At 48.1% G+C, this 137,107-nt stretch overlaps 1 protein-coding gene across 1 annotated transcript; it reads right to left on the bottom strand.

Annotated features, from left to right (window-relative positions):
* Positions 1-46,461: 46,461 nt before the first annotated feature.
* Positions 46,462-117,598, bottom strand: ALDH1A2 (aldehyde dehydrogenase 1 family member A2). The gene is made up of 14 exons (XM_077918426.1): positions 117,497-117,598; positions 116,817-116,991; positions 88,949-89,053; positions 87,442-87,582; positions 83,854-83,983; positions 73,114-73,175; positions 70,658-70,786; positions 70,308-70,421; positions 55,891-55,993; positions 53,452-53,636; positions 52,430-52,594; positions 51,866-52,023; positions 51,673-51,747; positions 46,462-50,898 (listed from the first exon to the last, which is right to left on the bottom strand). The coding sequence occupies exons 2-14, from the start codon at positions 116,931-116,933 to the stop codon at positions 50,826-50,828; spliced, it is 1,557 nt and encodes a 518-aa protein (XP_077774552.1). The 5' UTR covers positions 116,934-116,991; positions 117,497-117,598; the 3' UTR covers positions 46,462-50,825.
* Positions 117,599-137,107: the final 19,509 nt, after the last annotated feature.

The raw sequence follows: 137,107 nt of genomic DNA, 5'->3' as shown, positions 1-137,107 counted from the left end.
TACACATGATTGGCAGGCAGAAGATCCTGGTTCAATCACAGCATCTCCATGGGGTTGTGTGAGTCTCCCTGTTTGAAGCCCTGGGGAACCTCAGCTTGCCAGCGTAGCAGGTCATGAGCTAGATGCACTAGTGAAGGCAACTTCCTCTGTTGGCTAAAGTGTGGGGATGGCTAACCTGCCCATGGGATGCAGCTACCCCCTCAAGAGGTTATTTTGCACCTCCTCAAGACCCTCACCCCAATTTGTCTTAAAAAAACAAAAACAAAAGTTAATATTGAAAGGTCTTTTTACTGCTTCAAGTCTCCTGCTGTGAGACAATGGTCAAAAGGTTTTTTGTGACCTCCCAAGCCACTTCAAATTTTTAATTTTAATTATGTGTGTGTGTTTCCATTTCGGCATAGTCCATGGGTAGGCAAACTATGGTCCGGGGGCTGGATCCGGACCAATCACCTAAATCTGGCCCACAGACGGTCCGGGAATCAGCGTGTTTTTACATGAGTAGAATGTGTCCTTTTATGCATCTCTGGGTTATTTGTGGGGCCTGCCTGGTGTTTTTATATGAGTAGAATGTGTGCTTTTATTTTAAAAGCATCTCTGGGTTATTTGTGGGGCATAGGAATTCATTCATTCCCCCCCCCCAAAAAAAATATAGTCCGGCCCCCCACAAGGTCTAAGGGACAGTGGACCGGCCCCCTGCTGAAAAAGTTTGCTGACCCCTGGCATAGTCCATCATCTTCATCAACCATTCGTCTCTGGTCGGGATTGACCATTTAATTTTTTTAAGTCCTTTACTCACTGGCCTCACCCACAGGCCCCCTACTGTGTATCAATGATGCCAGAATGGTTTTGTGACACCCCACCATTTGCCCTTCAAAAAAAAAGTCCCTGTCCCCCTTTACACATTGGCTACATACTCAGTTTGACATGTGACCCCCAGTGTAGTAGAATCCAGTACTAATCCTACTCCACATAGAACCATTGAAGTTAATGGACATGACTAATTTAGGCTCATTAATTCCCATGGATCTACTCTGAGTAGGACTTGTTAGGCTATGGCCCTCTGCTTAGACTTGTTCTGCATCACCCAAGCACTTGCTTCTAGCCTCTTAATGGCAGTCAGGTGCAGTGAAAGAGGGGCCTCATTTGAGACACTGCCTTGGGGGAGTGACCCTCATCACATCTTAAATGCGGTTGCCTTCAAAGCTGCCTACTTCCCACCATCTAGTCCAGAGAAGATTCTTGATGTGTGTGAGAGAGAAAGATTACACATGGAAAACATGGTTCTTTCTTTGCCACCACCTTTGCCTAAAATGGTGAACACCAGATTAATTTTGTAGCACTACGCTCCTTTGAAGATATACTTTATATTAAATGTTGTCAGGCTTTCTAATGGTGGTGGAATCTGCTCTGGGGTGTAACATAGTTTAAAATCTTAAATGCATCAACAAAAGTGCACTCTGGGCTCCTTAAAGTCAGTGAAAGTGTTGCCATTGGGCTGCTGGGAGAGCAGGGGGCCTTGGGAGAAGCACGTCTTAGTCCACCCAAAGTGTAAAGGTAGAGGGACCCCTGACCATTAGGTCCAGTCGTGGCGGACTCTGGGGTTGTGGCGCTCATCTCGCTTTATTGGCCAAGGGAGCCGGTGTACAGCTTCCGGGTCATGTGGCCAGCATGACTAAGCCGCTTCTGGCGAACCAGAGCAGTGCACGGAAACGCCGTTGACCTTCCCGCTGGAGTGGTACCTATTTATCTACTTGCACTTTGACGTGCTTTCGAACTGCTAGGTTGGCAGGAGCAGGGACCAAGCAACGGGAGCTCACCCCGTCGCGGGGATTCAAACCGCCAACCTTTTGATCGGCAAGTCCTAGGCTCTGTGGTTTAACCCACAGCGCCACCCGCGTCCCTACCCAAAGTGTACCTCTGTTCAAAACAGTGGGAGAGGTCCAAGTCCTCTTGCCCGTCTTTCTTTTGCCCTGTAATTCTGCTGCACCCCCCCCTACTTATTCCCCCCTCACCCTGTTTCCTCTTCCTACCTGCTGCCCTCCATGCTCTCCACTGAACTCTCCTGGAGTCCCATTAACTTTGCAGCGTTTCCTCCTTGTGCTCTTCTTGACTACGATGTTTGCTGTCTGCAATGGGGGCTCCTCCCCCCTGTTCAGTACCGTTCGACATGGATGCATTTGTGAGCAAATTTGGTGCATTACAGTTTTCAATTAATAACAAAGTTTATGAGTAAGAAATAGGCTGTGTTATAAGGCTGGTTTCTACGAATTGCAGATAACCCCCTCCCCAAGAATGTTTTAGCCAATGAAAATGCTTGTGAACCTCTGTCCATTTCTCATGCATGCACACATGTGCAACACCCCTACACTCCTGCCCTGCCACAGCCAGGCTCTCTCATGTGGGACTTGCCCAGGAGGCTGTCATGATCGGTTGCGCCTCAGTTTTTGAGAGTGAGATTTCTCCATCCACCATCAATGGCGCCCTGAATTCACCCCCTCTCAGCGTCATAGTTATACTCTTGTCTTGCTTTTTCTTTTCCTTTTAAAAAATAAAGTGCAGGAATTTGCTAACTCCCAATTAATTTGGTGGACACCTTTTTCTGACTTGTGTCGTTATGCACCACCTTTTTCCCTTAATTTTTTTTTGGTCCATTTTAAGCTGTTCTGATTGTCACCACACCAATTATAGCGAGGCTTTAATGACAGCTGATGATAAATATTAGCTTTCTTCGGTCGTATGTCATGTCTGCAGGCCTCTCTTTTTGCAAGCCAAGCAGTTTTTTTTTGGTGTGTGTGGCAAAGGGCCAGGAATTTTAATGAAAGAAAACATCAAAGTTGCGGAAGAAATGAGAATATTAGTCAAGGAAGATTCGCAGGGCCTGCTCCCTGATAACCCCCTGCTAACGGACTTCAGAACTATGTGGGAGAAACTTAAACAAACATCTGGACACCAAGTTTAGCCATCCCCAGTGACAGAACCCAGACAGATCTTCTGAGCTTGCAATAATAAATATCTTGGGGAAGCCTCCATGAATCAACTTTAAACCCCTGTTTTCAATTATTCTCGTTTTTAGAAAGACATCAGAGTTAATTATCCATGGATAGAACCTCTTCTGATGTTTATTGAATCGGAGTTTGGTGTGGTTCCCCCCACTCTTTTGTGCTAAGCTTCCCATTTTTAATAGGATCCTATTTACTTTTGTTTGCCCCCAAAGCAATAGCTACAGTGACTTGCCCAGTCTCATTAGGGCAAAAGGGTGAAGGAAAACCACTTTCTGAAGCACTGGAGGCAGTGGGATGGTGCCATTACTTCTCTGTTTTGAAGAACAGGAAAAGGTCTTCGTGGTTCAAATCTGTGCAATGGTGGTGAGCTCCCGTTGCTCTGTCCCAGCTCCTGCCAACCCAGCAGTTCGAAAACACACCGGTGCTAGTAGATAAATAGGTACCATTGCGGTGGGAAGGTAAATGGCATTTCTGTGTACTCTGGCTTCCATCACAGTGTCCTGTTGCAACAGAAGTGATTTAGTCCCGTTGGCCATATGACCCGAAAAGCTGTGGACAAACGCTGGCACCCTCGGCCTGAAAAGCGAGATGAGCGACGCAACCCCATAGTCGCCTTTTACTGGACTTAACTGTCCAGGGGGTCCTTATCTTTTATATATAACATGCTGTTGGATCAGACCAAAGGGCTATCTAGCTGCACACTCTTCTTGCAGTGACTAAGCACTATTGTGGTTCGTGGTCCTGTGATTTGTGAAAGGGCCTTCCTGGGGGTGGCTCCCTGGCCTCTTCTCCTTGAGCTCCATCTAAGCTGACACTGGCATCTAAAAGGATATAGGTTGTTAGTCAGCCAAAGGCCTGGTTGAAGAGGGTATTTTTGCCTGGCGCCTAAAGGCGTGTAATGAAGTGCATTCCACAAACGGGGAGCCACTGCAGAAAAGGTCTGTTCTCGTGTTGCCAGACTTCTCACAGAGGAGGCACACAAAGAAGGGCCTCATGTGATGACTGCAGGGTCCAGGTCAGTTCATATGGAGAAAGGCGGTCCTTGAGGTATTGCAGTCCTGAGCTATTCAAGGCTTTCTAGGTCAAAACCAGCACTTTGAATTGGGCCTGGAAGTCAGTGCAGCCGGGCCAGAATACAGTGGTGCCCCGCAAGACGAATGCCTCGCAAGATGAAAAACCCGCTAGATGAAAGGGTTTTCCGTTTTTGAGTTGCTTCGCAAGACGATTTTCCCTATGGGCTTGCTTCGCAAGACGAAAACGTCTTGCGAGTCTTGCGATTTTTTTCCACTCCCCCCCCCCCCTTTTTCTAAGCCGCTAAGCCGCTAATAGCCTTTTAGCCGCTAAGCCGCTAAGCCTTTAATAGCCGCTAAACCGCTAATAGCGCTAATCCGCTAATCCGCTAATAGGGTTGCTTTGCAAGACGAAAAAACCGCTAGACGAAGAGACTCGCGGAACGGATTATTTTCGTCTTGCGAGGCACCACTGTAGGTGTAATATGCTCAACCTGTCTTGCCCCAGTGAGCAACCAGGCTGCTAAATCCTTCACTAGCTGAAGTTTCTGAACCATCTGCAGAGGCAGCCCTAAGTATAACATATTACTGTTATCTAACCTTGAGGTTACCAGAGCACAGACAACAGACGTTAGGCTATCCCTGTCCCATCAAGAGCAGGCAACCTCCCGGCCATCTGGTCCAGGGACCCGCTCAACAACAATGCCGCCCTACTACTTAGGAAAAGCTCCTCTGCCCCACCTTCAGTGCAGTATGCATGATGTTCAGACTTGCTAAGCGCTTGGGTATTTCCTGCAATATATTTGACATCTGTTCTTAATAGGCAGGCATCGCTCTTCTGGGTACAACTGACAAATCACATACCGGTATTTGTAGCAGTCTCCTGTTAGTAAGTTCTCTCACTGTTCCTATTACTCAAGAGTAGCACCCATGTCCAGTGACTGAAATTGAACCAAATTACCACCCTCGCCTTTGCAACACAAGCTGTTGCTGCTGTTGTTTTTAAACTCCCATAAAATGTGTAGCAGCTTTTAAGGACAATGTGATACTGCAAATTAAAAGCACAGAACAGAGAAACAAATTCTTTGGTGCATCTTGATAGACTGTAACAACCAAGCTAAAATCCAGTCATTGATTAAGCAAGCCAGCTTCCTTCCAGTTGCACTTATATTGATTCTTATTTGCTGTAATCAAATGTTATCACCTTAAGTCCAAGTTCAGCCATTTAACTGTCCCCCGACCCCCTGAACTGCCTATGTGCCTACTACCCTTGGAAACACAATTAACATTTCACTTTCAACTTTGTTTTCCTCTGATAATTAATATTTTAAAAGTTTGCAACTGGATGGAATGAAAACACACACACACACACACACACACACACACACACACACACACACACAATCCCTTGTATGTGTTACCTTCAAATTAAAATAAAAAGAGCCCAGTGGCTACGAGACCTGGAAGCTTGCACCCATCCATGCCAGATGAGCAACTGGTGATCCTTAGAGCCAAGGGCACCTCATCTTGGACACCTTCAGGAGTACACAGGTGGCTGATGTGATGGTGAGATTAGAGGGGCAGAAAAGGGCACTATTATGAGAAAATTACTATGACCCACAAACTGGGAGCAGGGCTATTTTCCCCAAGTGCCTAAAGCCATGTGATTTAAATTAAAAACGTAGTAATCCAAAGAACTCTTTGAGCGGCCCTTGCATTTTAATGTGCAGTTTTGCCCATGGGGGCAAACTGCATCTGGTGCAAGAGATGGGCCAATTCTGGTGCTTTCTATGAGCACCCGAAGCCTAATTAGCCTAGCTAATTAACATGGGGCACAGCAATAAGAAGTTCTCCTGCTCAAGTCTGTCGAAGTCCGTTTTGCAGCTAACTGGTCCGAACACAACACAAGCAAACCTGGTGTTCTGTCCTCCTGGCTCCAGAAGTCTGCCGCGAAGAGCAGGGTTAGCCTGTCCTTCCCCTATTGAGCCAGAAGATGGCAGCAAAGGTATGAGTTTGCAATGTGGTCCCATCAACACACTTTTCCCGCATTTGATACTTGATGGGGTTGTGCAGGAATAAAGTGGTGTGCTTCGCTTGCAGTGCCCGTTCATCTCTGAGCCTAAGAAAATCGGGGTTTGAAGCAAACATGGACTTGAAGGTCTCCTCTCGCTACATCTCTCTTCATTTCCCTCCCGTCAAGTCTGCCTCCGGGCTAGTATGAAGTAATGCAATATGACGATGGCCAACATCTTGCTTATTTCTTTTTAGTAAGTCAAAACCGTGGGAATGTTTTCACATCATTGGATTTAATCCTTGTCTCCTACAATATACTTGAATGTATTTAGAATTGCACCCAATTAACCCTTCAAAAAGTCAGCGGCAGAGAAACTCTGGTGGGATTCAAAGGACGGATCCATTGCAAAGGCAGGCGGGGGGGGGGAGGAAGAGCTGGGGGGGGTCAAGGGGGGGCTTCCTCCTTCTTTGCAGCACAGCTCACCCTTCTCCCTACAATGACCGAATCTCACTGAAGGCCCCCTGAGAATGGCTAGGCCTTCCTCTGCCTGTGAGACTGGTGACCCCAAGGACTGAATCTCATTCACTTCCATTGATGGGGCTCATATATTGCACCTCAACATTCAGCAGACGCCTGGCTACTTTAAAATCTCACCGTGCAGCTTCCCCTCATTGCACAATGTGTGTTTGTGTGTGTGTAGAGATATAGAGATGTAGAGATGTAGAGATGTAGAGATATAGAGATAGTTTTCCCAGAAGTGATGTATGGTAGTGAGAGCAGGACCATAAAGAAGGCTGATCGCCGAAGAATGGATGCTTTTGAATTATGGTGTTGGAGGAGACTCTTGAGAGTCCCATGGACTGCAAGAAGATCAAACCTATCCGTTCTGAAGGGAATCAGCCCTGAGTGCTCACTGGAAGGACAGATCGTGAAGCTGAGGCTCCAATACTTTGGCCACCTCATGAGAAGAGAAGACTCCCTGGAGAAGAGCCTGATGTTGGGAAAGATGGAGGGCACAAGGAGAAGGGGACGGCAGAGGACAAGATGGTTGGATGGTGTTCTCGAAGCTACCAGCATGAGTTTGACCAAACTGCGGGAGGCAGTGGAAGACAGGAGTGCCTGGCATGCTCTGTTCCAGGGGGTCACGAAGAGTCGGACATGACTAAATGACTAAACAATAACAACAACAAGAGATATAGAGAAGCAAAGTGTGTGTCTTTTCCACAGGTATGTACCCACAGCCACACGCCATTTTACTGTCTCATTCATGCAGACAGACTCCTCATGCAGACTCATGCAGACTCATGCAGACACAGCAGACTCCTGCCCATAAAGGCTCCTTCTAGGACAATGACTCTGCTAACTTTCCAGGTGTCACAAGGCATTTTGTTGGCTCTCCTTGAGAGAGACTTTAGGGGAAGGGCCATCGTAGGTGCTCCATCGTTAGAGCACCTCCTTTGAAAGCAGAAGCTCCAAGTTCAGTCCACGACAACATCTGCAGGTAGGGCTGGGAGAGTTACCTGCCCCGAAACTCCATAGCAACTGCTGCCCACAGTAGTTGACAATCTTGAGCCAGGTAGACTAAGGGTCTCACTCAGCTTCCTATTATCCTATGTCAGGGGTCTGCAACCCACGGCTCCGGAGCCGCATGTGGCTCTTTTACACCTTTGCCGCAGCTCTGGGGCAGATACTAGCAAGGGGAGGAGGCGCATTGTGCGCCCCGACACTCCTCACTGTGGCGGGCGCTGTACTGGCTGTGACGTCGCATGGGGGCTGTGCGTGCGTTAGTCACGCACCATCCCGACGTCACCTTCCCGCCCGCCCGCTACACTGTAAGGGGCATGTACGCTGGTCACTGCATTGAAAGGGGGCATGTACACTGGTCACTGTTTTGAAGGGGAGTGAAGAACACACACACAAAAAAAGGTAACTTGTTAATTTACCGTTTATTTCTATGAGGAGGAGTAATTCTGAGGGGTCAAACAAAGAAATAATAAAAAAGTGACAAAAAAGTTACTTTTATAATGACGAGTTTTGCGGTTCCCAGTTTTTTCCCCCTTCGGAAACGGGTCCAAGTGGCTCTTTTTGTCTTAAAGGTTGCAGACCCCTGTCCTATGTGATACTGCTGCGCTTTTGGAACACGCAACATCACCTTCTTTTTAAGTCACGTATCTTTAATTCCCACTGATACTAGAGTGTATGAGAAGGAGGCCATGCAGCATTTGAATCATAGAGCAAAGTCAGTGCCATAGAGGTAGAAATCCAGCTGTTCTTCCTCAGACCTTGCTGCTTGACAGACCAGCTCAGAGCCCTCTGTGGCAGCTCGCTTGCTTTGTGGCAGGACCAGGGACTCAGGTGCATAACAACGTTGAGCCCTGGACCCCCTCTCTCCTTCTGTCTCTTCCTGCAACGTTGCCAGAGGCAAAGCAAGGAGGCCGTAGCCTCAGGGGAGCGTCTATCCCAGCAAACTTTTTCAGCAGGGGGCCGGTCCACTGTCCCTCAGGCCTTGTGGGGGGCCGGACTATATTTTGAAGAAGAAAAAAAGGAACGAATTCCTATGCCCCACAAATAACCCAGAGATGCATTTTAAATAAAAGGACACATTCTACTCACATAAAAACACGCTGATTCCTGGACCGTCCACAGGCCGGATTTAGAAGGTGATTGGGCCGGATCCAGCCCCTGGGCCTTAGTTTGCCTACCCATGGTCTATCCCATGGGCATGTGGTGCTGTCTTGGACGCACTCTGCCCTCATGGTCATTGTGTAAAGAGCTGCCGGGAAGACAGAGTCCTTTAACACCTTAACCTGGGAGAGACAGTACAGGAAGTCTGCTGTTAAAATGGCAGAATGACACGCAGCACCTGACTCTTGGAGACAGAATACTAGGTGATGGGAAAGGCTGTAACTCAGGGATGGAGCATCTACTTTGAGCTCAGATGACCCCCAGTTCAGTCCCTAACAGCATCGCCTGGAAAAGATTCCCACTGCCAGTCAGTGCAGACAATACGGAGTGACATGGTCTGTCTTGGCATAAGGCTTTTCTGTGTTCCTGAAGCCGGGGCCACATCCAGCCAGCCGCAGGATGGAGCAGGCACAGTCAAACCATCAGGCTTTGCTGGCACACGCACAGTTTCTGGAGTCTGCCTCGCCTGCCTTGTGGGGCGCAGCAAGGCTGTGCGGAGCCTGCCAAAAGTTCCTTGCACAGCTGCTGGCTGGAGGAAGTTCCCTCAGCCCCACTGGGCTCTGCAGCTGTGGAGCCGCCCCCTCCCCCAGTTGAAGAGGAAGGTTCCTCTTTGCTTGTGGCTGCAGGAAGCTGGTTCCAAGGTGCTTTTTCTGGGCGCCTCTCGGCTCCCCCCTTCAAGAAGAGCCTTGGGTGCTGATTGTGTAGCTGCCAGGTCCCGGCTGTCTGCTAAAGCAGGCTGGTGCTTTTAAGAAGCTTTGTGACCCAAAGACTCTTCTGCCTGCATTGTTACAGGGAGAGCAAACAGGTGCAGAATGTGGTGCAGAATCCTTTGGCAAGGAAGCAGACGGAGACTCCCAGGCAACAGAGGGGGTGGGAGCAAAGTCAACACTTTGCCAAAAACTGATTGTGGAGAAGAAGAAGAAGAAGAAGAAGAAGAAGAAGAAGAAGAAGAAGAAGAAGAAGAAGAAGAAGAAGAAGAAGAAGAAGAAGAAAGGGGAGGGGAGAGTGCAAAAAGGTTGCCTTCAGAAGAACTCCTCATCCCAGATTTGGTTCTTTACAGCTTTAAATCGGGAGCAGCGTCCACAACAAGTCACAACCTGCTGCCTGTTGAGATGGAGGGCAACTTTGCAATTCACTCACTAGACTGCTCTGAGACTTTTTGGAGCTTGATGAGCAACACGGATGTGCAATGTCACATGCACACGCCTGAACATAGCACCTGTGACGTCAAACACACTACGTGCAGGTGTGTGCATGTGATGTCGCATATCTGCATTGTGGCGGTGGGCACCCACAATCCTGAGGGTGAGATGGCACCGCTGCCCTTCATTCTACAATCTCATTCTACAGGCCTTCCTTTCCTGCCTCCTCTGCACAGAGAAGTTTCTATGCTGAATATCTGGGGAAGGGGAGGGAGATGGGAGCAGGGAGGGGGCAAAGGGCCAAGGTGTGTTGCCTGTGCCTTCAGCCTAGGTTCCTTTCGGCAGACGATGGGGGTGAAACGGTCACACCAAAGGCTTCATGAGGCCTAAGGAGGAAGAGAGACGGGTGGTGATTTGGGAGGCAGTTCCTGGCACAAGGCAGTTAAATCCCAGAACCCATTTACTGCTGCTGCTGTGAAATTGTTTTCTTTATAAAAAGAATGTCAACACATAACTAGTCTAAACAGAAAGAAATATTGTGCTCCCCTGCAAAAATAAAGGAAGTGGGGGTGAGGGGAGGCTTGGGCATGGATAATAATGACGATGGGCAGTTTGTAAAATCAAATAAGCTCAGTGGAAGTGTTTGTGTGTCCATCAAAGTTTTCTCATCCTTGGTGTGGATTAGCAGTAAAGTGGACCTTGGCTGCAAGAGCTTTCTTCCCCTTGGCGGTGCTGGGGAAGTGGGCTGGATTACAGGAGTGACAGCTCCGTGTCTTTTGATGCTTGGCATTCGGTACCAAGCAAGCTCAGGACTGTATATACCTCCAACCTTTTAGGATGTCAGCAAAGATCTATATTCATGTGCCAGAAGAGCAAATGGTCCTGGAGGGGAAAGGCCAACCGGCCTACAATTCAAAATGTCCCCCACCCCCTTCTCTAAAACAAACTCGAAAGAATGCCAAGGAGACGTTTTCAAAGCAGGGAAGTGTGCTAATTGTTTTAAATCCCCTGGCTTAAAACAAAGGTTTAAAAAGAGAGAGAGAGAGAAGGAGCTAACATTTATGCAGCTGTGTTTATATAATTGCCTGAAGATTTTAAGGTGCCTTATGGAATTTATTTCCACCCTTCTTGTGGTTTCGGGACAACCGGTCCCCTTGGAATGGAAGGCTTGTTTTATGCAGGAGTTGGCAATATTGATGGTTCGGAGGAAGAAAAGCAAAACGGTTTTCAAAACAGCGTGGCCTCTCCAGTGCTTCTGTGGATGCTGATATTTACTCGCCAGATGAAAAATGTCATGTCTCTTGATAGGATTGACTCCGCAGGGCTGAAGATCAGTGGTAGAACCCACACTTTAAAGGCATGCAGAAGCTCCCAGGTGAAACTCTCAGGGTCTCTGATGGGGCCCAAGACTGCCAGATGGACCAATGCTCTGGCTCTGTAGAGGGCAGTCTATAGTGAGGCCACAGATTGGTGGGACATCCTATTTCACAAAGCACAGCCATCTCTTTGAAGGGCTGTCTCTCCCAGACCTAAAAGTAAAGAACCCAAAGAAGCAGGGCCAGCCTTAGGGGGCACCAGCGCTGTTTGTGTCTTGGTCCAGTGCAAGCACAACCCAATGTGGAAGATTCTAGCTTTCTGATAATATCAGATTTCTGGTTTTGAGAAAGGCAACATGCTAGTCCTCATGGTTGCACTACTGGGCTTAAATATGTGGGCCACACCAGCAAAATCTCTGAAGCCAAAAGGGCTGCAGGGCGGAGATATGATTTCCAGAGGTCAGAGGCGGAAGGTGGCTTTGGAATGCCTTCTCCTAGTCCCTCCCATGTCTTGCACCAAAGTAAAATACAGTCACACCTTGGTTCTCGAACAGAATCCATTCTGGAAGTCTGTTCAACTTCCAAAAATGTTCAAAAACAAGGTGCGACTTCCGATCGGCTGCAGGAGCTTCCTGCACTCAATTGGAAGCCGTGGAAGCCCTGTCGGACGTTCGGTTTCCAAAAAAGTTTGCAAACCGGAACACTTACTTCCAGGTTTGCAGCATTCGGGAGCCAAAACGTTCAAGTCACAAGGCGTTTGAGAACCAAGGTATGCAGAACACAAGTGATCTTATGAAGGACATGAATCCTGCAGGTTGCAGAGTGCAGGTTCTTTAGGCCAGGAGTACACACACCTCCAGCATTTGGCCAAGGCTCTTTGCTGTCATCATTAGACAGCAAGGGAGACAACGCACAGAGCCTGTTGGCACCTGGTGGGGAGTTTGCTTTCCCTGTCACTTGGCTGATCCCCAAGTGGCCCATCTGTGTAGCCACTGGCAGCTGCTCTGTCTGTCAGCAAGGCAATATGGAGGATGCTTCCTACACTACAGGGACCGTGTGGGCAGCTCAAGGAGACAACGCCTCCCTTCCCCTGGAACACAGCCCAAGCTGGCTGGTAATGGCTGAACGAGGGAATGCCATGGGCAGAGCCAAGAAAGCCTTCTGTCAAAAGGGCTCTTGTGGCAGAGCCCAGCACCAGCCTGGCTTTCCATGGCATGCAGGGCTGCAATTCAGATGCATGTTGGACAGCACAGTGGAGAACATAAGTGGTAGCCAGGATTAGTGCTGCTCTGAACATGCCTTACACTTTGTTTAGCATTGTCTATCAATTAATGTGAACATCAGTCCATCAGAAAATTAAAGGATTTGTAGAAGGAGGATCAGATTTTTTTTAAAATTAATATCTAAATTATATATAATTTTATTAGAGTGGGAAACCAATAGACATTGGACATAACATTGAAATTTCAGAATGGGAAAAGCAATGGGACGAAACTATGAACTTTTCAGCTTCTTATTTCCTAAAGGAAAACATGCATCATCATAATAATAATAATAATAATAATAATAATAATAATAATTTATTATTTGTACCCCAGCCACTCTGGGTGGCTTCCAACAAAGATGAAAAATACACTGAAATGTCACATATTAAAAGCTTCCCTAAACAGGGCTGCCTTCAGATGTCTTCTGAATGTCAGGTAGTTGTTTATCGCTTTGACATCTGATGGGAGGGTGTTCCACAGGGCGGGCGCCACTACCGAGAAGGCCCTCTGCCTGGTTCCCTGTAACTTGGCCTCTCGCAGTGAGGGAACCGCCAGAAGGCCCTCGGAACTGGACCTCAGTGTCCGGGCAGAACGATGGGGGAGGAGACGCTCCTTCAGATATACTGGACTGAGGCCGTTTAGGGCTTTAAAGGTCAGCACCAACACTTTGAATTGTGCTCGGAAATGTACTGGGAGCCAATGTAGGTCTTTCAAGACCGGTGTTATGTGGTCTTGGCGGCCGCTCCCAGTCACCAGTCTAGCTGCCGCATTCTGGATTAGTTGTAGTTTCCGAGTCACCTTCAAAGGTAGCCCCACGTAGAGTGCATTGCAGTAGTCCAAGCGGGAGATAACCAGAGCATGCACCACTCTGGCGAGACAGTCCACAGGCAGATAGGGTCTCAGCCTACGTACCAGATGGAGCTGGTAAACAGCTGCCCTGGACACAGATTTGACCTGTGCCTCCATGGACAGCTGTGAGTCCAAAATGACTCCCAGGCTGCACACCTGGTCCTTCAGGGGCACAGTTACCCCATTCAGGACCAGGGAGTCCTTCACACCTGCCCGCCTCCTGTCCCCCCAAAACAGTACTTCTGTCTTGTCAGGATTCAACCTCAATCTGTTAGCTGCCATCCATCCTCCAACCGCCTCCAGACACTCACACAGGACCTTCACCGCCTTCACCGGTTCTGATTTAAAAGAGAATCAGAGATTTAAAAGATGCTCTATAGGTGGTAAAAGGGACGCGGGTGGCGCTGTGGGTAAAAGCCTCAGCGCCTAGGGCTTGCCGATCGAAAGGTCGGCGGTTCGAATCCCCGTGGCGGGGTGCACTCCCGTTGCTCGGTCCCAGCGCCTGCCAACCTAGCAGTTCGAAAGCACCCCCGGGTGCAAGTAGATAAATAGGGACCGCTTACTAGCGGGAAGGTAAACGGTGTTTCCGTGTGCGGCTCTGGCTCGCCAGAGCAGCGATGTCATGCTGGCCACATGACCCGGAAGTGTCTCTGGACAGTGCTGGCCCCCGGCCTCTTGAGTGAGATGGGCGCACAACCCCAGAGTCTGTCAAGACTGGCCCGTACGGGCAGGGGTACCTTTACCTTTACTATAGGTGGTACTTTATTCCCAGTAAACTTGTCAAAATGTATAAGAGAGGCTCCAAATTGTGCTGGAAGTGTTCAGAGGTGGAGGGATCTTTTATACACGTGTGGTGGTTCTGTAAATATGCCAAAGATTATTGGGAGATGGTGTATAATGAGTTAAAAAAAGATTTTCAAGTTTACATCCCCCCCCCCCCAAAAAAAACCTGAAGCCTTCTTACTGGCTATAACTGGTGATGAGATACCAAAGAAGACATGCAACTTTTTTCTTTATACAACAGCAGCAGCCAAAATAGTGTATGCTAGAAACTGGAAAGAAAGAGGGATCCTACCCCCCCCCCCGCCCCGCTGATGCCTGGTGCTCCTGACAGACGGGCTGCTGATCAGGTGGCCTTGTGTGGCCTCGTCCCCTTGCAAAAGGGGCCTCAAGTCGCCTGCCTTCTGCCTCCGAGGCCCCTGGCTTAACACTTCCCATTTTCACCATCACTCTCCTGCCTGAGCCGGTCCTTTAGAACCTGGCATATATGGAAAGTCAGAACAACACCCTACCAAGTGTCCCTTGTCAAAATCAAAGCAGTCCACCCCTGATGTTGCTTGCAGTGATTACAGATGTGTGATCTCAGCAGATGCAAATTATTTTAAGAAACAATATGAGCGTGTGAGCAAACAGAAAGGAAATGCAGAAAAATAAGAAGAAGAAGAGGAAGGAAGGAGGAAAGGGGGGAGGGGAGAGAGAGAGAAAGGGCTTCATGTCTCCAGAACCAAAGGGGCCACATCAGAAAGGGGAGGAATTCTAGATGAGAGGACTCTGACACTGGAGGAAGCTGTAATCTTTGGGCGGGGGCGCTTTCTTCACTCGTGGTGTGAACCCAACTCTGCAACGGGTGTTAGAAACGTATGCGACAGCAAGTTAAATGCTGGATCAATGGCACATTTTGAAAGTCAGGGAGGGATGCCAGGTCACTTTTCTGAAAGTGCTGTTGTTTCTGAAAAAGGAAGCAAATAATAATAATAATAATAATTTTTTATTTATACCCCACCCTCCCTGGCCAGAGCTGGGCTCAGAGTGGCTAACACTAATAAAATTACAATAAAACATAATGGGGGCGCGGGGAAACCGGTTTCTTAGAATGCAGGTTAAAATACAATTTAAAATGCAGCCTCATTTTAAAAGTAGCCCATAAGTCAAAACCATAAGGGGAGGGAAACGTAAGGGTCAGACTGAGTCCAAACCAAAGGCCAGGCTCTGTTTTGCAGGCCCTGTGGAAAGATGTCAAATCCCACAGGGCCCTAGTCTCTTGTGACAGAGCATTCCACCAATTCGGGGAAAGTACTGAAAAGGCCCTGGCCCTAGTTGAGACCAATCTAAGCACCTTGCGGCTTGGGACCTCCAAAGTGTTGTTATTTGTGGACCTTAAGGTCCTCCGCAGGGCATACCAGGAGAGGCGGTCCCGTAGGTACGAGAGTCCTAGGCCACATATGTGTGTTTTGTTTTCATGCTGCAGCTAACAAAAAACAAAAGAGGGTAAGGAACATTCATAAACATTTTAAGGAACTGCTCCAGGGGCTCTGAGAAGAGGGAATGAAGGCAATCTGGAGTGTAAGCTGGGAGGCAACAGTCACCACAGTGGATTCTGCTGGATGTGCACTGAAAGCCCGCGGAAACTGTAGAAAAGAGGGCACTGATTTGCATAACATTTGCATATGGTAAATTTGCAAAAATTGCATTTATTGTCTATACAATGCACCCTACCATAGTGGGGAAGACACCAGGTGGCCTATGTGCCACCTGCTCATCCTGCCACCCAGGTGCCCCACGCTGCAGATGGGCAGCTTCAAGCGTTCTCCTCCTCTTTGAAACTCAGCGTGGACTTTGAAGTCAGGGGTTCCCAAGCTTGGGTCTTCAGTTGTTCTGGACTACAATTCCCATAATCCCTGGCCACTTGTCCTGCTAGTTAGGGTTGATGGGAGTTGCAGTCCAAAAACAGCTGGAGTTTGAGAAACCCTGCTCTAAGTAGAGGACTATCCTCTGACAGCTTTTCAGAAGAGAGGACTGTCCTCTGTCAAGTAGAGCTCATGGCCACCCTGTTTCCTGCTCTCGAACATGACATGTGCTTAACCAACCCCTCCAAGGCAAGTCCTGTCATGATTTGGGCTACTGGAATTTTCTGAGGCGTATTAGAGTGGTACCTCGGGTTAAGAACTTAATTCGTTCTGGAGGTTCGTTCGTAACCTGAAACTGGTCTTAACCTGAGGTACCACTTTAGCTAATGGGGCCTCTGTTCTCATCCTGAAGCAAAGTTCTTAACCCTAGGTACTATTTCTGGGTTAGCGGAGTCTGTAACCTGAAGCGTCTGTAAACTGAAGCGTCTGTAACCTGAGGTACCACTGTATTATTTTTCTTTTTTGAACCACCTCAGAAAGAGACATGGAACAGCCGCGTCCCAGTCAGTGGTACCGAAAAGGGCTTTTGGGAAATGGGATTCAAATCATTCATTCAAATCTACCCACCTGAATTCCAACAAAATGAGTGTAAGGAATTCTCTGACCCCAGTGCTCCACTCCTACACTGCACTTTGAATTCTTCATAAGGCCTGGATCTAGGAAATGCAAGTTCAATCTGTCATGAGCAAGTGAATACTCACCACTGTGCAAATTAATCTGGGACCATTTGGCAGAATCTTTTCTAGCCCAATACAGATGTCCAAAACGTCCTCTTCTTGGGCTTGAGCTTTTCTTGCACTGAATATCTGGGATCCACAAGATACCCTTTTTTGTTTAATTTCTGCCGTGTCTAATAAGAAGGTGAAAAGGGGCCGCAGTGAAACAAAAGGCTTGTCCACACTTTCGCTTGACCCATATGTTGATTATCTTGTCTGTTGACTAATTCCCCTGGGTCCGAGAGCTTTTCTTGTTCTGCCACTGTGCCTTGTGAAAATTCTATCTTACCTGGAGTATCAGAGCTTGTCAAACACACAGAAAATCTGAAGAGAGATTTTGCTTTACCAAGCTTCAGTGCTGTGAGTAAGAATGCCACAGGCATGATAAAAGAGCTGGCAAACAGGACATACCTTGGAATGATGATGGTGAAACAACAGGTTTAGTCCAGAGAAGAGGGAGAAAGGCTCTAGCTGTGGTTTTGCCTTTGAAAATTCCTGCCCCTATTCAAATATTTGAATGGCTGTCACATACATGATGGAGCAAATGGGTTTTCTGTTGCTCCAGAGGGCAAGAGGACCCAAACCAGTGGGTTCAAATGACAAGAAAAAGGATTTAGACTCAAGGAAGAACTTACTGAAGGGATGAGCTGTTTGACTATGGAGAAGACTTGCGTGGCGAGTTCCCACCCCCCACCAGGATAAATAAAGACACGAGACACCATAGTTTAAGGTTAATGGGCGAATTAGGCCACAACTTTATTGAATTCAGGAATGAGAGGCATTGGCTTAGGCATTGGTCCTATCGACTATCCGGCTCCAGCCCATTTGCTGGAGACATGGGGAAGGGTTAACACTATATCGGGGGAGTCTCCCGCCGAGGCACGTCGACTAGGAGCTCCCCCGGGTCACCGCTCTGGGGCGTGCCTTTGGCCCTCACCTCCATAGGCTTCGGACAGGGCCCCGCCCCCCGGAGTCCTTTAACGGACCACCCTTCGCTCACTGGGGGGAGGTGATGGCGTTCCTCCCCCCCCCACATCCTCTTAACCCCTTCTCCGCAACCCCACCTCTTGGGGCAGGCCCAGAAGTGGCTTTGCCTCAGAAGTGGTTAACTCTCCTTCATTGGAGGTTTTAAAGTAGAGGCTGGACGGTCCACCTATCAGAGAGGCGGCAGCAGTGGATTTCTCCCATCAGCATGGGGTTGGGTCAGAGGACCTTGGAGGCCCCTTCCAAGTGTCCAACTGTCTGCCCATTATCTCAACACCTCCTTATTTAGCCCTACAGGGAACCTGTGATAGAGATTAGGATGAGCACTGCCATCACTGTGTCTTAAGAAAGAGGAAGCCTCCTAGTTCTTCATTCAGAAGGAGAATGAAGCTGCATTGGTCTTCTGGAGGTCAAAGAGGCTCATGGAGCAGGACCATTCTGCCTTCCACAGGTGCACCATCATTGTGAACCCTCAAAGGGCACACGAAATGGTCACAAAAAGAGAGAAAGCATAAAGATCCACATTGTGGGAAGGATGGGCAAATCTGTCCAAGCTGGTTTCTTTCAGGTTCCCATTTTTCCAGCTGTAAGTTCAGTTCTTCACATTTCCAAATCAGTTAGTGTTTTTTTAAATAAAATAAAATAAAAATAAAAAAGTTTATGAAAATTGATCAGCATTTTAGTGCAGGTTTCTTCTAATAATTTTTTATATACAACTTTCCCTAATATAAATATTTTTACAACACAGTTTTCCCTAATATCATTCTTGTATGTCATTTTTGTCATGTGCTTATAATGCAGACTTTATCCTAGTATATATGTTTTTTATACAAGTTACCAGGCCAACAACATTGCACAATTCAGAAAAGTGCAAATTTTGAAGGGCACCTGTGTTTCAGCTTGCATATTTTTTCAGGGAGAGTGAATTAGGCAGGTTCACCTTGAAATGCAAACTGAATCTATTTTCTTCCCCATTCCTGCCTTCGTACCTCTCTACATCCCATGAGGGTACCACGTTGCTGTAGCCATGCCAGTCTAAGTACCTGCGTGGAAGACTTCCTGGAAACCCCTTTCGCATTTCCATGTTGATTCTTCTTTACACCTCATAAAAAGGTAAAGGGACCCCTGGCCATTAGGTCCAGTTGCGGACGACTCTGGGGTTGCGGCGCGCATCTCGCTTTATTGGCCAAGGGAGCCGGCGTACAGCTTCTGGGTCATGTGGCCAGCATGACTAAGCCGCTTCTGGTGAACCAGAGCAGTGCACGGAAACACAGTTTACCTTCCCGCCGGAGCGGTACCTATTTATCTACTTGCACTTTGATGTGCTTTCGAACTGCTAGGTTGGCAGAAGCTGGGACCGAACAACGGGAGCACACCCCGTCGCAGGGATTCGAACTGCCCACCTTCTGATCGGCAAGTCCTAGGCCCTGTGGTTTGACCCACAGCGCCTAATAGCCACCACCATGGAAGGCTTTGAAAGGCAATGAGATCTGTAAGTGGAGGAAAAGGCGGCTGTCAGTGGCTACTGGCCGCAATAGCTATGAACCACCTCCATAGTCAGAGGTGGTGTGCTTCTGATTACAAGTTTCAGGGAATCACTGCAAATGAAATTTTAAGAAGCATTATTATCCGTTGGGAGCATTTAAGGATAGGGTTAAGCCACTGCTATTTTTCTAGAAAAAAAAGGTGCCGGAACACCTGCTCTCTTAGAATGGCAATGTTGCCCAACTGAGAGATGCCAGAACTGAGTTCCTGTGAGTTCTCCCTGAAAAAAGCCCTGGTTAGGGTTATTGTTGAGATAAGAGGTCAAGTGTGAGCATGTCTCTCCCCTCCAAAAATACTCTTAGCCCCTTCCCTCAGTGTAGAGACCATTTCCTTAACAGCTTGTGCAGACACATCAGAGCTGGCCCCACATCCCTGAACTTGCTCCATCGTCTCTCCCCCAATATTTTATGTATTGCTACTGGTGCTGGTTGCAAACCCCAAAAGTATGAAACCTGGAGGGAGGGGAGGGAGACCCAAAGAACTGCAAGCAGGATATTGATGTGCCAGGTACTGATGAAGTGTTGACATCGATATCTCCGGTAGCTTGTACACAAAAGGTGCGGTTAACTGACAATCCAGATTTCCTTGGCCCAAAACATAAAGACTAGCCAGTTGGCAAATGCAGACCCTATCAAGTCCTGCCAAACCTCATTTCTGGAGCCTGAGCTCTTTATTGTCCTCCCAGACGCCCAACGCAGAATGGTGTGTAATACACAGAATGCAAGTTGTATTGTGGCAGTGGTGGAGAATTACTATAAATCAAGAAACACAGGTATGTTTAATGGGGAGGGGGTGGATAAGGGGAGGAGGAGGGAGACTCACCAGCTGTTTGGTTACTCATCCCTCTTGTTATTTAACTCTGTCTCTACCCAAAGGAATACTTGCAGTTGTCCCGTCAACAGTCTCTAAACAAAGCAGCAAGCCCAGCTCCCAAACGAGGAATCCAGCTGCTGAGATGTTTCGTTTCCCAATGAATATTTTCTAATCCCGACACCTGTAAGCCATTTTGCTGGGATTTACAATTGAACAAGAAGGATGAGGGTCCAGAGGGCTGCGTTCTCGGTGTTTTGATTGTAAATGATGGAAGAAGAAAAAACTTTGTTATCGGATGTTGTAGTTATTTGAAGTTTGGTGCCCTCTAACCCAAGAGGGGCGAGGAATCATTTATCACTTCACAGTAAAAGCTGCAGCGGGGGTGTGTGTTTGCCGAGGGGGGCGGTTATAGAAGGGACTGCTGAAGCCTCTGATGCCAGCAATCTCCTCCTGTCACTTCTCCTGTTTTCTAGAATAAACAAGCTCTGGATTAACAAATGAGAAAGAAAACTCGTTCAGGGCTACACATAACCAGGGACGGTTCTGTGTGAAAACTCTGTATTCCCAGGCCAGTTTTATACTGGACAGACAGAGCTGGCAGTGCTAACACACAGCAAGGAAGGGTGTCTGTCCCAGAGAAAGGAGAGGCCAGCAGGATGCCATTTTTACGTTAAGACCCCGCCCCTTGCAGCCTCAGGTTACAAAGATATGAAAGTAAAGCATATAATATCACACAGAGAAACCAGAATTACAACCTGTACTTTAAAAATAAACAAACAGAAGGACCCGTATTTCAAGTCTTCCACAAATGTACAAAACCAAGCACTTTTTAAAAAAAGACTCACCTGGGCTACTTCCACACAAGGGTCTCTTTGCTGCTAGTGAGAGCTTAAAAGGACCCCTGACAGTTAAGTCCAGTCACGAACAACTCTGGGGTTGTGGCGCTCTTCTTGCTTTATTGGCCGAGAGAGCGGGCATTTGTCCGCTCCGCAGACAGTTTTTCCGGATCGTGTGGCAAGCATGACTAAGTCGCTTCTGGCGCAACAGAACACCAACACCAGAGCAGCGCACAGAAATGCCGTTTATCTTCCTGCCGGAGCAGTACCTATTTATCTACTTGCACTGGTGTGTTTTTGAACTGCTAGGTTGGCAGGAGCTGGGACCGAGCAACAGGAGCTCACCCCGTTGTGGGGATTCAAACTGCTGACCTTTTGATTGGCAAGCCCAAAGGCTCAGTGGTTTGGACCACAGCGCCACCCACATCCTTCCATAACCAGCTTTTCTACAACACAGCACTTAATATAGCTCTAATATAACACGGCCAATGCTCTTCTCTGTGGCCATGCTCCTTCTTTAATAGTTACTCACAAATAAGTCATATTCTGCAAAGCTCCTTTCCAATATTAATTAAAAGCAAGTTGTGCAGGCTTTTGTTCTTCCTGTTTGGTGTGACTAGTGATTAATGAAGAATTGTCGCTTAATTTTCTGTTATTTTGTCAGCTTCTGTTCCTTGTGTGTTAAACGATAATTTTACACACAGACCTCCCCGGGGGAACAGAAGCTAACTAAACAATTCCTCAGTCACGTTGAACAGAAAGCAATGAAATGGACTGAATCTGCAAACAGGAAGCCTCTGATTTGGACACAGAATTCCTTAAAAACCTCAATAAGAATTTGCATGACAGCAGTGGAAAGGCTGGTACTTCAGTTGTGTTTAAAAATCACCAGAAATCAGGACTAGAAAAAAGCAAACAAGGTCCACAGAGAAGAAACTGGAATGCCACGATCCGACAGCAACATTGTGTGGAGTCCCTTAATTATTTTCCACCCTGTCTTTTGATCCAAAACAATCTTGAAGGTGGCTTACCTAAAGTGCAATACAAAGAAACAACTGCTCAAAACCATTCAGCTAAAACACTCCAAACCCAGCAATCCCAGGCTAGTTGATTCTCCCAAATTGGGGCAGCAATACATATTTGGAAATGGGAATGTTTTTGCCAACCTCCCAGCAACCAGGCAGGTTGAGCTTCCCTTGACTAGGACAGCATTGCTTTGCCTCATGCGAGGGCAATGAGAACTCTGCTGACAGGGGCAGAATAGTTTTAATAGTCTTATTAAAATGGCAGTTCCATCACTTTCATCACCTTTCTGTCTGGGATGCCTCTTCTAAGATTTTAACTGGCCAGACTACAGTGCTCTTTCTTACTGATCAGATAGGAGCCTTTCTAGAGAAGTTGGGCACGTTGATTTTGCAGCTGCAATGCTCAGTTACTTCACCCAATTAAAATGTTGTGTTCTCCTCCTCCTCCTCCTTCAAAGAGATTAGTTTATTTATTTGCAGTTTAGTGCAGAGTCAATGCAGTAATCAAGCAATTAATCCTCTCACAATCATTTTCAAAGAACTTTTTGATTTGAACTTACTGCTTTCTAAGGGGAGAAATTTTAATTTTAAGCATGTAGTTAACTCTCCTATCAAAACCAGGATCAGGAATTCATCCATAGAACATGAAAGGGTTTAGTTTAGGATGGATTCTGATGAGCTGAAGAGATAGTTTAATATGACTTACTTGCTTCTCTTTGATATTTCTGAAGTGCCTGACTTTGCTGGCACTAGAGATACTGTGCAAATAAATGAAGAACAAAACCAAGCCTCTGCCAACAGCTTACAATCTTCCTGTTCATTTTGACAGTAAGTTGCCCTGTGAGCTTTCGGGGCAGCAATACATTTCCAGTGCAACCCTATACATCTCTACTCAACATGGGACATACTTCTGAGTAGGCATGTGCAAGATTGCAATGTTCTACTTTCATGAGAGACATAGAGCTGAGCCGTCTTCTAGGGATCAAATGGTTAAAACTCCTGCTGTGCTTTGGACACCAAAATAGGGACCCCTCAGGCCACTTTGACGTTGAGGGCCCAGGATCCTGCCTTGAATGGTGCCAAACTCAACACTCTGTGGGCATCAGGCAAACAGCCATGTTCATACCAAAACCTTCCCCTCAGTGGTGACTAATGAGGGATTGATATCTGGTGTCTCTTTTAACAACTTCTGGTGGGTTTCTTTTGAACTCTGCCTCCACTTTTCAGGGCAGGCATGTACAGGAGGCTGTGAATTGCCCCCTCCCCCGGTTACCCCTTCACAACATTTGCACCTTGTTAAGACAGCAAATGGCCTTGACTGTAATCCAGAGACGGTTTTTCTTCCCACACTGGCAGCTATCAGATGGTTATGGAAGAAGGTGTGAGGCCTCCATCCATCTCCACCGTGTGAAAATGAGTGACTTGTCTCTTGAGGATTCCATTTTGACACAGGAACACAGATGCCTGGGAGGCGTCAAACATGGGTGGAAAATATGTGGCTGCTGGTGCCTCTGACCAAATTGGGAACAACAAACCACTTTTGACAGGCTGCGCAGCCTGTGTGGTGGGGGAGGAGGACAAGGTGATCTTCTGGAGCAGAAGTCTTCAACTTCTTCAGGCCTGCGTCTCACCTTTAACCCAAGCATGCACTTGGGGGACCAATTCTTGACTTTTTTTGTAACCCTAGATGTCTGTATCGTGATAGCACTGTTGTTGAACTCACCTTAGATCAAGCCATGACCTGGTGGTGCATCTCAAACCTCCCATTGAAAGCGGATGGCAGATGGTTAAGCCTTTGAAGTGGAAGATCAGGGTTTGGGGGGCGAACTTGGGTCATCCCCTAATGCCAACAGGCCCTGGCAGGACGGAGGACTAGACCCTCTTGTAAACCAAGGACCCCACTTTGGCCTTCTGAGGATACCTTTTGCTAAACTTCTCCTGGGACTGACTCCGTCTGCAGCAGGGTCACTGGAACTTACCTCTCAGGTAAGTTGCCGCCCCATGGCCAGAGACTTGTTCACCCTGCGACCCCTTTGCAAAAGCAGCACAAGTGGCCCAGACTCACTGCCCAGGAGAAGGGGGAGCGGAATCTGTCCTGACCCAAAGAAAAAAAGATCGACCACACATCCCCCACCCCGCTCAGCCCCAAGCCTTGGCAATCAGCAATAATTTCATAGGAACACACCAAAAGACTTGCCGCATTCCTCTGTGTCTCTCACACTTCACTATTCACGAAAGGTCACGGTGCAGCTTCATTGCCAAGAATGTCTTTATCACATTTGCTGCGAAAATGTTTTTAAAGCAGTTTTTTAAATGGTTCAGTTCTTTGGGCTTTAATGCTCAGATTTTGGCCCCAGAAACTTATTTGTGCTTTCCAGGTAAGGAGTCTAGGACTCTCTGTCTTTTGCTTCATACAATGACAGCTCCTTAAGTTGCTCACAAGCAAACGGTGTGTTAAAAAATGTTGGGGGGGGGGGGTGGGCTTAGCAGAGGCCTCATGAGCTTCTCTTCAATATGTCAAGCCCACCATCTTCCAGCATCAGTCGTGTGTAACCTGGTGCCCTCCAGAAGTTTTGGACTACCATTCCCACCAGCCCCAGCCAGCAAAGCCATATGCCCTGGGAATGATGGGCATTGTAGTCCAACTGAAACAACAGAAGGGCACCAGGCTGGAAAAGGCACTTTGGCTCAGCTTTGGCCCTTTCTTTCTCTCCTTCCTGGAGCCCATTTCCACCAGGGACTTTTCAGACAGGGTTTCCTCCTCCTGCCCCTGTGGCTTGTGGGAGGATTTCCCCATCCAAACTGGCTGTGAGCATTTGCCCTTGAAAAGGCTCGTTCTTTCATTGCTCAGAATGCTTAATGAGCAATCCATGACCTCAGCCAATCAGGAAAGAGGGAAGGAGTCGGCCTCTGAATGATCTGCCCGCCACAACAGGCTGCCTTATTCTGAGCCAGCCCATTGGTCCATCCAGCTCAGCCCCCACCAGACAGGCCAGCGATCAGGGGTGATGGGAGTTGTAGTCCAACAACATCTGGAGGGTCACAGGCCCCCTGCCCATCTCTGGTCTACTTTGACTGGATTGAGACAGGTGCCTTTCAAGTGTCCTTCAAGCTCTGTTACCTGAGATTGTTTTAAATGGAGATTTGGGGAATGTATTCTAGGTGCTGGCAGAGGCACCCCCCCCCCAGGCTCTCCTACAGAGCAAAGGCCTGCGGAGCTGCCACTTAGAGGAGGCCGTTGCTGCTGGGTCCACATGAGGGCATTAATGCAAACGTTGGCTAGTTTCCCCGTGTTTGCACCTGTGTGTTTTCAGGGCTATGTCTCAAAGTGCGTCTTCGTTATGTACTGAGTTGAATAGGATCCAAAATGCAGCAGTCTGATTGGTCCTAGAACAATAGGATCCAAAATGCAGCAGTCTGATTGGTCCTAGAACAATAGGATCCAGAATGCAGCAGTCTGATTGGTCCTAGAACAATAGGATTCAGAATGCAGCAGTCTGATTGGTCCTAGAACAATGCAGCAGTATGATTGGTCCACAGGAGCCACCCAATCCAGCTCCAGGTGGAAGTGAATCCACAACCTGATTGGCCTACAGGAGAATCCCGGAATTAGCCAATCACGTGGGGCCCATTGTGTAAATAATGTATATAAAGCAGATACTTTGAGGGGACATTCATTCATTCCTCCTCACCACTATGAGCTGAATAAAGAGCATGAAATCCACTCTCGACTCTGAGTATATTTCAGTCTTCATGTGAGAGGGCACAAACTGGCTTTTTGGCAACAGGGTGCAGAGGTCTGTCCTGTCCTGGGCTCTTGCTTCTCTCTCTTTTTAAAAATGAAAATAATTTTCCTCACCACGAACCCCTCCAAGTCCAAGACAGCAACAGAGGAAAGGAGAAAGAGCTAATCTGGTGCAGCTGGGGATTTTGCCCCCTGACAGTCTTTAAAAAATATTATTGCACTCTTTCACTCCCCTCACATCTGCACAGCATCTCCTTGGCTTCACCCACCTCCAGCCCTCCTCCCCCTCACAGCCGACAGCTGCTGCTAACAGGGGGGCGGGGGGGGCGTGCCCTGGAGTCGGCAACAGCCTGCACCAACACACTGCACAGCGCCCCCTCCCCAAGACCACACCCACTTCTTCCATCTCACGGTCCTCCTGGGAGGGTGCTCCCTCTCTCCCTGCACAGACTCCACTGAGCTGTGCAGAAGAACTGGAAATCACCCATCTCCTACTTGCTTCCCAATTTGCACCCAAAATGTCTGAAGTGAAAAGGGAGAAGCGGGCAGCTTCCAGGTGGGCAAGTTTTTTGCAGTGTCCACATGACAACACGGGTATCAAAATGCCAGTCTCTTTCCTCCTCACCTCCTACGCAATCTGGAATCTCCCCTTCTGAGGAAAATCGCATTTACAAAAACCAAAATTCTTGCCAACCCTGGAAGCATCTCCACTTAATAAAATGAGCTCATGACGGCAGACCCTTCTTTCTGCAGGAGACAACCCCCCACTCCGGAAGAGATGCTGCCTGTTGGTCTTCTAGGTGGACAATAATCTGACCAAATATACAGCACCATGAAATGTCCATTGAGTCTTCTTCCCTCACTCATTTTCCATCACCTTTCCATGTCTGGGGATTCGCCTAAGATATTTGCTGCCTCAAGGAGCTGCAGCACTTAGGACTAACACAGCCTTTGTGAACCTGGTGCCCTCCTGATGTATTGGACTACAACTCCCATCAGCCCCATCATGATACAGCCTTGCTGTCTCGCACTGATGGGAGTTGTAGTCCAATGACTTCTGGAGGGCACCAGGTTGGAGAAGACTTAGCCAAGAGGTGTGCTCCGGTTTCCTGCGGAGGAGGCTGGGATGTTTCTATCACTGCTGGTGCCTCTAAAATTAGCATCCTGTCTTGTGCAGCCAGCCTTGTCCTCTTTGCTCCTCTTCCTGTCTGGAGGCCAAGGGAAGCACCATCCCTTTTGCCCTGTCTACCTTGACTTGGGCATTGCCTCTTCGTAAAAATCCATTTGCCCCTCTCCTCCAATTTGCCACAGGCTGCCGTGGCAGTGATACCCCACCTGTTGCAGGCCCATGTGCAGCCCGTGGCTCTCATCACCTGCATTTATGTGACGGAGAAACATCTGGAAAGCATCCGGAGTGCAAGAGGGGCAGAGTTGGTCCCCCATCCAGGCCCGGAATCCGATTTCACAACCGTCTGATGAGAGTGACGTGCAAGGAAACAGGCTCCACGTCCCCTTCACAATCAAGGGAAGGCTTGACGTTCGTAAAACACAATAGACTGTGTTGTCACTTGACTTGTCCTTGCCCCGGGGCTGTCCATGATGGGAGCTCACCAGAAAGGCGAGGAGGAGGAGGCATCATGAAACCCATCTCAGGGCAGGGGTGGTGGAAACAACCAGACCAAAATGACAGCCATCCTTTCCTCCATAAGAAGAAGAGAAGAAGAGGAGTTTGGATTTGATATCCCGCTTTATCACTCCCTTCAGGAGTCTAAAAGCGGCTAACAATCTCCTTTTCCCTTCCTCCCCCACAACAAACACTCTGTGAGGTGAGTGGGGCTGAGAGACTTCAAAGAAGTGTGACTGGCCCAAGGTCACCCAGCAGCTGCATGGGGAGGAGCGGGGAAGCAAACCCGGTTCACCAGATTACGAGTCCACTGCTCTTAACCACTACACCACACTGGTTTCTCTTTTCCCAGTCCTCATGCTGGGTGGTGCACGACAGGTGCTGCCTCTGAATACTGGCCACCAAACGGCCCACCAGCTTCCAGCTTCCAGCTTCCATTTTTCTAGCCACATGCTTAGGGCTGGCCCAAGACATTTTGGTGCTGGAGGTGGAAAACAAGATACCATGACTCCCTCCCACCAATTTCACCTACAGAACCGCCCACCCCACCCCGCCCACAGGCAGGCAGTTGAAGCTTACCTTCCACACTGGCAACAAGACAATGCACCCACAATTGCACAGTAAAGCGAGATGAGTGCTGCAACCCCAGAGTCATCCGCGACTGGACCTAACGGTCAGGGGTCCCTTTACCTTTAAGCAGAGAGATGTTTCATGGGAATTAAAAGGGCAGCTTCCAGACCCAGATGCTTGACATGGGGGGTAGGGCAGGTGTCAGCTCAGCGGGATCCCTGTTGTGTCCCTGCCAGCCATTCAAGGGTGCTGTGTGCCGAAGTTGGGCCTGGATGGCAGCCCATTGAGGGACTTCCATGAACCACTTACTTTTGCCATCACTCTAGGGCAGCAGAAACTGCTGGCAGGACCTGGCTGGAGAGTCATCAGTTGTATGGGCTGGTTCCACAGCAACACTTCTTATCTGTCAGCAGTGGACGTCCAGCAACAGCATCTCTGACTGATTTTTCTTCTGTATTTTCTTGGATGTCTAGTGGTCAGGCAAGGCTGGGAATCCCAAAAAGTGACTGGCAGAATGCACCCTCAGCCAAAAAGACAGAGGTACAGTGGTGCCCCGCAAGACGAATGCCTCGCAAGACAAAAAACTCGCTAGACGAAAGGGTTTTTTGTTTTTTGAGCTGCTTCACAAGACGATTTTCCCTATGGGCTTGCTTCGCAAGACGGAAACGTCTTGCAAGTTTGTTTCCTTTTTCTTAACACCGTTAATACAGTTGCGACTTGACTTCGAGGAGCAACTCATAGAACGCGGTGTGGTAGCCTTTTTTGAGGTTTTCAAAGACTTTGGTGATTTTTGAAGCTTTTCCAAAACTTTCCCGACACCATGCTTCGCAAGACGAAAAAAATTGCAAGACGACAAAACTCGCGGAATGAATTAATTGTGATTGTCAGGAAAAGACGCTGATGTTGGGAAAGATTGAGGGCAGAAGGAGAAGGGGACGACAGAGGACGAGATGGCTGGACAGTGTTCTCGAAGCTATGGACATGAGTTTGACCAAGCTGTGGGAGGCAGTGGAAGACAGGAGTGCCTGGCGTGCTCTGGTCCATGGGGTCACGAAGAGTCGGACACGACTAAATGATTAAAGAACAAATTGTCAGGAGGAGGGTAGTGGGCACTGAATCTGCATCAGAGCTCCGAACTGGGAGCACGGCAAGAGGACGGGCTGGAGCCACACACATGGCACAAGCTTCCTGTCTCTTTATGAGGGCGCTTTGGAAATGCGAGAGGCCTTCCTGTTGCCAAAAGACAGAGTTGCGACGCAAAGGCTTGCAGGCCCCGCAGCTCAGTTGCAGCAGTGTTCACACCATTTTATCAGCCAAGCATGGCTGAGGGAGCAGGTGGCGCCATTTCCTCCCGCAATCTGCTTCTCTGCTTTCCCATTCAGGGACATACTGGGATCCCTTTACATCTTTCCTTTCCCTCTCCTACTTCTGTGGCTGTTTCAAAGCAGCCCCCCCCCCCCCACGAGGAGACCCACTGAAGGCTGATAGCCAGAAGTTATTTGTCACATGCTGGGCATTGTTACGGCACTGCCATGAGGCAGCCACAACCACGGATTATGCTGATTCGAGGAGGATATCGGACTAGCATTGGAGATTAACTAGGACAGCCTTCCCCAACATGGCGCCCTCTAGATGTTCTGGGTTACAACTCCCATCAGTGACACCCGGCACAGCCATATGATGCTGGGGCTGATGGGGGGCACCTGGCTAGTGAAGGCTGATATACATGGGAAAACTGGTACAGACTCCTGGAAGGCACTACCATGTTGGGAAAATGCTAGTTCAAAAAGCAGTATGAATGAACAAGGAGGCTTGTTAGCTGTTGCCACTGCTGCTGCTGCTGCTGCTGCTACAGTACACCCATAGCAGGGCTAGCAGTTTCCAGGGGTGGGGAAGATTTTGGTAGAACATTAGGAAAGGTTTATTGATAGTAAGCACTGTTTAGCAACCAATGGCACCAATTCCTGAAGCCCTTCCTCTCTGACTGCCTGAATTCAAAAAAGCACTAGGCTTGATTCACTCGCTAGGCAAAAGAGCCCCCAGCAGTGTTTAAAACTGAAATATATGCAGCATTTTCAAAATGTGCAAGATATAGGTTGCTAGACTTTTAAATATCCCAGGATTAACCGCTCACAATGTGCTCCCCCACCTTTACCCATCTCCTAGTAAATAGCCCACGAAGTTAAGTAAGTTTAAATGCTTTACTTACTGTAATCAGAGGTCTCACTCATGTATTGCTCAATGCTACAGCAAAAGCAACACAGGTAAAAACTTATTCAGTACAAAATACAAAAGTATCTTCAAGCATGGAGTCTGGGCATGGAGCTGATCTGGACATGCATCTGGTCAGTTACATGGTTCAAGAGAGAGAGAGAGAGAGAGAGAGAGAGAGAGAGAGAGAGAGAGAGAGAGAGAGAGGAACAGGAAACAAGCCTTACTTCCTCCCTACATTTGCCCTGTGGAGCAGCTTGGCAGGTTCCGCTCAAGGCTTGCCTACCCATGAGGCAAGGTGAGGCAACAGCCTCAGGCAGCAGGATCCACAGGCGCAGCAGATCCTGATGTAGATATTCACACACACACCTTCCTGATGTAGGTATTCACGCACCCCCTCTTCTGTGGTGGGGACAGAGCACAATTTTGTGGTTCACCTCAGGTGCCAAAATGCCAAGAGCCACCCCTGTTTCCTCTCAAATCTACATGTCTGCATGTGCAATTTGGGGATCCCATATGGGCCACCCCCCCATAAGCCCCAGCATTTCTTCCCCAGCATCACCTCTTCCTTCCCCACAACATCAGCGTCTCTTGGGGGGAGCATTTGGTGACGTGCCTTTTGATTCATTCCTTTTTGGGGAATTATGCTGAAATAACTCATGGGAGGATGTTTGGATATTCCATTGTTTTTCAATATGGCGCCCTGCCCATATCTGCGTGGAGGTTTTTCAGCAGGATCTTAACACTTCCGAACAGATGTATTTTTAGGGGGAGGGAGCGCTGACTTGGAGAAAAATAATAATAATATGGAGAGGGCTGACTGTTTTTATTGCAGCTGTCAAATGTGTCAACATGGAGATTGAAGAAGATAATCTTTGCGACCCCAGAACACTCAGAGGCAAGAATGTTACCCATCAGCCTTTAGTGAATTCTGTATTATCTGCTCAAAGCAAAATGGATGTTTTTTATGAATTGGGCCACAGGGATGTGGAGTGGGAAGAGATTAGGGCCATGGGGGTTTAGGAATATGGGGATCGGGGTAGCATGCTGCCTGGAGCCCACCTCTCCCCCTTTATTTCTTGCTGGCATCCATTTGTCTCAAGAGACAATGAAGTGTGTCTCCAGGAATGAAGTCAATCTGCTGCATTAGCAGCACTGAAGTAACCTCCCCGGGTCGCAAACCTGGGCAGTGTGTATGGAGGTCCTGGGCAAGACCCTCTTTGGCCCAAAGGAAAGCAGAGCAATGTGTTTGGCACCAGATTGACTGTAGGAGTTGCCAGAAGGAGGCATACAAGGTGCCATTCAACCACATTAGGGTTTACTTGGATTTATGTACGATTTGCTCCTTAGCCTTTTCTTCTCCTGAAGATATCTTGCATGGCAGCAGAGTTTTCGGATCAGAGTTTTCCTTCTCTTCGATGGGCTACCTTGCCAGGTGGACGAGACCCACCTGCCCCTCACTTCCCTCTACATGCAGCAGTTCTCAACCTGTGGGTCCCCAGATGTTGTTGGACTACAACTCCTATCATCCCTGAGCTCTGGCCTTGCTAGCTAGGAATGATGGGAGTCAGCAACATCTGGGGACCCACAGGTTGAGAAAGGCTGCTCTACAGCACATGCAGAAACCTTCTTCTTGACCATTGAACCCGCTCTTGGTCTCATTCGCTCAATCCACCAGAGCCCATCTTCACATGCAGAGGAGGTCCCTAACGCACCAAGGGTTTGAGACCCATCAGCCGCTGTTGCCTGCTGACAGCTTCCAGGAGCCACAGGTGAGAACTGAGTGCAGGGTGGGGACCAAAGGTGAACAAGCTACCCCAGAAGAAGCATAACGTGTCCCCCTTTCATTATTCAGGTAGGTAGCTGTGTTGGTCTGACACAGTCAAAATAAATAAAAAAATTGTCCAGTAGCATCTTAGAGACCAACTAAGTATGTTCTGGGTATAAGCTTTTGTGTGCATGCACAGTTATTGTCTCCTGAGTGGTATCTGAAGAAGTGTGCATGCCCAGAACATACTTACCATAGGTGGTCTCCAAGGTGCTATTGGACAATTTTTAAAATTTATTTCCCCTTTCATTAGTTAACAATAATAGTCAGTCGTAGCTTATTGGAGAACACAAACATGAAACAGATACAGTACTGCTGAGAAAACCTCTTTGGGAAGAAACAATCAAGTTTCTTGTAGCACCTTAAAGGCTGAGAAATGAATTCTAGCAGAAGCAACTGATGATGATGATGATGATGATGATGATGATGATGATATCATCAACTACGTGAGATACTTAAACTTGATAAAAGAAATGGCTTTGCAACGGAATCCTCCAGACTGGAAAAAGAACAGATCAACTCCAAAAGGAAAACACTCTCTAAAATGTACCGACTCCCTCTTGACTGGGAAGTCAAGAAGGAGGAGGTAAAATCAGTAACGGTTAAATGGGCTCAAGACTTTGGTTACAACATCACCATGGATGCCTGGGAAAAACTATGGAAGGTAGATATGAAGTTCACCGCATGTTATGCTTTGAAAGAAAATTTTATGAAGATGCAATTCCGCTGGTACCTAACGCCATTAAAACTATATAAAACGCATAAAAAATACTTCTAGTAAATGTTGGAGATATGGGGTAGCAGAAGGTTCAGTGCTACATATGTGGTGGAACTGTAAGAAAACAAAGGAATTTGGGGAGCTAATCTATAACGAGCTTTCAAAGATGTTTAAGATTTCCTTTATTAAAGAACCGGAAGCCTTCATCCTGGGGATACCAGGCACAGGCATACCTAAAAAAACGAGGGAAATATTCTTGTACACTACGGTAGCTGCAAGAATATTAATCGCTACAAATTGGAAAGGGGAAAAAATCCCGACTAAACTGAAGTGGCAAAGTAAATTATTGGAATACACCGAGTTGGCCAAAATGACAGGGAAGCTGAGAGGTCATAGTGAAAAAACATTTATTAAAGAATGGGACATGTAGAAAAAATACCTTAAGCAACATTGTAATAACATGATGTCAATGGCAGGCCTTGAATGACTTCTGTGATATCGTGGATATTTATAGGAGAATAAGTCATTAATGAAAATTAATTAAGGAAATGGATAGTGCGTTAGATGAAATAAGTGGTAGATGCATGATGGGGTGACGGGAAGTTGTTATAAATGCAAGAAGAATTTACTGTGATTTGATGTATCATTTACTACTGTTTTTTCTTTCTGGGTGAATTTCTGTTCGCTGTTTTTTTAAAATTTCAATAAAGCTTTAAGAAAAATAAAAAAGAATTAGAAGCAACTGATGCATGCAGTGTTATCCTGAGATGCTGTTTGTGTGTGGTTTGGGAGAGGGGAGTACAAACAGTCAGCTCAGAAGGACATGAAATACCGAAAATTGCAGATGGTGATAGTCTTTGGCTCCACAATCGTGGGGCCACCACCGAAAAGGATGAGAACAGAAATCGTGCTCTGGCAGCAGGAGGCCCCATTAGCTAAACTGGTGCTTCAGGTTAAGAACAGTTTCAGGTTAAGAACAGACCTCCAGAACGAATTAAGTACTTAACCTGAGGTACCACTGTATATGGAGATGCCAGGGAATGAAACTGGAGTCTTCTCCATGAAAAACAGGTGCTCTGCTTCCACAGAGCTATGGCCCTTCCGCTGAGGGAGGCCGTGTTGCGATGTGGGCTGTCAGATGTTCACACACCAACACAACATTCAAAGTAAACAAACCATGCTGCTCTCCTCAGCAGACCAAATTGCTGAACAACTCTAGGTGCTGATTCTAGACCAGATCCAGCCTACGTTGGACATGCTTTGTACTATGTTATTATTATGTTTTATCATCAATGTTTTGTAATGTTGTACATCACCCTGAGGTCTTTTGATAAAGGGTGGTATATAAATTGAAGCAGAGACGTCACCTTGCCAACAAAGGTCCATATAGTAAAAGCCATGGTTTTCCCAGTAGTGATGTATGGAAGTGAGAGCTGGACCATAAAGAAGGCTGATCGCCGAAGAATTGACGCTTTTGAATTATGGTGCTGGAGGAGACTCTTGAGAGTCCCATGGACTGCAAGAAGATCAAACCTCTCCATTCTGAAGGAAATCAGCCCTGAGTGCTCACTGGAAGGACAGGTCCTGAAGCTGAGGCTCCAATACTTTGGCCACCTCATGAGAAGAGAAGACTCCCTGGAAAAGACCCTGATGTTGGGAAAGATGGAGGGCACAAGGAGAAGGGGACGACAGAGGACGAGATGGTTGGACAGTGTTCTCGAAGCTACCAGCATGAGTTTGACCAAAGTACGGGAGGCAGTGGAAGACAGGAGTACCTGGCGTGCTCTGGTCCATGGAGTCACGAAGAGTCGGACACGACTAAACGACTAAACAACAACAAATAAATTGAAGCAGCAACAACGATGCTGCTTTCTGTTTAGGATGCCACAAGTGTCCTAGCTAAGGAAGTCCCTCTGTTGACACCTGCAGGGAGTGTTTAGAAGGAAAATCAGGGTTAGCACGTGCACACACGCAAGAATAGCCTTCCAACCACAAATCACAGATTTTACCATTGTAACTGAATTAATAACAGCAAACTCTGAAGGTCCCAAAGAGGGAGTTTGGGAGGGGGGACGAGTCTAACAATATTTAAGTAAGTAAGTAAAGTAAGGCTGCTTGGATTGCAGCCCTTCTGCCTTCCTCCTCAGCCACCCAGCTAGTTTCTTCCTCCACGCAGGCGAGGCACTTCCCCGCTTGACCCCTAGAGGGCTTTCTGGGATGCGTTCCTCGAGGTCTCCAGCCATGCTTGGGCTGAGTATTGACGATGGCCAGGAGTGAGCTTCGCCTGCGTCTTTGCAAAATTGAGGGCACAGAGGCTCTTCCAGGCAACTTGCTTAACCATCCTGATTACCGCCCCCCGCCAAAAAAATAATAATTCCACAGAGTTATATGACATGGGCTGACTTTTCAGTAAGACCACTTTTATTTTCTTTTTTTAAATACAATTAATAAAAACTTTAACATGAAGAATCCATGGAATAAAGTTTGGTCTAGTGTTGTTTGTAGATCAATATATTTACCCAGCAATTTTAAAACATGTCCTATTTTGTGTTGATTGGTTAATCATAGAATTGTAAAGTTGGAAGTCATCTGGTTCATGCAGGAATCTTAACTAGATCATACATGACAAATGGACACCCAACATCTGCTAAAAAACCCCCAAAGAAGGAGAGCCCAGCACCTCCTGTGGGAGTCTGTTCCACTGTCAAACAGCTCTTACTCTCCAAACGTTATTTCTGATGTTCAGCCAGAATCTGCTTTCTTGTAACTTCAAGCCATTGGTTTGACTCCTATCCTCCAGAGCAGCAGAAAACAAGCTTGCTCCATCCTTTAGCTTTTTGAATATGGCTATCCTAAGGGTCAGGGGTCCCTTTACCTTTTTATCCTATCTCCTCTCAGTCGCCTCTATACTTTTTCTTTTTGAAACAAAAAATTCCTTCCAGTAGCACCTTAAAGACCAACTAAGTTAGTTCTTGGTATGAGCTTTCGTGTGCATGCACACTTCTTCACACGAAAGCTCATACCAAGAACTAACTTAGTTGGTCTTTAAGGTGCTACTGGAAGGAATTTTTTGTTTTGACTATGGCAGACCAACACGGCTACCTATCTGTAACTTTTCTTTTTGAGTTATGTTTTGAACTCAACTCTAGAGCCCAGCTATTTCCCTCCTACTGGGAAATTTCCCTCCTACTGGGAAGGGAAAGAGAGTAATGTTACTGGGAAATTAGAGGGGGGGGGGCAGGTGAGAGACAAAATTCAAAAGGAGAAAAACAGAGAAAAAGCTGCCCTTCCTAGGAATGCAAGGAAGTCTATTTAGTCCAGAGGTCAGCAAGATGCCCCAAACAAGAAACCAAGAAGCTGGATAATGATGATGATAATGATGATAATGATGATAATAATAATAATAATAATAATAATAATAATAATAATAATAATAATAATGTTAATAATAATAATAATAATAAATTATTTTTATTTATACCCCACCCTTCCCGGTTCAAAAACTGGGCTCAGGGCGACTAACAACAAATTTAAAACACTTTAAAACACTTAATTATAAAAGCAGCATAAAATACAGTATAAAAACATGAATAATAATAAAATTCAAAAATCAATTAGATAATCCCCAGGGCTAGCTGGCTGAATTGGTCCTACTTGGGCCAGCGAGGAGGCCAGGGGAGAATTCTGCAAGAGTAATCTGCCTACCTATGATTTCCTACCAGCTGGTGTCCAGAGGTAAACTGCCTTCAAAAGTGGAAGCAGAACAGAGCCACTGTGGCTGGGAGCTGATAGCTCTTCCTGCATGAATTTATGTCATCGTCTTCTAAAGCCCTTCAAGCTGGCAGCTGCCACTGCCGCCTCTAGGAGCAAGTCCCACCGTTTAACAGCCCAGCTTAGAGTGTGGCAAGGCCTGAGTTTGACTCCCACTCAACCCATGAAACTTACCTTGGGCCAGTTGCTATCCCTTCACCTAGCCTACCTCACAGGGATATTGTGAGGATAAAATGGGTGATGAAGTATCAGTGCAAAAGAGAATTCATAAAATGCTAGTGTTACTTGGTGACTGTGGGCAATGGCAGTTCCATGGGGGAAGAGAAGAAGGCCACACACATTTACCTGGAGAGTAAGTCGCATTGATTGTAATGGGGCTTTGTCCTAAGTAAACATGCACAGGATTGTGCTGTTAGGGTTAGGGCTTTTTATTTTTATTTTTAAAGAGGCTTTGTGCAAACCATCCTTGTGGTGACAGATGTCTGCATTGTGTTTGTACACACTTGTGAACTGCACTTGTTTGCCCAGCACCTATCCATGTTCCAGCCGTGGTTTTGCTGGGATTAACCTGCCTCCCATGTGGGGCTCCAACACCAGCCTCCCATGTGAGGCTCTGAGAGCCTGGCCTGTTGGCTGTGTTACTTGTTTCTAAATCTCTGACAGGGGAAGGACAAGCAAGCAAGCGAGAGTCAGCACACTCCCAACCGTTTGGCCAAAGGTGACCTGAATCCTGGCCTCCTCCCAGTGAGGCCTGGGGCCTGGATCCTACCACACCTCGGCTCTCTCGCCTTCTCTGTTTCCTCCTTAAGGGTTTTCCTGTTGAAAGTTGATTTACCTATATAAATCACATGGCAATATTTACTGCAAAATACATGACTGGGGGAAAAAAAGAATATTATTTCCTAGAGGTGCTTTCTAATCGCTCTTCATCTTGGAAAGAAACACATTAACATGGTGATATGCCTCTTCCTTCTATCGCACACTTTAATTTCTTTTTTTAAAAAAAATCTACATCCTGCCAAGGGGCGAGGGGAATTCTCCTCCGACACCTGCTCTTCAGCGTTACTCTCTCTCGCTGACACTAAGCTCCAGGGTGGGGATTTGCACCACCACTCGAGTGCTTAATTAGTTGTCTATGAACTTTCGCCTTAATTAGTTGTCATCACAAAGTTCAGGCTTCTCAGACCTTGCACTGCAACATGAACCAGGGATTCAAGCTTGTGAGTTTACAGGTAACCAGAGTCAACATTTTGGCTTGTATCCAATGAAGGGCTGAAAGTGCTTGTGCTCCTGCAATGTAGGCAACCCAATTTTTCAGATCCCCAATAACCCTGCTTCAGCTTTCTGCAAATACTCTGTGCTGTACTAGATTGTCTCCCAAATCTCAGGGTCAGATTTTGGAAGGGTACAGTGGAGCAGAAGAACCAGTGAAAATTGGGTGCTGTGACTTGTGGAAGCGTAAAATCTTTCCACTAGTGCAGTTGTTATTGCTCAAAGCTTTAAAACAACACAACATTTACAAACTGTTCAGAGTCCCACCAAAATTATAAAAATAATAATGGTGGCTTTTCTGAGCACCTGCCCATCCAAAGCAGCTTATAATCAAGAACTACGAGAGATGGAAAGACCTACTACAGTCATACCTCTTGTTACATTTGGTTCAGGTTATGTCTTTTCAGGTTGTGTCCTGCGGCAACCCGGAAGTACCAGAAAGGGGTACTTCCGGGTTTCGCTGCTCACACATGCGCAGACGCACAAAATGACATCATGCGCATGCACAGAAGCAGCAAATCACGACCCGCATGTGCGCAGACGCGGGTTGCATTCCTTTCAGGTTGCGAATGGGGCTCCAGAATGGATCCCGTTCACAACCAGAGGTACCACTGTAATGCAAAAAAAAAGCAAAACTTTAAACTACAGAAAACAGGAATACTGACTGCACCTTAAAAAAAAGAGAGAGCCAGAAACGCAACAGCAAACCCATAATTCACCCACCAGCCAGCTAATAGACATCCTACCTAGAAGATCAATGGAAAAAAAGAGGGGTCTTCTTCAGGGCCTTCCAAAAAGCCAGCAGTGTGGAAATTTGATGCCAGTCCAGTGGAAAGGAATTCCATACATGGGAGGCCATCATGGAGATTTTTTTTGCAATGCCCTCATAAGGGAGGACAGATTACAGTTTGGAAACTGGGAATGACAAATAGGTAGGAGAGGGGGGCTATGGCTAGCTAGGGAGCTCATGGCAGAAGTCGTAGCTGGACTGGAGACTCCTTGGTTCATGGAGCAGCCCAAGAACCCCTCTGGAATGTCTGAGAACAAACCAGTCCTGATGCGGAGACGCATGTGATGTCAAGACCTTGTGTGGTCCTTCAGCCGAGTTCAGACACACAGTTCTGTTATCATGGGGAAGGTGAGGTCGCCACCTGGAGGGGTGTATTTTGGGTGCCATTGAAGGTTGCAGAGAGAGAGAGGGAGCTGGACCACTCTGAGCGACAAACAGCACGATCTGGCGGGATGGTCTGTGGCACATCCTCCTGGTGGAAATGAGGCTTGTGCAGGAGAACCTCCCTGTGGCTTATGTCCAACATGAATCTGTGAGGGCTGGGCTGATGCATTTCAGTGTTCCATCTCAGGCATCAAAATGTTTTAGGCCAGCCCTGCCCACCTGGTCTGTGCCCGTTTTGCCGAGGGACACAGTGCAGCCCTCGAAAGAAGAGAGGCAGTGTGCTGTGTGGGGCTGTTTCCGTCCGGTGTGAATGTTATTCCTGCTGGACTCAGCTTGAATCCCCTCGCCACTCTTTTAACTTCTCGCTCTCCCATGCAAGGTAGTCAAGAAGATTTATGGCACTGCCTTCCATGAGAGATATTTTTTTCCTTAAAAGAGGCATTTCCCTGCAATGCACATCTATTCATCTTCTAGCTATAACTGGTCGCCTCTTGATAGCCATCGCTTAACCCATGAGGGGAGTCTCCAGGGATGAATTTGTGTCTGTCGAATTAGACCAAATGTTTCAATAAAGCTCATGCAGCCTTTATGCGTGCGACATGCTATAAAATAAAACCCAAAGAGACCCGTCCAAAGAGGAGGCCTAAGGCCATCAGAAGAGCCCAGCAACCTCCCCCTCCTTCTCACAATGGCCACCCGATGCAACCAGGAAGCCAACAAGCACCAGGGCGTCCAGGAGGCTTCTCCTGCTGTTGCCCCCCAGAAAATAGTATTCAGGAGTACACTGCCTCTGGACATGCAGGTTCCATGTAGCCATCATGGCTAATAGACTTTGATAGACCCATCCATTGTGGATTTATCTGGGCCCCTTAGCTCCTCCACAACGTAAGATTCACGCCAGTTAACAGCAGTCGGGGGGGGGGGGGAGGTTGTAAGGGATAAGGGCAGGGAGTAAATGTGACCTGGGACATAATATAGCCGATGATCTCTTTGTTTTGCATCAGTTCAATACTTAAAGGAAGACCATTTATTCTGCACTGCGTAGGAAGACAATCTGCTTTGATCCAGAGTGGCGAACGTGTGGCTCTCCAGATGTTTCTGAGCTCCAGCTCTCTTCATCCCACATCGCTGGCCTTCCTGGCTGGGGCTGATGAGAGTTCGAATCCAATGACACCTACAGCGCACTGGGTTTGCCAGCCCTCACTTGAATGGCTTGATTTCCACCGATTCAAACTTTATTTGTTTGATAGGGCAAGGGTGGATCTTAATTGGCCAGGATGCGCATTGAGGATGTACTTCTGCTTGGAGCCATTCTCTTCGTCATTTGATGACCAGGGCAGCTTGCTTAAGAGAAAGAGGATCAGGCCCAAGCAGCCCAGTATCACCGTTCAGACAGAGGTCAGTCAGTGGCCTGGTGGGAAAGCAAGACCCTTTCTGACTCCTGCTATTGCTGCCCCCAGCAACTGGAACTTAGAGATAGACTGCAGCTGAGCATAGCAGCTCCATTCAGCCTCCCCTTCTGTCAAAGAGTGACAGCTTTTGCTAATTAATCTGTAAGTCATTTTACAATTTCAGCATCTCCAAAAAGGTGCTGCCTTGACACTTCTGTAATGCGCAAATGTACTTAACGGGGAGGAAATGATTCACCAGCTGAAATGTTTAATCAGGCTTAATAAAAATGGGAGATCCCGTGTTATCAATCACAAGCTTAAAAAAGAAGGAGGAGATTCTGGCATCTCTTGTGACACTCACCCTGCCCCCAGTGTGGCCTTCCAGGACAGCTTTCCCCAACTTGGCGCCCTTCAGATGTTGTTGGACTAGAACTCCCAAGTTCCCTGGCCATGGACCATGCTGCCTTCTGCAGGGAATGTGTCCAACAGTCTCCACATTGCATCTATCTACCCCTGTTCTAGAGAGCAGCAATCAACCTCTGCCCTCTCCACATCCACCTCCCCCCCAAAAAACAACATTTTAAAATCCTGTGTTGTTTTGAAGTCGGGGCGGGGTGCGCACGCCCTTCCTGTTGACGGGTGCCGCTGCATCAGGAACACGGCCTGCTCTCCAAGAAACTCTCCCATGGCCAGCCAAGGCCGCCAGAGGGGCGTCCGCCTGTCCGATGGGAGGGATCCAGCAGCCGAGCCCTTGCACAATGTGCTGCTGCCAAGTGAGATCACACACAGGCCATTAGCACATCAAATACTGCAGGGCTGGCAGGGGAGCCTGGGAAAGGCTGGCCTGGAGCGGCATGGGTCCCCCGTCCCGGGTCGGGATCGGCTTACAGTTTTCGCTGGGCGATTGGACAGAGTCAAAGCTCTGCAAGTTTGCAGTCAAGCCTTTGAAGCAGATAATGTTTGGATAACGTTTCCTTTGGCCATTTATCTATGTTGCCGTCGCTGAGCAGGAACTGCAAACCATGTCTAAGCCAGACGGCCTTTCAAAGGTATCCAGGTGCTCCGAGGAAATATCTCCAAGCCTGGCCTCAACCTGGATCCATTCCTGAATGCACTGTGCTGCACTGAGGGGAGAGGAATGGTCTTCTCTGCTTCTCTTTGGTGACCAGCGCTTGCTGGATTAAGGGGGCTTGTCACAATTCAAACATGGTGGCCTGGCAAGAATCCAGGGCCGGCTCTGCCATTCTACCAAGGGAGACAGTTGCTTCAGGCTGCAGGTGCTGGCCCTGAGGGCAGAGGAGGTGTGCTGCAGGAGGAGGGTGGAATCTGGATTCTGCTGCCACTTCCGTTGTATGTGGTGGAACAAGGGGGCGCCATTTTGTCCTTGGCCTCAAGCAGCAAAATAGTGGTGGGGGCAGCCCTGCAAGAATCGGGGCAGAGTGGTGGAGTCCCCCTCTGCTGCTTCCATAGTTGATAATTTGTCCTTGGGCTGGGGGGGGGGGGCGGTGGCACATAAGTCCTAATGAAAGTGCAGTAAAAAGGTAAAGGGACCCCTGACCATTAGGTCCAGTTGTGGCCAACTCTGGGGTTGCAGCGCTCATCGCACTTTATTGGCCAAGGGAGCCGGCATACAGCTTCTGGGTCATGTGGCCAGCATGACTAAGCCGCTTCTGGCGAACCAGAAACACTGTTTACCTTCCCGCAGGAGCGTTACCTATTTATCTACTTGCACTTTGTGCTTTCGAACTGCTAGGTTGGCAGGAGCTGGGACAGAGCAATGGGAGCTCACCCCTTCATGGGGATTCGAACCACCAACCTTCTGATCAGCAAGCCCTAGGCTCTGGGGTTTGTACTCCTTAGCCTAGTGGGAGATGCTTCCTTCTGAGCAGGGGTGCTCTGAGCAGGTTTAAGCTCTGGATCTCATGGTCCTCTTCCAATGGCTTACTTCAAAATGTGACATATCAGCCCTGCTGCGCTTGGGAACCCTCCTGCTCCTGAGTGGGGCCCTGGACCTTTTCTCCAAAGTGCAGTCCCAGAAAGGGGAACCGCTCATGGGATAGCTGTGCTGATGACCTCTAGAATCTAGATCCTCTAAGATTCTAGAGTGAGGGAGATTTGTGCCCTCCAGATCTTGCTGGACTCCCAACATCCACCCTCTCTGACTGCTGGGGCTGCTGGCAGTTGGAGTCCAGCAACAACATGCGGGGGGGGGGGGAGGTCCCCCACTTTGCTTTCAAGCCACTGTCAAGTCAGCGAACCAAAAGGTGCCTTTGCCTGCCACAAAGGGCCAAGAGGCAGCTGGGACAACACTATCGATGGAGGGGGCATGGAGCTGCCAGACCCAGAGAGGCCTCTTCTACACCTTGGCCTGATTTCATGCAGGTGACAAAGGGGGAGGGGGAGAGAGACAAAGCCCCCCCCCCCACTGCCTCTGGTCCCCAGCAGATTACCCATGGGGAAATGCGTCCCGGGTGCAGGGCCGAATTTAGGTTTGATGAGGCCCTAAGATCCTGAAGGTAATGGGGCCCTTTATATGTCCAGCTGTCCTTTGTCAGCAACAAATTGTCACTGTTTTTTTGTGTTATATGGTAATTTATGGACCTAATATGTATCTAAAGCCATTTGCACATAACAAAGTATGTATTTTATCAAATTAATTGTTGAACTGAAATACAATTAAGAAGACGTATGTTAATAGTGAATTTGGGGGGGGGGCAAGAGAGTGGGGCCCTAAGCTATCGCTTGTTTAGCTTATATGTAAATCTGGCACATAAGGGATGCGGTTGGCGCTGTGGGTTAAACCAGAGAGCCTAGGACTTGCTGATCAGAAGGTCGGCAGTTCGAATCCCCTCGACGGGCTGAGCTCCCATTGCTCGGTCCCTACTCCTGCCAACCTAGCAGTTCGAAAGCACATCAAAATGCAAGCAGATAAATAGATACCGCTCTGGCGGGAAGGTAAACAGCGTTTCTGTGCGCTGCTCTGGTTCACCAGAAGCGGCTTAGTCATGCTGGCCACATGACCTGGAAGCTGTATGCCGGCTCCCTCGGCCAATAAAGCGAGATGAGCGCCACAACACCAGAGTCGGCCATGACTGGACCTAATGGTCAGGAGTCCCTTTACCTTTACCTTTAAATCCGGCACTGCCCGGTTGGGACAAAGATTGCTCTACCCCACCTCTGGCTGACAGTGCTCCCTTGCCACTTCAGCCTGCTCCTTCCAACTTCAGGTGCCAGGGATGGGGGGAAAGTGATGCCTCCTGCAGGCACAGCAGGTTTGCCACTGCCACGCGGTGCCCCTCTCCCCAACACAGCAACAATAAGACAAAAGCAGTGCTGGGGGTGGGGGGGCACAGACCCTTTAATTTTCAACCCAGGGAAGCCTGCCAGGCACCCTTTTCCTTGAAAGCCCACAAGTTGCTCCCAGGGATGCTGCCAGCAGCAGGGGCAGCTGCTTCCGGTGTTGACACTGCACAGCAAGGGTGGCGTCAAGGCGCCCACAGACAAGAACCTCCCTGGACCTGTTCCTCCTCTTCTTCACCATGGCCCCCTGCTCTGCTAGTTTGTACATCTGTGCCTCCCTCTGGCTCAGCCAACAGTGGGGTGGGAGGAGAAGCCACAGGAGCAGCTGCCCTGGCCTCACCTGCTTGCCCAGTTGGATTTCTGCCTGGCAAGCGATCAGCTGGCAGCCATGAGGGAGAGTGTGTGGCAGGGAGGAAGGAGGCCCATAGAGAGGGCCTGTTCTGAACAAAACCAGGAGCTGTCACTCCCTTGTGGAGGAAAGTTCTCCCCATTGTGGAGGGTCCTGCGGTGTCTGTCTTTGTTACTGACCGGCACAAGATTTTTATATTAAGAGATATACTGTAAAATGTTATGTAGGGAGATATTTCTCAGATATAAGGTAAGGAATAGGAATAGAGTTATAAGCACATGTTTTGAAATGCAAAGCTATGCAAACACTGTTATTGAAAACAAACACTATAAAAACTTGGTTATATTCAGCATTTCTTATTATAAGAAATATTAGTTTGTTTGAACCATGTCTCATAGCTGGCCAGGCTATCAAGTCTGTGACAAAACCAGCCAGAGATCAGAGTGTCTCTTGGGCGGCAGCTGAAAGCCCAGATTTGGAGGTCACCTGAGGTACTGAGAGCCCAGAGCTTGGAACCCAAGAAGGCCAACAGGAACCCGGCTTGCAAGACGCCTTTAACAAGCAAAAGGGAAATTGGCAATTTGGAATAAAGGACCCTCTTGCTCCTAACTGGTGGGGTTGGGCAGGGGGAGGGATGGCAGGCCCGGAGGATCCAGACCAGTCTGCTGGGCCCCTCTCTGTTACCACTTCTCCTTCCAAGAGGGAGAGGCTGTCCTCTCTGCCACCAGCGCCGCTCTTGTTTTGAAACAGGCTGGCCAGTGACCAGCTATGATAAAATGTGGGTGGGATGGGGTTTAAAAACACTCACAGCACATCTTGAACACTCTCTCATGGGTGTTTGGCTCTCTCAGCTGCGTTCCTAGGTGGGACGGCAACAAATGGCCAGGGCTTTGTTTTCAAAGTGTCCGCTTTGGGAAGACTAATCACGCCTCAAGCTTCGCAACGTGCCTTTTCAAACGCTCCAGGGGCCTTGGCCGCCCTCCCCACCCCCCATGTAAAAAGAGCAATCCCTGCAGACTGGTGTCCACCCCCCCCAAAAAAAAACCCACCCCACCTTCTCTTTTTATTTCAGCCAATCAAAGAAAAACTTCAGCCACAACACCACCTCCCTCCCTTAACTTGGTGGCCTCCCAAGTCAACAGAGGACGGCAGGTAGGACCAGAATGCTTTTCAGTCGTAAGAACATGAACCTTGCAGTTGGATCAGCCCCAAGGGGCCCCATCTAGTCCAAAGTCCCATTCCTGCCGTGCTCTACCAGATGCCCGCCATGATAGGAAGTCTGCAAGCAGGGCCTGGGTGCAACAGCACCGCTCTCCTCACTCCTGATACCCAGAAGCTGATGTGCAGAGGCCCACTGCCACTGATTCTGGAGGGAGCACATACAGCGATCATAATTAGCCTTCTCCTCCCTGAACGTGCCCAAGAGGTGCAAGACATGCACAGCAGCCCAATAAGCTGAGCAGATGCAATTCCACAGTCAGAGGCAGAATGAAGATGGTGTGTCGAGGAGAGTGGGCAGGATTGTTTGTGTCAGGTGCTTCACTTCCTAGCCATGGAAATGGGGGGAAATGGCATTCTCCCAACTACAAATAAGGGGTAGGAATAGGCAAGAGCCACATAAGGGGACTGCACCCTCAAGAGGAGACTCAAATAAACACTCCCCACCACTTTTTTCCTTTTGCTTTGCTGTTTCTCCAGGAAAACCTGATATTTACTGCTAAATCAGAGCAGATGGCTGTTTGGGTTTTTCCCAGAGATTGCTGTTTGTTCTGATTCAGTGGTAAATAGCAGGTTTTTGCTGGGAAAAACAAAACAAAAAAGCTGTCAGACATGGATCTGGAAATGTGGAGCAAAGATGGACGAGCCCTACGTCACATCTGTGGCCTTAGAAGCTGATCAGCCGGCTGTAGGCTTGGAAAACCAAGCCCAGGACTTGAAGTCCATGGCCACTTTCCTGGGAAGCAGCTGCCAGTTGATTTTAAGGAGTCCTTCCGGCAAGCATGCTTAGAATCTGTGGCTCAAAAGAGCTGGCGGGTGTCTCTTCTGCAAGCGATCTGGGTGTTAACTTCATCGTATCTGTGTGACTCATCTAGAGAGGAAATAAAAATCATCACTTCTTAAAACTTTATCCAGGACTCCCTCCAAGAAGCAAGAGTTTGCCTGAGCACCCTGCAGAGGCCGATGATTTCAGACTTTCGCTGATAGCTAAACTTTATGGCCACAGTGGGTGAGGATGAACTTTGCCTCTGACCTGGATCCACAATTCAGAGTTTTCTTTTTAAAAAGAAAGAAATGCAGCTGCAATAATATTCAAGGGGGGGAAATCAGACTCTTTCTCCCACTCTCTATTCATTTTGCAAAGGAAAATAAAGCTACTGAGGAGGAGGCCTTGCCTCTGTGCAGAGCAGAGTCCCACCAATGAGACGGGACGGCCGAGTTTCACCTCGGAAGCCCTTTAAGGGAAACTTAATAGTACTAAAGACTTCAATAACCTGTTTTCATTTGCCGTCTCTAACCATACACAGGATTAAAACTGATAACAGGAAGCTTCAAAGTGCCCTTGAGCAGCACATGATGTATCTGGCAAATGAAAAGATAAATTTCACCGACTCATGTGCGTTGAGGGTGGTGGGAAAAATGGCAACTTCAGTTGTTACCTGAATTTATTTGAAATAACACACAAACAATAGACGAGACACATATAATACAGAGGAGTACACAGTATAAATGCTTATTGCTAGCACGAGTTTCTTCCAAAGGCATGTAACAGAAAAAGAAATGGAAATTATCACTTCACAATGAATATTGGAGATAATAAGAAAACTAATTTCTTAAAGCATATTTCTTTCAAAAAAGAAAACAAAACTCTGACATAACCCTACAATAGGAGTATATGACATTCATGTTGCACAGCTCTGGTATAGCTTGCAATTGCATCTCCACGTTCGGAAAAGAACAGCTTGAATTATGCATCTAGCAAAAAATATATATCTATATTTGGAGACAAACAAGGATGGCATAAATATCAAACATGGGGGGCAGGATGCAGAGAGGGCTGGGCTGGGAAGGGAGGGGAGAGGGGAGATGGAGAGAGCCTGAAGGGGGTGGCAGAGAGGGAGACAGAGAGCCCCACCATTCCAGAGGGAAGTTCTCCTGGGTAAGCCCATTGGACACGAGTGTGCATTGTGCAAGAGCACATTTCTGCAACTCATGCCACTGGAGCTTGTGCAGGGGAACTTCCGGGCAGAGGGTGCTCCATGTGATGTAGTGGCAAGACGAGCCTTTTGCATTAAATGTTTCAGGTTCTAGGCAGCTTTGGGCCAGCCAGTGAAGTACTTTGCTGAGCTTGCAGGCTTGAACCGGATCCTTGTGTGGAGCAAGAGGCTGCCTTGGTCTTCTTCTACACCAAGCTCTCACCCCTTCTCACGACAACTTTACAATGGCCAGGTTCCTTATTGACTGACTCTCAACCCTTCAGCTTAGAGGGGATGGACCTTTTCAGTGTCCAGAGTTTCTGTCTGAGTTTTTGACCCAGAGTGATTCATTTTGGGAGATCCATTTTTTGTAAAGATGCTGTAGCAAACATGGACAGCTGAGTACACACAGCTGTCTTTCAAAAGTCCAGAAAAAACCCTCCATCAACCAGTCAAAAATGCAACTTCTGCACTGGTGTTTCAACTGCCTCTGAATACCACCCTTGGGGACGTTCTGTGCTTTGGCCCAATTCCTGGTAAATTGTGTCCAAAAACTGCTGATATTTCTGTTTCATGATTGGCCACTACATTTCACATTTGTTCTATGTCTCATCCAGACATGATTTTGTCAGATGTGGGATGTTCCCACAGGGATAACATGCAAACGAATGTCTTTGAATTTGTTTTCTCCTTTATAAAGAACATGAGGCCTCCATCTTTCATCTGGAACAAAGGACTCCTGCCTTTGAAATCACCCCTGGCTGAATGAGGGTGTAAATCAGGAGACACCATTCCATGGGCTCAGTTGTGCCCTTTAGGTCTTTCCCTGGTGCCCATGAATTCCCCACTTTCTGGAAAGGGTGGTTAACTTCTTCTCCATTGAAAAGTACATAGAGCTGAAGGAGGAAGATGGAAGAATGACACTCTTTCTCACTTCCTGTTTCAGCTCTATGTGCTTTTCAAGGTTCACATTAACTCTGCTAGATCTGTGACCAGAAGGGGTGACAATCACATCACTCACGGAAAAATCCAGATGTGCCCAGAGTTCTAAATGGTTTTGCAGCCGCTAGTGTAAATTAGAGCCACGTGTTTAAACCACACAATGAACCGGGATCCACCTTGATGTATCAGTAGAGTGATGGGTTTGAATTAGAGAAAACCGCATTCAAATCTCTGTTGCACCATAGAGCTTACTGAGTGACCTTGGGCAACTCACTGTTTCTCACCCTAACCTACCTCACAGGGTTATTGTGAGGTTCACACAGAGAGGGGAAACAAAATAAAAAAATTCCTTCCAGTAGCATCTTAGAGACCAACTAAGTTTGTTATTTGTATGAGCTTTCGTGTGCATGCACACTTCTTCAGATACACTGAAACAGAAGTCAACAGACCCTTATATATAGTGAGAGGGTGGGGAGGGGTATTACTCAGAAGGGTGGTGGGAATGGGCGATTGGTGAGTCGTCAACAGGTGTGGTAAACCTGTTGATGACTGTTAACGACTGCAATTGGTCTTACAGGAAAAGCAAGGGGTGAGATGGCTAAAAATAGCTTTATCATGTATAATGAGATAAGAATCCAATGTCTCTATTCAGACCAGGTCTCTCCATGATTTTAGGTTTGGTGATAAGTTGCAGTTCAGCAACAGAGAGGGGAGTGAGTTAATGAGTGGAGTCAACATTGCTTTCTGCCTCTTGGTTCAGCCCTTGTTCTGCAGTTGGCAGCCAGAAGCACAAATAGATGAACTGAGTGGAGCCATTAGAAAAAGTGGCAAAGTGATGACATTGTGGGCCTCTGTATGTGGATCTGGCCTCCTTGAGGGAAACCACGCTGTTGCAGCGCCCATACCCTTGGCTGGTGCCACTGATGCTCACCTGGCAGCATCACCTAGCAGTCCCCTTCTGCATGCATTTATATCCTTATGCAACAGGAGCAATGTTGGTTTTGGGGAATAAAAAACAAGTAGATTTCTCATTCAAGTAGCACTGAGAGGCTGCGGCTGCAAAGGAGGTGACAATCAAAACAGGGGCAGACTTTAGTCATCTTTCGTAATATGGCACCCTGTGGGAGGCCAAAATTTGGCACCCCCAAATGGATCTTCTCAATTTTGCGCCCCCTTGGCCCTAAATCGAGTGCTTCTCAAAGGCTGGCCACAAACTGCTGAATACCATTATGGAAGGAGCAGCAGCAGAGCATGTCCTTCCTTCACGAGAGGAGGGCTGGCAAGTGTACTTGGAACTGGTATGGTTAAGAGTAGCCATGACAAATCTAGGGATTGCCTCCTCCTTACTCAGCTTTTCTTTTTGGCAAGTTGGTTTTTAACAACAACAACAACAAAAACACCTTGCAATTTCTCAAGTCTGCAGAACCACGGCCAAAAGATTATTTTTATTTTTATTTTTTGCAAGGCTTCAGTCAAGAGTGAAAGTCACAGAAAGCCCAGGTCACTTGCCACTGTTCCACCTTCCTACGTGAAATGAGGACCTGCCTGCAAAGAAGTCAGAGAAAAGACAGACGAACTGCAGAGGGAGGTTCCTCCTTGCTCCAGGGGCCAAATCAGCAACAGCCATTTTGGATGCAGTGGGACTCCTTTCCCCACACATTAACATATCATATGGTGTGATGTCACCATGTTTGTCTCCCAGCTGCTGCCACTGATTTGGGGGTGCTAGGCAAAGCATGATGAAGGGGGGCAAAAATGATGCAGAACATGGCTGACAGCAGCCCCTTGTCGCTAAAGCCTTTTATCGCTGCTCTGAATGGAGGGAGCTGTGAGGTTGCAGTTAACCTGCCGATTTGAACATCGAAACCTCAAATTCTGCTCAGGATTTGGAACTGCCCCCCAGGGATGCAATGGGCTCATTTCCATTTTCCCACAGCTCCATTTGTGCAGATTGTGCCATGGGGTTCCAGGCATGCTCTTCCTCCTCACATTCGCTGCCCATCATCAGCTGCAACACTGATGGTAGAAATCCAGCTTGCAGCTGAAGAGGGTCCAGTTCCAGGAATCTGCTCCCTCATAACTCTACCTGGGAGCAGGTGGCTGAAGTGGCCCCTTTCCTCTCACTCAGCTCCTGCCTTTCTGTCTAGAAGAGCATGTGTAAACACAACCAGCTTTTTTTTTGGGGGGGGGAGGTGGTGGTGATGGTGGTTATACTGCAAGTGCGCTTTATGTCAGATCCAAAAGGGAAATGGTTTCCTTACAAAGACACACCTGCAGCTACAGAGAGAATCCAAAACTCTACCCTCGTTTTATCTGTTGGAGAACTGTGTTTCTGCAAGCTTCCCTGAAATGAGGAGGAATACAAACTCACTTCAGGAGAAAAGGATTATGCTTTCAAGAACGCACATTACAATCTCCAGTTAAGTTGCCCACCTCCAGCCTTGGGGCTGATGTTTCTGGTAAGTGGCTGTTGCTGAGTTTTGGGTCCCCCAATGAATCCAGTTGCAGCGCCAACGTCATACAAGAATGGAGCAAATCAAGGACATGATGGTTGGGAAGGTCAGTTTAAAACAGGTTTTCTTTTCAGGAACACGATAGCGTGTGTTTACTTGCAATTTGTATAGTGGGAACATTTCTGAATGTTTTCTAACTGTACTATATTAAACGAGTGGTTTGTGGCCAACAGTGGGGTGAAAACCCACCCAGCTTAATGGCAAGCCTGGTTGCAATGCTATTTAAAAAAGAAATCTGTGTCGTTGTTTTTTTTAAAAATTCCTGAGTGCTAGTCCCCATAAAAGGAATACAGAGGGTCACTTGATGTACTGCAGTGATCGGCACATTGTCTTCTTACGAGTTCTTCTGAGGAACCTTTATCGTCACAGTCTTCACTTCGGAATATTCTCGCAGTCCACACTCTCCCCTAGAAAACAAATTAAATGTGCAAGATTTGTGACTAAACACCATTCCTCTCTACAAGTACCACACAGAGATGCTTATCAGAGTCTGGGTGATGCGCCAACAAACAGGGATGGCCAACCCTCCCACACGATAAGGTAAGGAAGCAGATCCTGCATGCCACTAAAGGAGGGAGAGTGGTGAAAGACAAGAGATTTGACCTGAGAAATCTCTGTGTGTGCTCCCCGTTGAAATGAATGAGAGAGGCACGTGTAGAGCATCATAAACCTCCATTCACTTCAGTGGTGCTTGCAGAGGAGAATATCCCTCTGCTCAACCAAGGAAATGCAGACTCAGTGCCCTCCATCCCCTGCTCTCCCCCACCCCAAGTCCCCTCTGGGGATACTGGCAGTAGTTTCCTCGGAGGAGGAATATAGGCAGTTCATTAAGCTTTTGCTTGGGGAGAAAAGGAACTGGCTCCACCACCGCTACAACCCTGTTTCCACTGGACTATAATAAAGTGGTTCAAGGTCAAACACTGAACGTAACAATCTCCCCGCCCCCCATACACTTTTGCCAAATTGAGGGCCATTTTGGTTGAGCTCTATCAGGCTTTAAAATGCCCAGGGTCAGGTGCTGAAAGGTCAATGTGGGTCCAGACGAAGGGCTTGTTTGCATGACTGCCTCCTCCACATCCCTCCCACAGCATCACCTGGAGAGCCAACATTTTCCCCTTTCTGGTGGAGGCACCATTTGGACAGGTATGAGCCCCAAAGCCCTCATTGGAAGTGTTGCTTACATCTCTCTCCCATTGCCAGACATTTTGAATCCTCCAAAAGGACTCTGGGCATTTAAGGCGTTGTAGCAATTGATCCTGTCAGTGGAGGAAAGAAAACACCTTGATTACAAAGTCTCCATGTTATCCCTCACCCCAGAAACAGACACCCCATTTTCCAGAGCAGGCACCCCCTGCCCCCAGCCCTCCTCCTCACCAGACAGTTCCTGCTTGCATTGCGGAGGAAACGGTCAAGGCCTTGTTGATGTCATTGGTGAAGACGGCAGCAACCAGTCCAAAGTCTGAATTGTTGGCTCTTTCAATGACTTCATCCATGGTTTTAAACCGCAGGATTTCTTGAACAGGCCCAAAGATCTGCAACAGAAATGGAGTGGGCATTTGGGGTAAATTAAAATGGCAGGCAGTCACCGTGGATGAGAGTCAAGTATGGATCTTGTTCAGATACGTTCGGAAATGTTTGGCTCTCATTCAGAAAAAATTGGATCTTGTTTAGAAATGGCACCACACCACCACCCACCCACCACTGAGATGGCTTCCTGGGAATCCAGCAAAGAGGCTGGTAAGCTGGCACAGCTGGGTCAGGCAAACAAGGGGTGCTTCTGGGCTGCTGGGACTCTTGGCCAGTGCTCATCCTGGCTGACCACTGGTGCCCTGCAAGGGGGATACTTCAGGAGCCCCTGTGAATAGGGCTTTTTCCTGGCAACATCCAACAAGGTCTTTGACCCAGAGTGTGGGGAAAGAGGATGAGAAGAACCAATACCTCTTCCTTGGCAATGCGCATATCATCCGTTACATTGGAGAAGACCGTGGGTTCAATGAAGAATCCCTTCCTTCCCAGTCCTTTGCCTCCACATTCCAGCCTTGCGCCTTCAGCAATGCCACTCTGAATCAGTTCCAGGATCTTATTGTATTGTTTCTTATCAATCTTTAAAAAGAAAAAGAAGGAGAAGGAAGGAAAGAGAAGATGAGCATAAGTAGGGCCCTGCAGAAACTGGGTGCGCCCAATACAAGACCATCTTTTCCAGTGTCCTATTTTTCACAGTGGCCAACAAGATTTGCCTGGAATCACAGGATCATTGGCTGTGGACATAGATCTGCAAAGCACAAACCGTCTTTATCAATTCCTCCTCTTCATTTCTTTGCCGTGACTGCCTGGCACCTGGAGATCTGCTCTCTTGGAAAACTACACACTCAAGTTTACATGCATTGCATATGCTGTTACAGTGGTACCTCGGGTTAAGTACTTAATTCGTTCCGGAGGTCCGTTCTTGACCTGAAACTGTTGTTAACCTGAAGAAACACTTTAGCTAATGGGGCCTTCTGCTGCCGCTGTGCCGCCGGAGCATGATTTCTGTTCTCATCCTGAAGCAAAGTTCTTAACCCGAGGTACTATTTCTGGGTTAGCGGAGTCTGTAACCTGAAGCATATGTAACCTGAAGCGTATGTAACCTGAGGTACCACTGTATAGTGTTTTCGCCTGATCTCCTTCTCCCTCCCTCCCTCCCTCCCTCCCTCCCTCCCTCCCTCCCTCTAGTTTCTAGAGTAGTTTAACAATCAATCTCTCTTCACAAGGAACTCTGGGAATTGTAGTTCTTCAGTGGGAACAAGGGTCCCCTAAGAACTCTCAGCACCATTAACAAATTACAGCTCCCAGAATTCTTTGGGGGAAGCAATGAGTGTTTAAAGTGGGATCATGGGCTAATGTGGCCAGTGTTTTTCCAGGACTTGGCATGCACCGTAGAAATGCATTTAGTATCCGGGCCCTGGATACCTTCCCTTTACCTGTGGTCCTTGTTCTGTGGTGGGGTCAAAAGGACTCCCCACCACCCTCCTCTTGGCACGCTCAACGCTCCTCCGAACAAACTCCTCGTAGATGGGCTCCTCCACGTAGATCCGGGAGCCGGCGGTGCAGCACTGGCCTTGGTTGAAAAAGACCCCTTGATGTGCCTGCTCCACTGCGTAATCCACTGCAAAAGCAAGAGAGCCACATGCTGAGGGACCGTTCCCCACATCTGTGGCTCCTGAGCCCACGTCACACACATCCCTCCAAGCTGCAAATAATGCTGCTCAACTTCAAAGCAACAGAACAAAACTCCATTGCTGGGGTGGTGGGCAGACGTTTGAAAAGATCAAAACATCCACACACATGTTATTTGTGTATGCTGCCGTTACTGCAGATGATTCATTCTGTTTTACGTAGGGATTCCTGTAAGAGCAGGGCAGAGATCAAAAAGGTTTCGAGGGCCGTAAGAAAAAACCCACGGCGCTCTGCAGGAGGTCCTGGATGCTAGTTACGACAACAACGGATTAATTAATATTTTGGCCTGCATAATTCAGACTGTGTCAGATCATAAAACCACTGGCAGACAACTCAGAACTCAGCCTGTTGTTGAAATGAAAACTGGGAACTGGCAGCTTTTGTCCAAATATCATAAGAACGTAAAGACAGTCTGCTGGATCATACCAGAGATCCATCGAGTCCAGCATCCACTTCTCACAGTGGCCAAACTGAGGAAGGACCTGTGAGGACAAAAGCAACACTCTCCCCATTTCTGATTCCCAGCATCTAGCACTCAGAAGCATTATTGCCTCTGACTGTGGAGGTAGAGCACAGATAAACACTGGGCGGGGGGAGTATTGTTTTTGTTTGTTACTATCTGATGTATTTTTGTGTTTTAATATTGTAAACCACTGTGTGATCCAAGGATTTAATCTAAGAAAGTTAATAACCCAGCCAGATGGGCAGGGTAAAGGTAAAGATAAAGGGACCCCTGACCAAAAGGTCAAGTCGTGGCCGACTCTGGGGTTGCGGCGCTCATCTCGCTTTATTGGCCGAGGGAGCCGGTGTACAGCTTCTGGGTCATGTGGCCTGCATGACTAAGCCACTTCTGGCAAACCAGAGCAGCACACGGAAACGCCGTTTACCTTCCCGCCAGAGTGGTACCTATTTATCTACTTGCACTTTGACGTGCTTTCGAACTGCTAGGTTGGCAGGAGCAGGGACCGAGCAACGGGAGCTCAGCCCGTTGAGGGGATTCAAACCACCGACCTTCTGATTGGCAAGTCCTAGGCTCTGTGGTTTAACCCACAGCACCACCCTTGTCCCTGATGGGTGGTGTGTAAATAATGAATTTATTATTATTATTATTATTATTATTATTATTATTATTATTAAATAAAATAAATTTAATAAAGAAAAAACAAAATAGCCGTCATAACTAGTTGCTATTGACAGCCTTCTTCTCCCCAAATTCTAATCCGCCCTTAAAGCCATCAGGGTTGATGGCTATCCTTTTCTCTTGTAGGTGTGAGTTCTACAGTTTAACTATGCACTGTGTGAAGAACTGTTTATCTGTCCTGAATTTCCCAGTATTCAGCTTCGCTGGATGTCCTCAAGTGCCCTCATTATGAGAGGGGGAGAAAATCTTCCCTCTGTCCTCTTTATTTGTACCGCTGCACTGCTTGAGATCTGGACCCCCTCCATGCAGACTGAAGGTGTGGGTATGTGAATAAATCATATTTCTTAAAGCTATGGCAGTCTTCTATTTTCCAAAGTGAATGCCCGGAAGCCCCTGGAATCTCACTACCACTCAGCAAAGAGTGGTGATGGTGCTCAACAATATATACACTTGGGGGGGGTTCCCTGATATAATGTATTTTTTAAAGTAATATACACTTTCCCTGGGGATGCGGGTGGCGCTGTGGGTTAAAGCCTCAGCACCTAGGACTTGCCGATCGAAAGGTCGGCGGTTCGAATCCCCGCGGCGGGGTGCGCTCCCGTTGCTCGGTCCCAGCGCCTGCCAACCTAGCAGTTCGAAAGCACCCCCGGGTGCAAGTAGATAAATAGGGACCGCTTACTTGCAGGAAGGTAAACGGCGTTTCCGTGTGCGGCTCTGGCTCGCCAGATGCAGCTTTGTCACGCTGGCCACGTGACCCGGAAGTGTCTTCGGACAGCGCTGGCCCCCGGCCTCTTAAGTGAGATGGGCGCACAACCCTAGAGTCTGTCAAGACTGGCCCGTACGGGCAGGGGTACCTTTACCTTTACCTTTACCTTACACTTTCCCTGACATATACATTTCTGTACATCTTAATTGGTTGGAGGACTGCATCACAAAACTCAGAGAAGCGTTGATTTTGAAGGACATCAGTGAGAGTTATTTACATTACATTATTTGCATTAAAATGTGAACCTTACAAAACCCCTCCCTCGTCCTTACTTACAGTCGGCATCTGCAAAGATAATATTGGGGCTCTTCCCCCCAAGTTCCAGGGTCACCCTCTTTAAGTTACTCCTCCCAGCTGCTTCTTGGATCAACTTGCCAACCTGAGAAGATGAAGGAGAAAAGGCTTGAGAGAGGGGCTCAGAGCAACAGGCAACTCAAGGCTCTAGTGAAATGTCAGGGTCTGGATGGACAATGAGAAGAGGCGGGGAGCTCCAGCCAGAGAACCCCCCCAGGGAAGCCTCAGAAGAGGAAGGCTCCAGGCCAGGGGGATGCTGGGGGGACCTGGGAGAGAGGGGGGGGGGAATGGCTGAATACTGGACATGCAGCAGTTCTGAGTGAGAGAGAGGAAGAAGAGTGAAATATACTCTGAGTCGAGAGTGGATTTCATGCTCTTTATTCCACTCATAGTGGTGAGGAGGAATGGAAGTTCCCCCAGAATGTCTGCTTTATATACATTATTTACACAATGGGCCCCACGTGATTGGCTAATTCAGGGATTCACCTGTTGGCCAATCAGGTTGCGGATTCACATCCACCTGTAGCTGGAATGGTTGGCTCCGTGGACCAATCAGACTGCTGCATTCTGAACCCTATTGTTCCAGGACCAATCTGACTGCTGCCTTGTGGGTCCTATTCAACTCAGTACATAACAAAGAGGATGAAAACACTGCAGACATAGGAAAGACAGTTGGAGGTGGGGACAGTTGGAGGCTGCAACAGATTCATAGGAGCCTGCCAGTCCTACTGTATTCAGCTCCCCTCTTGTCTCCAAGGTCTCAGAGACTTTTGCATGTGGCAGAACAATGGGCCCAGAGGTTTCAAGGGGCCCCTCCCTGGTGGACTGCAAGGAAAACAGCCGGGTGGAGAGGAGGCTTAGGGGGAAGTGGGAGGCCCAGATCGCCAGTTCTGGCTACTGCTTCACCGGGGCCAGTCTCACCTTAGGTTTTTCTGTTTGTATTCTGTTTCCTTGAATAAAGAATCACCTTTACTGCTAGTCTCTGAGTCTCTGGGCTGACCTGCAGCTGAACCAGCCCTGACATGAGATGCAGGTGAAGATGCATAATTATGCTGACATAAGAAACAAAACATTTTGATTCCCAGAAGCAATGGGCAGATAAGAGTGGAGGCAGACATATCAACAACGGGTCTAAGAAGGGACTGAAGTCATCCTGGTCTCTTTGCTCCATACAAGTTCACAGAGATTCCCTGCCTGCCCACACAGTCTAGACACCGGTTAGTCTTTTGACTGTGCAGTCTAAGCGGGGAGATGGGCGTACTGCAAGCAGTCAGAATCAGTGCTCTGTAGTCTCCAACTTTTACTCAAATGTAGGACTGTGGGCTTATCCACACTTTCCTTTTGCCCTACTCTTTCCAGGCAAACATCTGTGCTTAAAACTCCAGGTATGAGCATTTTGTTTTGTTTTGCCCAGGAGTTTTCCCCACAAAAACCCGCTTTTTAGTGCTCAATCAGAGCAAATGTCAGTTTGAGTTTCCGGCAGTGGGTTTTCAAGGGTGCTCAGACATTGAGCTTTTAAGCGTGGGTCATGCCTAGAAAAAGCAGGTGATAGTTAAGAGTGGATAAACCCTGAGATATTTTGACTCTGAGGCAGACATTTTATATGGCAGCCAGCTGCCACACAATAATGGCAGGCAGCAAAAAGCCTCAGCAAAACCAAGCAGAGCTTGCAAGAGCCCTGTGCGCCTATGCAACATCTGCTGCATTGCAATGGAGCCTTTCCTAGGAGAGTTGGCCATATCTGCCTGTTGTCCACTCAGTCATCCTTAATCATACACAAACCTGAGGTAACCCCAACAACCTTGGCTGTAGGCTCAGCTGGGCATATAATGGAAGTCAAGAGTGCCAGCTTGGCCCTGCGACCGTGGGTGCCTGGGGCTGTGGTGGCCCTGGTGCCAAATTTTGTGGGTGTCCGGCCCCTTCATGGGGAATTCTGTGGGTGCTCAGGCACTCAAGGCCCCAGGGAGCCAGCACCTATGATGGAGGTTAATATTGTTAACAACACACACAGAAGTGGGTGGTAGCATGACAGAGAATTAATGAGCCTCTTCTAAGGGATCAGGTGGCATCCGCCAGCATATCAAAAAAGGCATTCCACTACAAGCCAATGCTCATGGAGAGATGACGGACCTCAACACTGCTTTGTTGCTGCCCACACCCTTGAACATGTTCAGATTTTTGCCAAAAGCACACATGCAAAATCAACAAGAGTGGACAACAGAGCTGAACATAAGAAGTGCCTGCTGGGTCAAGCCATTGGCCAATCTAGTCCAGCATCCTGTTCTCACAGAGGCCAGATGCCTACAGTCAGGCCACGAGCAGGACTTGAGCACAGCAGCCCTCTGCCCTCCTGTAATATGAAATGGTCTGGCTTACCAACAGTTGCTTCTTCTTTCCCATCATCACTTGATAATGGGAAATGTGGTAAAAATGACAGCATAAGATGGAGCAAATGCAAAGCAGAGGCAATCTAGCCAAACAGTGCAGCTGGGAGGACAGAGAAGCCCAGTCCCTGGGAAGATCTCCTGTGCAAGCCCCGTTGACCTCAGCAAAGTTTCACTTTAGAGAAAAGCATACACCTTCAGACTTTTCCTTCAGAACTGACTCCATTCAGATGCTTTTGGCCTGAGACATTCTGATGGTTGGAGGAAACTGTTATGTACTGAAGTTCTCACCCTGGGCCAGCAGGGGGATACTGTAGATAGTTATGCAAATAAGGGATTGAAAGTGACGTTCAGTGATTGGATAGTTTTAGAAAATTGTTACAGTTACGTTGTACTGGAGCTCTATATAAGCAGGCTGACTGAACCCTTCAGTTCAGTTCAGTTCTGTTCTGGCCTGTGAATAAACAAGAGCTGTTTGAAGAATCGCTGTGCCGTCTGATATGTTCACCCACAACTTAACAGAAACATATCCCAAGAACACCAAATCATTGTGGGATATTTACAATGCAGTCAAACCAACAATGCATGTTTGCTAGACAGGCACATGATAGGAGCTGAAGCTCACAGAGTTTTCCTGTAAGTTTGCTAGAGAGGCTCCCACTATGCCCAGCCAGAAGTAGGGCAAAGCCATATATAATCTCCTTACCAGGCTGGGCAATTCGTCTTTGCTTTCTGCTCTTTTGCCTCTCTTCACTTTTACTCTTTATCTCATCACCAAGCTATAAATGTGAAGAACAATCTGCCATGTCTGGCCTCCAATGCTCAGACTCCATCTTAAGCTAGACTTAAGCATGCCTATGTAACAGAATTACCATTTTAAGCCTGCCTGAACAAAGCTGCTGTATCTGTTACTTCTCAACAAGTATTCTGAGTGAGCAAATGTTTTTTACCTTTTACAAGACTGTTTATGTGATTGTTGTTTTAAGGGAGAGAAAAGGATAATCAATCCAGTCTGCTTTTAAGCATACTGATTACTTAAACTAAAAGGCTAAAACTGGCCAATCTAAGCTTCCCTTTTAAGTTGCAAAGGGATGCACTCTGCTGAACTCACAAACCTGAGGAAGGAAGGATAACATCTAATAAATATATCCTCTCCTAACATCTATACACATCCCTACAATCATCACAGTGGCAAACACCAAGCAATAAATCAAAGAACTAGTAATCTGTTGCCCCTTCGGTCTGCAACCTCATCCTGTCAACTGTTTCTATTTTTATTTATAAAATACCTCGGTTTCTTTCCCAGCCTTTCAAAACCACTAAATGCTCAAAGTGACACACAACGAAATCTAAACCAATCACATTTTCAGATCACAGCTAAAAACTCAATGAATGAAAAGCCAGCCAAGAGCAGTCGTGCAGCAAAACAATCCAGAGATGTTGCAAAGGCAACAAGAGGAAGCCCCAAACACCTTTGCGAAGAGAGAGATTTCCACCTGTCCGGGAAGGGAGTTGGATGAAGAGGGAGGCAACTTTGTTTTCCCAGGGAAGGAGCTCCTCAGAGTGGCTGCCACAGTAAATTGAGGGTGGGGATCTGATATCACCTGAATTATGGGACTACGTAACAGAGCTAGCTCAGTAAAGGAAAGTGCTCAGATCAAAGCCTCTCTAGATATAAGCTTAATGAGTGTTGCAATTCATCTGGGAGAATATGTGCTCTAACTCCAATGCTACTCCTCTCCTCTCTTCAAGGACTACTCACTAATTATTTGATTATTCCGTATTTTTACCCTGGGCAGGGGTGAGGGAAGCTTTGCAGAGAGAAAAGGCAGTTCTTTCCAGTTTTCAGTTTGGAAAGGGTTGCAAAGGGAGGTGTGTGTTGGCTTTTATGTCTTCTGCACTGCTCACTTGCTTCCTCCTTCCCATCTCTTGGCTCGCCCAATGAACTCCCCACAGACAGCCAGTGCAGCCCAGGAGGGGAATGCCAGGGGAAAGGTCTCTCCCCCATAGACAGTGGAGCCAAGACGTTTCATCAACAGGAATGTTGGCACCAGCATCCTCCACTCCTCAATCCCCACTTGGAATAGGTTGTGAGACAGTGGCTGGAGGGGAGGATCATTCTCTGCATAACCCAAGAGGGACCAGAACTCTGTGTGCCACAAGGACCTGCAACAATATAATCTCTGTTGGTGGCAAGGAAAAAATAGGTATATATACATTTATAGGTATAGGGACATGATTTAAAATTCGGATGGTATGCATGTCTTTGGTATGGGAAGGTGAAAATCTATAAGAGTTTTATGAATCACATTCTTAGGAAAAATCTGTATAGAGTTTGGAAGAAACATAAAAATCTGTTGGAAAGAAAAACACCTTTATTTATGGCTATTTCCCATCAGAGCAATTACAATTAAGAGAGTTAATGTGGATATACAGTGGTACCTCGGGTTAAGTACTTAATTCGTTCTGGAGGTCCGTTCTTAACCTGAAACTGTTCTTAACCTGAGGTACCATTTTAGCTAATGGGGCCTCCTGCTGCCACTGTGCCGCTGCTGCACAATTTCTATTCTCATCCTGAAGCAAAGTTCTTAACCCGAGGCACTATTTCTGGGTTAGTGGAATCTATAACCCGAAGCGTCTGTAACCTGAAGTGTCTGTAACCCGAGGTATCACTGTACAATGGGCAACTGTAACTGTAGACAATGGGCGACTCTTCCCTGTAACTGCTGGAATTTACATGGGGGAACCCAAACTGAAATCAATGGAAAACCAAGTTATTGCTACCTTGCAATATCACCAGTTACATGATATGTTTAAATTAGATAGATAGAATGGATTTTTGGACCAAAGTTCACAATTTGAAATGGAACTCTTGCAAAATAAGGATAAACCTTTGTCTAAAATGTATAATCTTCTATTAGAACGGGAAACAAAAGACGAGCTTGTTAAAACTTCAGTGACACACTGGGCAAATGATATAGGACACAATATAGATCTCAACCTCTGGGAGAAACTCTGGAAAAGCAACCTGAAATTTACAGCATGCTACTCATTGAAAGAGAACTACCTGAAAATGATTCATAGATGGTATTTAACTCTGAGTAGGTTGGCTAAGATTTATAAGACAGAATCAGATAAGTGTTGGAAGTGTAAAGAAGTGGAGGGAATGTTCTTCCACAAGTGGTGGACATGTAAAAAGGTAAAAGGGTATTGGGAAATGATTTATAATGAATTGAAAAAAATGTTCAAAATTACGTCCGTCCCCGTCCCCCCCCCAAAAAACACAGAGTTCTTTTTGCTGGGGATAACCCAGAGTGAAATTCCCAGATGCCAGAAAAGGTTACTTACGTATGCAACAACTGTGGCCTGTGTTTTGTTAGCCCAAAAATGGAAAGTGAGCGAGGTCCCAACTAAAGAGGATTGGTCGAAAGCATATGCACAACTTGCAGATGTAACATATAGAATAAGAGAGCAAGGAGAACATACATTTAAAGAAGATTGGAAAATGCTTACTGAATATCTGGAAAATAACTGTACAGCTGAAAACACTGACAGCATTAAGATAAATTCAACAGAGTAAATAATATTTGATGGATGTAAAAGTGTAAAATTTATTTGAATGGTTCTAGTAATATATGCAAGGATGTATGATATGTAAAATGAACCATAGAAAGAGAGGAAGGGAGGCCACTGGATATTTTAGAGTTTGTAAAATGTTTATTTGAAATTGTAAAACAGAAAATGTAATAAAAATTATTACAAAAAAGGAGGAAAATAGGTATAAAAAAAGACTTCCTGGATGCCGGGATACAAGTTTGGGGCAAGTACTCTTTGGCAAGAGAACCCCATTAGAGATTTTAACATCACAAATTATGCTGCAAAGTGAAACGTGGAAATATAGGCTATTCGACTTTTAAAATATGCTCTTGTGAGTTCCAAAACTTCTCTTTTAGCATAGAAAAGACCACACATTTGGTAAGTTAAAGATTGTTTACTTACAAACTTTCCAAAGGTCAGATTCATGTGCTTTTTCATACATCAATCAGTAAAATGTGGGTTAGCTACAGTGGTGAAAGTTCCTAAATTAGTGGTATAGGAACTCAGGCTTGTTAGAGCCACGTGGTCTGAGCTTGGTGCAACCAGCTCAGACCTCTTTACACACTGAGCTTCTCAGGTTTACCTTTCTCTCAAGGTGTTGGGGAGTGACCTAGTTAAGCCTAGCAGGACAGCTTACTCTATAGTATTAACCCCTTAATGCATTAATTAGACTTAAAATATTGGACAAATTTTGCTTAAAATAGATATATAGATATATAACCTTCTGTCCTCTATAAAAATGTGATTTTTTTTAAAGTTCTGCTTGGGTCACTCACAAGGGGCAAATGTATTGCTTTTTTTTTTTTTTGGCAGGGGTGAGGAAAGGAAGTCAAAGGGGATTTTGTGTTTATGTTTTTATTTCACTTGTATATGTAAAATAGAAAATGCAAAAATAAAATTTAAAAAATGTCTTTCATTTTTCTTTTGTCTTCTCAATTACTAAATAATAATCCAGCTAATTTAAAGTACATTGAAAGGGCCAAATAGCTTAGACTTGTTCTCTGTGATTATTCATGTACTGCTCTTCACTGGATGTGGGAAAAAAACCACCTTAAGGCCTTACAAAATATTGTTGTCATGTGTTGTTAACAAAAGAACATACCGTATTTTTTGCTCTATAAGACTCACTTTTTCTCTCCTAAAAAGTAAGGGGAAATGTGTGTGTGTCTTATGGGGCGAATGCAGGCTGCGCAGCTATCCCAGAAGCCAGAGCAACAAGAGGGATTGCTGCTTTCACTGCGCAGTGATCCCTCTTGCTGTTCTGGCTTCTGAGATTCAGAATATTTTTTTTCTTGTTTTCCTCTTCCAAAAACTAAGTGTGTCTTGTGGTCTGGTGCGTCTTATAAAGCGAAAAATATGGTAATTTGTTTTTAATTTGCTTTCTGGTGTGTGTGTTTTATTTTAAGTAGTCTGTTTTGGAGTTGCTTAAGGGGTTGTTTTGTGGCTGAAAGGAAGGTTAACTATCAAAACAAACATAAACTGCAAACAAGGATCTTGCAGGTATGAGAATATTCTCAGGTTCCTCTGTCAAAGCCTAACTCCCCATGCAAAGCGCGCAAACACACACACACACACACACACACATACACACACTCCCCGATTCTGCAGATGTGGGGTTGTTTGCCGCACAAACACACCACCTGGCTGCAGATTGGCATGGAGAAGAGTAAACTGTGCTTGTCAGTCCTTGGCACACCCCAGAAGAAACTCCTTGGCCCAGATGAGCCAACCCAGCAGCACACAGAGATGTACGGGTCTGGCAGGTCCTCTCAGCTCATTCCATATCACAGCTGCATTTCAGAGCATGGTCAGGTGTTGGTCATCTTTGATAGCATGGTGCCCTGAGTGAGGCCAAAATTTGGCGTCCCCAAATGGATCTTCTCAGTGATGGATCTTCTCAATTTCTGCCCCGTTGGCTCTGTGTGGGGTGCACCACCCTAAAACCAGCCCTGTCTCAGGGATCAGCTTTCAGGACTCCCCCAAGCTACCAGGGCTTACAAATGGCACAGAAGGCCTGTGTGAAGAAGACCTTGCATTGCTTTATGACTGGATCACATTCACTCCATTTTTGATTTGTGTGTCGTCTTCCCACATTGCTGGTGACCCAAAACATTTCAGTGCCCAGAGTGACAAGTCCAAATGGCACCTCTTGCCTTCACCAGGAAAGTCCTCCATAAATCCCAGTGGTGCTGGTACACCTATCCATGAGGCAGACTGAGGCAGCCGCCTCAGAGGGCAGAAACCAAGGGACATCTCTGTGGGTACCCCACCATCGCCGCCACCAGAGAAGCAAGGAGAAGCATCTGGAGTGACTTCTGGCTTCCAGTGGGCTCCTGCCAGAACCTGGAAGCTGCATTAGGGGTGGCAAGGAGGGGTGACACACAGTGCGCGCACATAGCAGTACCCTTTCACTTCAGGTGGTGAAACAGGACAGGCCACCCTGTTGTGTAGAATTCGTGGTGGACTCTTTGCCCTATGGCTCCATTTGGCCTGTTTCCTCTTAATGCAGAGGTAGCCAGCCTTGGTGCCATCTGCATTTTGTTGGATCACAGCTCCCACTGCCCCTGACCATTGGTCATCCTGGCTGCTGGGGCTGCTGGGAGTTGTAGTCCAGCAACATGCCAAGGGCACCTGGGGGAAAGTTGGTCTAGGCTATGAGCAACGATACCAACAACCATTTTAATCTGAAATGTAGCATTTATTCAGCACAGAACAGAGGTGGGGAAGATTTGTGGGCTCCGTGCCACTTCTGCTTTCAACAGGGCCAGTCCAATTTGCCCTGCCCCTCCACAAGTTTTGGAATCTGAGTGTTCTTCTGAGAACTTTTGAGAGAAACCAAAGAAGTTAAGTAAAAGTGAGCGAAATGTCTCGCAGGGTTGATCTGGAAGGTCCTTGCAGGCCTTTAGTGCAAAATCCTCTTGGATGAGAAAGGAGAACTAACACAACAGGGTCTGGATCCTGCAGCATGATATCCATCTCACTTGGGGGGGTGTGTCAGCTGCTGAGCAAGACAGGATCAGTGGTAATACAGCTGTTAGCTGCAAACATTTGCTTGGCATGACTCAATCCTGGACTCTCCTGTAGTTTGCTTTGATGGCCTCGCCCGGTATCTTGTTGACTAATGATGAGCTCATGCTTTGTTAAACTCACAGCATAAAGAAAACACCCGAGTTGCAAGCAAATCAGGCAAGATGCTTCCTTGGGCTTTTGACTGAAGTTGTTCAACCTAAAGATCTTTGGGCCCAAAGCGCTCCCTCTCTCCCTCTCCCCCACTGATCTCCCTCCCTCATTAAACTAGGGATCTAACTTGTTTGCTTGGGTGTGTTTGTTGCATCAACCAAACCTTCATCTTTCCTTTCACTGATACAGACCTCAGTATGTTGGAACAAATGTTAGATGTTTCATTATCTTCAGTTTCTGCCTGGGAGACTCTATATGGAGACAACAATGTGGTCAGCTTGGAACAGAAGTAACCGCTATGGCTGATTTTACCTAGAATGCAGCCCAAAGCAAATCTGTAGCCCACTTCACACCCAAGGAAAAAGGCGTGTGAGCTTCCCTAAACATCATCCAGCGACTGACTGCTGTCCCAGGTTATTCATGCTTTGCCCCAGGTCCCTTTCAGTGTATAAGAATTGTCTTGGTGGAGGAGATCAAGGTTAGTCTAATCCTGATATACACACAAACAAGGCACGGGAAGGAGGCCCATCCACTGGTTTTTGCTCCTGGTGTCAGGTATAATCTGAGGAGCACTGCCTTGGCACATGGAGGTTCTGCTTAGCTACCATGACTTACAGCAGCCTTTACTGCCAAATGTTTGGACTGCAACTCCCATCAGCCGCAGCTATTGATAGACCAAGGCTCTTCCATTAATGTCTCCAATTTGTTTCTACAGCCATCTAGGCTTGGAACAGGACAAACACTGAAGGAGCAAAGAGAAGGAAGGAGGGATCCAGAGTCGAAAGCAACATGATGCTGAGATGCTGGTAAAAGACTCTCCTGCTCCACATATTCCCCAGAGGACTTTGAGGCATCTGGCTATTGGGACTGGCATAGAGCCCCACCCAGACACTTCTAAAGTTGTTCCCAGACCTGAGATTCCATTTGGTTTGTTGCCTGAGGGCTCACTGACATTACATTGCCTATATTCTGCTTTCTCTTCATCCTTGATAACTGGATGCTCATTTAACAAGGGGCAGAGAGGTAGGAAGGCAAGTGAAGCCATACAGGGGATGAAAACACTCAAGCAGCCCCAGGAATACCACTCCCTCTTCACTTCCCAAGGCCAACGCGATAGCACCCCAGAGCTAAGTGTTTGCTCGGAAGTAGGGGAAAGAGATTTTTGGAGATGATGATGAAGCAGTAAAGATCTCCAAGGACGTGCTCTGTGGGGAGCTGGCTTCAGGCACCAGGCCGATTGGCAGGCCAACTCTGCTTTACAAAGATGTCTGCAAACATGACATGAAGGCTGGCAACATTGATTGTGCCATGTGGGAATTCCTTGCAGATAACCGCAGCACCTGGAGGTAATCAGTCTGATTGTGTATCCACAGCAGTGACCAAAGGAGGAATGACCTCTGGGAGGAGCACAGAAAGAAAAAATGCCATGGTGCATCTGCACAGGCACAACTGGACGCCTTCATCTGCCCCAGTTGCAAAAAAACATGTCTTTCCCACATCGGTCTCTACAGCCACAGCAGGCTATTTGGGCTAGTAGCCACTGAGAGCGTTATGCTCCATGGATTGGTCCAATTCCCATTTAGAAAAAGTACACGTTGGTAGCCATTGTACACCTTGCAAGAGTGAATGCCATCATTTAACTCTGAGTTGTGCAGAAAAGTCCCTCCTTTAGACTGTCCCGAATCTTCCACCATTCAGCTTCATGGAATGATCCCATTTAGTTCTTGCACTATGGAGAGAAGGAGAAAAACGTCCTTCTTTCTCCACACCCGTTTCTTCTACATCTGAGGGCTCTGTGACTGATCTGAGGCTCGGGGGGGGGGGGAGCATGGAGTGTGGAGCACACATTTTGCTTTCCTTTCTCCCAAAGGCAGCATTTGGGCCTCAGCCTTGGTGCTTACAGAAACCCAGCGTTTTTGCAGAGCTGTCCCTAATGAGCCATGGCAGCATGAAACACAAGCGATGGGGGATTGTGCAGAGAAGCGATCCATGACGGGCGGGTTCGTGTAAGAAGTTGCCTGCCTGCAGGCTGGGGGGGACCGTCTCCCCGCTGCATCCCCACCTGGGAGAGGTGAGCCGTGAATGGGAAAAGAGGCGGGGTGCTGGGACGGGGAGAGCACATCAAAGGCTCCACAAAGATCTGACATATGGTCCATCTCCCAATCTCCCCCCACCACCAAACAGTCATTATTCAGGAGTTGGAGGATGACCAAAAAAAGTTAGCTGGCAATGCCCATGTTGTTTTACAAGCAGCAGGGCTGCAAACTCTTCATCCTAAATGCATGTGATTTATCAGCAAAGACTGAGATGCTAGAGGCACTTGTCTGGGAGTGAGCTGGTCTGTGTTTACCAGAAACTTCTTCTGAGTAACAGGTATAGAATTGGGTGGCACAGATGAAAGATTTCCATGGGCCTCAAGTCCCCACTTTTCTGTATGTTTCTCCCTGCAAACTCCAGTACTCAGATGGGCTCCTGATCCCTCCACCTTAGGTGGTGAAGCTAAGGACAGGGCTTTCCTTGTTGTGGCACCTCCTCTATGAAACAGCTTGCAGAGCAAGTTCCTTCACAGTTTCAGGCAGCTGGCAAAGACCTGACTTTTCAAAAGGGTCTTTAGTTGTGTACTTTTTGCTATTCTTGTGTTGCTTGAATTTGTCAAAGAGGCTGGATTAGTTGCTTGTCCTATCAATTTCAATGTATTTTTTAGATCTTTTAAAAGTCAATAGTGCATACATCTGTGTTACTCTGTTTTTATTGCTGATTGTTAGCTGTGCTCAGTCTCTTTGGAGAAACAGTAAGGAGGTTTAAAAAGAAAAAGGTACTTTTTTTTAAAAACAATTATACAGTATATACAAGTATCCCATTAGAGCACATGGGTCTCTGTATTGTTCATGTGAATGGGTATTGCACAGATGCACACAAATTATATGATACAGCTGAGATTGTTGTTGTTGTTGTTTAGTCGTTTAGTCGTGTCCGACTCTTCGTGACCCCATGGACCAGAGCACGCCAGGCACCTCTGTCCTCCACTACCTCCCACAGTTTGGTCAAACTCATGCTGGTAACCTCAAAAACGCTATCCAACCATCTCGTCCTCTGTCGCCCCCTTCTCCTTGTGCCCTCCATCTTTCCCAGCATCAGTGTCTTCTCCAGGGAGTCTTCTCTTCTCATGAGGTGGCCAAAGTACTGGAGCCTCAGCTTCACGATCTGTCCTTCCAGTGAGCACTCAGGGCTGATTTCCTTAAGAATGGATGCATTTGATCTTCTTGCCGTCCATGGGACTCTCAAGAGTCTTCTCCAGCACCATAATTCAAAAGCATCAATTCTTCGGCGATCAGCCTTCTTTATGGTCCAGCTCTCACTTCCATACATCACTAACAGCTGAGATTAGGGATGTCCAACAGGTCGATCACGATCTACCAATCGATTGTGGGGCATCCCTGGTCGATCCTGGTCATTTGCGTGATTCTGATCTCTCCCCCCCCCCCCCGAAAAAAAGCTCAGCAACTTTGGTCAATCCAATCCACTGTCAGTTTTTTATAGTGGGAGTAGATTGCAGTCTCTTGGGAGTTGGACATGCCTGGCTTAGATGTCACAAAAGATGACAGGCTTGCTGTTCCCCACTCAGTGACCCTGACTTCCAGCTCTAGCCCTGACTATCATCCTAATCAAATACTGGAAACAAATAAATCTGTGTGCATTCATGAAAAGAAGTAGTGACTGGCAATTGGTAGCCCAAGCTGCAAACCCTGTGGTTCCAAACTAAGGTCTTCAGTGGCAGAGTGCTGTTTGCCCCCACCAGCCGTTTGGGGGCGGAGATGTCCTCCCCAGCGTGGATGAAAAGCCAAGCCAGAAAAGATTTCAGAAGTTTGAGGCAGGCCTTACCAGGAAGCTTGTTTATGGGCCTGAATCTGGCAAACTTTGCCAGACTTTCTATTGCCTGTTAACAAGACCTCTTTTAATTTTCCTAAAATATCACTCGCTGCTCCCAGTTCCTGGAGGTGGCGGCATATAAATTTTGAAAGCAGGAGTAAACCCATTCTTCAGGTTGTGCAAGGGATATCCAACGGATACAAGCAGGAGAAAACAAAACATTTCCACCTTTATGTTAACAAAGCCAGGCAGCCTTCATTAGTTCTGAGAAGCCCACTGCTCTGCAGAACAGCTGATCTTACATTACTGGTTTGAAAGTGTTACTACATCGACTTGCTGTTACAAGAATTCCACAGAACAGGAAATAAAAAACAATATGGAACAGTTTACACTCGCGTTACATTAAAATGTTCCAGCTGTTCCCACTTTAGGTTCTTAGAGAATTGCTTTTTTTCATCTCTGTAACGCTTTTCACTTCCTATTAGTAAGGCTCTTAAAGGCAGGTATTGAGTTAGGACAAAATCCACAGCATTTTGAGTTTAAACGCCTATTAGAAATGAAAGCCCGCTGGAATGACGCTAAAAATTTATTTTGGCTACAAGAGACAATTCTGAAACCAAATCCATCTGTATTTTTTGTCCTGCAATCAGGAGTGCATCCTGCATGAGAGTCTCTTTAACTGAAATATAGGCCACATAAAGCTACAAAATCTGTCAATGGAACTTGACTCTGTCTTTACCAGACTCTCCAGAATGCTCCAATATTGGTGTCAACAGGTAACAGCCATCTGAGGGAGCCTTTGTAGGGTCTATAGCGAAGGGGCCCCACCTTGGGCACAATCCAGGGACAAGCTTATCTTCATTCTTTTTATTTTTATTTTTATTTTACTTTTGTATGCTGCCTTTCCAAGAAGCACTCTTTTGAGGTGGCCGATGTATTAAAGTTCAAAACACAACACTAAACAAAGGAAACACCTGAAATCCTCTCTATGAAAGCTCATGGCCTGCAGCCACATTTATCTGTCTCTTCAAACCAAACAGGAGTTCCATTAAAAACCACAGCAACCAAGAGAAGCTCCACCTCTGTAAAGACCCTCTCGGGCTAAGGACTCTTCTTCAGGGCCTTTGGGAAAAGTGGAGCACGCCAGACCTCCAGAGGCTGTTGGCTAAGGACTTCTGCAAAGCCCCACTGAAATGGGCAGGCCTGTGGCACATCTCCCAGGCAGTTCAGCAAGGACTTCCTGGAGGTGATGCTCTGCCCTGGCCTTAACTGGGAAAGTGAATCTCCACCACAGGCACCAGCATGCCTTGTTGGGTGTACCATTTCCTTCTGAGGTGAAGCCAAACACCCTCTAGAGCACCCACTTACCTCGGTGGATCCAGTGAAGGCAATCTTATCAATCCCCACGTGAGAAGCAATCGCTGCGCCGGTGGTGGGTCCAAATCCTGGCACGATATTGACCACTCCGGGTGGGAACCCAGCCTGTTGCAACAACAAAGAGAGGGAAGGGGGAGGGGCAAGCTGTGTAGGGTGAATGGACCACACACAAGCCAAGCTGGGCAGCTCCCTGGATGACTCAGTGCTATTTATCTAGAAAAAGAGGTGCCAGAACTCACCATGAACCCCTCCCTTGCTCTCTTAAAACTGAGTTGCAGAACTGAGTTCCGGCAAGGCCTGGCTCAAAGAAAGCCCGGCTCTGACCCCGCTGCTCTGCTCACCTCCTTGATGAGGGCTCCCATGTGGAGCGCGGTCAGCGGCGTTTGCTCTGCCGGCTTGATGACGATGGTGTTGCCGCAGCAGAGAGCAGGTGCAATCTTCCACGCAAACATCAGCAGGGGGAAATTCCACTGAAGGAAAGAATGCAGCCATTATTACTAAGGCAGCCACATGACCCAAGAAATCCTAGCTGCTCGAGTCCTCTGGAGGGCAAAAGGGTTGCCAAAGGCGGTTTTAGCTTATCAACCCACCAGTGATATTTATTTACTTATTTAGTCCATTTTAAAGAACAAGGTGGAGAACATTAGAGCTACATCAACCTGCTCCAATGTTTGCATTCCTCTTCCCTCCCTGGTCCTTTTTTCCTTTTGTATCATGTCTGTTAGATTGTGCTTAGAAAAACTGTAAGTGCACAGTAATCATGCAGTGCCAATGTGTCGTTCCACTTCTGCAGCCTGGAATGCCTCTGGTTTGACCAGAATACAAAAGCATCATCATCATAATCATTGTTTAAAAAATGAAAAGCAATCTTCCTAAAACTGGGCTTGGCCAACTGATGTCCTTGGATACTTTACATCTACTGTAACTATTGTGTGCTCCACATACAACATCCCACAATTAAATGTACACAGAAAAATCAAAAATCAAAGCCAGACTTCCTAAGTGAGGCTTTGCAGGTGTAGACCACGTTCCTCTAGCCTAGTACTGTGTTTCCCATAGTGGCCAACTGTGCAAGGCATGAGGGCAATAAACCCTACCCCCACCCCGCTGCCTCTGAACATGGGGCTCCCTTTAGCACTCATGACTAACAGCCACTGATCTACTTCTCACTTGTGGCTCATGGCTATGTGGCAAGGGGTCCATCATCACTCTTGTGACAGCAAATTCCATATGTTGGTTCTTCTGCTCTTTTCAAACAGGCACTAAAATACACGAGGCTCTGATATTCGTCAGAACTACTACTGGGGATATTTTGGCTAACTATTTGAATGATAACTTATTTAAACACCCCTGGTAGGGGGTGTCACTAGGACCCCTATTGCTGTGCAGTCCTGTACAAACACAGATTAGAAGGCTTAGCTGTGCTGATTTTAATCGGAGCTGGCACTGGGCTTCAGGACTCTGGGTTGACCTTGGCAGTTTCCGAGCAACTTGCAAACTTTTGTTTTAAAATGCTCATTAAGTCTGTGGGGTTTTGTAGCAGCAGATTACAGTTTGAATGCTTCTGCATGGACTCTCTGGTTTTAACAGTGAGAAGCCATTCCAAATCAAGAAATGCAGTTACTAAAGGGAAGCTGGTACACTGTTGTGCCACTTTAATGGGGGACATGATGGACTTCTTGTAGGGATGCAGACCTTGGCCTGAGTAGCACAATCTCTCGAGCCAACCCTTTGAACTCTGTGGGGCCCTGGAGCTGGTGGATATAGCAGAGATGCCCTCTGCAACATGAAGCTGTACTGGATTATGCACTCTCCCCACCTCCCCAATCATGCAATAGAGGTGATGGAAGTCTGTGGCCTTTGCGTTTCCTCTTTTCCTGCTCTGAGTCTGAAGCTTTGAATCCTGGAGAAACCAGCTAGACAAGCTAGATGTCTCTGCATCAGGAACAGGCACATCAACCAGGGGCATCAGATACAAAACTGCCCGGGGGGAAGCTGTTCTTTCTGTCACACAATGGAAACTACTCTGTGTTAGTCACCTGCCCTTCCAGACCAACAATAAATATGACGGACTAGGTGGTGGAGGTCTGGTTGGAAAGACACGCTTGCCCTACCCCTGCCTAGCAAAACGGCTGGACTGAGCCAGCTCTAGCAGTGGAAGGGTAATCCAGATGAGGAGAAGATGTTATATCCATCTCCTGCTGGAAGGGGGACACCAGGGGCCCTCTCTGGTGGGGGGCACTCCTCTTCAGCAAACTCCTCAATAGCCCCTTTTGCCCAATGAAAGGGACCAGTTCTAGGAAAGTATATTATATTGTGGAGTTTTCTGCCCTGCTAAGGGCAAGAAGGAAAAAGATGAAGAACCTGAAAATTATCCTCCCTGGATCCCTGTTACGCTGCAGTTTGGAACAGGAGAGATAAAAAGATCCTGCTGGATTGAAAGGGGGGCTCCACTTCCTCCCCATTGTGCAAACATCTCAATTGGCTGACAGCCGCCTGATGCTAATGCCGTGTTTTGCTTTGCTCTCTCCAGTCCTGGGAATTCTGTGACTGGAGGCCTCACCTCCCTAATAATGCAGCTCTAAAACTCTATTAGGATGTGCAAATAAGCACTGGTAGGGCGGCTGTTAAAGATATGTCAACAATGTGCGCTCAGTTCCGCCTGCCTCCCCCCTCACCCCATTGCCCGGTCTCCCATAATGAAAAACACGCCTTGCTGAAGCCTGGGGCTTATGGGCCTTTTCAAGGGAGCTCATTCCAGTGAAAATAAATATGAGGTGCGAGCACAGATACTCACAGGGATGATCTGTCCACACACACCGATGGGCTCATGTCTTGTAAAGGTGAAATAATCTCCGTCTGAAAGAGAGGAGCCTGGTTACTCTCAGAAGCACTTGGGCCAGGCAAGCCACACAAAAAGAAAGGAAAATCCAAGGGGGAAGAGGTTGAGACAGCTTTGATGGGTGGGACTATATATTTTTTAAAGCTACCAAAGCATTACTGGAGAACATTCAGCCTGGGAACTTTGGAAGCACCAATTCATTTGCTGTGTACTAAATGAATGGATCACAGAATCACAGAATTGTGGGGTTGAGAGGGATCCAAGGGTCAATAGTCCACCCTCTGCAATGCAGGATTTACAGCTACGGCATCCGTGAGAGATGGCCATTCAACTTCTGTTCAGAAACCTCCAAAGAGTCCACCACCTTCCCAGGTAGCCTGTCCCACTGTTGAGCAATGCTCACTGTCATTAAGTTCTTCCTTCAGCGGTGCTGCTTTGACCCCACAGTGTGGGTGCCATGAACCTTGAGGCGCGGCGCATGTGCATGCTCCAATGCCACATCGGCAACTGAGCTGGGGCCTGCACCACAGACACACCCCAGAAGCATGTCCATGGTCACAGCAGAAGCCCAGTTGCTGCCATGGTGCCAGAGCGCCAGAGATAAGGCAGCAAAGTGCAGGGCCAGCATGCGGGGGTGGGGGCAGAGGCAGGGCACCCACAGCAAAAGTTTTGAGGGTGCCCAGGCCCCCAGGTCCCCCTGGAGGTGGCACCAGTGTTCCTAATGTTTAGTCAGAGCCCCCTTTCTTGTAATTTGAATCCATTGGTTCGGGTGCTACCCTCTGGAAGAGAAGAAAACAAGCTTGCTCCACCTGGGTTTGCAGAATATCTTCCTTTTGGGTGCTTATCATTCTGCATCATCTCCCTAGCTAAAAGGTCCACGTTCATCGGCCACCAAGTTCAAGTGTTGCAGAAGAGGCTCTGAGGAGCTTCTTCCAGGGTGCGCAGTCAGATTGCAATGCACGCCAGGGTGATGCTGCTGGCTTTCCTTGCTGCCTCATCTGAACTTACAGAGTGCCCCACAGAACAGACCCTATTGCCTCTCCCCTCTGCGTGGTGATGCGTTTCAGCAGGGAGGAGAGGGACATAAGGAGAAACTGGGACTGCCCTACCATTAGACACTGTGAGACAGCTGCCTCAGGTGGCAGATGCTGAGGGGTGTGTGTGGAGCAGAGCGAGCTGTGGCTGGCACAACACCTGTCCTGCACCCTCTAAGCTAGCCTTCTCTACCTCCCTATGGTGCAGTGCAGGATACAATCCCATCTCAGTACTGAGATGCACTCCAACAGCCAGTCCAGCTGGCAGCTTCTCTACACTGAATTTTTTGTTTGGGGGGGGGACCTCCCCAGAGCTAGAGCCCTGCCAGATCAGACCAAGGATCCATCTAGCTTTCTTTTGCCCACAGTGACTAGTCAAACACTTCCACAGACAGGGCTTGAAGGCAATAGCTTGCCATAGGTAGACTTCCTCTGAATATGGAGGTTCTGGGTAGCCCTTGTGACTAATAGCTATGTGTAGCCTTATCCTCTTCCATGAATTTATCTAATTCCCTTTAACTCCTACAAGGGACACTAGGCAGGCTCAAGTGGATCAAGAACTGGGTCTTCCACCTCTTTACATTTTTGGCAAATGCTAACTATAATGTGAGTGGGTCCTCATTGGTCTCCCCTGCTTCAACAACCACGGCTCCCAATGCGTACAGAGAACTCGGGGGGGGGGTGCTTACATGAATTTAGCTCCAGTTTGGGCTCAGTTCCCACTGCTAAATGAATGCTCTTTGTGGCTGGGTGCCCACAACTGATTCACTAACTTTGCAACAGCTGACAGCGGAAGCAGTTTTGTGTTAGCAAATTAGCCATAACAGCTTCCTTTCATCATAGAATATATAAAACTTATGAAAGTTTAATAAGCTGTTTAATCTCACACTGAATCCGCATGCACGTATCAGGACAGCTGCCAGATTCAGCAGCATTTGCACTCTGGATAGGCAGATTCTAGAGGGACTGAAGGAAGACAAGCAGGAAAAGGGGGAATTTGGTGTCCAGGTCTGGGCCCTTGAGCCAAAGGGCACCCTCTTCCTTACTCTTAACCTGCAAAGGCTGGAGGGTGGGTGTGCTGAAACGTGACAAACAACAATGTACAATATATATATATGCACACTTAACAACATTTTAAGAAACACCCTTCCCTCCAGTCTCCCTGAAAAGCAAAACTGGGTCAGGGATTTTCCAGGGAACCCCAAAAGAGCAGCAGCGTGTAGGATCACCAGGGCTAAGTCCATTAGAAGGACCTTCTGGATCAGTGCCAAGGGGGCTGGGCAGGCACGGTGGGCTCCATTTGTCTTCCGCCCCTCAGCCCACCCCCAGCAAGGGAACGAGCGTGCACCCACCCACACAAACACACACACGAGCGGTATGGAGACGCTCCACTGCTGTTGTGACCAGAAACGGGAAACACATACAGAGATGCAACAGGCAACCTCCTTCTCAGTGAGCAAGTCTCTTGTCCCCATTGGGAAAAGTGAGTGATCCAATCAGACCCAATGCAACATCACCTCCACCAGCAAAGACTAGCTGGTGGGAGAGCAAGGAGCAAACAATGAATTTCACGGAGAGCTACAGTGGGCAGCCTCCTATTCTCTCTGTTTGGGCACACAGGAGCCTTTGATTCTTTCTTTCCTTGCTGCCTTGTAGTTCCACACTGGTACCTCCCACAGCAGCTTTTAGGGGTTCCTGGAGTTCCCCACAGGCTTTGGATGTGTCACTCGCTCAGTACGCCAGGAGTCCGCAGCTAAGGCTGGCAAGGGACACATCAAGATTTACTGGGGCTGGTTGCATTTTGGGGAGGCATCTGTGCAAACATCTGGTCATAATAAAGGGATGAATCCAGAAAGCATCCTGGTTTCTAAACATAGTTTTCAACTTGACTTTGATTAGAAACAAGCCCCTTCTCTAGCTTGCTGAATTTCTTCACCCTGTTCCGTTTGCTCCACAGAACGGGGTGGGGTGAGTGGGAGAAAGACAGATCAGTGCGGAGCTCCAGACTGACCAGCTGGGGATTTGCTTTTGCTCCGTGTGATGTTTCCAAGGCCCTGGAAGGAGACTAATAAAGATAGGCCCGTTATCAGTGAAGTGGGAGCAAGGAGGAGCCGATAAGAAGCAGTAGGGACAGGAAAGAGGAGAAGGAGAGAGGGGAAAAGATTGGCTAATTAGTAAAAGGCGCAGACGATGAGACAGAAAGAAAACATTCTAGCTAGACAGAGGGGGCTGGCTTTTTGTGCATGCAATAAACCCCCGCTTGTGCAACTTGGAAGCCCTAATTCTGCAGAAACCAGGGAGATCCCTTTTAACACATCTGCTCAGATCACACATCATTATCAGGTTTTGAGCAGTGGGCACACAGAACCTATTCTGCTCAGATAATCTCATCTGGGAACTGGGCAAACTGAAGTCTCTTCCTGGAACAGCACAAAGGCCTCCCAAATTACAAGAAACAATGATTTGGGGATTATTTTCACTTCCTTTCCTGTTCCTGAGACAACAGGAAAGATGGTCGATGTGTCAGCCAGCCACCTTCTTATTTTGCAAGGTTGAGAACTGAAACCCCCCCCCCCCGAAAAAGAAAGGGAACTTGGATTTTTTTAGAAGTCAACAGAAGGGCCAGTCCTGCGAAAAAGAGAACATTCTGAAAAAGGGAGGAATCTCAGAGCTCCTTTTGAAATGTGACTTTAAAAAACAACAGGATGGATCCAGCTCAAAAAATAAATCTCTGTTGTGAGATGACTTGCATTAGACCCTGTCTGGTCTTAGCCCATGGCTGTCTCCTCCATCCTTCTCCATTCTGGCGTGTCCTCTATACCTTCTGCAGCTTGCAGCATGGCTGTGCTGTCCAGGGCTGATGGGAGTTGGAGTCCAAGAACACTGAGAGGTCACCAACCTGTGGCCTTTCGCATGAAGCATGGCGGTTCTGCTGCCACTGAGGCAAGGCCCATCTCCCGACATGCTGAGGGGGACCCAAGGGTGCTGCTTGCAGGTGAGTGGTTCCCAGCATTAGTTAATCATGACTTTTCCACTGTATTATCAACATTGCAGATGACCTTCCACACTACCAGGAAGAGAGGATTCTGGGTTTCCCGCCCCCAAATGCCCACATGGCTGTTTGCCATCCACATGAGTGGATGCAATGTAGTTGGTGTGAGTGTTGTTCGTAGTGCAGCACACACTCACCATAAACCTTGTGGTGGGTGCAGTGCCATCGCTATTGGGGGGGGGGGGGAGGCAGCCAGGGTTTTTGCCCCAGGTGAAGACACCAGAAGGGAGCCATTGAGGCTTCCAGCCTGTATGTGTTTGTGCGCAAATGCACATAGCGGGGGATACCAAACTGGTTCTTTGACCCGGATGAAATAAAACCTAGTTTCGCCCCTGGGTGGGTGCCATTTTATAATCTCATCAGTTTTTAAAAAAATGATCTTTTAATTAGTGCTAGAACATTTTTCTGGCTTTGCCCCAAACCCCCATGACAGAAAGAGTTAGTGCTATAGGACTTTAAGGGCAGGGGAACCAGAGACCAAATTGCAAACATGCGCTGGATTATGGAGAAAGCTAGAGAGTTCCAGAAAGACATCTACTTCTGCTTCATTGACTGTGCAAAAGCCTTTGACTGTGTCAACCACAGCAAACTATGACAAGTTCTTAAAGAAATGGGAGTGCCTGATCACCTCATCTGTCTCCTGAGAAATCTCTATGTGGGACAAGAAGCTACAGTTAGAACGGGATATGGAACAACTGATTGGTTCAAAATTGGGAAAGGAGTACGACAAGGCTGTATATTGTCTCCCTGCTTATTTAACTTATATGCAGACTTCATCATGTGAAAGGCTGGGCTGGATGAATCCCAAGCCGGAATTAAGATTCCCAGAAGAAATATCAACAACCTCAGATATGCAGATGACACAACCTTGATGGCAGAAAGTGAGGAGGAATTAAAGAACCTTTTAATGAGGGTGAAAGAGGAGAGCGCAAAATATGGTCTGAAGCTCAACATCAAAAAAACGAAGATCATGGCCACTGGGCCCATCACCTCCTGGCAAATAGAAGGGAAGAAATGGAGGCAGTGAGAGATTTTACTATCTTGGGCTCCATGATCATTGCAGATGCTGACAGCAGTCACAAAATTACCGTAAAAGACGCCTGCTCCTTGGGAGAAAGGTGACGGCAAACCTAGACAGCATCTTAAAAAGCAGAGACATCACCTTGCCAACAAAGGTCCGTATAGTTAAAGCCATGGTTTTCCCAGTAGTGATGTATGGAAGTGAGAGCTGGACCATAAAGAAGGCTGATCACCAAAGAATTGATGCTTTTGAATTATGGTGCTGGAGGAGACTCTTGAGCGTCCCATGGACTGCAAGAAGATCAAACCTATCCATTCTCAAGGAAATCAGCCCTGAGTGCTCACTGGAAGGACAGATCGTGAAGCTGAGGCTCCAATACTTTGGCCACCTGATGAGAAGAGAAGACTCCCTGGAAAAGACCCTGATGTTGGGAAAGATGGAGGGCACAAGGAGAAAGGGACGACAGAGGACGAGATGGTGGGGCAGTGTTCTCGAAGCTACCAGCATGAGTTTGACCAAACTGTGGGAGGCAGTGGAAGACAGGAGTGCCTGGCGTGCTCTGGTCCGTGGGGTCACGAAGAGTCGGACACGACTAAATGACTAAACAACAGCAATCTTTCATTTTGTTTTGTTTTTAAGTAAAGTTTTTGAGATAATTGAAAATACTGATTTTTTTTAAAAAATGGGGTCATCAGATTGTGTCCACCCCGACAAAGGCTATATTTGATGTGTGCTGAGCTGTTCACTTTCCCCAGTAGAGCACTACCCATGTCAGAACCCCCACCCTTTTAAAAAGACAGGATAGGAGAATGGTGCAAAAGGCATCTGTCGGACTTTCTGCGATCTGGGGGCTCTTCCAGAGAACCTCTTTAGTGAGCATCCACCCTGATTTGTTTTCACAAAACCTTCAGGGAGATCCTGCGAGGTCAGCATTAGTTCTTAACTTGTTTGCAAGAAGGTTACGCAATATTGCATTGAGCAATTGTGACCCCCTGCTTTCCTGGGCATTTCCTCCTTCACTTTATTTACCACAAAGAGTTCTGATTTGGGCTGGTTGCACAAGAAAGCCCAACCCACTTTTATTGTGCAACCTAAATTTGCCAGTATACAACTGAATCCTGAGGGTGAAACAGAGCTGCCACGGGGGAAATGCAGGATGTAAAAAGAGCGAGTGAACGAGGCTTGGCAGTGCCACCTGAAATGCCCAGCATGGTGAAAGCACCCTAGCAAATGAGTCAAAAAATCAGTCCATATTGGGCAGAGCCATTTGCCTGTGACTTTTGTCGCCCTGCAGCGACCTCTGTTCACTGTTGGTTCATTTTCCTTTCAGGCAGCCTGTCAACATTTCCACCCCATTTCCATGGTGGTTCCACCAGGTTTGGCTCAAGTCCACACATCTTGGCCTCTTAGCATCCCTGCCCTGCCTTGTGCCTGAGGATGAGAGGCCAAAACTGTGAGGGGAAACCCAGTTTCTAAATCAGGACCTGGGAAGGCGCTAATTAATTTGATCAGACACAAACGGCCAGGTCTTCCCTCCTCACCTAAGAGTTTTCTTTTGTGCACAGGCTTCCCAAACTCCAAACTGCGATTGGACTTTGAAAGAGCTGCCCTTTTTCAACACCTTCCTGTATTCAGCATTTGCAATCACGGCGGAATTTTACAGACCTGTTTATTAGACCCTCCTTTTGGCAAATGTTTTACACAGAGGATGGAGATTAAAGTCGGAATGTGGAGAGTCACATCCCAGAGTTTCCCGCCCGCCCAACGCCTGCTATAAAACCAGCGTTTGTGATACCAGAATAACGAAGTTTGACAAAAATGGGCCACTTTGCCTAAACATTGATCTTTCCGGAGCTGGGGGCCTCCTGTGCTCGGAAACTGAGCAGGCAACGTTGAAAGTTTTACTGTTTCCATATAAACCTCGGAAAGCCCCAGCAGTGAAAATGATCCGACTTTAACATGTTGTAGAAAAGCATCAATAACATTTGTGGTTCTCATTTGGATTCTCCTTGGCATTTTTAGAGTGGGCTTTCACATGTGCTCAGTGAAATATGGTTGCAGCCGGGAGGGATTAACAGGGATGCTAAGTAAGCCACAGAATGGTCCTAATGAAACGGATCAGCATTGCAACAGAGGGTCCCTATGCAGGGCGGGTGCGCCTTACTCCCTGAAAGCCCCTTTCAACAGAATAGCATCAGATCACAAAAAAGCTACCTCTTAGTGAGGAAGACCATTAAGTTCATCAAGCTCCCTCTTGTGCACAGAGCAGCTCTCTGAGGTTTCTGACAGGCCTATCTGGAAGGGGGGCAAGGCCAATAACGTGCTCTCCCACTGTCCTCCCCCCAAAAGCAAAGCATTCAAGCCAGAGAATCAGCTGCAGATCACATTAATGCTTGACATGTCCAAACAGTGGGAGAATAAGACCTAATATAAGGTCCCATGGATCAGAACACCTCTTTCTTCTCAAGTCCAGGATTTCACTTTCAAAAATTGCAAGGCTTCTGTTGAAGCATGAGACTCTTAATCTCAGGGTCGAGAGGCAAAAGATGCCTGCATTATAAGGAACTGGACCCTCGTGGTCCCTTCCAACTCTACAATTTTATGATTCTCTGAATTTCTGACCCCAGGCAAAGTGCCCCACGAACTAGCCAACCCATGGAGATTGGGTGAGTGGGCTTTTGGGGAGCAGTAAATCCCAGGATCTGTCTGTTTAGACAAATGTCCCCTGTTGCTCCCTCATAGCTGGTAGGGAGCAGTGAATGAGGGTTGCCACCTTTTTTCATGGGTCCTGCTCCTGCACCTTTAACAGCAGACAGTCTGACTGAAAGAGAAATGGAGCAGATGAACCTTTTCCCAGCATGGAGATTCAGTTGGTGTTGGCGTTGGAAAAGGATGAGCATCATCCCTCTGCACAGTCACTTGTCACAAGGATGGGAGCCATCATGTGGCCTGTTTCCCACCCTCCACCAGCCAGCAGGCAGCCAACAACACACAGTGGGGCAGCCCCAATCCATGTGGCAGCAAGTGCTTCCGAAAAGGGCACACATTTGTCAGGCAGGCAATACCTTGGTGAGACCAGTGAGTCCAAACAGGAGAAGCTGTGCTCTCATTGAAACCTAGTTGAAGCTACGCCCTCAGATGACAGAGGATGGTGCCAGGAGCGGGTCAGCAATAACTCACGTGGCTTCTGTGAACTTAACTCTTTATTCAAAGCAACAAGGAGGCCAGGCCTAGTGAGCACAGCAACTCTTCCTGGTAGAACTTGCCCCTATGAGGCAGCTGCGAGGACTGAAGATCTCTGCCTTCCCACCGCTCTCTAAATCTCCTCCACCCCAGGTTCCTTCTCAGGCAAGCTGAATCTGTATTGCCTTGTCTGTCTTTACTCTGCACTCTTCATACCTTCTCAGGTTCTGGGGGACCGGGGGAAGAGGAGTTGGTTGCAGCAGGAGAGGGAGACCCCCTGGGTTCCTCAACAGCCTGCCTGATCTCTGCCTCTTGGCCCCCTTCCTCTCTAGCCTCCTGTCTCTGCTTCTGAACTTCTTTCTGCCACAGCCTCTCCCTGCTCACTAAACCCTGCTGCCTCTTCAGCTTTCAACACCGCCTCTTCTCAGTCTTCTCCCTCTTCTCCCTCATTGTTTTCCCACCACCCCTCCCCGAGCTCTGAGCCTTCTTCTGCCGGGGGTTCCCCGGCTGGTGCCTCCCACCATTCCTCTGCATCCAGCTGGCCCATCACAGTGGATGACTTGCTGGCGCAATTACTCAGACACTCTGCACATGCTCGGTGAGAATTTACTCTTATTTCATGCATTCCAAAGCTATGGCTCTGTGTGCAAATGTGGGGAGGGGTGTTAATAATCCCCTGAAGATTTTGGGGTCAGTTTGGGGGTGTCCAATTACACCCAGTGCAACCATCTGGACATTGGCTTCTTCTGCACAGAGTTCCCCCTGGGTGGGTGCCGGGTTTAACTCTGCCTGCAGTGACTTTGTGCTCCTATTCCAGGCTAAGCCGTCTGCCTCCTAAAGTCTCTCCCCCTCCCGGGACAAACTTTCCCACCCACCAAGCCCCTTTTAAATCAACTAAATTAGCTGCTAGAAGAACGAAGAAAAGCCCTGTGTCATGTTTCACGCTGGCCTTTGTTGTCTTCACCTTTGTGTGCAATATTAGACTATTACTCAGCGCTGCCGCCAAGGGGAGGAAAGGCCATCTCTGCCTTTGGTGAGACAACAGAAACCCAAGAGAGCTGTAAAGTCATCCTCCCTCCTTGTCGAAAAAAGAATCACCACCATGAAACAAATTTTCCTTGGTGCAGTGCGTGGAAGGAAAGCAGCTGCAGTGGGCACTGAACAGGCCAAATTCTGTCAATAGCACAGAAACTCTGGAATAGGGTCCAAATGCTCTCCCGCTGGAGGGGCAGGAGCATAAGCCAGCTCCCAAGCCTCCGTGGCGAAGGCTGAGCCAGCAGTGGAAGAAGGGAGGGCATAGAGACTCTACACTTGAAAGCTCCCAACACAGACTGGTTCAGATGCCTGTTGTTACTGGGGGTTCAGGGCAGCTGCATTCTCCAAGAGATGGCAAGCCAGGCACCCTTCGCCCTTTGCAGTTGCTTTCACCCCCACTGACCCCACTGGAACAAAATGGAGGGGCCTGAGAGCACCAGACATTCAGAGACTCACAGTCTCTTTTGCACATTTTTGGACACAGTCTTCCTAGCAAGCAGCAATTGATGTTCAAGTTCTCTGGCTGAGTGGCAAAGCCTCCACAATGCATCTGAGCAGAGCTGCTAAAAAGAGTTGTGGGAGCCAAAGGCCATGGAATGAGAAGCGGGGGCAGGATGGGCAGTTGTTCTCTGCTCTTGCCCCCCCCCAACTGTGTGTGTGGTGCAGTGGCGGACTTTGGGCTTCCAAATTTCAGTGGCACCTGGTGCAACACTAAAGTTTGGCACCCGCCTGCCTCTCGCACTCTGCTCTGGATCATTGTTGCAGTGCCCTTTGCAGCGCCAGCACCCAGTGCAGCTGAACTGGTCACTCTACCTTCAAACGCCTCTGGGATTGGTTAGTGTCAGAATTGGACTGGGAGGGCAGGGTTCAACCCCCTCCCTTTGGCCATGGAGAAGCTCAGTGGGTGACCTTGGGCCGGTCACTGCATCTCAGCCTGACCAACCTTACAGGGTTGTTGGGGGGATTAAATGCAGAGAGGAAGAACTGTGCACACCACTTTGATCTCCTTAGAGAAGAAAAAGATGGGATGTAAATGCAATAAACAAATAATACATTCTGAGTCACACTCTTTCCCCAAGCATGGAGCCGTCTGGCCCACGGTCCATTTCACTCCGCATCCTGCTTCCTGCCACACCAGCCCAAATGCCCCCAGGAGGCCCAGGAGAAGAGCCTGGAGTGGGAGGCGACAACATCCCTCTCTCAGTGGCAGATGTCACACACACGGCCTGTGAACGTGAAACATCTCTCTATAGCTGCCATCCTGGCTAAGAGCTACAGAGATGCCCTCGGTCTACTCATGACACAAATAAAACCCCAGGAGAGCCTTGTCCTCGTAGGCAGGAGCTGTTGCTTCAAAGGACTTGACTTACCCACAGGAATGGTCGCTCCATGGATTTTGTCTGCCCAGCCAGCATAATAGCGCAAAGTCTTGATGACGCCCTGAAGGTCAACATAGAAAGCCTGCAGGAAGGGCTTCCCACTGTTCAGTGACTCCATGGTCTGGAGGAGAAAGAAGACAAAAGAAAAGGCATGTAGAGCCAGCGATCACAACCATTTCCTATTCAGAGGCAGGACAGTAGAAAAAGGCTATTATAATTTGCAACTGGTGAGTTTTCGCCTCGGCCTGTGAGCCAAAGGACTGGATTTTGACCCTTAAAGGCCTGAGGAAGTTGGCTGGGCACACACCAGGGACTGCCTCTTTAACATCGGTCTTTTCAGAGTGCATTCCTGACTGTACCTCTCATGTGCCTAGTCCATATGCCAAGGGAAGTCACAGGGCCCCTTTGGACAGCTGCTCCTGTCTCCGTATCTGCAGCAGCTCATCAAAGTGCCATTGTGAGCTAAGGCTGGTCTAGCTGTACAAAGGGGCTAAAGTGGTAAGATTTTTCGGGGTGTGGATGAACAGCACATAATCTGAGAGGTACGCTCCCAAATCGCTCCTGGCATCTCAGCTGCTGTGTCAGCAACTTCCGAGCCACCGTGGGGAATCCTGGCGATCAAACTGGAGTGGGCAAAGAAGCCTGAAAGAAATGGGCGTATCTGGATGGTAGTTGCCAAAGTTCAGTGCTATAAATGGGGGCACAGGACGTATCCCAGAAAGAGGTCCATTCCCAACAGCACAGAATGAGGGCATCTTAGGAGGAAGTTCTCCTGTACAAGTCGCACTGACATGATTGGGAGATGTCCAATGCTCTTGCGTAGCTCCTGTTCATCTGCAGGTGGCAAGCTACAGGAAAACTTCCCAGAAGACCATGTGTGCTCCGTAGATCCACCTTTCTCCACCATTCAAGTTGACAATACCCAATGCCCTTGAGTTGTCTGCCTCCCTTTTGCCACTGGGCTCAGGTCAGCCAGATAAACCTGAAGTTCCTATGGACAGGGACCAAGCTGAAAACCGAAAGCCTTGGGCTTTGCTTCACTAATGACAGGAGCTGGGAGAGAGCTTGCCAGAACCCTCTCCTAATAAGAAACATATTGAAACCGAAGGGTCAGCTTGTCCTTCTGAAACAGTGGTATCATAGTAAGTTTTGAAGAACAGGAGTACATCGTGATAACCCCCAACTAGAGCCCAAAATCTCAGGCAGCAGCCTTGATCTATTCGTTTACATGCACCAAAGAGCAGCGGGAAGTAGCATCCTGCCCTGTTTTTCAGGATCAGCATGACTGCAACCCCAGGCATCATTTCCTGGGAGAAGCTCCATTGAACTCAGTGGTGCCTGCATCTAACTGCACAGATTCAGTTTGGAAAACACATCAAGCTTTAACCAAATATCTTCAGATGAAATGCAAACTTTAGCTTTTCGTTAAAAATGCAAAACTTTGTGCAGAGAAGACGTGTGTCATTTAAACTGCTTGTGTGAAGTGGGAACCGTGTTAAAGGAAAAGAAAGATGTATCCAGCCTCTGCTTGATTTTTATTTTCTTCATCCTCTGACTTCCCTCTAATCTGTCACAAACAAAAGTGAAAGCCTCCTTATCACCTCATGCTTCTACCAGAGCATGGAAGGGTCCGCCAATTACCCAAGCACTTTGGCAGGTGATACCATCACACCTGCTCTGAAAAAGCCACACTCCTCTGTGTCCCTCGCTTTGCCTTGCCACTGCACTGTTCCTTGGAACAAGTCTCCAAGGAATCCTGCCGTGGCTGCCAAGACCCCTGCTGAGCGATGTGATATCTACAGCGTCCAGCCCGTCATCAAATAAGCCTGCTCTTCTCTAGGAAGGCTCCGAGCCCCAATGAAACAAGCCACGGGCCCTTCTTTAAGGGGATATTCCCATTTTAAAAAGAAGACCTTAAAGATCCTCTTAAGGAACCCCATAAAATTTCCACCCAGATCGCTTAAATCACTTTTAAGAGGCACCATTATCTCCCCACGATAGTTCCAAGCTGGGGGAAATGTATCCGTGAAAGCAGGTATAACACACAAATGGATGTGAGCCATAAATCCCATTGATATACGGAAGGGCAATAGCCATATTTTCCCCCCTGCCTCCCATCCTGCAATTGAAGTCAATGGCATGGTAGGCGGTGGGCTCCGCTCAATAAAGAATTTGGCTCGGGAACCGCAAATCCAGCGACAGGCAGGGAGCTGACTTGATTTGCTGGGCCCCTCCCCTTCTCCCCGTGGCGATTTTACAGCATACACTGGTGGTAAGATGATTTAAGTGTTGACAAAGCTGGAATTAAGATGTTTACCGGCTTAGTTCAAAGCACTTGACATGTGGAAAATAACATTAAGAGTGCCACCATGTCGGGGCCGACCACATGTGCTCCTCCGCGTCGTGCCTGAACTGTGCAGCTCAGCGTTCTCTCTTTGGCGTGCGGGGGGGGGGGGGCGGTTTGCTTTGCACAGGCTCAGAAATTATTATTCTAGCAGGGGACTGGCAACCTCCAGCCTTCAGGCTGCGAGCAACCCACTGAGCACCCAGTCCACCAAAGGCATCTCTCACAAAAGCCCCAGTCAAGGGGGTTGGAGAGCAGGGGTTTACATGCACAGAGAGTGCGTCTGGACCCCAGAGCCTGAAGGTTTGAGGGATCCACAGCCCAAACAGACACAGACACAGTTGCTCCTGGCACAAGCCTCTGACACAACACTCTCCCCAAAGAGCTAGAGTGGGAGAAGCTATACAGTCGCAAGAGGGTCTGCCCACCTGTTTCTGCAGTGCTGCCCTTGGAGACGGTATAGAAGCCTCTCCTGATGCAGAATTCAGCAGCCTGCATTCAGCAAGGGGATGCTTTGCTGAGAGACCTTCTTCTCAGGACTCCTGCCCAGTGGCAGATGCCATCTAGGAGCCGTGTCATGGGAGCTGTTTTGACACGGGAGGCTTCAAGAACTGACCCATGCCATAAACAAACATGGACCTCAATTGCCCAAATGTGGAGCAAGGGCTTTCTCATTAGGGCTTTCTGGGAAGAGAAGAGTTAAGCCAGAGGGCCTTCTCAGTAGTGGCGCCCACCCTGTGGAATGCCCTCCCATCAGATGTCAAGAAGGTGAGCAATTGTATATATTTTTGGAAGGCAGCCTTGCATAGGGAAGCTTTTTAAGGTTTAATGTTTTACTATGTTTTTATATATGCTAGAAGCTACCCAGAGTGGCTGGGGCAACCCAGATGGGTAGGGTACAAATATGTTGTTGTTGTTGTTCAACCTTCAGATATTTTGGACTCCAACTCCCATCCCATCAGCTTCAGCCAATCTGACCATATGATGCTGGGACTGATGGGAGTTGGAGTCCAGCAACATCTGGAGGGTCCCAGGTTGACCATGGCTGAACTACCAAATCAACAAAAATCATTCTTTGTAAAAATTGGGTGGCAGTTCTAATAAAAAGTTTAAAAAAGCACACCAAACAAACTTATTTGCATGTCATATTCTGATGCCCAAAGCATTTTTAACAGTACTCTCAGCGGGCAGAAAAAACAGCGCCCCGCTCCCACCAGTCCCATTGCAAAACTTACAGCCAGTAAGGCTCTGTCTCTTTCCACCAGGTCAGCCAGCTTGTCCAAAAGGCGCCCCCTTTCCGAGGCATCGAGCCTCCTCCACACAGAGCCCAGAGAGAAGGCGAGGCGAGCGGCCCTCACGGCTTTGTCTGTGTCAGGCTGTCAAGGGGGGTGGGGGTGGGAGAGAAACCTTAGTGAGTACAAAGTACAAACACGGCACCAGAAACAATTCTTGTTGGGAAGAAAAGATGTCGGTGGATTGACGGACTGACTGATAGGTGTCTTCGAAAGACATTTAGGATTTGTTCCCACCCATTTCATTAGTGCAGTTTTTTTAAATTCCTTACAAACTTTTTCTCTCTCAAAAAGACTCAAGGCGTCTTTCGGTGGATTAAAACATGCACAGGTGAAAAGAAGACATGATAAGGCGTTAAAGCAGAGAGCTGTAGTCTGAAGCACCTGGAATGGACTAGGGTTGAGATGAGGCTGACTTCCGACGAAAGAAGAATGGCAGACGAAATTAATGGACTATGCATAATTGGACAAAATGACAGGAAGGATTCGAAACCTATGGGACCAGAGATTTACAGAAGATTGGAAGAAGTATATGAATTATTTGAGAGCAACTGTAACTAACAAATTACGCTGGTAGGATTACAAGAAGTTTTGTAAGGAGAAATATACAAAGTGTTACAAAGTAGAAAAAGATAAAGATATTGGTTATGAGTTTGAAATGGAATAGGGAAAATAAGAAATGCATACTAAGAGATTAGATTGGAAAATTTTCAGACAGGACTGATGGAAGTCAACAAAATTGAATAAGATGTAAAAGTATGTTTAATTACTGTTGAAAATAATATGTTAAAAAACTAATAAAATTTATATATATATATATATATATATATATATATATATATATATATATATATATATATATAAAAGATGAGGCTGACTTAGACAACCATGAACTGGAACCAGGTAAACTGGGCTGTTGCCCACCGCAAGGCTGCCTGGCTGAAGAGGGCAGATAGATGCCTCTTGTGGCAGACTTTGGGCAGCAAGGGGAAGCCTCAGAGTGCCCCTTCCTCAGGCACAGAAGACCCTCCCAGGGGACTGGAGCTGCCGTTCCACTCCAGAGGCCAGAGTGGTTGGGGCACTGAGGTTTAGAGGTAGCCTAAGAGCCCTTCTCCATTTGCACACAGCCTGCCATTTCCCAGGTAATTGTGCCGGGTGGGGGTGGAGGGGCACCTGATTGTGGCAGGTGGGGGTGGAGGGGCTTTGAGAAGTTACCAGATAAATGTTTCTGCTTCTTCACCACACAGGAAACTTCTTAATCCCTTGCCCATCGCCAATGGCTGGCAGTGGCTCAGATGGGCAGAGAGGGCCCTTGGGTGGGCAAAGTGCCCACTTGCCAGCTGAACTGTTGTCACATGGAGGGTGAGAAGGAATCTGTTTCTCTGCCTGAGCCGAGGGATAGGGCAGGCCAGGTGTCGTGAGGAGCAGACAAATTCCGAGGATACATTACCTTCTCAGCCTCTTGCACCTCACAGATCTGCTCTCCTGTTGCAGGGTTGGACACAGGGAATACTTTCCCACTCTCTGAGTTTTGCCATTCGTTGTTGATAAAAATCTGAATGAGGAAAAAATGGATATTAAGCAAAGACAAAGGTAACTTTTTTAAGCTATATGTGCTTCCTCATTTGCTTTCATCAAAGAGGGCGGGAGGCTCGCTGACATCCTTGCCACCAGCCTGTGCCAAGGTGGTTCCTGCTGCAAGTTTTGGGTTGACCAGTGTTGTAGTCCAGAACGTCTGGAGGGCATCAGGTTAGCAAAGGATGCTCTGGCTGATTTAAGGATGATCTCTAGGGTAGGGCATTCTTGGTGGTGGCCCTCAATCTGCAAGGTGCTCCTGAGGTACATGCCCTCAGCTACTTTGCTGCTTCTTTTCCATGGCCAAGTGCTAAGTCTGGTATTCAGAAATGAGCTTCCAGGCCACAGAGGGTTTTTTTATAAAAAAAAACTTGCAGCTACTAAGATGGTGGTACTGTTCTCATCTGTGCTGTTAAGGTGTCTTGGCACATCTTATTTTGGGGAGCGGCTCTTGTTTGTAATGAAGTGTGTGTGTGTGTGTGTGTGTGTGTGTGTGTGTGTGTGTGTGTTGCCACACACGCCATGGGCAGGATCTGCTGCAGCAAGTTTGGCCAGCTCACCAGCTCCTGCAAATTAACATGAAAGCCTGGATCCATCTGTCACTCCAAATCAACAGTCCTTTTGCAAGAGAGATAGGATTTAAAGCTTTAAGTGGATTGCCTGAAATTGAAATTGGGATTCTCGGAGCACAAAGAGAAACTGCAAAACCCCAAATTGTTAAAATCTCACAACTATCCAGAATGAAGGCAAATCCGCCCAGAGCTCAGCCATCCAAATACCCCATCTCAAAACATAAACCTTTTCGTCATGGGAATCACACAGATAATGTGAAATCATCTCCAACTTTACTCTTCTTCAAGGAAACAAGCCATTGATTGAGATGAAAACACATTGTGTGGAATTAACAGTAGCCTTGATCCAAGATGCAGGACTGGCTCAAAATATTTCGGTGCTGAAGGCGGAAAATCCAAATGGCACATACTCCCCTCCCCCTTGCGAACATGAAGACCTCTATCTATCTATCTATCATCTATCTATCTATCTATCTATCTATCTATTATCTATCTATCTATCTATCTATCTATCTATCTATCTATCTATCATCTATCTATCATCTATCATCTATCTAATTATCTTATCTATTTATTTATCTATCTATGTATCCATCCATCTGGACATTTTCTGGTGCACCCCTTCTCAAAACCCATCTCTAGCTGCCACTCAGTCCATTGAGTCTGTGCAAGTTTTCCCTCTCTGCTTCTCCATTTGCTACACCACCACCACATAAAACTCCTTGACGCCTTTTGAGTAGGGGACAGAATACCTTCTTCACAGGATTCCAGGCACCCAAAGTTCTTTACTGTATACAAGACACATCACAAAGAAGACCAGATAGCTCAACTCTTAAACCAGATGCCCGATTTCACAAAAACAAGCAGAGATCCAACCTTCAGAGATGGGAGCGACTGAGACATTCAACAGACAACAACAGCACAACACTTGGCGGCCTTCCCCAAGCTGGTGCCCTCCAGATGTTGGACTACAACTACCACCATTTCTAGCCATACAGCACCAAGGCTGATGGGGACACAGCTGTGTTGGCTAGGGTTGATGGGTGTTGTAGTCCAATGACACCTGGAAGGCAGCAGCTTGGCACAGGCTGACTCTTCCCGCCTCTTCCCACACAAGACCCAATGAAAGGGGGAGGAGCCACACTATCCTGCTGCTGGTGAACCCAACTGCCCGCAATGGAGACTGGTTCTGGGAGTCCAGACCTGAGTATGGAGCAGCACTGGCGAGTTGAAGACCACACAACATCCAACATTAATTGTGAGGTTCGCCCCTGAGGGTACAATTTTTCTTGCAGAACCAGCCAGTGCTCCCTGTGCCCTCATCTGGCTTTGGATTCTGGCATGAGACCGGGGGGCAGGGGCGCGGTGATAATAATAATAATAATAATAATAATAATAATAATAATAATAATAATATATTGATACCCCACCCATCTGGCTGGGTTTCCCCAGCCACTCTGGGCGGCTTCCAACAGAACACTAAACTACAATAACCTATTAAACATTAAAAGCTTCCCTAAACAGGGCTGCCTTCAGTTGTCTTCTAAAAGTCTGGTAGTTGTTTTTCTCTTTGACATCTGGTGGCAGGGCGGGTGCCACTGCCGAGAAGGCCCTCTGCCTGGTTCCCTGTAACTTGGCTTCTCGCAGGGAGGGAACCGCCAGAAGGCCCCCGGCACTAGACCTCAGTGTCTGGGCAGAACGATGGGGGTGGAGATGCCCCTTCAGGTATACTGGACCGAGGCCATTTAGGGCTTTAAAGGTCAGCACCAACACTTTGAATTGTGCTCCCTAGGATCCCCTGTCACTGCAGTCCCAATGTGAATTTTCTCTGCACACACCTGTGTTTGGAGACAGGGGGGAATCCTGTTTGCTTCAGTAGGAACTACTCCAACCCATATAAATTGCAGGTGCCAGGAGAGGGCTTTAAGCTGCAATTGTGTACTCTGAAGTATGCCACATGATTAACCTTAAGGTATGTCCAGCCATTGTTCTGCCCCCTGCTGCCAGCTCTGGCTGAGGGAAGGACCTATGGAGCCATGAAATAACCTCACCACCCAAGGAATCTCACCTATAGGCCAGAGTGGGTCAGGTGATATCCCTTAACTAGGGTTGCTCTGTTTCAAGTGAAAATCTGGACACACACGACGGGCGAATCCCACCGATACCTGGGAAATTATGGACGTATGGCAGCCCTACCTTTACCCCTTCCAGATCTGAGCAACGAAGAGATGTCAGCCTTCAGCACCACCACTGTCCAGACCTCAGCAAAGTTTGCCCAAGAGATTTTGCTGCCTGAGGCAAAGAAGGCCAAGATGGGACGCATGACCTCATTCCATGTGCAGGATCCAACTGGACCACCCACTGAATCTGACTCCCACACAAGGAATTAGGCAACATTTCCCCACCCAGGTCTGTGAGGGCAGCATGCTAGCTGAAGAGATTTGGGGGGTGAGGGGGGGTGAAGGAAGGTGGCTGAAGCTAACCCTGGCCACGTCCCGCCTGAAGCAGATGCTTCCCTCTGCCTAATGGAAGGGCTGATCCTGACAAGCTGCTGGTGCAAGTAGTCAATCCAACATCCTGTGACAATGAGTTCCACAGACAGCGTTTGGAGAATGCTGTTGAAAGGCCACTTTTTGAGCAACCCTGCATCCACTCCAATAGTTTTATTCTCTACATGACCAGTTGCGGTTGACAAGGTGTCCGGCCAGCCTTCCAATAAGAGCAAGGCGTCAGCCTGGCACGGAGCAGAGAGAGGAGGAGAGGCTTGAGGGATTGCTACTGTTAATGGTTAACGTTCATTTCTTCCTGTTCCACTTTCTATAAACAAAGGACGGTCCAGGCAAGCTCATTACTGTAAACTGAGCGCCTCTAAATTGGCAGTAAAATTGGAGTATTTACTCTCCTGCCCATATAAAGTACCTCGTCCAAACTCTTGGAAAGGTTTCAAATCTTGAAATCCAGCAGCTGGCGGCTTTACAAGCACAACCTTATGTTTAAATAACTCACGTTTTGAAAGTTTTAGGCGTTTGGTGTCAGGTAGTGCCATTCCTCCACCGGCTTCCCTCCCCACCAAGACCAAGGTTCTTAGACAATAAATTTGAGCTTGCTGGGGCTTTTAAAGAACTTGTCCGGTTCCAGTGGTTGTTGATTAAATGTTTAGAGCCCGTACATTTGATCTGACTTTCATTACGGCCAGTTCGTAAAAACGCCACGGGCCTGGACAAGCGATGACACATTGCCCAAACAAGGAATCCCTGCAAAGCTTCAAATTGGGTTTTCGTTTCCCTCTTTTATTTCCTTCTTATTTATAGTGACCATTGTAGTGGGTAACTTTAAATCAAGGGGACTATTTGACAGCAAATGTTGCTATCAGTGGGTTATATATAACTCATCCCAAGGACCAGATGAAAAAGGGATAACCCCAGGAATGGAAGGGCTCGCCTCCATGTAAATCATGCTACAAATTGAACAACACCCAGAGAGGGCATTGTTCAGCTTCAATTGTGAACCCTATTCAACGTTTACTATTCCCCTGGAATCAATGTTAATTAAGGCTGACTGCGGCCATAAATCAGCCATTGGGTTTTACAACTTAATTCTGCTTTAAGTGTGTGTGTGTAAATATGTATGTGTGTGTGTGTGTGTATAATCTCCCAAGAGTTGCTGAGGTCATTTGTTTTGGTTTGAACCCCAGAGTTGCATTCCGTGGTTTGCTAAAAGGGGTGTCATGTTTTTGCTATGTGGCACTGTAAGCAGTTAAGTAATTTAGCTCAGGGGGGCACGGTCCATGGAACCGAGCCAAATTGGAAGGGGGGGGGCAGTAGGATGGAGGGAAACACTTGATATATTTTGCAAGTAACACGGAAAGCACATAAACATTTGCTGCTATCGCCTCGCAGCTCAGAAACTAACTGCAGCCCAGAGCTGAACTCCCAATGTCCCTGCTCTCCCATGGCATCTGAATTCCGGGATCTCACCCGGTTCTTGGGAGAGGGAGAGCCCACCACCACCACCTCACCCTGTGAATGCTATTTTTACTGGTGTTTCATAGTTAGGACATTAAAATGCTGAAATGCTGTAAGCCACTTCAGCCTTCAGAAAAATAGAGGGATAAATATCCAGAAAAGGCATGTGATTGGCCCAGTTCTTAGACTGGAGCCATGAAATGTGCCCCCCAAGGATGCTGGGGCAAGGCTCTGGCAGAGTGCATCCCCTCAAGGCAGCCTTCCTCATGTCCTGCCTCTGGGTTTCCCACTGGCATCTGAAAACAGGGTGCAGGGCTAAGGAAACCACCCTTGGTCCAATTCCATAGGGCTCTCCTTGTAGATCCTACCTCGTCCTCTGTGGAGGAGGTGCTCTGGATAACTTTGCCCAGAGAGGGAAGAGCTTCTTCTTCCTTCCTTCCTTCCTTCCATCCTTCCCTCCCTTCCTCTGCAGGGCAAGGTAGGCCTTGAGGCAGCGCAGACTATTTTTCTAGAAGGTGCTTGGAGGAAAGAGGCCTTCTTGCTACTCGTCCCCTTTCTAGACTCCTTTCAACAGGATTAGTAGCACTTCAAAAGCCCTTGTCCAGCGGCCACAGGCAGGGGAAAGAAAACGAGTCAGTGCATATGCATGGTGGGTAAAGGATGCTATCCTTCTGCCAGTCCAGTTTCCCCTCAAAAGGACTGTCAATCTCCTACAAGGAATCAGAGGCCTCCTGCATGGTTTGCCAGATGTGCAAACTGCATCAGAATGGGAAGAGGTGCTTCCATTCCAACCTGTCTTGTGCACTTGTGGACCACAGCTCTGCTCTGCCTATTCCATCTTCTGGTCTTTGTTTCCCCCTGCCAGCCCAGTTCTAGGACATCATCAGCCAGGGCTTCAGTCAATGATGCTGGCTCCTCACACCCCAAATCCAAAGAAAAGAGGCCTCACAGCCTCAGGCTGAGAGGCAACCTCTACTTAGGAGCAGGCACAGAACCCCAGGATATCACACAGATCCATCAAAGCCCCACTGATGGCTCCGACCTTTAAATTGTGTGGCAACAACACGTAGTGGGTTGTCATAGAGGCACCTACAGCCTTCAAGATCATGGCCTGGGAATTGGGAAACTGTCAGCAGACTGTCTCCAGTTGCTGCTGGGAGGAAGAGTCAGCCAATTCTCTCCAGATTTCCTGCCTGCCCAAAGCATGGAGTGTCGTTGGAACGGCCTGCCTTATGAAAAAGAAACCACAGGGTGATCTAAAGCAACCGGCCAGCCTCCACTGTTCCAAAATAATAAGGAAATGGGAGACAGCTAAGCAGAGTATAAGATACTCTGCCACCCATGACAACACCTCAATCGCCCCTTGCCTCATGTTATGAAACTACCGTATTTTTCGCTCTATAGGACGCACCCGACCATAGGATGTACCTAGTTTTTGGAGGAGGAAAACAAGAAAAAAAATATTCTGAATCCCAGAAGCCAGAACAGCAAGAGGGATCGCTGTGCAGCGAAAGCAGCAATCCCTCTTGCTGTTCTGGCTTCTGGGATAGCTGCGCAGCCTGCATTCGCTCCATAAGACGCACACAAATTTCCCCTTACTTTTTAGGAGGAAAAAAGTGAGTCTTATAGAGCAAAAAGTACGGTAAATGGAATAATGGCCCTGTGGACACATCCTGGTCAGTGCTGAACACAAAACTGAGAATGAATGTGTCTCATCCATTTCTTAGTGACAAGTAAAATGAAGTTCATTCACGTTTATGGAAAGAGAAATTTCCCAGTGCCCAGGGGATTCACTTCAGATAGAAAACATAAATCTCACACCAGGCTTTCTTTTCTTTGCAGCTAAGAAATTATTGTATAAAACCTACCCACCCATCCCAGTTTCAAATTTGACATTTTTCTGCTCTATTCTGTATAGAACCGAAGTGGTGTGGGGGTTTGAATACAAATTCCTTCTAACATCCACCCAGTTTGGACAGGACAACTTTTTTTTTTTTAAGCCAACTCATGAACATTAAATGCATCTACTGAGTCTCTTTTTTCTACCATCTCCTTTTAAACTCTGCAATTAAAAGCAACCAAATCACAATCACCACTGGCCAACGAATCAACATGGATGGCATGCAGTGTAACCTTTCATTTCCTCTCTTGAAATATGTCCTGGAACGACGTGCGAGTGAATAATTTTCATTCCTCCTTCAATATTGATTCGTGATGATGTCATCAGGCATCTGCGGCGACCTCCCTGGAGCACCAGCAAGAAGCTCAGCCAGTGGACAGAAATTAAGCCTGAGCCCTCGGGTCCTCCAAGGTGGAATTATTTTCCCATGGATTTAATAAACCATGCTCTTGTAGTTCTGCAATTCCATAATGTTTTTTTCCTCTCCCCCATACAGGAAGAGGATTTTAACATCCACATAATAACAGCTTCCCATAGGAGAGAAGCATGTTTTTGGATGAATTGGAATTTCCTAGCTCTCTTGATTTAGTAGCTGGTTATAGTTTCAATTCCATCAAAGTGATCCCTTTTTCATATGAGGCTCGTTCCTCCAAGAGGGTTTTTTTTGGGGGGGAGGGGGGAGGCATCGGATGCCAAAGAAGCTTAAGGGAGGAATCTCAGCTGTTTGGCCCCAAGCGACCATCTCGTGGCTGCAGGAGCTGAGTGCATAATGACACTTTTTGGGGATAATTTTGGAGGCATGCAAAAAATCCAGCAGCCCCCGCTTCCCTTGGTAAATATTTCATAACACTGAAGATACCTGGCACCTGTGCCTCCGGAAATTTCATATCCTTCATTTCCTCTCTGTTTGGAAACTTTTCAAAAGCTCCAGCGCTGAGCCTGGCAAAGGAAAATCCTCCCCAGCCCAAGGTGTGGTGCGTGATGTGTCTTGATTTCTCAGGGCTCATTTGCTCTCAAGCACATGGCTGTCCTGATCCGACACAAGCCCAAACCTTCCCGCCAGGGAATGACGATGCATTCCTGGGATCAGCTACCCACCAGCAGCTGGCTGAAGAATCCTTCCCAATGAACATTTCGCTTTGGAGGAATTTGGCTTTAGGGACTCATCACCAGTGGAGCTTTGTCCTTCTGCAAAGGCCATCACAGATTCTGGCAAAGGTGGAAGACGGTCACCCGGACCCTCTCTGTCTCTGCCACCCACACTCTGTCCCCAAAGTGCCTGGCTCCTGCAGGTTTCCAGATATGAGGTACAGGGAATAGAGACCCAGAGCTTATTGGTAGGGCACAGATTTGGCAGAAAGGAAGGTCTCAGGTCAGCCAGAAGAAGAGAAACTTGAGGGGGGGGGACCTGAAAGGCTGTCGGTCCCACAGAAAGGTGCAGAGGAGGCCCCAGAGGGCACACCTAGAGCGAAGGGGCTTAAGAGACAGGAGAGGAGACTTGGAGAAAGGTCCTGAGGACAGGGGGTTTCACTAGGTTCTGTGGTTCAACCTCTGATTAAAAAGGATCCCAGGAAGTTGGAGATGGGAATAGCCTCTGTGGCAAGAACCCTGGGAAGCAGCTGCAATACTGGGCCAGGTGGGTGATAGGAATGAGCAACTATAAAGGCAGCTTTGGGTGCTTTCTGTACCTGCTGCCTCCTACACACACACACACACACACACACACACACATCGGCCTTGAGGTCCAGGAATGCTTACTCCTCTACCACTTTTTGCTGGGCTCAGTCTGCAACAGTCTCTCTCTCTCTCTCTCTCTCTCTCTCTCTCTCTCTCTCTCTCTCTCACACACACACACACACACACACACACACAACACACAGTGTAGACACTTCTACATAGACACACGAAGCTATCTTGGATGATTTTTTAAAATCCCATTTGTATTCTACCCTTCTTCATCCTCACAACAAACTGGTGAGGCAGGCGGGGGGGGGGGGTGAGGTGAAGTGAAGGTCTCACACCCATGGCTAAGGAGGAATCTGAGTATCCTAGTCGTCGTCCCCCTGCCCATCACTTAGCTGCGCTGACCCAGGTGAGACCCCTGATCTCTCGCTGCTGCTTTAGAGTCTGGGGGTGGATCCTGAAACCTTCTGCATTCAAAGCAGGTGCTCTGTCCCTGAGCCAAGGCCTCTCTTTGGTAAAAGGAGACAAGCACACAGCTGCACAGTTTTGCTCATGGACACAACTATCATGTCGGGACCATTGGTCCGCCTAGGCCAGTATTAGATGCTCAGACTGAAACAGCAGCTTGGCAGGGACTTGGGCAGACAGGTATTTCCTGCCACCTGCTGCCAATTCCTTTGGAGATACTAGGGATTTGACCTCGGGACCTAATCCGTGCCAAGTCTGGGCTCTGCTGCTAAGAGAAGTCCTGCAGTGACCAAGTTAAGGAACCAGAGCAGACTCCAAGATGCTGGAGATCAGAGGACAGCTGGACTAGAGGTTGGCAGAGGAGCCCACTGAAGCACAGCCCACAGCACCAAGGTCTATAGGACCACCTTCACAGGCACCTGCCTTTGGTACCTCCCATGCTATCTCACCAGTCCAATGGCAGAGGGACCACACTAGGACAGAGGGTTTCTCCGGGTCAGTGGACTGGCCCTTCCAGAGGCTCTTGTTCTCCAAAAAGGGGGCAGAGCCTAGGAGGGAGAGTTTCAAAAGGCCTCAGGTCACTTCCAGCTCTCCTTAGAGCAAGCAGCTCCCTATGAGCTCTCCATGGTGCTGCTTTCCTCCTCTTCCCCCCACTACCACTTGGGCTCTGCAGGACAAGAGCAGGGGAGATCCACAAGAGAGGTGCCACACCTAAGAAGGCCCTGGCTCTCAGTGCCTCATCTGAGAAGACAAAGTTGACAATACATGGCAGGATTAGTTTAGAGAAGATGATATATAAGGAAAGGCTTGATAGAGATTTATAAAATTATGAATGGAATGGGAGGTGTGGAGAGAGAACTCTTTCTCCCTCTTCTATAATACAGGAACTCTGGGACACTCAGTGACATTCCTCAGCAACAGATTCAGAACAAACAAAAGAGAGCCCTTCTTTGCACAATTTGTAACTAAATGATAGAATTCACTATAACACTGTTTTATTTGTTTTACAAATGATATATTTTATTGTTGTGACGTACCTTAGACCCCAGGCAAGAAATCCAACAAACAAACAAGCAAATAAAATGACATTAAAACAGAGTGCTTGACTAGATCAGTAGAGCTTGGGGTCTGGTTCAGAAGGATGGTGGCTTTTTGTCTTCTTAATAAAACATAAAAGGTAGGTGCTGAATCTTTCTGCAGGAACTGCTCTTCTACACTTGGTAGAAGGTGCCCCTTTTGCAGTAGCACTGAGATTGTCTGTGTATCTCTGTTATTTTTAGGTGAAGACCTTCCTGTTAATCATCAGCTTTGGAAAATGCTGTCCTTGGGAAGACATTTGTAGTTAAACACAATCTCTCAATATTTATTCCTGAAAAAGCAAAAAGAGAGGGGGAGGGCCTCCTTCTGTTTAACTTGGAAGTCCCTCTTCTAAGCACATATGAGAAACGGCTGGAATGTCAGCTTCATCCTCAGTGGCCCCTTCTGGCCTGAGCGCTCTCCGTGGCATGATAAATCACTGGCCAAATCCTTTACCTTTGCCTGTTTGATCTCAGCTCAGCAAGACCCGGTTTTGATGTGAAGAACACTCCAGATCTCTTAGGTCAGAGACAAATAGCAGAGCCTGTGACCTGCAAAGAGTGGCTGTTCGATTAGGCCCAAGTGAACCATCAGGAGGCAGCTTTGGGATGAGGGTTCACTCCGGCAAGCCTCCCGCCAGCCTCCTTAATGTTCCCCAATTCTCCTGTTAGAGCATTTCAAAGCCAGCTCTGCGGAGAGCCTGCGCAGGACATGTCTCTTTGTGTCTGGTGGCTCTAAAACAAAGTTTTAAAAACTCCATGGGAAGAGCTCAGGAAGGATTAGCTAGTCTAAATGACTTCTGGCATTTCAGTGCAAGCAGCAGAATACATATCAACACTGATTGTGGTGCCTATAATGGAGTATTTCTAATGTTAAGTTTGCACATGTGGTTCCAATTAGCCTCCCCCCACCAGCACTACCACCGTCAAGATGCGCACACAGCACACTCTCTCTCGCTCTCTTTTGGTTGGCAAAAGCATCTTTCTGATGTTCACAAATTCATCTGCTCAGAAGGATGTTGGTGATTATTATTACAGTCTATAATTAGAGATGGGCCAAAGCAGCAAAGAGCAGGAGGGGCTCCAACTGAGGATCATCTGTGGGTAGACCTTTTCTTATAATTTAGCACAAGCATTCAACAACTTCAGTGAAATGGGAGAACATGAACAGGGAGTTCAGAAAAAGGACAGTTTTGGATCCATCAGGATTAGGTTACATCATATTAAAGAACATTTACTCGCTGCCTTTTGCCACCTATGACATCTTTGGTGAAAGGCATTAAGCAAACTTTGGGTGATGGCAGCAGAAGCTGGAAAAGTCACACACCCCCCCCAAAAAAAACCCTTACGGAGTTAAATGGAAGATCCTTCCCACTGTCTTGCCTGCCAAAGAAACAAAAGGGAGTTTGGACCCTTTCTCCTACACGAAACCAATAAAGAAACATTTAAACATTATGTTCCCAGCCCAGCTGGATCAGACCAAAGGTCCACAGCACCCTTCTTCCTACCAAGAGCTACCCAGATGCCTCCAGGAAACTCGCCACCAGGATAGGAAGACAGCACCCAGCACCTGGTATTAAGTGATAGGTGTTTTCTGGAGCATTCCTTGTCAGCTGTCATGACTAACAGCCCTTGGAGAAACCTCTCCTCTTTTATGAATGCCTCTAAACCTTATTTAAATGCTTCTAAGTGAGCGCTGGACCATAAAGAAGGCTGATCACCAAAGAATTGATGCTTTTGAATTCTGGTGCTGGAGGAGACTCTTGAGAGTCCCATGGACTGCAAGAAGATCAAACCTCTCCATTCTTAAGGAAATCAGCCCTGAGTGCTCCCTGGAAGGACAGATCCTGAAGCTGAGGCTCCAATACTTTGGCCACCTCATGAGAAGAGAAGACTCCCTGGAAAAGACACTGATGTTGGGAAAGATGGAGGGCACAAGGAGAAGGGGATGACAGAGGACGAGATGGTGGGACAGTGTTCTCGAAGCTACCAGCATGAGTTTGACCAAACTGCAGGAGGCAGTGGAAGACAGGAGTGCCTGGCGTGCTCTGGTCCATGGGGTCATGAAGAGTCGGACACGACTAAACGACTGAACAACAACAAGCCAATGGCCATCTTCCCTTGCACCTGTGGCAGTGAATTCAGTAAGGCAGCTCATGGTTGTGCAAAGAAGCGATTCCTACTGCTGGCTCCCTTTTCTTTAGGCTCTGTTAGCTGGCAGGGGATTGATGTCCTACACAGTTGTTTCCTGGTGGTGATCTGCTGGACACAGATCCCCTCCACACCCCCTACTGTGCAATTGCAGTTATGATTCTTTCCTTTGACAGTACAAGAATTGGAGGTTGCTAAACCAAGAGCATAGAATCCAGGGCACCTTTCTGACACTTCATGGCCACATTAAGGGGGGGAGTGTCAAGCGCCTCCCCTGTTTTTGCAGGCATAACAAACTTCGCTGCACAGCTCCCCATCTGCACTATACATTTAAAGCAGCATCATGCCACTTTTAAGAGCCATGGCTTCCCTCAAAGCACCCCAGGGATTGTAGTTATTTAAGGGCCCTGGAAATTATTAGGAGACCCCAAGGTAAGGCCCTGGCCTCACCTTTGCCCAGTCTCCATCAGGCCACTAAGGTTGGGGACATCCTCTTCCCAGGCCCCTGTGGGGCAGTGTGAGGAGGCACCTCTCTTTGGGGGCACCTCAGACTAGGGGTAGTGGTAGCTGCTGCCTGGAGGACTCCCAAGGAGAGGTGAGAGGAGAGGAGGCTGAGGGGACACTCCACAAGGGAGGGTGTCTGGAAAGGGGTGAGGGGCTGCTGGCTCTGCAGGCAAGGGGTGACATAACTGGGCTCCTGAGGCTCACAGTGTGTTTCCTCACAGGGCAGTCACAGAAAGAATGTAGTTGGTCAAGGGAGCCATGGACTCAAAAAGGTTGAAAACCTCTGTTCTAATCTATTGTGAAATTTTGGGGCGGGGGAATAGTAATGACTTGTTCCCCAATAAAGGCCAATGTGAACAAGACATTTCTATTTGCCACTAAATTCAAAGGGGGCGACAGTGCTCAAGGTGTAAATTAAAAACATAAGTTTAATTCTTTGCCAAGGGCCTAATATTAAAAGGTAGGGGAATATTCCCCCCCCCCCCAGCAATTTCTGTATTTAAAAAACCCAAATGCACAAGAACAGAAAGGGTTTTGAAATCCCACCAATGAAATTAAGGCTGGGCTGATATTCAGTCCCCAGATTCCTGAAAATATGCTGTCCTTGTGAGAACAGAGCCTGGTTTTCTGTGACTTTCTTGCCTCCCCCTTGTCTTGGCTGAAATCAAGGCAGAGTCACCACCAACATCCTCATGGCTCTGCCTGAGGTGAGATAATGTAGAGCTGGAAAAGATGCAGAAAGGGGCAACCAAAATGGTCAAGGGGGTGAAACACCCTACAAAGGGAAGGTGCAACATTTGGAGTGTTTCAGTGGGGGGGGGGACTGTTCTCAGTGGCGTAGCGTGGGGGGTGCAGGGGGGGCCGGCCGCACCGGGCGCAACATCTGGGGTTAGGGCAAATCCACAGGTTAGGGGGCGCAAATCCACGGGTTAGGGGGCGCAAATCCACGGGTTAGGGGGCGCAAATCCACGGGTTAGGGGGCGCAAATTACTTGCCTTGCCCCGGGTGCTGACAACCCACACTACGCCACTGACTGTTCTAGAACTATGCAAAGTGCTAATGCAAACATGATCTGCTCAAAAGGGTTGAAAATCCAGTCTGAGTGGGTGCGAGTCTTTCTTGACTGGTAATGAATTGGCAAAGCAAGTTGTACATAAACACTTGAAGAGGAAACGTTCCCCTCTGTAACGATGAGTGAGCCACTCCCAATCTCTATTGAGCCCTCGTCTGATAGTGTCAAATCTGCAACTGAAGCTTCACAGCATGGCCCTGTCATAACTTGGCAGCCATCACTGGCAATGTTTTGGTGAAGCATACTGTAACTATTTACTAATAGGTGGCCAAACATCAGACCGCAAGAGTTTCTTCCTTTCATTCACCCCAAAGCCAACATGGAAAGTGATACTGAGGCACTTTTTGAACCACAACGAAGATGATCCTTTGCTTCATTTTGTAGGAACACAGGAAGCTGCCTTAGACTGGGATGGATCTAGCCCTGTGTTCTCTACAGCAGGAGTGGGCAACCTCAGGCCTGTGGGCCAAACTTGGACACATACGCTACACACAGCCCAAAACATTTGCCCACAAAGGAACGGACTGGAAAGGGTTGCCCTTCTGCCTGCTGTACAGTCTGGCTCTGATCCTGTCCTCCACAGCTTGGCCTATCGAGCTGCATCAGAGTTCAAGAGTTGTATAGGAAAAGGCTCCCCAACACCCCAAAACACCACTCATGAAGCTTGTTGGCAGGACATGCTGCCCAAACTGAAAAGCCCCTTTCTCAAAACATGTGGCAGCCTTTCCTTGGAGCTGATGCAAAAGCACTTGACGCATGCCCAGAGTGCCTTCACTGTCCCTTGCCGCTTTAGATGTCCAGCAGCTGAGCCCCAGAGGATCAAGCCCCGCTTCCAATTAAGCTGTGCACCTGGATCCTGCTCTGTGTTTCCTGAGAGTAGCAGGCTATATCGGCCTCTGGAGCTCCAGCCAGAGGGGAAAGGCTCACACTTCCCCGCCCTGAGAAAGAATGCAGCAGACATCCAGATGGGGGCGGGATGAGCCAAGGGGGCTCAAGCGCCTGTCTTTGCTCACAGCCTCCAAGAGGCTGGGCCCAGGATCTTGCCATGGCTGGCCTCTGCCGCCAGGAGCGTCCTCCCCGGGGGTAGCAGCTGCACAGCAGGGTGGCCCCCGGCAGAAACAAACTTTTTGGCTTCTCTCTCTCTGAGATGCTTTTGCTCCCTTCCATGAGGCAGCCTCTCCAAGAGCTTGCAATTGTCTGGGGTGCCTCAAAAAGTCCTGGACCCCTCTCCCCAACTGGAAAAGCTGAGCTGTGCCCTTTGATAGCAACCGGGAGCTTGGAAACATGGCACCAAAAGGCCACACAAAGGCTTCAATTCAGCAGGAGGGTTTGGAAGGCCCAGGAAGTGGAGCCAGGCCACTGCCCCAAGTTTCTGGGCATCAGGCCACTGAAAAAGCACCCTTCCCCTCCCCCCGCCCACATTGGTACTCCACCAGACCTCTTCCTCCTTTTCCCCTGGCTTCCTCCCTTCGTTATCAAATTTTAGGTTGTGAGCTTAATGGGGCAGGCAGGGAACTGTTCTCTTGACCACCATGTGTCACCAGTCATGATCCACACCGAAGTCTTCTGCTTGGCAGAACTGGGTCCTCCTTGCGCTGTGATTAGGTGGCCCTTGAGACTTGTGCTTTACTGCAGTGCATGCATTCCACACCATGTTCTTGACACAGCAATACTGCACAGCTGGTGGGTTTACCCTGCTTTATTAGTTGCACTGCAATGCTTCCCCAATGCCTACGCACTACTGCTAATGTTGTAAAGACCTCCTTTCAAGCCACTGGCTCAGCCCTGGCAGGGGACGTAGGGAAGCTCTGGACAGCAGCATCTTCAAAGCATGGGGCCTGTGAGCTGGTTCTTTAATGCCCCCTACAGGCCAGGGCCTTCCTGGCAAAAAGCTTCAGAAAAGGGCAACCCACGTGATCAAGGGAAAGGAGCGACCCCCCCCCCCTGAAGAAAGGTTGCGTCACTTGGGACTTTTTCGTTTAGAGAAAAGGTGAGTAAGAGGCAACATGATAGAAGTTTATAAACTTCTGCATGGGATGGAGAAAGAGGATAGAGAAATGTTTTTCTCCTTCTCTCATAACACTAGAATTTGGGGACATTCAATGGAGCTGAATGTCAGAAAATTCAGGACAGTTAAAAGACAGGACTTCTTTCCACATAAGGTAAAGGTAAAGGGACCCCTGACCATTAGGTCCAGTCGTGACCGACTCTGGGGTTGCGGCGCTCATCTCGCTTTATTGGCCGAGGGAGCCGGCGTACAGCTTCCGGGTCATGTGGCCAGCATGACTAAGCCGCTTCTGGCGAACCAGAGCAGCGCACGGAAACGCCGTTTACCTTCCCGCCGGAGCAGTACCTATTTATCTACTTGCCCATTGATGTGCTTTGATGTGCTTTCAAACTGCTAGGTTGACAGGAGCTCACCCCGCATCGAGGATTCGAACCTCCAACCTTCTGATCGGCAAGCCCTAGGCTCTGTGGTTTAACCCACAGTGCCACCCGCGTCCCATTCTTTCCACATACTGCATCGTTAAACTATGGAACTTGCTTCCAAAGGGACAGTGATGCCAGCAACTGGGATGGCTTTAAAAACACATCGGACCCATTCATGGTGGTTAAGGCTATCAATGCTTACTAGTCATGATGGCTCTGCTCTGCCTCCATGGTCACAGGCAGTAATGCTTCCGAATGCCAGTTGCTGGAACCCACAGGAGGACAGTGCTGTTGTGGTCAGATTCTGCTTGTGGGCTTCCCAGAATGGCAGGCATGCAGCTGGCCTGATCCAGCAGGCTCTTCTTATATTATTTTCTTCAGACAGGGCGACCAAAACTGTGCCTGCTATTCGAAATGCAGTAACACCAGAGATTTCCTTTTTTAAGAAGGCATTATGAGACAATGCTGTTTTATTCTCAGTTCCTTTCCTAATTGTTCCCCATATGATCACCTCTTCCATGATTAGAATCTCAACCTTCATTACAAAGAGAAGAGAAAAGAAATAAGAGCAAACGAATGAGGGGAGCTTGAAGGCATGGAAAAGAGTGATCTGGATTGTTTCATACCAGAAAAAAACAGAAGGAGAGAGGGGAAGAGGGAGAGAGATCTCCTGAAAGGCAGTGGATGGAGACAATTCCATGGCATCCCATTACGCCTGGCAATAAACTATGTAGGGAGGACAGGAATGGTTGGGGGAGGAATTCCGCCATTTCTCTCCACCAGGAATGTCTGCATCAAGAACTCCCTGCAAAGCAAACAGGCCTCTGGATGTCAAACCTGAACCCTTCCCTAGATGGCTATAGGCTTCCAGATCTGCCCTGGTGGCATCTGAAATGTGGAGACCTGAGAGGAGAAGCCACCACAAAGGAGTCGGACAGGTAATTGCAGAAGGGAACCCCTCCCTCCGAAGGCATTTTTTTTATTTAGAGCGTCCTTCCCCAACCTGGGGCCCTCCAGAGACTTTGGACTCCCATCAGCCAGTTATTCAAAACATCTGGAGAGCACCAACAGGATGGAGAAAGCTGATGTACAGAATATCTCAAGGAACAACTGGCCATGGGAGAAGAGATTGCTAAAGTCAAGGTTTTCCCCACTCCCCCCTCCAAAAAACGAAACAAAAAAAGTCAGTAGCAGCTGCAGAGATACAATTCTGTCCCCAGAATTGGATCAAGGCACTGGTGTGATAGCAGCAAAGTCTGTATGTTAACCCTTCCTCTCTTCCTGTTTCATTTTCCTAATAAAAATATTTGTCCCCCTGCTGCTACTCTTTGCTCCACAAGACAAAATATGCAGGTTCCCCCCAAGGCCAAGAAAGGCTGAAGCAAAGCAGAGAGCAAGGGGTGGCAGAGGGCAAGAACTTGTTCCTGTGTCCTTACCTGGTGAAGAATTAAAGAACCGATAAACACCATCATTTGAAAATACAGTGGAAACTCAGTTTTCAAGTGTCTCAGAAGCCGAACATTTCAGAAGCCGAACGCTGAAAACGCAGAAGTGAATGCTTCCATTTTCGAACATGCCTCAGAAGTCGAACGGCTTCTGAGGCGCGTTTCTCAGTTTTCACCATTGAAATTGCCGACAACCCTTTGCGCCTCAGTTGTCAAACGTTTCGGAATTAAAACGGTCTTCCAGAACAGATTACGTTTGACAACCGAGGTTCCACTGTATCGTGGAATTGTACCAAAAAAGAATAACAAACAAGATGCAAAGTTAAAAACCAACCAGCAGGAACAATATCCCACAATGCTACCCTGGAAAAGGCCTGGCCTATGATCCTAGGACTTGCCGATCAGAAGGTCGACGGTTCAAATCCCCGCGACGGGGTGAGTTCCCGTTGCTCAGTCCCTGCTCCTGCCAACCTAGCAGTTCGAAAGCACGTCAAAGTGCAAGTAGATAAATAGGTACCGCTCTGGCAGGAAGGTAAATGGTGTTTCCGTGCACCACTCTGGTTCGCCAGAAGCGGCTTAGTCATGCTGGCCACATGACCCGGAAGCTGTACGCCGGCTCCCTCGGCCAATAAAGCGAGATGAGTGCCGCAACCTCAGAGTCGGCCACGATTGGACCTAATGGTCAGGGGTCCCTTTACCTTTTTATGATCCTGGGAAGAAGGGAGGCATAGAAAGGCAATAAATAAAAAAACCTATTGAAAAACCCCAAATAGCTGGTGCCACCCTTGTTCCCAGGGGGAGGGGGCTTTCCTCACCCTTGCAGCTGCCTCCCTTCAAAAAAAGCCCCCTCTGCTGTAGAACCACTGGTAGGACACTGAGGAGCCACAGCTCTCCAGTTGCTGCAGGTGAGGAACAGGGTTCAAGGTGCAGTACAGGCCTGAAAGGCTGAAGATGGATTTGGGGGATCAGGGCCTCTGGGAAGGGAACTTGGCGGTGGCCCTGGAAACCCTCTTTCAACCCCCAGGCCTCACAACCCCTGGAGAGGCCCTGCCTCCAATGATTGCATACAAATGGAAGGAAGGGAGAAGAGATTCCTTGCAAGGTCTAGGCGCATGGAAGTCATTAATATCCTGAGGAAACTATAAATGTAAGCACATGCCTGATATTTATTGCTCATGAGAAAAATAAGCTTAGTAGTAATTCCACACGCCTCCCCCCCCCCCCATGTTAATTTGCTGGAAATAAAGGCAATTAAAAGGAATCCTGTGTGATGCAAAACATTCTTGTCAAAGGCTGGTGATTCAAGCAGCTATCACAGGCGTGTATTTGTGTGTGTGAGTTAACTGCCAACATGTTAGACTGTCAGCTGGGCAGAACACAATGCGCTTGACTTACTGCGCCCTGGGGTGCCGTGCGACGATGCAAGAGGGTGGATTTAATTTAAAAAGGAAGTACATTTGAAACTCCCTGCAAGGAGTTCGGAAATTGGAGTCCATAGAATCAGCAGGAAAGCGGGAGGGAACGGAGACGTCTCTCCCCACTCCCCACCTCCAGGGCCCTTTCAGGGGGCATTTCTGAAGCCAAATATAGGACAGGAACGGTGGGGTTGTGTAGGGAGATGCAAGAATCTCAAATGGGCTCTTGGAACAAAAGCTGATACCCCCAACCAGAGAGAGGAAGAGGAAGAGAGGAAGAGATTGCGGTGGTGAGCCAGAACTAACACAGCTTAAAGGATGCTTAAAGGCAGAGGGTAGGGGTCGGCTTTTTAAAACAAAAACAACATAAAACACACTTCATACTAACTTTAAAAACCACCTTGAATGGCCAGAGACATTCAGCTGCAAAGTGTACTGTCAAGAGCAGCCCTACAGTTTTCTGGCATCGCTCAGAGCATCGTTTGTGCGGCGGCTCACCAGGACTCACCCTCAGCAGTGGTTTTGCACACCAAGGGCATTTCTGGGTTTTTGAGACGGGACTCAGGCCCCTGCTGGCAAATTCAGGTGGTACAACTAGAGTGAGTTTGGAGTTCTGCCACAACAGATCTGCTTCCGAAACAACAACCACACACCCTCCATAGACTACTTGCGGTAAGGAAAGTGATGGGGAAATGCACTGTGTGGAATAACAACTGTTTGATGCGGCACTGTACAACCATCTCACAAACAAACCAGAACAAATGCCAACCTTTGTGAAAACAAGCCAGGGCGGATGCTCTGACTCCCATCAGGCCCCGTCAGCAGAGAGGAGGGGAACTGTAGTCCAGAACCTTGCTTATGCTTGGCATAAATGGACTTTTTTTGGAAGAGCACCAGAAGAACCAATGCTGAGTCAGATCATCCACTCCAGCACCCATCAGCAAGAAGCCTCCAGGAAGTCCACAGGCAGGACATAAAGGCAAATAGCTCTCCTTCCATGGCTCTCTCCTGCCAGTAATACACACACAGTATTTTGTAGCATGTGGCCTCTGATAGCGCCGTCTCCTGACAAGCAGCCGCTGATGGCCTTCTCCCCTTCTTCTGTGAATTTGCCTAAGTTCACAGTGAGATCCATCAATGAATGATACATTGTCTTGTGTGAAGAACTTCTTTCTCCATGAATCTACTCCCCATCAGTGGCACTGGGTGACTATGAATTGTGGGGGATAAAAATCCCTCTCTACCCATTCTTTCCTCATTCTGTGAGCCTCTACCACCCCCCACCCCCATGGGATGCAACCCTCATTCACTCAGCCACCCTTAAGAGCACCCAGGCTTTGTCTGCAGGTAGGACTGCCTCAGCCCAGCATTACGAGAAGCAGAGGCAGAAGCCACAGGTTCATGTAAGAATTGTCTTGCTGGTCATGTTGGTGCCCCATCTAGCCCAGCGTCCTGTTCTCACAGTGGCCAGTCAATGGCCACACAAAGCCCACCAGGATCAGAGCACCACCACCACAACTCCTTCCTGCAGTTTCCAGCAAGTTACATCCAGAAGCATTATGGTCTCCAGCAGTGGAAGTAGAACATAGTTCTGGGTCCAAAACATCTGAAGGGACACCATAGTGGAGAAAGCTGACCTGTCACTTCTGAACGACTGTCCCGTGCATGTTTTCTTGGAAGGAAGTCCCATTGTGTTCAATGGGGCTTAGTCCCAGGTAAGTGTAGGATTGCAGCCTAGGAGTAATTGCATCTCAGCGGTACCTTGAGCTTGGGCAAAGCCATCAACACCTTGACATTGCAACTTAGCACACACACACTTTGACAGGGGAGGGGAGAAGGGGACACCCCACACTCCCATCTCCCCCCTCCCCTCAGACTTTCTGCCTACCACACCAGCCCATTTGACCACTGGTTTGTGCTTACAATCCTGCCAGCTCCCCCCAAAGTGTTTATATGGAGTTTATACAGCTGGAAGCAAGGCAGAAAGGAGGAGATCGTGGCTGGTGCATCTCCCTTCCTGCACAGAGGCCGACGGGTGTATCAACAGCCTTGTCTTCCATTCATAACACCACTTTGTCTTCCTACCGAGCTGTTTATCTGAGGGTTTAACCACAGAGCTCTACCAGGCCCAACAAGCAGGGGGACACAACTCTAAACAGAGGCAAGAAAGGATGCAGTCGCCACACCTCTCACGTCTTGCTTCTCCATCCCAGGGACTTAGCCAATTGGCAGGACAATGTGATGGTTCTTTATTTGACTTTTCAGAATACATGTGCTAAGTCTCCTGAGAGATAAGCCACTTCTAAAAGGCTGCCTAAAGCTGGGCCTGCAAAATCTGTGTCAAACAGAATTTGTTTCCTGCAAAAAATAAAAATATTTTTTAAAAATTCTATTAATTTTAATTTTAAATTCCTCCAAAGCACGTGGTTGTCATTTTACATGGTTTGGGAGGGTCATAAGAACATCAGAGGAGCTTGGCTGGTGCTGGGTGTCACTGAAGGTCCATCTAGCCCTTGCTTCCCCCAGGGGGCCAACCAGATACCTCCAGGAAGTCCAGAAGCAGGGTGTCAGGACAAGTCACTTCTCTCAATGTCACTCTCCCAAAACCCATATTCAGTGTTAGACTGCCTTTGAACATGGAGCCTGCACAGAACAATCCTGGATAGTCACCACTTAGCTGAATCCTCCATGAATGTCTCAATATTTAAAGAGACAGCTTGCTCTTTAGGATGATTAAAATGAGGCTGGCTTCCGTTCAAAAGTGGAGTTCAAAGTAAGCGAAGGGAATCTCCTGGGACAGGTAGGTAGGCTTCTTTCCTCCTCAGTCATCTTCATGGTCCAGCAGTATGAACCACCCAGCCTTGGGGAAAACCCCAAATCAGTCCCAGGAATACTTTGGAACTCCTGGTTCATGTACAACTACAAGGAATCGCAGAGTTGTGCCCCTTCAGCAGCACTGCAAAAGACCTTGAGCTGCAGAAGAGATCACTGCTGCCTCAAGCAACTGGCTCTTTTGTGAGGTCGGGCCTGAGTATAGTGCATCCCCAGTTCCCCACAACCTTACACAGGGATGCCAACTTGACTAAAATATGGGGGGACAGGTAAGCCCCGCCCCACATAACTGATCATGAGGCACAGCGTGCACACACCATTTGAAGAACAATGGCCATCAACTGGGGGGGGGGAAGCCCCCTCAAATATTTTATGGGTGGGTAAAAGCCTCAGCGCCTAGGGCTTGCCGATCGAAAGGTCGGCGGTTCGAATCCCCGCGGTGGGGTGCGCTCCTGTTGTTCGGTCCCAGCGCCTGCCAACCTAGCAGTTTGAAAGCACCCCCGGGTGCAAGTAGATAAATAGGGACCGCTTACTAGCGGGAAGGTAAACAGCGTTTCCGTGTGCTGCGCTGGCTCGCCAGATGCAGCTTGTCACGCTGGCCACATGACCCGGAAGTGTCTTCGGACAGCGCTGGCTCCCGGCCTATAGAGTGAGATGGGCGCACAACCCTAGAGTCTGGCAAGACTGGCCCATACGGGCAGGGGTACCTTTACCTTTACCTTTTAAAGAGACCTTGACCCCTAGGAGTTGGTTCCCATGATCCTACACCTGAATCTCTTTCTGCTGGTATCATAAGCTTCAAGGCATTACTTGGAAGTAACTCATTCTTTCTTATTTCTTTGAATGTGAGCACACACACGTCCTAGTATCCTAACCTTAAGCACACCTGCATGGAAGCGTGATCCTTGGGATTTGCTTCTAAGGAAATGTGTCCAGCTACAAGCCCCCGGGTGAAGCAAGTAAGAATATTGGAAAGGAGCACAATGTGGTGCAGTGTTGCCTCCCCCCCCCCAAGCTAACACCAGGGAGTCCAAGAAGACTCCCCCAACATCCCTTAGCTGCCCCTTAAGGAACAGAGCAGGGGTCAGCAAACTTTTTCAGCAGGGGGCCGGTCCACTGTCCCTCAGACCTTGTGGGGGGCCAAACTATATTGGGGGGGGGGGTGATGCAAGACCACCATGAGCCCTGGTGGCTGTTACCTGTGTCTTGCGAGCGGCAGGGGCTGGTGGTGGAGGGACAATGAGCAGCACGCGGAAGGGCTCCGGAGAGGGGCTGCTTAAAATGGCGGCCGCTTGAGCACTGCTGCTGTTGGCACCAACAAAGCCCAGCCCCCTTCCTCCTCTAGGCAGGGCAAGGAGAAGCCAGGAGGAGGGAGGGAGGAGGCACTGGCACCACCGTGTAAGGGAGAGGGAGGGAGAGTGAAAGAACACGCGCGCTGGCGATCCACGCAGCGATTCCCAGACAGTCCGTGGGCCAGATCCAGAAGGCAATTGGGCCTGATCCGGCCCACGGACCTTAGTTTGCCAGCCCATGGAATAGAGTGGTGCACACAAGCCCCTCTGGAGTAGGCAATCAAACTGCTCACTGTCAACATTTCTGCATTACTTGGATTGAGCTTCTGTTAAACTGCCCTTGTCCAGGTAAATTTCATTTTTCATTATGGTATTTCCCCTAAAGGATAACGGTTCAAGCTACACACAAGAGGAAGAATGTGCAGCTGTGATACACAAGCAAGCAGCCTTTGCAATACATCCTGGTGCTTCCGAGTCTCCAGCATCAGCCAACAATTCTCCCAACAAACTGGTCCACCTCCTGATGTTTGAAAGATTTATGAGTCACTCAGTGAATATTGCTGTCTTTCACTGCACAATTTAACATGCTGGATTTATTTAATGCAGACCTCTCAGCAATGTAAACAGCTTGTAGATCTAGCAAAATATTTCCTGAACCTTTCCCTACACCCCGCACCCCCTCTCAGACTCCGCAGGGTGGCTTCGGATGTTACAAGGAAACACACAAAGGCAAGCTGCCTCCACATTCAGTTCCTGAGCATCTGGAGGCGAATTCGTGCATCTCCTCTGATGGCCAGATGCACCAGCCTGCCCTGTATTTTTAACGGATGAAAGAAGGAGTGCCTCTTCATCACGCACAATACAGAATTAGCACATGAAACTTGCTGCCACAAGAAGCAGCGAAGGTTGCTAGCACAGGTGGCTGCTGCACAGGTGGAGAACCTGTGGCCCTCCAGATGTGACTGGACTCCAACTCCCATCAGCCAGGCCAATGACCAGGGATGGTGATGGGACTGTAGTCCAGCAACATCTGGAGGGCCATTGACAGCTGTTGTTGGACTACAACTCAAATCATCCCTGACCACTGTTCCTGCTAGCTTGGGAAGATGGAAGTTGTAGTCCAGGTACAGCTCGACACCCAGATTTGAGATACATTGAGAAGCTCTGTTCCTGGTGGAGGCTATTCCAGCGCGGCTAGTGGGGGACAACCCTAGCAATTTTACTCTGTCCTTGGCCAGTACCCACCTGACTGGAATTGCTTCTTTGCCAGTCACCCTCAGAAGTCAAGAGCTTCCTTAACACACTCAGCCATCATCTGATTCTAACCTTCAACTCTTATTTTCTGATTCCAATCAGGCTCTGTTTTTAAAGAAGTTTTATGTCTGGACACGGGTGGCGCTGTGGGTTAAACCACAGAGCCTTGGACTTGCCGATCAGAAGGTTTGAATCCCCGCGACGGGGTGAGCTCCCGTTGCTCGGTCCCTGCTCCTGCCAACCTAGCACTTTGAAAGCACGTCAAGGTGCAAGTAGATAAATAGGTACCACTCCGGCAGGAAGGTAAATGGCGTTTCCGTGCGCTGCTCTGGTTCTCCAGAAGCGACTTAGTCATGCTGGTCACATGACCCAGAAGCTGTACACCGGCTCCCTCGGCCAATAAAGCGAGATGAGCACCGCAACCCCAGAGTTGGCCACGACTGGACCTAATGGTCAGGGGTCCCTTTACCTTTACCTATGTCTGGTAGGGTGTAGAAGTCTTACTACTCTGGGAGAAGGAGTGTCTCTGGTGAAGGACACATCATGTTCCTTCTGTGGTTGTTGATCCACCTTTGGCCCTCACCCTGCACTCAGCGCTCATCTGAGCATGCTTGCAATAGTTTAATGCGTTTAAGGGCTTCCATTGAGCAACATCACCCCATTCAGTGATGGGGTCAGTCTATAATGCATCTGGGTGCCCCAGGTGCAAAACAAAAAAACAACCAGCCCCCCCCCCCCACTAATGAAACCAGAATGCTTTCCGCCAACCACTTTCTCTCGGGCAAGCCCCCCTGAAATGACAGAGGTGCGCGGGAGCACAGCACCACTCTTGCGCAACTCTCACTCATTTCCAGGGTTGCGCGCAGGAGAACTTCCCGGCGGATTGTGCGCCCCAGGGGGACAGGTCTCTGCATCTCTTAAACGAGGCTCGAAATTTCACGCCTAAAGTGTCCCCCCTCGTCCCGCCTCTGCATGCAAGTCACAGACACAACTGCGGAGGCCTTTCCACCGAGACTCAGGATTGCAAGAGCCGCGCAGCATCCACAAACTGGAACGGTTGCGCCGAATTCCAGGCAAGAGAAGGAAATCCCGCTGGGCGCTCAAGGAACAGCCCAGAAGAAAAGGGAGGCGGAGCAGCTATAGAAGAATGGGCGCTGCTATAACTTTTGAGATGCTCGAGGTTACAAGTGATTCCCCCCCCCCCCGCCGCTCCCCTTCCCCTTCTGGAGGCGATTTGTTCCCTTTTGTTTACAGGAGTTGTCACTTGAGAGAGACATAAAAGTGACCCCACCGGCTGAGAGAATCCAGCGCAGGGCCGTCATTTTCTATCTCCTTGTTTTTCTTTGCAATAAGTGGGAAAGTGGATCCTGGATAAAAGTCTGGCCAGAGCCACGACACCCAATTAAAGGCTTCAATTAGCAATAAATCACTTGCCTGGCCTGCCGAGAGAGAGGGCGGCAGTGGGGGAGAGAGACCGGAGAAAAACGGAGCGAGAAAAACAGGGACGGGTGTACGAAACTAAGATCCCCCCCCCCCTCTCTCTCTCACACACACACACCATGTTTTCTCTTGCAAAGGCAAGCTTTTATTTCCATTTCTCGATGCACTGTAATTTTTATAGAAATATGGGATAAAAAACGACAAGGACTTACTACTGATATACACCATCATTGTGCATGGATTTTTGCAGAGTAGCACAGTTCCACGCAGGTAAAGTAATTTTACGAGTGCCACAGCCACTCAATATTTCAGATCAACATTCATTTTGGGACGTGTGAGGGAGGTTCCTGTCGCATCCTTGTGACTCCTTAATCCCAGCCCGTCGTCGCCCCCGCTTCTACTTGGAGCGCAAGTTTCTGGTCCTCAAGAATCTGCTCTGGTCTCTCCCGCGTTCGGTGCATATCTTCTCGCGGAGGCGACGGTGTGACCCAAAAATATTTTGGGACTAATTGTATACTACTGAAACAAGCTGCCGTGAGACAGATTATTTCCCCCCCCATATTTCTACATATCCATATTTAATCTAGATCACTTTTCTTTCTCTTTTTATAAATAATATCAAGACTGTGGTAGGATCCAGCCCAAGTTAAGCGCTATTAGATCTCACTGATTTCAGCTGGAGAGAACGAGGCAAGATGCTGAGCCAACACAATGGATGTAAAGATGCTTAGCTATAGATTGTTACAGCACAATTTTACACAGTACTTTTTTTTTACTCAGAAGTAAGTTCCTTGCCTCTGCGCATAAAACCAGGAGTATTGTGATTACGAACCAGCTACGCTTCTGCACATTCCTTTGATTTCAACGGGAAGAGTCAGCGACGGGCTTCATTATCTCCCACTGAAATCAATGAGGCTTGAAAGTGCTTAATTTGACTGGATCGCACACATCTAGCACTATAGATAAATAATCCTTACATTGTTAAGAGCAGTTAAGTGCCAGGTAAGTGAACCGGCACAAGGCATTCGAGACTCACATTTATTTTATTTATTTTATTTTAATTTGAAAATAGGTGGTTTATTCGAATGATCAGCAAGTCCTCATGTGGCTATTGTATTTCGGATTTAAGAAAAAACAGGGAGCAACAGCAAATTCATGATGAAATTTGGGAATAGAACACATGCGTGATGAAACATTCTGGGAACAGAATGCATCTTTAACAAACATTTATCATGTATGTTTGCATCAATGAGGTTTCTTGTTAATCGGCATTGCGTGACCTTCAGGTCTATATTGGCTTTAAATAGAAGTGCCGCCTTTTTACAAGCCTGAAGCGTCTAATGTCCCTTCCAAAGGATGAAGAATGTCCGCGCTTGGGACCTGATCCATGCCCAAATTCTCCTGCAATGACTGCTCACTGAGTTGCACGCTCTCGCGCTCTCGCGCAATTCCCCTTTAACCTCAGGGGGCTTGTGCAAATGGTCTTGCATCCCACGGGATCATGTCCAGTGTGCTTAATAATGCAAACAGGCATTCACAACCAGAAGACGGACCAAAGGCATCACACTTCCTGTCGAAATTGCGTTTTGGAATAACTGTCTTCGAACACACATACGCTAAAAACCTTGCAGATCTGTATCAACTGTAAATATAGGAAAGCTCTGCACACCTTAGCCCGCAGAATAAGCCATCAACCCTGGGCACCTGGTGATGTGGATATGCAAATAATTTTCTTGCCAAGTTGCCTGTATTCGAGATGGTTATTTGTCTAGGAAGGAAATCAGCAAACGATTCCCTCCTTCCAAAGTTACAACAACTTGGCTCGGTGACATCTGCGGCAGGAATTGTTAAGGAAGAGTCCCAGGAGCGAAAGACACCAGTTTTTAGAACAGCAAAACAGAACACGATTCTCATCATCTTTCAATAGGCTAAAACAACCCTCCAACAATCGCGCCCTCCAACAATCTTCAGGAGCCCAAGTCTGTGCGGAGAAACCCTTTTACCAGAAAGAAAGAAAAACTGGTCCAAAGAGTTAAAATGATGCCAGGCAAACTGGAAAGGGCAAGATATTTTTTGGACTTCCTTTCACATATCTACTGGCATCCAGCACCTGAAAACGCACCTCTTTCTGGCTTTTGTGTTTGTGTGTTTTTGAAGAGAAGTCCGAGGGAAGCGGTTTTGTGTCAGCTCAGAAAAAGAGAAGCCCGTGCTCCTCTGGCAGGGAAGAGCAGACAGGTGACTTACCTTGGTGTACTTGATCTCCAGGTTGAGGGTGGGAGACGGGAGCAAATGCAGAGACGCCATCAGAGCCGCCGGGTCCGCCTTCAGCCCACCTGGCATCTCAATTTTGCTGGAGGTCATCGTCTCGGGAGCCTTCTCCTCCTTGCCCGACGGGGCGACTGTCTCCCTAAGTCTGTGGCTTGAAATAGGTATGGAGAGAGGGGAGTGTGTGGTGTGTGTTTATGTGTGTATTTTCTCCCCTCTTCCCCCAACCCAGCGCTGGAGATTTGGAGGCTGCTGCCGTCTTCGGTATATAAGCAGGTGTCAAGGCAACCTCTCCTTATTGGACGGGAGGGCAGGGCCAAGGAGGCAGGACGACCTCCAAGGAGGATGGGAGCATCCAGAGCCTCTCCACCCCAAGCCCTGCAGAGGCGTCGAGGAGAGGCAACAGGTCCTCCCTGGCTGGCTGGCCGTCAAGTCCAGCCACCCTCTCCCCCCTTGAGCTTCATCCCATCAACTGGGCACCAGCAGGAACTGATAACTCCCTTTGGTCACCGGGGAAAGAGGCTTTGCCTGAATCCTTCTTCCCCCTTTTGCTGATAAGCAGAGGCGGGAGAAGAGGGTCCAAGGCGAGGCTGGCGGGGCGGGGGGAAGAGAAGCAATTACGGAGGGTTTCCCTGGGATAATTAAAGAGGAATTAGCACCTTGGTCTTAGAGGCAGCCCAGCGGAAATCCGACGAGGGGGCTTTCTGGGCAGAGGCTCCAGGAGGGAAGAAGGAGACTCACTCCTCCAGCAGCCCAGAAGGAATTTGGGAATCTAATTAGAAACTCGCTGCCAAGGGAGGGAGGAAAAGGAGCCATAAACATGTCAGACCCAGAAGCGCGCTCCGCCCCCCCTCTCTCTTGGGGGCGCAGGCACGGAGCCTCAGCCCAGGTGGGAGCGATGCGAGGGTCTGGGGAAGCCAGGGTGTCCCCAAGCCACTTCAGCCAGGGATGGCAGAGGGGCGGGTTAGAGAAGCAGCCGCAGGCAGCATCCGCACTATTCATTTAAAGCGCTCTGATACCACATTGAACAGTCATGGCTTCCTCTAAAGGATCGTGGGAACTGTAGTTTGCTAAGGGTGCTGAGAGTTGCTGAGAGACCCCTGTTCCCCTCACAGCAGGCGTGCCAACTTGAATAAAATATTGGGGGGGCCAGGTAAGCCCCACCCCACATAACTGATCAGTTGGCGTGGCACACACCCACACCATTTGAATGGCAAGGCAATGCCCATCAACTTTGGGGGGCCTGCCCCCTCAAATATTTTATTGGGGGCGCCGAAATGACCTTGGCTCCTATGCCTCCCAGAGCTGACTGGGCTGAGGCGTGACTGACAGTACCTGCTTTGAAGACCAGTTCAGGGATTGCAGAAGAAGATCCAAAGAGGGGCAGAACGCCCCCCCCCCAAAAAACCACCCTTTGTTGTTGAGGGGCTGCTTTATTCCGCGTTTGGCAGATCGGTTTTTTGTTCTTGTTTTAATTGGAAACTTATTTCAGTTTCAAAAGTGAGAAACGTCACGGAGAACGGGGGGAAAAACCCCAACCTTCGCATTCAATCTGGCTTCTGATCCCCTGCGAGGAGAAAGCGAGGAGTCGGAGGGACTCATCCTGACACATCCGGGCGCGCGCGCCCTTGGAAGGAAGATGGTTTGAAGTTCTTCTGCAGGAGTCTCGCTTGTAGAGCTCATTGGCCATACCCGGCGCAGATCATAGACTGATAGAACTGTAGAATTGGAAGGGGTCGCAGGGGTCATCTAATGCAACCCCTGTCGTTAAGCCCCATCCGCAGACCTGCGTTCCCTTGTGACTCTAAGCCTTGGCCCAAGTGAGCCACCAGAGGACTACCACCACCCTTTCATTGCTGGGTGACTTTCGCAAAGGGACCAAAAGGCTCAAGGGCCCCAGATGCTCACTCTATCGCACCTGGCACCATCCATGTAAAACACTGGTGAGCATGGGCGAGCAGGGGGCAGCTGGCCCCCTAAATCAAGTAAATCAATAAAAAAAACCCTTAACTGAGCTTGTGACCACCCCCAGCATAAAGCCTGACCCCGCTTGTAGGACACTTGAAGAGTCTTGCCTCCCTGCCCCCTGGGAACTCTGGTTTATGAAGGGTGCGTTGTTAAATCTTCAACGAACTACAGTTCCCAGGGTTTTTTGAGAGGGGAGCCAAGACTCTTAAAGAGGCGCGAGAGGGCTTTAAATGGATGACGTGGCTGTGAGAAACTCTCCACTAAGAAGAGAAGTCAGGAGACCAGTTAGCCCCAAAAGACAGGGCTCGTCAGTTCTGCTCCCCGCACCCAAGGGATCCGTGCAAGGCCCTGGTCGGGCAGCGAGGGAGGATCCCCTTCCTCGGGGCAAGGCCCATTGATCAGGCATGGCCAAACTTGGCCCTCCAGATGTTTTGGGACTACAATTCCCATCATCCCTGACCACTGGTCCTGTTAGCTAGGGATGGTGGGAGTTGTAGTCCCAAAACATCTGGCGGGCCGAGTTTGGCCCTGCCTGCAGTCCTTCCTCTGAGTAGGCCGGGCAAGGAATAGGCTTGCGAGGAAAACTCGCTCGGTATGAAATGCCGGAGAGCCGTTCCCAGGGAGAAGCCCTTTTGCCTCCTCTGCTCGGGCGGCAAGGCGGGGCAAACGCAGCGCTTGGCATTTGGGCCACGATCCAGAGGGAAGCAGCACACAAGATCTACCCACCCGGGAAGAATGGCAGATGAAGGTGATGGACTACATGGAACTGGCGGAAATGACTGGCAGAATCTGAGACCAGGGAGAAGAGTCGGTGGAAGAAGATTGGAAGAAATTTTAAAACTATTTTCAGAAATACTGCAAAATTAATGAATGTTAGAATGATGCTGGATTGAAGTTAAGTGGTTTTCAGCAGTAATGTTAAAGGAATATGTAAAAATGGATTGTTAACAGGGGATAATTTAAAGCTATAATATATTAAGATAAAAAATTAAGATAAAATCAAAGAGGGAAAGGATTTGCTGAACTAACTAATTGAACTGGAATACAAAAAAGGGAGGTGTGAGGAGGTCAGGGAAACAAGCAAACGAAAGATAAGATATGGAATGACTAATCTGTTTTAACTGTTTTTACTTTGTATATTTTTCTTTTTTCTTACTTTTGTAATATGTGGAAACTTTAATAAATATCTTTAAAAAAAAAAACAGAGGGAAGCAGCACCCCCACCCCCGCCGGATCCTCCGGCCCAAGGGAAGAGTTTGTCGGTCCCGCGAAGTTCGAGGGGAGAGAATTAGGAGAATTAGGACTTGAAATCGACCGGACTTGGAAGGGCGACCCTCTCCATCCCGGCTTGGACAGCTCTGTCCGTTTCAGGCGCTGCTGGACCCCGGCGCTCGTCACCCCCAGACCCCTGGCCATGCGCGTGACCTGGGTGGCCACATGGGCCCCCCTCGCTCTGCGGGTCCCCAAGGAAGCAAGCCCCGTTGCGATCCTCGAAGGCAGCCCTGGGGACCCGCGATGGGGGGGCTCCGGATGCGGCCGATGCTTTAGATCTCTGTCTGCGTGTGTCTCTCTCTTTCTCAGTGTGTCCATAAATCCATTCTAGATGCAGTTTCATATCCGCGCAAGAGTCACCTGCTAAGCTTTCTTGAATCTAGTGACAGCCAACGTGCGTGGGACCAGCCTCCCAACTTGATGTCCGGGGAGGGAGACCCTGAGTAGGCGGCCCCCACCCCGCATAGCACCTCCGACCACTGGGCCTGCTGGCTGAGCTCAGGGCCACCCCAGAAGCGCAGGGAAGGGAAGGCAGGTTGCTGGCCAGGCAGCAGCCTCTGAAGCCACTCCTGCCGGGAGGGGCGCAGGGGGCGCAGGGGCCACAGGGACTCCCCCCCCCGGCCCCTCTTTGCTCGCGCTACTTTGACAGCCCCAACTCCGCCTGGACTTAGCTCCCCGCTCCGCACCTGGCCAGAGCCCTGGTCTCGCCTGCAGCGTCTGATTTCATAGCTCCGGGGCTCGTGCAGAAAGCCCGCCTTGGCTGGGCGCAGCAGGGCACTCCCGCGGCTGCTTTTTGTGCAGCTTGGATGGCGGCAGGAGGGCAGCCCACTGCCCCTCCGCGACCCGCGTCCGTCAGGCTGGGCCTGGAGGGCGCCGCGCTGGGGTGATGCCCCAGACCAAGATCACCTTTCCCAGAAGAGGCAGCATCTCCCGTGAGTTTGCTTCCATCTGCTGGGCCAAGCGGGGAAGTGCCACAACCAGCACCGCTCCTTCCGCACTGGCTCCCGGTGGAGTACAGGATCAGGTTTAAAGTGCTGGTTTTTGGGTTTTTTAAAAAAAATGATATTTTATTAAGTTTAACAATAAAAAACAACCACAAAAAAAGATAAAGAAACAATAAACACAGAAAAGATATAAAACATAAAGAATTTCACAATACAATACAAAATACACAATACAAAACTACAAACATTTAACCTAACAAAGAAAAGGAAAAATAAAATCAATATACACACAGACAGATAAAACACATATCACTCTTTTCTATTTTCTTATCTTTAATAACTTATTTTCCCGACTTCCTCACGCCTCCCTTTTTTGTATCCCTTTTTCGCAGTTAATTCAGCAAATTCATATCCTATTACTTTATCTTTACTTATGTTAAATTCCAAATTTATAATTTCTAATTTTTATCATCTTGTTACTAGAGCCCCTTCATTTCATTTCAATGTCCTCAGCATTCATACATTTTGCAATATTTCTGTAAGTAAATTTTAAATTTCATCCAATCTTCTTCCACCAACTCTTCTCCCTGGTCTCAGATTCTGCCAGTCATCTCCGCCATTTCCATGTAGTCAATTACTTGCATCTGCCATTCTTCCAAGGTGGGTCAGGTTTAAAGTGCTGGTTTTAACCTTTAAAGCCCTATAAGGCCTAGGACCGCCTCTCCTGGTATGTCCCACAGAGGACCTAAAAGGTAAAGGTAAAGGGACCCCTGACCATTAGGTCCAGTCGTGACCAACTCTGGGGTTGTGGCGCTCATCTCGCTTTATTGGCCAAGGTAGCCGGTGTACAGCTTCCGGGTCATGTGCCCAGCATGACTAAGCCGCTTCTGGCTAACCAGAGCAGCACACGGAAACGCCGTTTACCTTCCCACTGGAGCGGTACCTATTGATCTACTTGCGCTACATACTTTCGAACTGCTAGGTTGGCAGGAGCTGGGACCGAGCAACAGGAGCTCACCACGTTGCGGGGATTCAAACCGCCGACCTTCTGATCGGCAAGTCCTAGGCTCTGTGGTTTAACCCATAGTGCCACCCGTGTCCCTTTACAGAGGACCTTACGGTCTTCAAATAAAAACATCTTGGAGGTCCCAGGCCACAGGGAGGTTAGGGTGGCCTCAACCAGAGCCAGGGCTTTTTCGGCTGTGGCTCCAATCTGGTGGAACGCTCTATCACAAGAGACTAGGGCCCTGCGGGGCTTGACATCTTTCCACAGGGCCTGCAAGACAGAGCTGTTCCACCAGGCCTTTGGCCAAGGCACAGCCTGACCCCCTCTCTCCTTCTGTAATCCTCATAGCACTCTAGCCCAATGGTTGCCATTAATTTGATTCTGAATTGATTTTAGAATGAATTGATTTTAGAATGTATTTCAATTAATTGATTGTGATTTTATGTAAACTGTGTTATTTTTACTGTTGTTAGCTGCTTTGAGCCCAGCTTCGGCTGGGGAGGGCAGGATATAAATAAAAAATTTTAGTATTATTATTCTACTGGGAATAGTAATAGTAATTGTATCCTTTCTTTTTTAACATTTTGAAAGGAAAGTAATCAAGCTCGGTTTTTGTTTTGCTTTTAAACTTCCCCCAAAGAATCCAGGGACTACCCCGAAGTCTAACCCCCCACAGAGCTGCAATTCCCAGCCCTCTTAGCAAACTACAGTTCCCAGGCTGCCCACCGCACCATGCGTCAAATTAATACTCCTGTGGTTGGCTTGCAAACTTAAGCAGTAGCACAGACCTCTCCTTTTATTGCATTGTAGCCAAAGGACAAAGGTTGCAAGATCTCAGAGCTGGCCTAAAAAAATCACTTTTCATTCTTTTAGGTCCCTCCGCAGAGATTTTGCAAGAAGTGATCCACGCCCTGTGCATGCTTACTCAGAAGTAAGGGCTGTAGCTCAGTGGCAGAGCATCTATATATAAAAGGATGTCACATAGAGGAGGGAGAAAGGTTGTTTTCTGCTGCTCCAGAGAAGCGGACACGGAGCAATGGATCCAAACTACAAGAAAGAAGATTCCACCTAAACATTAGGAAGAACTTCCTGACAGTAAGAGCTGTTCGACAGTGGAATTTGCTGCCAAGGAGTGTGGTGGAGTCTCCTTCTTTGGAGGTCTTTAAGCAGAAGCTTGACAACCATATGTCAGGAGTGCTCTGATGGTGTTTCCTGCTTGGCAGGGGGTTGGACTCGATGGCCCTTGTGGTCTCTTCCAACTCTATGATTCTATGATTCTATGATTCTATGATTCTATGCTTTGCCTGCAGACAGTCCCAGGTTCAATCCCAGGCTTCTCCGGATACAACTGGGAGAGAGACCCTGCCTGAAACCTCAACAACTGCTGCCAGTCCGTGTAGGCAATACTGAACTAGATGGCCCAATGTTCTGACAGTTTCCCATATTCCTATGTCCTGTTTCCCTTAGTAACCCCTACTGAGTTCAGTGGGGCCTTCTCTTAAATCTGCCTGCTTCAGCATGTAGCCCCAAAGAGAAGGAAGAAATCAGTGCAGAAAGTAAATGTGATTAGGCCAAAGAGTCTATGTTTGAACACGTTTTGGGGCATTTGTAAGCAACCTTTTGTGAACGGAAACATTCCTTCCAAGAATTCATGTTCTCTTGTTCCAAAGGGAGCTGCAGCCCCGGTGTTGTAAGAAGGACCAGCTGTCAGCAGCGGGAGCACATTAAATCTGCTCAATTAAACTTCATGAGCCTCCATGCTGTTAGGAGGGAGGCTGTGGATGCCTTCCTTCACTCGAGACAGCACACACACGCTCATAGGCAGTGGAGGACGAGGCTGCTCTGAACCCTGCAGAGATTGGCCTCAGCCGCGGGAAGAGGAGGTGACCTCAAATCCTGCCAATTTCACCTTTTGCAGAGGAGGTGTGAGAATCGCTTTGCAGCACAAATCTTGACAAATCAAATCACTGTTCAAACTCTTGGATCTTTGAAGGGCCTTCTCCAAGGAAACCCCAAGAGAAGGAACCAGACATGTCAGCAAGAGGCATTTAACTTTCTTCATCACCAGTCCAAGAAATACATGTGTGTGGGGGGGTAATAGGTGCACCCTAGATTATTATTACTAAATCTATATCCCACCCTTCCTCCCAAAGGAGCCCAGGGTGGCAACCAATTGATAAAAACAACACAAATGCCATTAAAACAACTTAGAAATAATTCTAGCGCAGATGCAGACTGGGAAAGATCTCAGCTTGAACGGCTTGCTGGAAGAGGAAGGTATTCAGTAGGTACTGAAAAGAGACCAGCGTTGTCTAATATTCAGGGGGTGGTAATTCCAGAAGGCAGGTGCCACAGCACTAAAGGGCCAATTCCTAGAATGTGCAGAATGGACATCCTGAGAAGTTCTCTGCAGGACACGGTGATCAACTGCATATTTAAGGGGTGAGACAAACTTTCAGGTATCCTGGACCCAAGATGTATGGGCCTTTATACACCAAAACCAACACCTTGAACTTAGCCCAGTAGCTAATGTCAGCCTGCAGATTATCACAAGATTAAACACTGCTCCACACCCACCCACACTCCTTTCGGTGCTTGAACAAACATGTTGACGCCGGCCTGGGGCCAATCTCTCTAGAAACTAGGGGGTTAAAATGTGTGCCAAAGGGAGACAGCTATCCCTCGGGGGGGGGGGGGATATGCAACCCAGGTTTGAGTCCTACAGTGCCCCACATATGGGAGTGCCACTGAAAGGTTTTAAGAAACTTGAGTTGGTTCAAAAGACGGCAGGAAGGCTGTGAATGGGAGCCTGCAATGGTGATCACGTCTTGGCAGCATGGAAAGATCAGCTTCGGTTACTTCCAGCTTGTTTGAGGGTGCCTTCTAAAGCCCTAAATGGTCTGGGAAGGGGCGTTGCATGGCAAGACCCCATTTCTTAGATAATGAAACACACAGACACCAGTATTTTGGGTTCATGGGATAAATAAGGCCACAACTTTATTGGTTGCAGATGTGAGCGGTATTTGCTTAGGCACTGGAACTGAACCGACTATAACTGACTCCTGCCCGTCATGCAGGTAGTCTCATAAGGGTCACCCACCAGTAGGGGGAGCCCTGTTGATATACTGTCAGTAGAAAAGAAAGGTTTTATTCACACAATGCATATTTAACTTAGGAACTCACGGCCACAAGATGGAGAGATGAATGCAGGTTTAGATAGCTTCCTCTTTTTAAATATTTATTTATTAAACCATTTTAACAAAACAAATTATCAATCAATATAACTGATTACATTTCCCGACCACCCCTTTTTGTTCCCTCCCATCCCTCCCTCTCCCACCCACCAAGGACTTCCCTCAGCTCCCCTCTCTGGTTTGTTTACACATTTTAATCTCTGCATATTATAAAATTGTACATATCATTGCCTTATCCATCATATAGTCTAGATAGCTTCCAAAGGGGAATTAGACAAAAAGAGAAGAGAGAGAGAGAGAGAGAAGGTCTGTCAGTGGCTGTTACATGTAATAACAATATAGAACCTCCAGGTTTAGATGCAGTTTACCTTTTTGAAGCAAGCAGTGGGGACCAAACCCAAGCCAGGGAATTGTCACCTTGGGAACTCCTGCTGCAAACAAAATGTTAAACTAATGGTGCTTCAGTCCGGTCCAGAAAGGCAGCCCTTACGATGTACTGATGGTTTTATGCGCTATTATATCTCAAGTGCTTTAGCCTTAGCTTTCTCTCATTAATTACTTGGCACTTTCATTAGTCATCACATTGGCAGCAAATGTTCTTCAACAGATACTTGTGTTTTAATTTTAGTGCAAGAATAAATCATGCCTTATAGCATCTCCCCCATCCAAGACTCACCACCTGGGTTAATTGAATCAATTCTTTAAATGCCTCCAAGCCTGATGATGATTTGAGAGGAGGTCACCATTTGAAAGCCCCTGCAAATTTATTGCCTTTTGGGCTGGCTGCAAAATGATCCTACTGCTTTGTGCAGGGAGAAGTGTTCCCACCAAATGGTTCATCTGTCAAAATATTGCTTCTCCTCCTCTAGACCTTTTACAGGGAAGGACGGGGCCTGACAGCCGTTCCTGAATTGAGGATGGGACAACCCTTTGCACATGATGACACAAGGCTGCCACCCCAAACAGCCTCCTCCCCCCACCTGGCATCCTATGAAAATACGAAGCTGCCTTGTTGACCCCTGAGTCCAGTCCTTTGGCTCATCCCTTGTCCTGGCTACTCTGACAAGCAAGGTGCCTGGGAAGAGACCATCACTCAGTCATGGTGGGAGACAGGTCTTGCATGCAGAAGACCACTGCTTTAAGCTCTGACTTCTCCCATTTAAAGGCAGGCAAGTGGCTGGAGTGAAAAATATTGGGCAAGATGGACAAAGCTCCCTGGCAGAGGACATGCTTTGCATTCTAGTGTCCCAATGAGCGCAGCTCATGGAATCTCCAGGTAGGGTTGGGAAAGAGTACAGAATTGCTGAGTTGGAGGGAAACCCAAGGGTCATTTAGTCCAACCTCCTGCAAAGCATGAATCCCAGCTGAAGCATCCATGACAAATGGCCATCCAACCTCTGCTTGTCTGAGACCCCAGAGAACCACAGCCAGTCACTGGAGACAATCCTAATTGAGATGGTCTCTCAGTGTAAAGCCGTCTTCTGCATTCCAGAGTCTAGGGGGCTAATCTAGAGAAGGCCTCCTTGAGTTCCTCAGAAGAGTTAGGGCAAAGCGAGCAGCAGGTTGCGGAAATGAAAAATACTATAACAGTTCGAGAAAACAGCCGTCAAAATGGCAAAGCCGCCACAAAATACCAGCCTATACAGTGGTATCTCGGGTTACATACGCTTCAGGTTACATACGCTTCAGGTTACAGATTCCGCTAACCCAGAAATAGTGCTTCAGGTTAAGAACTTTGCTTCAGGATAAGAACAGAAATCTTGCTCCGGCAGCGTGGCAGCAGTAGGAGGCCCCATTAGCTAAAGTGGTGCTTCAGGTTAAGTACAGTTTCAGGTTAAGTACGGACCTCTGGATCGAATTAAGTTCTAACCCGAGGTACCACTGTACACGATGCAGTGAACTGGCCAAACTAGCCAAGGGCCAGCTTCTCCCCACTCCACCCAGTTGCAGCCTTACACCTCTGCAGATGTTCTAGAGCAGTGTTTCCCAACCTTGTGCCTCCAGCTGTTTTTGAACTACAACTCCCATCATCCCTGACTAGCAAGACCAGTGGCAAGGGATGATGGGAATTGTAGTCCAAAAACAGCTGGAGGCACAAGGTTGGGAAACACTGTTCTAGAGACAAATATTTGGCTGCCAAGAGCAATAGAGGAGGTTGGAGCCAACTGGCCTGAACCTGGAACAAGGTGAGGTGTGGCCTACCTGACCCCAAGCACCACATTTTGGGTGTCCATAAGTGGGATAAAGTGGGAGAGAAACAGAGGTGAGCCAGGAGGTACCATCCAGTGGGAAATTCTTCTGCAGAAGCCACACTGAGATGAGCAGGAGCCATGCAAGAGGAGAGCAGGGGAGCTCACACCTGGGTCCCCATTCATTTCAATGGTCCTGCACAAGAAAGCTTCCTGCAAACATCTTAATTAGTTGGAAGAGGAAAGGTGACACTTGGAGGAATTGTGAAAAACACAAGAGGAGGCCTGCAACTGGATCAGACCAAAGGCAAATGTGTCAATTTCAGGTGTTCTCAGCTTCTCGTTTTTCCCATCTTAATTTCCATTAACCACATTTCTCCATCAGTTTGTGATTTCTCTTTAAAGTCCTCGTGAAAACTTATCAAAACTTAGTGGAAACTTCATTTCTTGCAGAGCAATTTCCCCTCACGGAATGCATTTCCATATGCTGTTTTCACCAGGATTTGCAATTTTGAACTCGTTTTCGCCTAGTAAATGCCCTTTTGTGAACATTACCCGGCTGGAGAATTTCAAATTTCAAAGGATGACTATGTTCCAGTATTGCTTTAGGAAGTGCGAATGGGGGGGGGCTCCGCTAGGGGCACCGCAAAAGATGGCTGACAATACCATCTCTCCAGTTCCCACGAGGTAATTTAGAGGCTGAGATGGGAGTAATCAGCCTCCCAAATTCTTCCCGGTGGAAGGGAAGATGCAGTCTCATCCGCGGTGCCCAACAAATCACCCCCAAGTTCGTAAAGAAGGAGGGGGTGGGGCACTGGATGGAAAGCCCTCGAAGGAGTTTGGATCTCCTGGACGCTGTCTTCATGATAGCTCCTAGTTCCATTTCTTAAGATAAAAAATTTGATTTAAGATCTTGGACATGCTTCGGGTGAAGAAAGGGTAATTAATCTGCCAATTAAGCCAGCCACTGAGGAGCCAAGAGTGATGGAGAGGAAGAAAGATAACATCAAAGAATAACATCTAAGCCGGTATGTTGGAACGGAATGGAAAGGAGGGGGGATAAAACTTATTCTTTTTCTACTACGATAATACCTAACAACCCCCCCCCCCCCAGAAGAACCGTCTACATTACTGATAGCAAGTGAGATTGGAAAATATAAACTGTGTGGAAATAATACTAACTAAAGCCTTTGTTCTTTGAAATATTTGGAAGAAGATAAAAGACTCTCCTGTGACGCACTATTTAATTGGGATCCGCCATTATGGGATAGACTGAGTTGCAGAGATAAATAGTCATAGGAGGAGGCAAGCTCTTAATTTGTTATTATATTCTGTACTTCAAGTCCAATTTGGCAAACCTCCCCTGGAAAGACTAATGTTTGATGCAACCTGTCTGAGAAAATTAATGAGCAAACGTCTAGATTTTATTTCATCGAAACTGAGAGAAGATGGCGTCTGCCACCAGAGAAGGGCTTTTGGATTGATTTGGCATAAACATCAGCGTATGAGGACATACTGCAAATAATAGACTTACCAGCTGCAAAAAAGAAAAAAGAAAAAAGAAGAGTTTGGATTTGATATCCCGCCTTTCACTCCCTTTAAGGAGTCTCAAAGCGGCTCACATTCTCCTTTCCCTTCCTCCCCCACAACAAACACTCTGTGAGGTGAGTGGGGCTGAGAGACTTCAGAGAAGTGTGACTGGCCCAAGGTCACCCAGCAGCTGCATGTGGAGGAGCGGAGACGTGAACCCAGTTCACCAGATTACAAGTCTATTGCTCTTAACCACTACACCACACTGGCTCTCTCAAGGAGAGCCATACAAATTTCACACAGAAGTATATTATTGTTCATTTCAACTCGCCTGTGGAAACAACTCAGAGGCCATGAAAGAAAGAAGGATAACAGCAGGAGGACTCAAAGAAGGAACTTTTGGAAACTCAAGGCAGTAGAAACATAAGATGATTGGACCCCACTGAACTTGAAGCATGGGAAGCCCCAACAAAAATTTATAATTTGGCAAAATATTTGGACTTTATGATATGATATTTGTATAATTTGGAATATTTAATGCGATTTGATTAGATTGTTAAAATGGAAACCTTAATAAAATTATTATTATATATATATATATATATATATATATATATATATATATATATATATATAAAGAAAGTGCGAATGAGGCAGGTTGGCCTTTAAATTCAAACTGGATTGACTCCCCCCACCCCTCTTGTGCAGAGGCCAAGCAGGCAGGCAGTTCTTCCAACCCGATGCTCCAAAGGGGAGCTGAGAAATGGAGGGTCAAGGGCCCTCCCTCAAGCACAAGGTCTTAGCTTGGCCCTGAGATGGGGATCCTGACGGCACAACATATCCGGTGCTGTGACGGTAAAATACTTTGCCCAAGGCAATTAAAATACAATGCAATAAAGTGAAACAGGACGCCAGAGTAGAGCTGCACAGTGGGGAGAATTCAGCTCATAGTCGAGGAAGAACCATAGGAAGCTGGCCTAGTGGGTCAGACCACTGGTCCATCTAACTCAGTACTGCTTACACTTACTGGCAGCCGCTCCCCAGGACTTCAGGCTGGGTTCTCTCCCAGCCCTACCTGAAGGTGCCAGGAACTGAACCTGGGACCCTCTGTATTCAAGACAGATGCTTAATAATAATAATAATAATAATAATAATAATTTATTTATACCCCACCCATCTGGCTGAGTTTCCCCAGCCACTCTGGGCGGCTCCCAATCAAGTGTTAAAAACAATACAGCGTTAAATATTAAAAACTTCCCTGAACAGGGCTGCCTTCAGGTGTCTTTTAAAGATAAGATAGCTGCTTATTTCCTTCACATCTGAAGGGAGGGCATTCCACAGGGCGGGCACCACTACCAAGAAGGCCCTGTGCCTGGTCCCCTGTAACTTCACTTCTGGCAATGAGGGAACCGCCAGAAGGCCCTCGATGCTGAATCTTAGTATCCGGGCTGAACGATGGGGGTGGAGACACTCCTTCAGGTATACTGGACCAAGGCCATTTAGGGCTTTCAAGGTCAGCACCAACACTTTGAATTGTGCTCGGAAACGTACTGGGAGCCAATGCGGCCACTCCCAATCACCAGTCTAGCTGCCGCATTCTGGATTAATTGCAGTTTCCAGGTCACCTTCAAAGGTAGCCCCACGTAGAGCGCATTGCAGTAGTCCAAGCAGGAGATAACTAGAGCATGCACCACTCTGGTGAGACAGCTCTGTCTCTGAACTATGACCCCTTCCGACACACTGTTGCCAAAGGTCAGCTTCTCTTTTTCTAACTAGGCTCCCTCAGAACAGGTTTTGAGGGGAGGATTCAGACAGAGCTCATGAGGCAGGGAGTTCCAGAGGCCCAATGTGATGATACGGAGCCCAAAAGAGCCACACACCCGTACAGATCTTCCCCAATAGTGAAATGCCAAGCTTTCCACCCATGTGAAGTAATCTGGTCCCAGCGATGCTTCTGAAAACCACTGTGCTCCCTCTGGGATCCAATGGCACCCACCCCCCATTTCCAGCTCTTTCTCAGTGTACCTTCCCCTTCCCACCCATCCCTGCTTAAAATTTACTATCTGAGAAACGCATCAAGCCCTAAAATGGACTGACCTTTCTGCTAATGTACATCGCCTAATGAGCGGGTGCCATTAACCACCTCCATCTTGGGATATTGCACTTTCCCAGTTCCCATCCATCATCGCTAAATGCTCGATCTCGTCCGCCTGCTTAAATTTTTTATTTTTACCCTTTAAACTGAAGAAATAAGTCTTGTGTCTAATTAAGCAAACTTACATATTCAATTAATAGAGTCATTATGGCTTAATGAATATGGAGCCTGGGTTAAGGGGATGGAGATTTTTCTGCTGGTGATGAAAAGGGCTCTGGAATTAATCCGGGAGCAATCCTTCTTACACACACACACACACACATACACACACACCTCCCTCACCTCTGGAAAGGAGGGAAGGGTTGAGGTCAGCAAACACCTGGACCCAAATCCTTGTCTGGAGCTGAAAACAATAGCGGTCAGCGGGAGGGGTGGGCTCTGTCCGGCCTTGGCAAGGTTTAGACACCAGACAAGGAGCTTGACGGGGCTGTCAGACTGCCCATCCCAGTGTCCCAGAAGGCTGCAACACACAATCAACATCAAGCAGAGGGCAAGGTCCAGAGTGGACCTGCCATTGAGCCCAGGAGCGCAGGCAGAAACTGTCCTTGCGCAGGGTCAAGGTGCTGAGACTGTACAGAAAGCCAAATAGCTCAAGTGTTATCGTTTGCCTTAGCACGGCTTTATTGGTGCTGGCTGGGGCTGGTGGGAGATGTAGTCCAAACATACTTTAAAACAGTGGTTCTGAAAGGCTGTGGCGCCCCAAACTGGTGTGGCAGGAGAGAGTGGCAAGTGTGACAGGAAGATTCAAAGACCATCAAAGAAGCATTTAAACATTTCAGTGACGTTTACTGTATGGCACTGGACTCTTTTTGGGATATACAACCAGAAACAGTACCCACGCTTCTCTTCAACAGCATTGGCTCTTCTATAGTTCTTCACAACATATTGTTGTGAGCGGGGATTTCCAACTCTGGCAAATATGGGAGATTGGAAAAGAGAAAGGCTTCTTTGTGCTGATGAGGCAATGAGAGTACGTTTGTCTCAAATTAGACATAATCTAAACGAGATTACCTGGCAAGCTCACACCTCTCATTAAGTTTGCATACATATTTATGGTACATATGTTTATAATTACATTTTGGGAATGATTCATGTTCTTCGTTTTATACTGTTGTCTGGATGTCCGATGATCATATTATAAAGTAGTTGTGTTCTGTGTTATAAATCAAGCACGGCTAGGAGTTGTCTCTTTTTGTTTTCCATTGTATTTCTTATCAATAAAAATGTGGTGTGGCGCAAAGAATTTTTATTCTGAAAGTGTGGCTTAGAGAAAAAGGTCTGAGAACCACTGCCATAAAAGCTGGCCGGAATTAGCAAAAGCTTTACCAGCTGTCTCGAACTGGGAAGGAAGGAACCGGCCAGACTGTCACCAAGCGAGGAAGTTCTAAGTCCCAGCGCCACCAAGAAGGCCGTCTGCCTGGTGGAGCCCAGCAGTCTGGTCTCACATGTGGACAGGATAGTGAGCTAAGCCTCCAAGGCTGGCTTGGCACACGTAGGGCAGGGTAGCCAACAAGGTGCCCTGCGGATGTTGTTCAGCTCCAGCTCTCACCAGCCTCAGCCAGCATGTTCACCAGCCAGGGATGGTGGGAGCTGGAGTCAAGCAACACCCAGAGAGCACCAAGTTGGCCAGTCCTAGCAGCAGGTTTCGTTACAGGGCCTGATGGGCCAGGATAGGGCCTGGTGCAAGGGGGAGCTCAGCTGATGGAATGTGCACACTGGCTGGTACTGCAGCCTAGATGGTACCACCAAGCTCAGTTTTCCAGGCCTGGAGGAGAAACAGTAGCAGAGGGTTAAGGAGGAAGACCAGAGTCTCCTACGGGGAATGACCCCAAAGAGTAGGATGGCATGAAATCTGAGGCAGCATGAAATGACGTTGCCAGTGTGGTGTAGTGGTTAAGAGCGGTAGTCTCGTAATCTGGGGAACCAGGTTCGCTTCCCCGCTCCTCCACATGCAGCTGCTGGGTGACCTTGGGCCAGTCACACTTCTCTGAAGTCTCTCAGCCCCACTCACCTCAAAGAGTGTTTGTTGTGGAGGAAGAATGGAAAGGAGAATGTTAGCCGCTTTGAGACTCCTCCGGGTAGTGATAAAGCGGGATATCAAATCCAAACTCTTCCTCTTCTATGTCAAAGTCAGGCGGTGGACTTGGAGGCAAAGGAGGTCCTAGCCCTGGAGTCCCTCAGAGCCAAGCCTGGAATAATCTGGCAACTGAGAGTTGAGCAGGGTGGGAACCAAGGAGGAGCTCTGGGTTCAGGGCAAAAGTTGGCATTGCTTGAGCCTGGTTTTCAGGTCCTGGACACTGGTGATAGAAACAGAATATGAATGGTCAGATGCTTGGGTCCTGTGGTCCTTAGAGAATATGGCTTAAATAGCACTCCCAGCATGCAAGGCCACAGGAAGATCCCCACGCCCTTTAACACACTGCACAGTGACCATAAATCACCTTTCCTTTATTTAAGTTAGCAGCCCTAAGAAGAAAAGCAGCAGTAAAAGGAAACAGGCCCAGCATAAAAGGGTAATTACGGTCTTAAAGGATTATGACTCTCTCACTCCTCCCTGTGTACCTTGCCTGCATCTCCCTTTGTGACACTGCGTGATTCCCAGGAGCTCATAAAATGTTACACAGAAGGGGAATCATTATTGCCTCGGATAGCCTTTTGGGTACTTGCCACGACCTCTCCCTCTAAGATTTTGCCTCCTGTAAAGGCCTCACCCAGAGACATTCCCTAATCCAAAAATAACTCTACTTATTACCCAGTAAATGCAAACTGCTGCCTCCCACTCCTGCTGCCTTATCGTGAGAAACCTGGCCCAAAAGGGCCCTGAAGATTTTTCTGAAACAAAGGGATCTACCCCCTTGGTGGCAAAGCCCAATACACGCAGTAACCAAGGCAAGGAGTCCCAGGCATGAGGGCTGGCCCAACCAACTGAGTTCATGGTGACCTTCAGAGCCACCTTGAGTGTCAGGTTGATGTCTGCATCTGCTACCAGTGTTGAAGGTCCCTTTATCAGTTGTGCAGACTCAGGCATGTTGTGACTCTGTAGCTGTTCCAATGAGTGGATGAAAGGAGTTCAACATCCTCCAGGCTGAGAGCTTGCTCTGGTATCAATCTCTCAGGTGAGAGATGGGGAGGAGTATTAGATGGTCCAGTGACCAGTGTGGCTGGGGCATGAGTCCATTGCTCCTTCAGATATTAGCTACCATTAAAAAACAATTAGACACCAAGGGGGGACGGGACTCCACACTCACTCTCTATTAAGGTAAAGGTAAAGGGACCCCTGACCAGTCGTGGCCGACTCTGGGGTTGCGGCGCTCATCTCGCTTTACTGGCCGAGGGAGCCGGCGTACAGCTTCCGGGTCATGTGGCCAGCATGACTAAGCCGCTTCTGGCGAACCAGAGCAGCGCACAAAAACACCGTTTACCTTCCCGCCAGAGCGGTACGTATTTATCTACTTGCACAGGTTGGCAGGAGCAGGGACCAAGCTCATCCCGTCGCGGGGATTCGAACCGCCGACCTTCTGATCAGCAAGCCCTAGGCTCTGTGGTTTAACCCACAGTGCCACCCACGTCCCTACTCTCTATTAAAACATACCAATTGTTACAATAGAAACATCACAGCGCAAGCCCTTTCTGTACAGTCAGTCAGTTCCCAAAAGCCTGTTGGAACAAGAAAGTCTTTGCCTGCCAGCGAAAAGACAACCACCACAGTTCTCTAGGAAGGGAGTTCCTAGGCCTGGGAGCAGCCACCGAGAAGACCCTCTCCTACTGTGTGTACCTCTGATACACCCTTATGTGTTTATCTACTGTAAATTGCCTTGAGATCTTCCAGACAGTAATCAGTTTACAATGAAATGAAACCATTAGGTAGAGTAAAGCAGCTGCTTCAGGTAGCAGAGGCCATGGGATGGGCAGTGGCAGTGAGATGCTGGAGGGCAGGGGAGTAGAATATGGTTACCAGATTTTTTTCAATGAATCTGGGGACACTTTTTTTTTTTTAAGCTGAGTAGCAACAGGGAGTCAGTAGTGGGGATGGTGAGGCAAAAGACCCTGGGCCCAAGCACACATGCATATTGTATAAAGCTGCAAAGCCCTTCTTTCACACCCTGTGAAACATAAATGTGCAGAGTTTTTTAAAAACTGGGCAACAGACGCCCACCCGCAACCCGAGCCTCCCCCAATCAGTCGAAACAAAGGGGGCAGGGAGCAGGAGATCTGTACCACCAGACGCCCCCGGTTCCCCTTTGGCAGTGTCGGCGGCAGCGGCAGTCAGCAGCCCGGAGCCAGCCTGGTAGCGCAGTTGGCTCTGGCTGGCTTCAGGAGCTGCTTGCGGTCATGGCGCCCACCATTTTTCCTTTCCGGAAGTCCCTATGCGATGTGTTGTGCACAAGACACATCATATGGGGACTTCCGGAGAGGGAAAATGGCGGGCGCCATGGCAGCAAGCAGCTCCTGAAGCCAGCCAGAGCCAATTGCACTACCAGGCTGGCTCCGGGCTGCTGAGGCTGCCGCTGCCACGTTTCCCGGGGACAGATTTGCAAATCTGGGGACTGTCCCCAGGAACCGGGGACGTCTGGTAACCCTAGAGTAGAAGTGTCCCCCTAAACTAGCTTGATGAGGTGGGGGACACTGCTCTGTCACCAGGGTGGGAGTAACATTCCACTCTCCGCCAGTGAGGGGTGTGGGGAGGTCAAGGCAGCCAAATGTTGTCCTTTGCTCCAGGCAGCAAAATGTTATTGTGGGCCATCGGGATGCAGCTGCCTTGTTGAAGAGAAGCAGATCTGGAGTGGAGACAGCTTGGGAAGCCCCCCTGCACATCACCATTTTCTTGATGGAAGAAAGGAGGGATCTGAAATTTAAAGGGCTGGGCTGATGGAATGAACAAACGTACATAGGAAGCTACCTTATATTGAGTTAGACAATATGGTCCATCTCACTTTCTATTTCCTACACTGACTGGCAGCAGCTCTCCAGCGTTTCAGGCAGGAGACCACCTCAACCCCACCTGGAGCTGCCAAGGATTGAACCTGGGACCTTCAGCATGTGAGTCGGACCCTCTGCCATTGAGCTACAGCACTTCCCCATGTAGATTATAGGTTTGCATGGGGTGTTGTTCCACCACACCTTGCAGCCCTGCATAAGAGACCTGGAACAAAGGACAGCTAGATCACATTGCCTATTGAATATATGGTCAAGCATCCTGCATGTTGCTGCCTGGTGGGCAAGGGCACGCCTCACAGGACTTAGGCTGCACCTGAAGCCTCCAGGGGACTCTCACAAGCCCCAGCAGGTATGCCACAGCTAACTAAACAAAAACTGCTCTGGGTAAATGTTAATGCCTGAATTTCACGCCCTTTTTATAATCTCATATTGACTAACTGGGCAAGGGAACTGTCAGGGGCATGCTGTGGCAGCAGCAATGGCACATTTCCTGCCAGGGATTAAATAACAGTGTGTGAAAGAGAAAGGGTGTGTGTTTGTGTCCATGCACGTGTGCACACACACACTCACATGTTGGGGCTTGTGTTGAACATAGGGGCTGGCTCTACCGTTAGGCAGAGGGAGGCAAAATCCTAACAGCAGGCCCCTGTCTCTTCCTTGTAGAATCCCCAGCCATTCCTCTCTAGGCCACGTGACCTGCCCTGCACCCTTAAGGTAGCCTCCTGCCTCAGTCGTGTTAGAAGACGCTGCCCTTCACCAGCGCTGAAACAAGATGCAGCTGCTGCTCCAGTCAACTTTTGTATGTAGGGTGTGGGTGTGGGTGGGTGTGGGTGTACACAAACTTCTCCAGGCAGAAAAATGCATTGGTCTAGACTGGTGACTGGGAGTGGCCGCCAAGACCACATAACACCAGTCTTGAAAGACCTACATTGGCTCCCAGTACGTTTACGAGCACAATTCAAAGTGTTGGTGCTGACCTTTAAAGCCCTAAATGGCCTTGGCCCAGTATACCTGAAGGGGCATCTCCACCCCCATCGTTCTGCCCGGACGCTGAGGTCCAGCTCCGAGGGCCTT

Source organism: Podarcis muralis, chromosome 14 (assembly GCF_964188315.1).
Source record: "Podarcis muralis chromosome 14, rPodMur119.hap1.1, whole genome shotgun sequence".
Taxonomy (NCBI): Eukaryota; Metazoa; Chordata; class Lepidosauria; order Squamata; family Lacertidae; genus Podarcis; species Podarcis muralis.
Note: the sequence above shows the minus strand (reverse complement) of the source record. Positions and strands in the feature narration are given on the sequence as shown.

Coding starts and splice junctions, on each gene's coding strand:
- ALDH1A2 (XM_077918426.1), bottom strand. CDS start 116,933: ATGACCTCCAGCAAAATTGAGATGCCAGGTGGGCTGAAGGCGGACCCG. Junction 87,583..88,948: donor AGGTGCAAGAGGCTGAGAAG/GTAATGTATCCT, acceptor CCCCCTTGACAG/CCTGACACAGACAAAGCCGT. Junction 53,637..55,890: donor TATCTTTGCAGATGCCGACT/GTAAGTAAGGAC, acceptor TTGCTTTTGCAG/TGGATTACGCAGTGGAGCAG.